Source organism: Delphinapterus leucas, chromosome X (genome assembly GCF_059928025.1).
Source record: "Delphinapterus leucas isolate spDelLeu-1000000601 "Yukka" chromosome X, BTC_Dleu_Yukka2, whole genome shotgun sequence".
Classification (NCBI taxonomy): domain Eukaryota; kingdom Metazoa; phylum Chordata; class Mammalia; order Artiodactyla; family Monodontidae; genus Delphinapterus; species Delphinapterus leucas.
The window spans coordinates 390644-534822 of record NC_143150.1 but is presented as its reverse complement, the minus strand read 5'-3'; the positions used below and the strand labels follow the sequence as shown (position 1 = coordinate 534822).

Here is a 144179-nt window from a genome sequence, read left to right as displayed (position 1 = left end):
CATTGATTATAGATACAATGTTATACAGCAGATCTTGAACTAATTCATCTTGCTTATCTGAAACAATGCCCATTGATTAGTAACTCTCCATATCCCCCTCCCCTTAGTACTTGGCAACTACCATTGCACTCTTTGATTCTACAAATTTGACTACTTTAGATACCTTGTATAAGTGTAATCATGCCATATTTGTCTTTCTGACTGTCTTATTTCACTTAGCATAATGTCCTCAAGCTTCATCTGTATTAAGGAGCATTTCTTATAGCCAGCATATAATCATGTGTTGCTTTTATACACAGTATGATCATCATATTAGTCTGCTATATTGCCAGAGCTGAAAGTAAGTCCTATCAATATTTTAAAGATGTTGGAACCATGTTTTAGTTGGAATTCAGTTTCAAAATACTCTTTGCTCCTCTTTCCTTGGTGGCCTTTGCATAATAGGTTTCCACATGCTCATGTATTGGGAATGAGAACTCAGCATCTAATTCCCCATTCCACTTCTTGCTCCAGATATATTTCTTTTATATGTACAATGATTTATGGAATTTAAAAATCTTAATTAAACTCTTTAATGTTTAAAAAAATTAACAGTGTTTCTCCAGGCCTACCTAGGATTCCAGAGCCAAAGATAGAGATGAGGGTTCTTTGTAAAAGGCCAAGAATTTGCTTCCTTTTTTAGCAACTTTCTCAAGGTTTTCAGACCATCAGATTGGTACTGTCATATGTAGAGGCTTGGACTATCAGTCTTTCTGCTGAATGCTCACTGAGTAGGGTAGATGGTCACATCTTATATTTTCCCATCTCTATCTTCTCTGATCATGTTTACTTAACGTTACAGACTATTTTTACTCAGGGATTTTCCTCAGCCCCTAATTTATATTTAACATTTTTAGTTAATACTTTTCTTTATCATCATTTTAGACATTTTATAATGAGGAACTAATAATCTATACACATACAAACAACTTCCTAGTTTCTATTTTATAAAAAAAGATTTTCACACACAGCAATACAAACTCAAGTAATATTTGTATGGGACCCTTGAACTGGAGGTGAGTTCTTGGATATTCTTTGTGTATATGTTCCCTCTACAGGTAATGGTTTGACCTCATCGGCTGCAGTACTACAACATTAGGCTATAGACAAGAATTTTGCATTACATATCAAACCTACCTTATAGTACATTAAGTGGATGGGATTAAGGCAGGCAGAGAAGTACATTATTTCCCTTTTTTTGTCACTACAATGTTAATTCATTTTTAATATAAATTTATTTATTTTTGGCTGCATTGGGTCTTAGTTGCTGTGTGCGGGCTTTCTCTAGTTGCTGCGAGCAGGGGCTACTCTTCGTTGTGGTGGCCTCTCATTGCGGAGCACGGGCTCTAGGCACATGGGCTTCAGTAGTTGTGGCATGCGGGCTCAGTAGTTGTGGCGCACGGGCTTAGTTGCTCCGTGGTATGTGGGATCTTCCCGGACCAGGGCTCGAACCCGTGGCCCCTGCATTGGCAGGCGGATTCTTAACCAGTGCGCCACCAGGGAAGTCACTACAATATTCTTAACTGACCTCATTTTTCTAGTGAAAGCCAAAACCATAAACGAGTTCAATGCATAATACCTACTTAGGCTCTGTTGGCCCTTCAGATGATCAGTTAAAATGATGCATTTTGCATAACTGTGAGAAATAGTCTTTCTTTTTGCTTTTTCTTCTTATCTTTCCTTTTGCTTTTTCTTCTTATCTTTCCTTTTGCTTTTTCTTCTTATCTTTCCTTTTTTCTCTCTGGGTATGGATCTCTCTCTCTCTCTCTCTCTCTCTCTCTCTCTCTCACACACACACACACACACACACACACACAAGAGACAAAGAGTGGACTCTGCTTATAGACAATGAGGGTCTTTTAGAAGTTTGAGGCTAGTGATTCTGAATCCCAGTGCCATCGTGAGCTATATGCAGGCAAGTGAGGAAACACGGCACCAAATGGCTATTCTAGGACAATTTCTGAGATGCACAGGCTTGCATTTTCGATCAGTGCTGAGTTGTCTCTATTTGGCAGTTGTGCTGGAAGCAGTCCCAGAATTTTCAGGTGAGTTGATACTTTCTGATGCTCTCTTTTCTTTTGGTACTAGGACAGTCTCCATCCCTACCCACCACACGTTTAGTTATTACTGTTACTAGTTATTACATTTAGTTATTTTGGTATTACTCATTACTGTTGTGGAATGAGTATAGAAAACATCTGTGAGTTGATACATCCTAATATCATCTGATCAGCACCAGTGAAGAGGAAGGGAGCTGCACTGAGCCAAAGTATTCTTAGAGCACAGAGAATGAAGCTGATTTTGGAGTGAAATGTAAGGGAGAATAAGAAAATTGATGTGAGAAGATAGAAGATGAGATTTTCCTCATTATAAACCCAAGAGATGCACTTGAAAAAAACTCCACTTTCCCAAGCATTTCTTGCTGTTCTGCGGACATGAGAGTCTTGTGTTTATATGCAGAAGGAAATTGTATGCTGTCAGGGAACTGCTAAAGCAAGAAAAGGAAGTCAAGAATAAATGGCCTATGAAGTCTTCTGAGAGAGATACCAAATACCTCTTTTCTGCAGAGGTCTGAATATTATTTGGCTTTTGTGAATGTTTCAGAGTTAGGCTTCTTCCTGTTGATACTGAAACTATCCCCAGAGCCCAGGTTATAGAAAAATTACTTCAGAGAAAGAAATGGGTTCAAGATTAAATACTTTCCTGGAGAACAGAAAAATGGAGTCTTCACCAGCAGAGCAAAGTAGATCCTTAACACAATTACCTTAATGATTTAGGCCAGATGTCTTGTCAGCGGGAGACAGACTGTATCAGATTTGGAGGATTTTATGCCTATATTAACAAAATTCACTACAAATATATCTTTCCATTTGGTTTATGTAGCCACAGCTCTTGACAGCCCTTCCCTCTGCTTCCCTCCAGAGGACTCTTGGGGACATTACATAAAGTGACACTGGTGAACATCAGCCCTGGCCTAAGTGTCAGGAAAATGTATTCTTTCCTTGCTATATAGATAGGGAAACTGTGGTTGACTCTGGGAACAAGTAAGTGGAAAAGCCAAATCCACTCTTTTAAACAATATGATGATTTGTATTATTTACAGCATCACTAGAGCTTGTGAGATAACTAAATTGTTAACTGTTCTTCAGTTTATTCTGAAGCAAGATGGTGGCTCATGATTTAATGTTGGAAACTTATTGTTACTGTTATTTAGTTGAGTCAAGAGTTTAAATGCCACATTTAATGCTACTATCTTTTTAAATTTGTTTCATTTTTGAGGATTGTATTTTTGTTGTCATTGAAAGTATAATAAGGTTCTTGTTCCAACTCTAGAAAATACAATCATAACTCAAAGCCACTAGGATCCAGAGCCAAACTCATACTCTTATTATTACCTTTTCGTAGAAGAGTAACTTCAGACAGAGAGAGATTAAGTAATTGAGGGAGAAAGGAAAGAGGAGGTCAGTGCTCAAGATCTAGTACCAAGTAGCAGATGTGAGGAGGGGGCATCAGGGTATAAATAAGAGATGAGTTGAGGGTTCTGCACCTGAGAAGTTCAGAAATTGGTCAAGAGGTAGAGAGCACAAAGTATGGAGGGTACCAGTTCACCAAAGAGGATGTGAGGAATTGAAAGCTTCTGTCTCTTCTGACTGGGGAGTTGTTTACATTTTGCAAGGGCAGGATTGTTAGATTCCATGCCTGTGTGGGATTCCACCTTCTCCCCTCAGGCCCTCCCTGTTGGGTAGGTCATAGATGAACTATTTTCCATATTTTCTCAGTAAAAGGCTTCATTGTACTCTGGAACAGATTTTAGGTAGGGTATGAGATTCTGTGAACTTGTATACCTTTCCCATTAAGTCATAGGCTGATACCTTTCCTATTAGATCATATATCAGAATTGGCTTTAATGACAAGTGATTCTAAGATCCCTACATTATATGATCTGATCCTCATCAGAGTATATATGTTCTGGTCATCTGAATGGGTATAGGTGTGTAGAGTGTAACAGGAAATTAAAATAAGCTAAATGTACCAATAAAAGTTGAAGATGAGTGGTTGTGCATGAATCCAAGAGCAGAAGGCAACAGTGTAAAGTCAAAAGCCTAGATTTGAGTTCTAGCTCCATAACATATTTTTTTATTTCTTATCAGTTTCACCTGTTGATTCTCTCTGTATTCTGAAAGTATTTCTCATACTACTCCTTCTTGTAATATATGTGATTTTCTGTAATGATGACTTATCTTTGCTGCTTATGTTGGTTTAATCTGTAATCATCTTCTTTCCTTACCTTCTCTCCCTAATCCATTTACTTCTTAGTTTCTTAACTTTCTTATTTGCTCCATTTTTAATTTGTGCATTCTCATGTGCATGTCTTTCATCAGCTCAGGAACGTTTTTCTTCCAGCTTTAAATTTGTTTATTTCTTCTGCTTGTTCAATAGTAGGCTATTCCTCAAAAAACATCAAATATCAACATATTAGCTTACCATTGTCTGCAAAAGATTATCTAGTTCATCTTTATCAACAATTTGATTTTATACACCAGTGCATTGTTCTTGAATTATTTAAGACTCATTTTTTTCATCCATAAAGTAGATATTATACCAACCTTATTTTATGAATCTCCTTTCCACCCAACTTTGTTCTCTCCTTGTGATGTCCTACTACTATTGTAAACAGGACGCTTTTGTGGAAAAAAAAACTCAGAAAGTTTATTCTGTATTTTTTAGATTATTATTTTTTTTTTTTTTGCGGTATGCGGTCCTCTCACTGCTGTGGCCTCTCCTGCCACGGAGCACAGGCTCCGGACACGCAGGCCCAGCAGCCACGGCCCACGGGCCCAGCCACTCTGTGGCACGCGGGATCCTCCTGGACCGGGGCACGAACCCGTGCCCCCCGCATCGGCAGGCGGACTCTCAACCACTGCGCCACCAGGGAAGCCCGTGTAGATTACTTTGTAAGATATGCTCTTTTTCTGAGTTAACTAGCTGCTCTTCCTTTCTCTTGTTCTTCATTAATTTTTAACTTAAACTTCACATTAGTTGCTTTTTTCTTTGTTCAATTTCAGGAAATATTGAGATTTGTCCTGATTGTCTTTAGCTAGAGTGAGTTAACTACCTTTAGTTCTGCTCTATGTCTGCTTGCATCTTAGTCTACTCTACTTTTGATATCTACAGTGATATTTTAGCTTGACTAGAATTCTAACAGTTTTCAGTTCACATTACTCTACACTACTGATATGACTGCTTTATCCTGGACAAAAGTCCAGGACCGAATGTCTTCACTGGAGAATTCTACCAAACATACAAAGAATTTACACCCATCCTTCTCAAACTATTCCAAAAAAATGGAAGAGTAGGGCACACTCCCAAATTCATTCTATGAAGCCACCATCATCCTGATACCAAAATCAGACAAAGACATTACCAAATAAGAAAATTACAGACAAATATCTTTGATGAATATAGATGCAAAAATCCTCAACAAAGTATTAGAAAACTGAATCCAAGGAGATATATAAGGATCATACAACATGATCAAGTTGGATTCATTCCATGGTCACAAGGATGGTTCAACATATAGAAATCAAATAGTGTGATACACCACATTAACAAAAGGGAAGACAAAAGCCACATGATCAACTCAATAGACCCAGAAAAAGCATTTGACAAAATTCAACATCCATTCATGATAAAAAAAAACTCTCACCAAAGTGGGTATAGAGGGAACATATCTCAACATAACAAAAGGCATTTATGACAACCCCACATAATACTCCATGGGGAAAAGCTGAAAGCCTTCCCGCTAAATTCAGGAATAAGACAAGGATGCCCACTCTCACCACTTCTGTTCAACATAGCATTTGAAGCCTTAGACAAGCAATCAGACAAGAAAAAGAAATTAAAGTTATCCAAATTGGAAGGGAAGAAGTAAAAATGTCATTATTTGCAAATGACATGATACTGCATATAGAGAATCCTGAAGTATCCACACAAAAACTGTTAGAACTAATAAATGAATTCAACAAGGTAGCAGGATACAAGATTAATGTACAAAAATCTCTTGCATTTCTTTAATAATAAAATAGAAATAAAAAGTAAAAAAACAATTTCATTTAAAAACACGTACAGGGCTTCCCTGGTGGCGCAGTGGTTGAGTCCGCCTGCCAATGCAGGGGACACGGGTTCGTGCCCCGGTCCGGGAAGATTCCACATGCCGCGGGGTGGCTGGGCCCGTGAGCCATGGCCGCTGAGCCTGTGCGTCCGGAGCCTGTGCTCTGCAACGGGAGAGGCAACAACAGTGAGAGTCCACGTACCGCAAAAACAAAAACAAAAACAAACAAAAAAAAACCAAAAAAGCACGTACAAGAAAATAAAATACTTAAGAATAAACCTAACCAAGGCGGTGAAAGACCTTTACACTGAGAAGTATAAAACATTGATAAAGGAAATTGAAGATGATTCAAAGAAATGGAAATATCTCACTTGGGGTTGGGAAAACTGCTGCCACTCACACACAAAAAATGGGGCTTCTGTTAGTAAATAAAGGGAGAAATAAATACTGTGTATTTCATTAAAAGTGTCTGATGCAGGCTGATAAGACTTGAGATCATGGAATAGTACCCTGGGTTTCAAAATAGAAGAAAAGAGTAACTGCCAGAAACTACATTGTACTCTATTTTGTTCAGACTCATCTGATATTGTTTCCAGCACCTTAAGAAGTTTATTGTCAAACTAGACAGGATTCATAAGAGATTTCCACGTATGGTGAGGAGTTTGAAAACCATTTAGAAAGAAGAAAAGTTGAGAAAATTTGGTTTGTGATCCAAGAAAGTCCAAGAAAGTCACTGTGCTTAAACATCTAAGGAAGCATCACGGGAAAGCGGGTTCAGTCCTGTTCTATGTAACTCCACGTAATAGAAGTAGGATCATTAAATAGAAGTTGCAGCAGGCAGGCCAGGGTTTCAGTCAACATGCGAAAACACTTTAACAGAACTATCCAACAACATGTTTCAAATTCCCTGTTACTAAAAGGTGTTTAAGCAGATGCCAGAAGACCAATTGCTGGGATTCTGTAAAAGATATTCAGGGACTGTGTGGCGGGCTAGCCAAGATGAAATTGGAGGTCCTTCACCCTACACAAAATCGTTTGGGAGTTATACAGTATTTTGCTCCATTGTCTATATCTCTAAAGTTCCCTCAGGCTACCTAAAGAAAGTCCTGAAGAACCATACAGCTCATGCCTGTGAAGGAGAGAAACTGGGAATCACTTGCCCACAAAAGACATCTATCAGCATCCTTTCTGCTTTTTATGGTCGTAAAGTCCCTGGTGAAAACTTTTGTCCAACTCTAACTGGTAAGACCAGTGAAAATGCCACCTGTGTGTCAGTCACAGCTAGACAGGTAAGATCCAACTTCTCAGAAAGCAAGGGCCCCGGTAACTTTGCATTCAAAAGGAAACCTATCTAATTTTATTTGAGAAAATAGTAGATTAGATATGTAATTACCAGGGAAATGTGAGTAAAATAGAAAAGAAAGAAATTAATCATAGATGGCTTGACTACACCATTTAGATTAGAAGAGTTTTGATTTTAGTTACATAATCTTAATTTGACCATTTCCTTTCCTCTCTCATATAATAATAGCTGACATTTTTTGAGTACTAACTATGTGCTAGGCATGTTGTTTGGCACAGTACATGAATTCTCTCCTTTAATACACATAACCACGTGAAGTAGGAACTATCTTTAAATATCATTTTATAGATGAGGAAACTGACGATCAGATAGGTGAACTGATTCTCCCAAGGTTACACAGCTATTCAGTGATAGAGGTTATTGGTGACCTAGATAGAGCTGGATTAAGGTATCTATCATTTGGGAAGCTTCCTAGGAGCGCAGTATCTAATAGAAGCTAAAATATACCTGGAATCAGTTGAGAACATTATAGTTCTCCCTAGAGGCTAATATATAAGCAGCTTCCTGACTGACGTCATTTAATCCTTATCTGCTTGAGAGAATACACTCTCCATCTTTACTTTCTTGGTAGCAATTCACTTAATCTTATTCCTGCCACCACTAACTCCACTGAAGTCACTATTAATCCTGATGAAGTTACCTTTGATGGATACTTTTATGTTTTAATCTAATGTGACTTCTTGGTGTCATTTGACATAGTCTACCATTCCACCTTTCTTTAAACACTCAGTTCCTTTGGTTCTCATGATACCATGCTCTCTTGTTTTTTTTCTCACCTTTAAGTGCTGCATCTCTCATTCCCATTTTAACTAACCACAATAATTGTTCGGCTGCCTGGTGTTTTTAACCATTTCCAGAACCAGAGAGTATTCAACTTGTCCATATATTAAAAGCTTTCATTTCTGTATAAATTAGATCTGAAAATAACCTTTTGCTTAACTTGTGCCAGGAATTCGTATCTCTATTTAACATACAAAGAAATACAATTTCACAGAGGCAATTTGTTGATAATCACATAACAAGTAAGTAACAGAGCTGTAATTCAAGGCCTTAGTGTTTATGTCTAATCCATAACTATATATACATTCTCTTCTCAGAGTTCAGTAAATAGAATGTCTAGATGTCAGGGGAAGAAGAAACATTTTATTGGAAAGTTAAAGAATTTAACTTTTTTAAATTTTGTAAAATTCATTAGTGGAAATAACACATCGATGTGAACTTTTATTCAGTAATTTCTCTCTCTTTTCCTTCCTCACAAGAAACTCCTGGATGAGTGCAAGGACCAACGCTGGTGTCAGATATCTGTGAATAGTCAAATGTTTGGACAAGATCCATGTCCTGGCACATACAAGTATCTTGTAGTATCTTATAAATGTAGACCAGGCAAGTTTCACAGCGGTATTTAAAATCAAGAGGGAATTTACCAAAAAGGATGGGACCTACATAGTTTGTGGGCTCATTTCTAAGTGCAATTTCTGTTTTCATGCTTAGCAATTTAAAAAGCACTGCATAATACCTTAAGCTGTATAACCCAGAAACACAAAATACTTCTTGGTGACAGAGGCTTACTTCTATTCTATAATTAAAGAAAGATTTGAAATTTACCTAAAAGTAAGAGCTTTAACCCTCCTCTTATTTAAAAATTTTTCATGGAATCCCAAGTTTGGGTTGTAATCCTTCTGATAGCTGATTTCTACAAGTTCAGATGACTCTATTATATATTTCTCCTCATTTTAAGGAGGCTTAAACTATCAATGCTTCAAAACAGTTTAAAAATGTAAATGTTGGAATGTAATACTGAATTTGAAAGGGAATCTAAAGTATCAACCTTGTTTCCTAGTGAACTACCGAATAAAGACAGTATGTGAGAATGGGACGCTGAGGCTTCAGTGCAGAAATAAATCTGCCTTGACAATTTTCTCTGCAAATTATGGCAAATTCATGGAAGGAAAACAAGAATGTGATGTAATGAATAAAAATGGACCTGTCATAGGTATGTTGGAAATAGAAGACACACAAATCTACAACAGACTTTTCCAAATTCTCTGTTCAACATTAGTGACTTACTGAACTTTAAATAATGGACTAATATATTCCAGATCACTATGATATCCAACATATAAGCAATGTTATGAGACTAGCATTGAATATATAACATGTACATTCTCAGCTGGTTCAAAACTATATTATGAGCAAGAGTATAATCTTGATCAGCTAGTTCAGGGCCACAGAAATGTTGGTTTTGAAAGCTATGCCTTATATGTTTTGCAGAGACAGTGTGGGTGTAAGACAATGCTTAGTTTTAAAATGTGCAAACTCAGTAGCCTCTGCCTACTCCAATTTATTCTGAAGTGTATGCCATAGAAAAAATTAACATTCTTAAGAATTTAATTGGAAAGCCCAGTTACATTGACATTCTCAGTTAATAATGCAACATTGTATCACATTATTGCTGAAGTGTGCTGAAACTTTAGTATCAATAAATAGGGTCTGTGTGCAATTTCCAGTGCCATAATTTCTGTCTTTGGCCTATACTGCTCTCATTTTCAGTGATGCTGCTCTGTGATTATTGTTGCATTGTGTTGCTTCCTGGTATATTCATGGTTCTGTAGAAGGCATGTTTCTTGAATGCTTCAGGTGAAAAAGCTTTGAATAACCTTTGTTGATTTGCATAAACCTTGGCATAGTTCAGGGCAAAATCTTCATAAACCTTTTCCCTATTACACAGGATTATGCACAGGATTATTTAGTTTACCTCTGGTCCAGCGATTCTCAATCAGAGGTGATTTTAACCTCTTTCCCAAAGACACTGTGTCTGGAAACATGTTTGGTTCTCACAACTAGGGGCAGTTGTTACTGACATCTAGTGGGTAGAGGTCAAGGATGCTGTTAAACATTGTACAATGCACAAGACAGCCCCCTACAACTAAGAATTATCCAGCCCTAAAAGTCAATAGTCCCAAGGTTGAGAAACTCTGCTCTAGTGATAGAGCATAAGATACCTCTGACCTGGCTCCCTCATCTACACTTCAATTCCTTCTTCCGTAAGAGACAGAAGAAAATTAATATTTAAAAATTTTAGCCATAAGCATTTTCCAAGTCACTAGTCAGTACTAATATCTTTAATTGCTAAATACATATAGGTACTGAAAATCTAAAATAATACACTGCAAACTCTATATTCAGAGCAGTAAAAAGAATTTGAGCTGGTAGGAGCTTGGAGAAAATTAGAATCTTTAAAACCCTTGGCAAACAAAAATTGTATTGCATGTTTTCAAGTACAAAAATCACAAGAGTTTCTTTCATGCATTTCAGAGGAGAGAAAACCTAAGACTAGGCACTATTTGATATTTTCCAAGAACCTGGGAGGTCCTATGGTTTTGCTTCCTAGGGAAGATAAGCCAAGATGCTGGCTTCTCTCTAAGCCAAAAGACAATTCTGGACCTGGTGTTGTGTTAAAGCCTGGCAGTATGATGTGACAGAGAAAAAAAATCAAGATTACTCTTTCCATCCAAGAATAATGTGCATTTGTTGCTGTTGCCCAGCACCTATTTTCCTGTCCTACCAACATCCTGAATTTCCTATTAGGAAATTATTAACAACGACTATAGTCTAATGGGACAATACTATTCGCCAGCCAAGGAGTGGGCATGCTAGCCAAGTCAGGCCAATCCAGTAGATATTCTTTCCATGATCATTTGTATCTCAAGTAAAGTGACAAAAAGGATAACAGTATCCAGATTCATTTACCCCAGTGGTGATATCCTGAATAGACTGTTTTGACTGCAAGACCATCCCTTTAGTTCTGTTTCCTTGAGACCTCAAAATATTTTGCATGTTTAAAAAAAAAAAAACACTCTCAAGCCTGCATTGCAGAAATACCTATTCTTGTTCTCCTATGCATTCTACGTCTTTTTTTCTTCCCAACTCTCAAATTATTTGTTTGTTTGAATCATAACCAACAGAGTGCTTAGCTCCTGATGCTCTACAAAGAGTCTTGAGACAGTGCCAAAAGAGAGAAAACTGTACATTGTTTGCAGATACAGCTACTTTTGGTGAACCTTGTTTCCCAGGAGTGAAGAAACAGCTGCAAGTTTCCTACATATGTGGTAAGAAAAACAGGGTATCTCTATCACTTAATAAATTACTGTGAGAAAGCTACAGTATTATAAGTTATATTTTACAATTACAATAATAGCTAAAATCTGTATAGCACTTTTCAGTTTAAAATTTTTTTGACATCCATGTTTCTCACTTGATCATTACAATAATCCTGTGAGGTAGGTATGTATTATTCCCATTCTATAGAAAAGCAAACAGAGGTTCAGAAAGAAGAAGTAACATGTTCAAGGTTATACAGTTATTAAGTGATTTTGATTCCATACCTGTGAGATACTCAGGAGAAAATTATAAGTAAGCAGGTATATATATGCATATGGATCTGAGGGTGAGGCCAGTACTGAAGGTATTAGGAGATGTATCTTTTGGGGATGCTTAGGTACAAGCGGTAGAGGTCAACGTAAGCTGATTGAGCAGAAAAAGAGTTTATTAAAAGGGCAGTGGGTGTCTCAAAGCAGTTATTGAGAAGGATGTATAACCTGGCTCAGCTATACACCAAAGAAAAATGCCCCAAACTGTACTTTGGAACTTTCTGGTAAGAAAAATGCTTATTCCACTAAACAGCTGCTGCCACCAAAGAGAGAAAACTTATGTCTCTAGCTTCCAAGTCAATCTGGCATAGACACATCTGATTGGGGGAGCCTAGGTCATGTTACAAATTCCTAGTTGTAAGGGAGATTGGGAAAGTCAGTATCTAGAATTTTCATCTCCTGTGACAGGAGGTAGATTTTTCTCTGCACAAAAACCCATAATGTGAGTTAATATTGCAGTCATAGAAAGGGGTTAAGGCTTTGAGTAGCCAAAGCGGTTAACATAGCTATCACTCATATATCTTAAAATATGCTTACATTCTCCTTAAAAGGTTAATGATATTTATCCTACTAATATTTATAGAACAGAGAAATCTCCAAACAATAAGGTGATCTAGCATGATAACTGTTGTGTATAGTTTGAAGAGAAGAGGGGCTAGAACAAAGTCCAAAGGAATATTAGCCTTAAGATACTTGTAGAGAAAAAGAGATTTCAAAGGGGTCTAAGAAGAGATAAGTAAAGTATGAAGAAGATGAGAAGAATGTGATGTGAAAGCATAAAGGGTGACTGATGGAAAGGAAGAAGTAATCAACTGTGCCTACAATGTTAAGAGGGACAGTGAGATGAAAACTTAGAGATAGCTCTAAGGGGATGTGAGATCAGAGAAATTTTTATTTTGGATTTAAAATATGTCAACATTTTTCTAAACTGAGAGGAAGGAGCCATTCCATACGTCAAAACAATGGCCTCATCTTCTTTGGTTTTTGGCAAATCCTCATTTTGAAATTGCTTCAGTCCAAACTCTTCACTACTTTCCAGTTCAACAGTCCTTAGTACTTAGTGTACACTCCTTACTTCTGTGCTTTGAAATTTCGTTAGTACATTTATTTCTTCCTCTGTTCTGTGACAATGCCTAGACTATTACCTGATTCAATGCTTAGAATTTATTCCATGGAAATAAATAGGTATGTTAATGCTGTCATTTAAAATTCAGGTTTAACACTAATTTAGTCTCTCACAATATATTATTTTTTTAATGAATGTCTGCCAAATATAAACTTTCTATCCATCCCCACTATATGAACAGTAGCTGCAATTCCCATGCCAAATTTTCTACTCCTTGATGTTTTGCATTTCAGTGCCTATAAAGTTGCTGCAACAAATGGACCATAGCTCACTGGACCCATTTACACTGTCTGATTATATATATGGTAAGTATCAGAAGACATTCTGCATAGTAGGACTGCCTACAAGTGAATGATTAGAAATGGAATAGCTAAATAGTTTTATTTAATACAAAATTTTCTTTTCTTTATCCTTTCCCCCCTTAAAAAACTTGGATCCAAACTGATCTCTTGCAGAATGGCTTCCTATAAAATATCTCTTCCATTCTGACACAGTCATGGGAATTTAATCTAATCTAGAGTCTTAAGTGCAAAAATAAAGCCTTGTAAAAATAGAATTTAATATTTGAAATGGTACTTTATTGTCTAACTATTGGAAATCTTGCCTAGAATGTCTGACAGTGGAGAGCTTCTTCCATACAGTAGATCCCTTCCATACAAACAATCTCTGGGACTCAGATGTTATATCATAATTAGATATTTAAATTATAGAGTTAAATTATAGAGTTAATATATAATAGCAGAGTCTAAGGTGATTAGTCCAAACTTCATTAATATTTGACTCATTCTCAAATGGCAAACTTCCTCCAAAAAGTTTTCTTTTATTTCATTTTTTGCAGATTTTTGGAGGTATAATTTACATACCATAAAATTCACCCATATTAAGCATACAATTAGTGATTTTTAGTATATGCACAGAGTTGTGTAACCATTACCACGGTCGCATTTTAGAACATTTTATTACCCCTAAAAGAAATCCTGTACCCAGTAGCAGCTTATATTGGATTCCCAAGAGACCTATTGACTCAAAACTAGTTAAGAACACTGATATATTAGCAGTCCAATGCAGTTTTCAAATGATGTCAAACGCCATAGGCCTTTTTGGTGAAAGTATATGTAGAAGGGTGAATTTTTGAGCAGGTCCCTTATAGATGCTCCTAGATGACTCTGCCACTCCAACATACCCAAAGCTGGCCAACAAATTGGGGAGGCAGAATAGGTTACCACTCCCTTGAGACACATTCCCCATAGGGTTGACTCACTTCCTATATGGTCGTCAGGAAAAGAAGTATCCCTGCTCCATCTTATACAAATTACTCTCACAAACATGCATGCATCTTCATTCCTTGAGATCTCTGGCACATGGATGACAATTTTCTTTTCTGTAGTAATGAGTGAAGTGTTCTGTTTGTGACTATTAGATCAATATTATTAATTGTGTTGAGTTTTCACATCCCTCCTTTACTCCTCTAAGGTTTTTTAAAAAAATTATTTATTTATTTTTATATTTATTCTTGGCTATGTTGGGTCTTCATTTCTGTGTGAGGGCTTTCTCTAGTTGCGGCGAGCAGGGGCCACTCTTCGTTGCGGTGCGCAGGCCTCTCACTATCGCGGCCTCTCTTGTTGTGGAGCACAGGCTCCAGATGCACAGGCTCAGTAGTTGCGGCCCACGGGCCTAGTTGCTCCGTGGCATGTGGGATCTTCCCGGAGCAGGGCTCGAACCCGTGTCCCCTGCATTGGCAGGCAGATCCTCAACCACTGCGCCACCAGGGAAGCCCTGTAAGTTTTTGATTATGGACGTTGAGGCTATGTTATCACTTGCCTAAGATATTACATCATCCTAGTGTATTGACCTTTTATTTGTATGTAGTGACCTTTTAAGTCTTCAGTAAGTTTTATTACCCTAACGTCTATTGTGTTTGATGTTAATATAGTTGCACGAACATTTTGTGGTTTGCATTTTCCTGTTATAGCTTTAAGGTTCCTTTGCCTTCTACATTTCAGGATTGGCATATTTTCATTTTATTCTGATTTTCAAATTTATTTGCATAGAGTTGAGCAAAGTAGACTCCCATAGAACTTTTAAACTTTTAATTTTGAAATAACTTCAAACATATAGAAAACGTTTAAGAATAGTACAAAGAACTCACCTAGGTTCTCCATTTAAAAATATTTTTTGTACATTATGCAGGGACTTCCGTGACAGTCCAGTGGTTAAGACTCTGGGCTTCCACTGCAGGGGGCATGAGTTCAATCCCTGGTCAGGGGACTAAGATCCCACAGGCTGTGTGGCAAAAAAAAATTTTTTTTATCACATTTGCTTTGTTATTATATCACCTAACCATCTATCTCTGGGTATATATCCATAATACTATTTTTCTGAACACATTGAGGATATGTTGTAGATTTGATGTCCCAGTATTCTAAAGTAGTTCAGTGTATATCTTTAAAACTACAAGCATCTCTCATTCATAAGCATGGAGCAAAAAACATAACCATTAATCCATACAAAGACATACATACAAACAATTGTATATCCATAAAACCCTTGAAATCTGGGAATTAACACTGACAAAAAACACCATTTAATCCAGATACCATTTTCAAAAATTTCCAGTTGTTTCAATAATGCTCTTTATAACTATATTTTTTTTCTGATCTAGGATTCAATACATGATCATATGTTGCATTTACGTTTCATGTTTTTAGTTTCAATGTAGTCTCTTACAATCTGTAACAGTTCCTTGGTCTTTTCTCTCATGATCTTGACATTTTTGAAGAGGCATAGACCCACTGTTTTGTAGAATGTCCATAAGTTCAGATTTGTCTAGTGTTTCCTCATGATTAGATTCATGTTATGCACTTTTGGCAGAAATACCGTAGAAGTGATGTATTTGTTCCATTACTGATCTTTGAAAACTTGGTTAAGGTCATGGGTCCCAGTTTTCTTTACTGTAAATAAATTTTCCCTTTGTAAGTAGTACATATCTTGTAGGGGGGTGCTTTATATGAATGTCTTGTTCCTCAACAAACTTTCACTCACTATCAGTGATTTTTGCCTGAAAGAATTATTATTTTGGTTGCAAAATAGTGATTTTCCAATTCTCATTTCTTCTACATTTATTAGTTGTAATTCTTTTTCTTTTGCGGTACGCGGGCCTCTCACTGTTGTGGCCTCTCCCGTTGCGGAGCACAGGCTCCGGACGCGCAGGCTCAGCGGCCATGGCTCACGGGCCCAGCCGCTCTGCGGCATGTGGGATCTTCCCGGACCGGGGCACGAACCCGCGTGCCCTGCATTGGCAGGCGGACTCTCAACCACTGCGCCACCAGGGAAGCCCAGTTGTAATTCATTTTTAAAAAGAGGTTTCCTTTCTCCTCATTTATTAAGATACTTTCATTGTTTTTTTTTCTTTCATTGGTTTTTAAATGCAGTGTCTAGATGTGGATTTCTTTTTACTCACCCTGATTGGCATTCATTGGAATTACTGAATCTGTGGATTTCATCAGTTCTAGAAAATGTAAGCCTTTATAACTTCATATATTACCTCTGCTCAGTTTTCCTCTCCTCTCCTTCTAAGCCTCTGATTAATCATATAGTAAAGTTTCATACTCTATCCTTCATGTTTTTATCTCTTGTATTTATTTTTTATCTCTCTGCTGCATTCCAAATAATTTCTTCTGGTCTATCTTCCAGTGCTCTAAATTCAGCTGTATCTGATCTGCCATTAAACCTATCAGATTAATTTTAATTAAAATTATTATATTTTTATTTACAGAATTCCTTTTGGTTCTTCAAATCTACTGGGTCATTTTTATGGTTTTTGCTTTATATGCATATTTTCAATCTCTTATTTACATAAAATATATTAAACATATATATATAGTGTTCCTGATAATTCCTTATGCTCCAAATCACTATATTGCTTCTGGATCCTTCAGGAATTAGGAGTAGGTTGGAGTATGAGAGAGAAGTAAGGAGACAAAATGGTTTTAACTGAATAGTGCTGTTGTAATATGGTATTAGTGTCCTGTAGGTGGCAGGTGCCCTAATGTTGGTTGTTTCCCTTTGGGGATCCTTTTGGGATGTTCAATACTGCACTCTTTCCGGACATAATGATGTACTCTTTGTCTTACCTCTCATGAACCTACACAGCTTTTAAGTTTCATTAGGTCCCATTTGTTTATTTTTCTTTTTATTCTTATTACTGTAGGAGGTGGGTCAAAAAAGATCTTGCTGTGATTTATGTCAAAGAGTGTTCTGCCTATGTTTTCCTCTAAGAGTTTTATAGTGTCTGGCCTTACATTTAGGTCTTTAATCCATTCTGAGTTTATTTTTGTGTATGGTGTTAGGTAGTGTTCTAATTTCATTCTTTTACATGTAGCTGTCCAGTTTTCCCAGTGCCACTTATGGAAGAGCCTGTCTTTTCTCCATTGTATATCCTTGCCTCCTTTGTCATAGATTAGGTGATCATACGTGTGTGGGTTTATCTTTGGGATTTCTATCCTGTTCCATTGATCTATATTTCTGTTTTTGTGCCAGTACCATACTGTCTTGATTACTGTGCTTTGTAGTATAGTCTGAAGTCAGGGAGCCTGATTCCTCCAGCTCCATTTTTCTTTCTCAATATTGCTTTGGTTATTTGGGGTCATTTGTGTTTCCATACAACTTGTAAAATTTTTGTTCTAGTTCTGTGAAAAATGCCATTGGTAATTTGATAAAGATTGCATTGAATCTGTAGATTGCCTTGGGTAGTATAGTCATTTTCACAATATTGATTCTTCCAATCCAAGAACATGGTATACCTCTCCATCTGTTTATGTCCTAGTCACATTCTCTGATGTCCACTCTGGCCCAACGGAAGCAATACAGTTTATCTTTCAACCAAAACTTGGGCACTGAAGGCTGCTCATCACCAACTGTATCTCTGCTTTGTTATTTCAAACAACTCCAGCTAGCCTCTTGTTTCTGGACTTCTTTTTAAAAAGAGCCCATTACCAATTTCTGTGTCCTTCAAACTCCAGGGGATACAGATAAAGCTTGCGCCAAAATTCTCTTAAATGTTTTACTTCAGTAGTAGTACAAGGTAGGCCTGTAAACTTTTTATCTCAGCACATCCAGCAGGGATGATGTGGGGTTTGAGGTGACACATCCATACTTTATGAGGGTAAAAATTTCCTCATGTGAAAAAGGATAGTGTATGAAAAGCACTTAACCAGGGAGGGGAAACAGCACTCCACACACTTTCACCTGATGGAAGATGCTTCAAAGAAATTTGTGCTACCAGCCTCTTTCCACAAGCACTCTCTCATTCTTTTATATAGCCTGGAGATGGATGATTACGAGCTAGAAGTCACAAAACTGTTTCGGAGTCAGCCCTTTATAAGTCCTGCTCAGATAAATGGTCAACTACCTCTCTTTAATGTGGAGGTACTTGGACCTATTGTTCTCAACAGCAATTCTGTGGCAGGAAAATTCCTATTCTAGTATCCATTTTTATAGTGTATTCTAATTTTTTGTGCTCAGTGGCAAAAAATTTAATGTAAAGTTTTCATCACAATCACCTTCTAAGATAAGGCATAAGGCTACTTGAGGGAGCAGCTGTTGAAATGATTAGAGCTTTAGACTGAGAGATACATAAGTGGGTTTAAAACAAATTTTGTTCTGTGTGGTGTGTAACACATAAAGCTGATGTACTTTAGTCTGTGAACAGTGTCATGTCTAAGAACCACAGTTCAATAGCTGAATATATTTTTAAAAGAGATAAAGTTCTTTACTTTCATTTCTTAATATCTTGAAAGGGTATATGTAGACCATAGCAACGTTTCTTTAAAACTCCTTTTCAAGCTTCTGTAGGACTTTGTTAAAGATTAACTTTTCAGAGCTTTTTATTGGAAACATATTTGTGTTTCTTTTACACATCTTACTGAGAATCTTCGGGGATGGGGTAGCAAGAAGGCTGAGTGTCATAGGTCCATCTATTGAGGAGACTGTATGCTTTCTGAGGGCAAAGACTTCATTCATCTTTATTGTGTCACCAGCAGTAAAGTACCTAGCAATCAGAGGTGGGTAATAAATATTTTTTGAACATTTCATTGATCAAAGCAAGTCACATGGCCATGCTGGGTTCAATAGGAAAGGAATGTATAATGCTTCTATGGGAAGCAGCAATTCATGGTAAAAACCTGGAATATCTGGTGATGTTTTGTGCTGGTCTCAGACTATTGATAGTGATGTCATCAGCTAGAAATATCTAGAGGTACTCACGTGGACCTGTAATATTCGTAGTGAGCTCCTAAAGACATTTCCCCTTTCAGAGCCAATGTTGTGGCTGGACCAGCCCTTGTGGTTATTATGATTTTGAGACACACCTCAACAACAAACATCAGGGAACGTTGAGAAAAATCAAAGCAAGTTTTATTATTTATAGATCCTGGATGCTACACAGCATGCCTGGGGCCACACAGTGAGGTCCCAGGTAGAGAGTGAGAGAGAGGATGTGGGGTTCTGCCTTTATTGGGATTGAAGGTAGCGTGCCTAGAGTTTCACAGGTTCACTCTTTATTGGTGAATTTAAAACATAAGAATAGGAATTAAAGTGTAGAAAGGGAAAAGCCAGAGCTTTCTAAACAAAAGGAAGTGCCCCCAAGAAACTCACCAAACTCTAAGAAGTTACAAAACTCAGAGATTCATACCTAGACATATCATAACAAAACTGTTGAAAGTTTAAGATGAAAAGAATCTTGAAACCTGCAAATGAGAAGTGACTCATAATGTACATAGGATCCTCAATAATTTTAACAGCTGATTTCCCATCATAAACCATTGAGGCTAGAAGGCAGTGGGATGACATATTTAAAGTGCTAGAAGAAAAAGACTTTTAACAATGAGTTCTATGTCCAGAAAAAAATGTCTTTCAAAGATGAAGGAGAAATTTTAAACTCTGAATCAAATAATTTGGTACCTATTAAATCCAAAGAGTGCCCTGGGGGTGCCCTGACTCTTTATCTAGTAGCTGGCAATGTATTTGTTTGCGATGGATGTCTTTGAACATCAGAAATCAAAAGCTAATAGGCACTTACACCACGGGTGAACAATAAAACCATCTAGCATGAGTTATCCTTCTGGTCACCAAATAGTCAGTATGGACAATACAATTACCTATTATCTATCAAACAATAAATCACTCATAAGTCCTAATCACTGACTGTATTGAGCTCAAAGTTTGGGATCTCTAGGTGGTATGTGGTAGTCTCTACATTAAGTCCAGATATGACTCCTCTTGATCCAGAAACACCTGAACTAAAAGTGACCCGAGGTGGAAAGTATTGTTTGATTAGGCCTTTGTTCTGTTCCTTGGGAGTAATTCTCCCACTGTGTCCTTATCTATGAATCTTGGCAGTTTCCTTTAGAAAAAAATCTTTCTTTTTCTTTTATTCTTTTTGGTAATATTTGAAGGTAGTATTGAAATATGAGGCTGTAGTTAGGGGCTGAGAAGCTCTCTGGTAATACTTCTTATCCATGAAAGGGTTATTTTAAAATCCACAACCATCATGTTTTCCATTAGTTCAGACTTATTTTTATTTCAGCAGTACATTTTCTAAAATTTATTCAACTTTTTAGCTATTTTGTTTCTGTCAGATCCATGTACCAATAGCTGTATCCATAATATTTTTTTAATGTTAATTTGTTTGGAGTATAGTTGATTTACAATCTTGTGTTAGTTTCAGGTATACAGCAAAGTGATTCAGTTATACCTATTCATATAGTCATTCTTTTTAAGATATTTTATCATATAGGTTATCCCAGAATATTGAGTAGAGTTCCATGTGCTATACAGCAGGTCCTTGTTGATTATCTATCTTATATATAGTAGTGTGTGTATGTTTATCCCAAGCTCCTAATTTATCCCTCCTCTACCCACATTTCCCCTTTGGTAACCATAAGTTTGTTTTCCATATCTGTAAGTCTATTTCCATTTTGTAAATAAGTTCATTTGTTTCATTTTTAAAAAAAATTAGATTCCACATGTGATATCATATGATACTTGTCTTTGTCTGACATTTCACTCGGTATGATAATCTCTAGGTCCATCCATGTTGCTGCAAATGGCATTATTTCATTCTTTTTTATGGCCGAGTAATATTCCATTGTATATATGTACCACATCATCTTTATCCATTCCTCTGACATTGGACATTTAGGTTGCTTCCATGTCTTGGCTATTGTAAATAGTGCAGCAATGAACATTGGGGTGCCTGTATCCTTTCAGATTATGGTTTTCTACAGATTATATGCCCAGGAGTGGGATTGCTAGATCATATGGTAGTTCTATTTTGAGTTTCTTAAGGAACCTCCATACTGTTCTCCATAGTGGCTGTACCAATTTACATTCCCACCAATAGTGTAGGAGGGTTCCCTTTTCTCCACACCCTCTCCAACATTTGTTGTTTGTAAACTTTGATGATGGTCATTCTGACCGCTGTGAGGTGATACTTCATTGCAGTTTTAATTTGCATTTCTCTGATAGTGATGTTGAGCATCTTTTCATGTGCTTTTTGGCCATCTGTATGTCTTCTTTGGAGAAATGCCTATGTAGATCTTCTGCCCATTTTTTCATTAGGTTGTTTGTTTTTTGATACTGAGCTGCATGAGCTGTTTCTGTATTTTGGATATTAATCCCTTGTCGGTTACTTCATTTGCAAATATTTTCTCCCATTCTGTGTACCCACAATATTTTTAAAACATGTTCTCTCTCTACACTTAATTAAATCTTCCAGATTTCTTTAGGAGAACTACAACCTTAATTTCTTTTCCCTGCACCATTTTTTATTTTATACACCATGAAAGGATTTAATAGGTACCAAATTATTTGATTCAGAGTTTAAAATTTCTCCTTCATCTTTGAAAGACATTTTTTTCTGGACATAGAACTCATTGTTAAAAGTCTTTTTCTTCTAGCACTTTACATATGTCATCCCACTGCCTTCTAGCCTCAATGGTTTATGATGGGAAATCAGCTGTTAAAATTATTGAGGATCCTATGTACATTATGAGTCACTTCTCATTTGCAGGTTTCAAGATTCTTTTCATCTTAAACTTTCAACAGTTTTGTTATGATATGTCTAGGTATGAATCTCTGAGTTTTGTAACTTCTTAGAGTTTGGTGAGTTTCTTGGATGTGTAGTGTTATGTTATTTATCAAAGTTGGGGAGTTTTCCATCATTATTTCTTCAACTACTCTTTCTGCCTATTCAACTCTCTCCTCTCTTTCTGGGACTCCTATTATGCATATGTTGGTATGTCTAACGGTGTCCCACAGGTCTCTGAGGCTATGTTAATTTATCTTCATTACTTTTTCTTTCTGTTTCTCAGACTGCATAATTTCAAAGAACTAAAGGAAAGTATGAAGATGATGTCTCACCAAGTAGAGAATTTCAATAAAGAGAAATTATAAAAATTAAACTTGATATAAATTCTGGAGCTGAAAAGTATAACTAAAATGAAAAGTGCACTAGAGAGCTCACAGCATATTTGAGATGGCAGAAGAAAGAATCAGTGAAATTAAAGATAGGCCAATTGAAATAGGAGGGACAGATTCTCTAAAGAAAGCAAGTTGAAATAGGAATAATAAAATAGGTATAGGTATGGATTAGTTCAGATTAAGGAATTTTTGAGAGTGGAGAGAAGGATGAATAGGTGGGGCACTGTAATGGTAGGCACATAACATTATGCATTTATCAAAATCCACAGAACTGTACAACATAAAGAGTGAATCCTAATATAAACTATAGACTTTAGTTAATAATAATATATCACTATTGATTCATCAATTGTAATAAATGTATTACACAAATGAAAAGTGTTACTGAGTTGGCAAAAAAGTTCGTTTGGGTTTTTCCATAACACGGTGAGATCCTATAGAATATAAAGTCATTAAAACAAATTTAGAAAAATACCTGAAAGATCTACATCAAAAAGTTAACAGTCAGCATTTCTAAGTGATGATATTGCCGGTGTTTTTTTCCGTTTTCTGTATTTTCTGAGTTTTATCATAATATATCTCATGTTTATAGTAAAAAAAAGACAAAGATAAAAAGTTAATCCAACTCTCAGTGGGAAAGAAAGGCTATCTGGTCATTTCATGAAAAGATCATAATATTGTGAACATAAAACTGCTCTAAAAAATAGTCCTTTTAAAAAAAACAAAAGAGAAAAGATAATACTGTATATTTAATGTTATCTGCTTTTTTCCAACTCTCAGTAGCAGTTTCCCCTGTCATAATAAATAACTTTTAGATATCCAAAAAGACAGCTAATTATAGGTAAAGGTCATAAAAAGATAAATTCTTCTTTCTGAGTTGATAGCAAGGGGAGAAATATGTGCCTCTCTGGTGCACTGTGTTGCATTTAATATGGAACTGGTGTGAAATAAGCACCTTCTTTGAAGGTAGGAATAGGAAGTGTACCATTTTATTCTCTGTACTTCGAACTTTGACAAATGAAAAATGCGTATCCAACTACTATCTTTTGTTTGAGACATTAGGAAAAAGCCCCACTAAACCATGCTTGGGCTCCACATTTATAAAGATTAAATAAACACGAAGGCCCAGTCCAATTCTTATTCAATGTCTTAGTCTGCTCAGGCTTCCATAAGAAAATACCAAAGACTAGTTGGTTTAAACAACAGAAATTAATTTTCTCACAGATCTGGAGACTAGAAGTTTCAGATCAAGGTGCCAGCATGGTCAGTTTCTGGTGGGAACTCTCTTCCTATACTGTAGACATCTGCCTTCTCACTAGATGTCCTTAAATGGGAAAGAGAGAGAGAGACAGAGAGGGAGGGACAGAGAGAGACAGAGAGACAGAGACAGACAGAGAGAGAGAGATCCTTATGTTGTCTCTTTTTATAAGGGCACTAATCCCATCATGAGGGCCCTACCATCATGACCTTATCTAAGCTTATTTTCCAAAGGTTTCATCTCCAAATACCATCACATTGAGGTTAGGGCTTCAAAACATGAATTTGGAGGTAGCTACACAATTTAATCTATAGCATTCAGGAATACAAAACCATCAAGAGACTAAAGAACTGGTTTGTCATTTATTCTTTGTTTGTTTTAGTATTTCTCATATCTGCCCCATTATAGAGTATTCTCAGAAGGATCTACCTTGGCTAAGTGATGAGATCAATAAATACTTGTCTCCTTGAACAACGCCCATGATCCTTATGGGTCACTTGTTTATTGTTTTCCTCACAGGCATCCCTGAGAAAATGGGCCTGTATTTCCTGTGCGGTGTCTCCGGAGGTCTTATCTTTCTATTATGCATCTTTACTCCCAAAGTGACCTTTATCCAGGACTTGAAAGAAGTTTTCTGGTGTATAAATTCCAAGTTGGGCAAGAGAAAGCTACAGGACCAAGAGGAAGAAGAAGAAGATAACCACAACGATGACAGTTCTTCTGGCTCCTCTTTCCATCATTTTACTCACACCTATCCAGCCTCAAATAGCCTGTTTTGCCCTGAACTGACTGCAGTTTTAGAGCGTGCAGCTAAGGAAAGAAACCAAGAAAGAGATGAAATCTGGATAGCCAAAGAATCTAGTCCCTATGCCATTTACAAAGTCAAATCCGCCACAAAATAAAATGACCCAGAATATGCTATTTACCTGAGTACCAAGTGTAAAGACAGATGATCGTATGTTTTAAATACAGAAATGCCACAAAATACTGGGTAATAGGGATGGAAAAGTATTATTGTTAATATATCAATTTTCAAAGGTCTGATTGAGACCATGAGCTTTCAGGTTACAGTAAGGCCCCATAAGCTATATGACCATACTAAATTTTTTAGAAAGGTCTACAAAAAGGAAAATAGAAATGAGGTCATTAGTATGAAAGCTTGTTAATAAGCAGGGGAGTAAGCCCTGGAATTTTTGGTAGATAGGGAAAGAAATTACAACATATAAGCCTAGGATACTACCTATATCAATGAGTTCACCTGATGAAAAGATACTTTAAAGCATATATTTAGGATTTTATAAAGGCTCAGAGATGAGGTGGAACAAGCACTTGACAAGTAGTAACAGGACACATGAACTTCAAGAGGTCACTCAATTTCTCCATTTTATAATCTATAAAATATACTTAAGATTATGATTGTTTAGAAAATCAAATGGATTATTGTATGTAAAGGTGTTATATAAAATGTAATTTAGGGTGGCAGGAGTTACTATGTTCCAATTGTTGGCACTTTAGAATCTATCTATATTCAAAGGCAAACCAGCAAAAATACTAACCTTATGTGGTACAGTGGATTATTCATTTGTGGATTGTCAGGTGTTAAATACTGCCCATTAAATTGTCCTTTTTAAACAATTCATTCATTTAACATCTCCAAATGCTGGGTATTGGTGATATAAAAATGAGTAAGACAGCCCCTGCTCTCAAGGAGTTCACAAATTAGTCAGGGGAAACTGGCTCTTAAACAGAATACGGGGGAAGCATAAGGTGCTAATGTGCAAAGGGCTGAGGTCAGGGAGAAGGCAAAATAATAAAGAATATTAATAACTAAAACATACAGGGTAAAAAGAGGTGAGGCTACGATTGAATCTTGTAGGATGACTAAAAGTTTGCTAGGCACACTAGATGGTGGGAACATGGCATTCAAGGAAAAGGAAAAAGCATGTGAAAAGGCACAGAGGCAGGGGCAGGCATGGCACGTTGGGGGCACTGCAGATAATTATATATAAGATAATGTGTAGAATAGTGTGCAGTTTTTTTTTTTTTTTGCGGTACACGGGCCTCTCACTGTTGTGGCCTCTCCAGTTGCAGAGCACAGGCTCTGGACGCGCAGGCTCAGCGGCCATGGCTCACGGGCCTAGCCGCTCGGCGGCATGTGGGATCTTCCCGGACCGGGGCATGAACCTGCGTCCCCTGCATCGTCAGGTGGACTCTCAACCACTGTGCCACCAGGGAAGCCCCTAGTGTGCAGTTTTTAAGGGCCACTCTGGGTTCAGTATGGAGATTCAATTAGGAACAAGGACAAGAGTGAAGGCAGGAACATGTTAGAAAGAATATTTTTAAACCTTTTAGAAATGTTTAGCTAAAACATATATAAATACATTTTAATCTGTAAACTTGTATTGATATTGACAAATTACCCACAAAAGTTACTCCCATAAGATAGACACACACCAGTGTATGAATGCTCACTTCTCCACATCTTAACAATGCATACTAAAAAACTAAGGGAATCTACCCCAAATATGCTTCTCACCTTCCCTCCTATAAGCCTGAACTCTTTCTATATCTTTATTTATTGACTTTTTCACTCATGCCTGAAAGTGTGAAGCACAATTTCTTTTTAAGTCCAGCTCACAATAATTGCAAGAAGTGTGTGTTTATTTCTGCATGTTTTCTTTTTAAAAAATATTTCAGAAATACAAGAGTGTAGATGATAATATAACAAATAACAATCTACTTACCACCAAGTTTTAGCTCTAAAGCTTCACAACAATAGTTGAAGCCCCTGTGTATTCTTCCTTGATCTCATTGCCCTTTATTCCTCCAGTCCTTATTCCCCAGAGGTCATCATCACCAGAATTTGTAATTTATCATCCACACACAGATTTTTATTCTTTTGTTACATATTCATGGATTGCATAATAATATCAGAGTGCTGTTCTGCCTTTAAAAAACTTCATATAGGGCTTCCCTGGTGGCGCAGTGGTTGAGAGTCCGCCTGCTGATGCAGGGGACACCGGTTCGTGCCCCGGTCCGGGAAGATCCCACATGCCGCAGAGCGGCTGGGCCCGTGAGCCATGGCCGCTGAGCCTGCACGTCCGGATCCTGTGCTCCGCAACGGGAGAGGCCACAACAGTGAGAGGCCCGCGTACCGCAAAAACAAACAAACAAACAAAAGAAACCTTCATATAATTGGTAATATGTTGTACATATCTTTGTGCAGGTTGCAGTGTTCACTTAATCTTATGTTTGGGGAATATGTCCACTTGGGTAATAATGATGATGCAAATTGTTATCAGTTGTGGCAGGATTTACTACCTGTGCAGTGATTAGAAAGATAGTGAAGTCACTAGGCTCATTATGTGTCTAGAGATGTGCTGTCAAATAGGGTAGCTATTTGGCCACATGTGGCTTTTTACATTTAAATGCAAATTGAATGAAATTGAAAATCAGTTTTTCAGTTCCACTAGCCACATTTCAAGTGTTCAAAGCCACATGTGACTAAGGGCTACCATATAGGACAGCACAAATAAGAAACCTCTCCATCATCACAGAAAGTTTCTATTATATACCAAATGGTGGGATTTCTATTATATCCCAACGTAACTCATTTGTTTCACTCCTACAAAAGACAGATGGGTCATGGAAAATGACAGCAGATCATCACAGATTTAATTCGGTGGCAATATCAATTGCAGCTGAGATTTCAGATGTGTTGTGAGTTCTGGAGCAAATCGACAACCCACAAAGTTTCTTTTCTCCAGTTCCCCACGATAAGTAAAATCAGAATAAGTTTGCATTTATAAGGAGTATTAATTTTACTGTCCATCCCTCAGGGCAATGCCAGATCCCTTGTTTTTTGTTGTGAGTTGTGATATATATATATATATATATATATATATATATATATATATATATATATATATATATATAATGTCTGCCATAAGGAGGGAGATTAAACTCTGTGGAAATTCTATGGAAAGTCAGGATATTACTTCTTAAGTGAGAGCAAGTTGTTGCACCTCACACTACTTATGATTAAGAAAGAGGCACAATAATTGGTGTGTCTCTTTGGATTTTGAAGACTGTGTACATTGATTTGTATCCTGCTACTTTACCAAATTCATTGATTAGCTCTAGTAGTTTTCTGGTGGCATCTTTAGGATTCTCTATGTATAGTATCATGTCATCTGCAAACAGTGACACTTTTAGTTTTTCTTTTCCGATTTGGATTAATTTCTTTTTCCAGAATCCTCTAATCTCTCCCTCTTCTCTGACTAGCTCCTTTCCTTTCAGTAAGAAACATGCTCAGGTCCACTGTCCCTTTCTGAAAATCAATATCCTCAACTGCATGGGTCTCCTCCTCCTCATCTGCCTCACAATGTCAAACTGTGTGCTTCACTGTAGAGTAATCCAGTTGGGCCCTTTTTGGGGACACTTCAGTATCAATATCCTTAGATATTTTTCTCTTTCGTTGGTCAGATGGCCCACAGAATACTCCTCCAGCTGCCGGAATTTTAGGGTCAGAGTTGGAGAGGACTGGGGGTTTACAGCTTTCAGCGTGCATACCTCCACTTGAGCCCTCTGTTTTCAATATGAGACTCCAGCTGTTGTTCCAGCTGTTGGGAACTCCCAGTCCAGATTGTCTCTGCTTTACCCTCTGCAGAGAATATAACACTTCAGACTTCTGTCAGGGCAGGGAAGGGCCAGACACTCAGTGCAGGCAGGCATCAACTACAGAAAGGGATTTTGAAAAGAATCTACTTCTTACTTTTCAAAAACCCTCATTAGTTTGGTACCCACTCCCCCTTCACCTCCCCTTTCAGAGTTACCTGTTGCAACCTTTGAAGATTCTTGTGAGGAGCGAAGGGGGGTTAGTAAATCAGGTTGTTTTCTGGCTTTTCCCACTAAGGGCTTACAATTCCTAGTTTGTGGACTTCTTAGTTGTCTCTTTTCCTGCTCTTCTAATCTTTTCAAATATCGTTTTATAGTAGTTTCAGTGGGGTTTTGGAAGGTGGTGAAGTTAGATGTGGAAGTATCATTGCAGGCATGGATGTCTCCCTGCCTGCCTCATTCACCCTACACATCTTTGTTATCAAGCCACTCTCCCTAAAACACTCCAGACTCAGCTTTTCTCATCAGGCTCTCTGATCTCTTCTGTGACCTTTCTGCTCTTTCAGCTCTCAGCCCCCGGACCACCTACCCAAAACCAACTTCCTATCCATAAAGGCCATGCTTGAGGTTCATGTGCCTTGCCAGTAGTTCTGCAATTCACGACCTGTCTACTCTCTCTGACCCTTAGCATTCCACATACTTTTCCAGCTCTGACTCCCATAACTTTGCTCTTTCTCTCTAAGTAGAATGCTGATTTCTATCAAACACAGAGCTAACCCTGGTCTCTGCTAGTTGTTCAAATACTGATATTGGTGACAATGATAAACTACTAAGTACTGAGTGTTTATTATGTGCTGCTCACTATGGGAGACACTTTATATACATATGACCTCATTTCATTCTTTACCACAGGTTTATCAGATAGATGTCATTTTTTACCCCATTTTGCAGGTTAAGAAACAGAGGCTCAAGGAGAGAAAGTGGCTTCCCAAAATTCGCCAGGCTAGTAAGAGACAGAGGCTGAATTCAAGCCAAGGTTGGTTCAAGTCCATGCTCTTCCTACACTATGCTGCCTCAGTCAAGGTATCAGAGAGGGAGCTAGAAAGCAGAAGGTGAGAGGACACTGAGTACCTGAATTGGAGGGAGTTAACCACCATCAATGGGGCAAAGGGTAGACCATAGATAATGATGGGGCTAATACAGAAAAGCCTTCACTGACTTCAAAGATGTGCATAGCATTGACCCTTGTGATCTTCACTTGTGCACACGATAAATTACCATGCTTATCCACCCACATAGAAAAAGTTAGAACACCACTATTAATCAATATAATACACACACACATGGCTTAAGACAATGTATCACAATTGTAAGAGATGTTTGATTAGTTTTCTCGAGAAAGGAAGCTTGGATTCTGTTAATCAAGCTAAGACTTTATACTGTTTCATAGTCTGGCACAAAAACAGACATGATAGCGATGAGCCTGATCCATCAAGAAAGTGTGCAGTCATATTTTGCAAACTCAATTTAGGGAATCAGGGAAGAATAATATCAATATGGAAAAGATTTCCATTCAAGATATTACAGTAAGTTCATGCTGTGGCTAGCCTTGTGCTCCAAACACACAGCAATGATGGCAAAATATAAAAAGGTAAAATAAAAAAGGAATGGTCAACATACACACAAAAAGGATAATTGTCTCTGTGCTGAAGCAGCAGGCTTTTGCTGCACTGGAAGCAAACAGTGGTGTCTAAAAGAACTATGAGCAAGATGGAAGCTCACTGCTTAAAGCCAAGAAGCAGGATGAAATTACCCACCAACCCCTGAATGTAAATCGGGAAAAAAAGAGCTACTACCAAATCTCCCAGCATCTTTGGCTCTGGTGAGCTGCAATCTTGAAGAGGTGAGGACACAGACACAGGCTGACCTCACAACTAGGAGCTGAGCCGAGCCATCAGCTGGCTCTGTGAGTGGATCTTCAATATGCCCAAGAGCTTTCTGGGGCAGTGATGTGAATAGGTCCTGTAAGGTCCTTTTTTTTTTTTTTTTTGGCGGTATGTGGGCCTCTCACTGCTGTGGCCTCTCCCGTTGCGGAGCACAGGCTCCAGACGCGCAGGCTCAGTGGCCATGGCTCACGGGCCCAGCCGCTCCGCGGCATGTGGGATCTTCCCGGACCGGGGCACGAACCCGTGTCCCCTGCATCAGCAGGCGGACTTTCAACCACTGCGCCACCAGGGAAGCCCTGTAAGGTGCTTTTGATCTTAACAACTGACTGGTATTTTGCAAGATTGTGGTAAGAAGGAAATATGCTGAATAGGTTGATTGATTTCCTTCTAACATCAAGGTTCCACCTTTGAAAGAGATAAAATTAGAGAAAGTGAAGAAAAGTTTTTAGAAAGTTGTGGGGGGGTGTTTGTGGATGTTTGCAGAGTATTTGCAAAACAAATGTAGATATTCTCATGGTTCTTTTAAGATTTTCTGGGAAACACTGTGACAGTGGAGATGATTATTATCTATGATTGGTCAGCTAGACTGTGTAAGTATGGGAAAGGGGGTAGGAATTAACATTTATTGAGCAATATGGCAAATTACTTTAAAGCATTGTCTCTGTGGCCAGACTGTGAAGGTTCTAATCCAAACTCTGACACTTATTTAGCTATGTGATCTTGGGTAAGCCACTTAATCTCTCATTGTCTGTATTTGTTTATTTCTAAAATGGGGATAGGGTTGCTGTGGGTATTAAAAGCACTTAGAACTGTGTCTGGCACATAGCAAGCACTATGTAAGAGTTAGCTATTATTATTGGTCATTATTATGTGCCACAAACATCTTAGTTAATAATCAGAAATTTGTCACAAAACCCTGTAGGGTAGGTATTTTCCTTACTGTACCCATATAAGAAAACTTAAGCGATGAGAGGCCAAACAAAATTATAGAATGGCACAGCCTTTAGATGCTACTTAGTCCAAGGCCTTCATTTTAAACTGAAGAAGAGAAAACTGAAGAGCAAAATGCAGCTAGCAGCAAGAAGGAAGGACCAACAGTCATGATTTGTGTGGGACTTTCCCAGTCTTAAAACTATAAGTTCTGCAGCCCAGGAAACCCCTCTCAGTTTGCGCACACTTGAATGCTTGGTCTCTCTAGATGAAGGTGAACAAAATTCAGCACCAGTTAACTGCCAAACACAAAAAGACATACAGAGAATGTGATATTTTCTGGTGAGTTTGTTTGAAAAGAATTCATTAATTTATTTTCATTACAACAAATCCATATTATGAAATGATTATGTTAGGTGCTATAACACCATATTAGGTGCTGTGCTCTTGACTCTCTACTGATCCCATCCCACTATAGCAAAAGGTAAAAGTGACTCTACAGTGAGCTTGGTTGACACACACCCATGCTTACATTTTCAGGGACACCAGAAAGAGATGTGAAAAAGAAATCTCTCACATAGAAAGTTGTCAGTGATCATCATCAACACTCAAATAATTCCTTTTCCTCTTTCTTCCTCTGAGGAGAGTACACTGTAGAAAAGTAATGATTGAAAATTTAGGAACATGAGGGTGAAATAATTAATGAATCAAGGTCCCAGGGAAGAGAGAAGGTAAAGGGAGTCCTTCAGTAAGGGATAAGATTGATCTGTGTCCTTATCTCTCCAGGGCCATGAATATGTTCTTTCCTTGTCATAAAGCAATGTTGACCTCAGTTATAGTGTAATTTTCAAGGCTAATTTAGGTAAAACTTCTAAAAAGGTAAATATCCTGATGAAGACTAATGAATGGTAACATATTTTAAGCGTACATAATAGTACAGAGAAAAGACGGTATGTTAAAATGTTGTTACTTTTTGTTGTTTCTTTTCTATTCTAATTGCTAAAGGGTACACTCTTTAAGACGTGAACTTAATTATCAATCCTTTGCCTAAGAGGAAAACACACTTCATGGAAGACCCCTAAACATTCCTATATAGTACAATTAAAATGCAGAAATATTTGAGAACATATTTTGGAGCACTGGATGGGTCAATAAAATAATGTATAAACTATTAAATGTGAACTAGGAACTTCCTGAAAACATCAGATTACGCTCTATTCTCTGTCAGAATACTGACTTTTCTTTGATTTGTGACTCCTAGCCTCACTAATAATGCTTTTTTCCTCTTGTGCACATCCTAGCCTGGACTGTCTTTCATCATTTTATAGCAGTCAACGTGGTTATTGTACAGCTTCGCTTTCAACGAAAGCCAAGGGAAAATAAACCTCACACCTATCTCTCTGTCTCTCTCTATCTCTGTCTCCCTTTCCCTTTCTCTCTCTCCACATATAAAGGAAAGCCATTAAAAAAATAAAAGAAACAAGGTATTATACTTAACCCAGTCAAATCTTGGCAATTAACATGTATAATATTTTAAGATGGGGGAAAAAAAGGAAAAAAACGATTAACAGAAATGGAGGAAAACAGATTGTATCCTAAATTCCATCAAAAGCCAAAATGCAAGTTTGGATAGTAATCTCCAGTTCTTTGGAGGCACATTATCGATTGTGATGAATTCCCTGAACAATCTTAGAGACTAACCCTCTGTACCCTCTGTTGTGTTTTGTGTGTATGCACACACGCATGCGCATGTGTGTGTGAATTACTATATGGAACCTCAGAAACGTCTAGAATCTTTCTGCAATTATCCCTCACGGAATTACAAAACTGATGGGTTTGTTTCACAGGAGCTATTGTGACTTCTTAGTTTTACTCCTCAAGAGATGACTTAGATAGAGATAACTCTTCTCACAAGATAAAACACTCTGTATTCAGTTCCCACCTTATCACTGAGCTTGTAATATGAAGCAATTCCTACAATATCTGTAGTTCTAGGAGACCACAGAGAAAAATTTAGGGTACGAGTTAAACTCTTTAATCCATAGGCCTATGTAAAGGACTGTCCTAAGGTATCCTCTAGCACACTGGTTCTCAAAGTGTGGTCTAAAGACACCTTTAGAGCAGTCCATGAGATCCATTTAGTGGGTTTGTGTATTAAAAACAATTTTTAATAACAACATTAAGATGATATTGCCTTTTTCACTCGAATTATCTGATGAATGTACAGAAGCTACATGACATGTGATGATGTCATCTCTCTGACAGCTGATGGATGTGTGCTTTTTTGTCCTTAAATTTTAAACATTTCTAAGTTTTAATATCTAATACAATTAGTAGCAATAGACACAACCCACATCCAAGCACCCTTTGGGGTCCTCAATAACTTTTAAGAGTGATTAGGTGTCTTAAGACCAAAAATGTTGCAAATCTCTGCCCTATTAAGACTTTGTTATTCCTAGAATGCATTTCTTTTTAACAGATCCTGTTGAAACAAATTTTTACCTAGTGACTATTATTGTTTCTCTATCAATGTGGTGATTATATTTCTGAGGCAGATTGACCACAATTACATCAAAGGGTCCAAAAACCAAATGAGTCCATGTTATAACTTGGGGAAGAAAGCTACCATACTAGATGGCTGACATTGGCTATCTCAGAAGCCTCTCTCCAAGGTTTTCCCTATTAGAGAAAGGGGAGGCTTTTGTTTTGTGTGATGAGGTAAGGAGACAATTTGAAGTCGGTATTGACACAATATTATTCTGCTGATATGAATGCTGGTAGCCAGGTTGTCAGGTGTGTTCATAATACCAATGCTGTCAATTTTAAGCCTGAAGACCCAAGAGACGAGCAGTGTTTAATACATCATCCCTTGTTAAATAGCAGCCACAGAGTTGGCGGTAGCCAGTGAAGGATTCCCTGCCATGTAGGACGCGCCAGTTGTCTATAAATAGGACCTGTGAGTGGGAAAAAAAGAGAGAAAAAACACTCAGAACAAGGCCAGACCAAAGGAACCCTAAATCAGAAGAGATCATTTAAAATAAAAGCTTTAGGTTGTTCTCTGGTTACATTCAATGAGGTGTTTTTCTTTTGAGATTAAACAAACATTTGGAAACTAGGATGTACATAGCTCTGTAGTAGGCTAAATGGAAGTAACAAAGGTAACAGCAGGTTACAGGCCCTGAACTTTGAGGAGCTTTTATTTCTTGATTAATTATTCTCTTATCAAAGCAAACCAGATCATTGGTTTCTTTTGTTTCTTTCTCTTTAATTGTTATTATATATGTTCTCAAAGAGTTAAACTATTTCATTATGTCTTATGCTAAGCTAGAGATATTCTTTATCCAGAGGAAATATCAAGAGCAAAAAAAAAAAAAAAAGGAATCATAAAGCCAGAAGGACCCTTAGCCCATAGGGACATGAGGATGAAATAATTAATGAATCAAGGTCCCAGAGAAGAGAGAAGGTAAAGGGAGTCCTTCAACCCCCTCATCATACAAATAGAGTCACTGAGTCAGTGGGGAGAGCCTGCTTCTAGGTCATTTAGTGAGTGAGTGGTAGGACCAGGGCCAACACCGAGGACTCTTTTCTCTTTTTCCTTTGCAACATTTTGACTCACGTATTCAGTAAGTACTCATTCTTCACTGTTTCAGTATAACGAGCTTACTTGACATCTTTCGAGTTTGGCACCCACCCTGCCAGGCTTTAGTTTGACCCAAAACTCATTCTCAGGTTTCCTCAACTCTATTGTTAGAGTCCGGTGTGCTGTATACCAACGATGGACAACATCATAAGGTACGGTATTGATGACAGCCCGGTCATAGTTGTTGTACCTAAGGTGAAATTGTGAGAAAGAAAGATCTCCTCAAACACATGTTAAAGAAATCTGTTGCTTATTAAGCAATTTTACATAAGCTTTCCCTATATTTATTACTTGTCCCATGATGAGGTAACAATAATAATGTTCTCTCATGACTATAGGATTTTAGAGAAGAGCTCCACTGCCTGTTGACCATATTTTGTTTTCTTTTGGAAAATCTGAGGATAGGGGATAGAAGAAAGTTTTAGCTGGTTTCTACCATCTTAGAATATTATGTTTTATCTAAAGAACATTCCCTTGGCCAAATTTCATAGAAACACTGGGGAAAGATCTGAGCTTTCTCTTCACCAAGCTGAGGTTGGCAAGAGTTTGTACTAACAAAGCTTTCTTTTTAATAGGATGACTTACAACTTTTCAGGTGTTTTCCTTCGTGGGAGAAATCCTAGCTACAGCCTAGTAGAGAGTTTACCCAGGAATCTTCATTGATTCATTCATTCAACCCTAACATTTACATGAGCACTTGCTATGTGCTAGGTGGTGTGTCAGGCATTAAAGATATAATGGTGAACACAGCAGACATGATCCCAGACTTTGGGGATTTTACATTCTATTGAGAAAGATAGATGATGAACAAGTAACAAATACATAACTAGTTACAGATGTTATGTAGAAAAAAATAGTGTTAAATGATAAAAAAAATATTGGGAAGTCTATTTCAGAAGGATTGTTGAGAGAAGGACTTTTTTTTTTTTAAAGAAGTGACATTTGAGCTGGTACTTGTATGATAAGAAACCAGCAATGTGACAAGCTGAGAGAAGAGTGTTCCAGGCAGAGAACAGCAAGTACAAAGTCTTAGGGTGGAAAGTAGTTTTATGTTTGCAGACAAGTGAGAAGGCCATGTGGCTGTAGCTGAGTAACCAAGGGGAATAATGGTAAGAAGTGAAGTGGAGGAGGGTAGCCATGGGCCAGATCATGTATAGCTCTGTAGGCTATGGTAAGGACTTTGGATTTTATTCTAAGTACTGTGGGAAGCCACTGAAAAAGCTTTGCTAAGATATTGGATTTCTTTTTTACCTAAGGCAAATTAATTTTTTTTTTACTGAAGTACACTATATATACAGAAAAGTACACAGATCATAAGCTTGATGAATTTTCATGATGTGAACACATCCATCTCACTAGCACCCAGGTCAATACATAGATAATTACCTGAACCCCAGAACATTCCCTGTCCCCCTTTCCCATATTGTCTCTCCCCTCACCCAAGGATAACTACCATCATGACTTCTGTCAGCAAAGATTAGTTTTGCTTATTTATAAAACTTTATATAAATGGAATACTGCAGTATGTACTCTTTTGTGCCTGGCTTCTTTCATTTAACATTATATTTAGGAGATTTATCATCATTGTGCTATATGGCAATAGTTCATTCATCCTTCATGTTGAATAGAATTCTATTGTGGGACTATACCACCACAATTTATTCATCCATTCTGTTGATGGACATTTGAGTCAGTTCTGGTTTGTAACTATTACAAATAGTGCTGGAGGTTCTGGTCCATGATGGAAATATAGGAGGCTCCTGAACTCACCTCCTCCCATGGACACAGCAAATCTACAGTTACACAGGGAACAATTCTCTATGAAGAAATCTAGAAACTAACTGAGCGACTCCTACACATTGGGTGAATGAGAATGTATAAGAAGGGCTGAGACAATCTCGCCATGGCCCTACCCCTGATTCAGTGACATATAAACATATAATCATGTAGAAGCTCACAACTCCCAGCTTCTCCCTGAGGATTGAAGGGTTTGAACCCAACATCTAGTGTCCCAACTTTTAAGACTTCCACCTGAGGGATGGGTCCCCAAAACACATAGCTTTGAAAGAAAATGGGGCTTGCAATCATGAGACCCAACAGACTATACCAAACAAAGAAACACTTCTTAATAGGTCTGTGAGGACTTATTGTGGCTATCCCCCTCAGGCCTACCACAGAGACAGCAGACATAAACACTCATATCCCAAACTTTCCCTAAAAGAGGTCTATTTGCATACCTTAAAAGCTGCTGCCTGAGGGTCAGGCTTCTAATTTAGCACACAGCTATGGACAGACTGTGATCCTCCCTGGAGATGGGAAAGGCCAGTGGGCACCATCTTCACATTCTTCCTCTGGCCCACTCCAGGTCACCAGTGTCTCCCTGGAATGAGCTTGTATACATGTTTGGTAACCTGGTTTTTGTGACTGCTGCACAGGGGACACCCTCCTTGATCACATGGCTCTGGTAGCCAGTGGGGTTTGAGTTACAGAATCCACAGGACTGTAGCAAACAAAGAAACACTTCTTAACTGGCTATCTCTTCATGGCTTAGTGCAAAGAGGCCAAGCAGAAGCCCTCAGCTCCCAGTCCTTCCCTGAAAGGGGTCTACTTGTATACTTTAAAAACTGCTGTCTGAGGCTTCCAATCAGCCTGCATCTGTGCTGACTGAGATCCTTCCCTTTGGGACACTGACAGGTCTTGACATACCCTCGACTACTAGGAGCCACTAAAAACAAAGGTGGCACCTTAGACAATCACAAAGGTTTGAGAGACAGTCAAGAGGTAGAGCTGGGCTGAACAATAAGGTTCATCTCCTACATGAGACCACTCTGTCAAAACTGAGAGAAGTGTGAAAAACCACAGAGAATCAAGGAAAATGAAGAAACAGAGGAATATGTTATAAACAAAAGAACAGCTAAAACTCCAGAAACAGACCTTAATGAAACTGAGATTAAATGATTTATCTGATAAAGAGTTCAAAATAATGGTCAAAAGATTCACACCAGGTTAAGAGAACAATGCATGACAAAGTGAGAATTTAAACAAAAAGACAGAAAATATTAAAAAAAAATGTATCAAACAGAAAGCACAGAGTTTAACCATGGGCCATTTGGGTTCACAGTTAATAGCTGAGTGTTAAGGGACCTTTAACAGATTCTGATTTTAATAACAAAATTTGATATACTTACATATTTCATTTAGTGTAGGATGTCAATGTTTACAAAACAGACATACTGTATGTAGTATTACAAATATGCTGCCTATTAAACTGTGACTTTCTCAACAACAACAACAAAAAAGAAAGCACAGAGTTGAAAAATATAGTAACTGAACTGAAAAGGTCAACAGATGGATTCAATGGCAGAATAGATAAAGTGGAAGAAAGGAACAGTGAACTCCAAGACAGGAAATTGGAATTATCCAATCAGAGGAGAAAAAAAAAAGAATTAAAAAGGGTGAAGGTAGCTTTAGGGAATTATGGGACTCAATCAAGCAGACCAATATTTGCATTATAGGGGTCCCAGAATGAGAAAAGAGAAAGGGTCAGAAAGCTTATTAAAAAAAAAATAATAATGGCTGGAATCTTCCCTAATCTAGAGAAAGAAACAGACATCCAAATCTAGGAATCCCAGGGATTCCCAAGAAGGTAAATCCAGTGACCTGCACTGAGACACAATATAATTAAAATGCCAAAAGTTAAAGACAGAGAGAATCTTAAAAGAAGTAAGAGAAAAACAACTTGTTACATACAAGAGAACCCTCATAAAACTATCAGTAGATTTTTCAGCAGAAACTTTTCAGGCCAGAAGGGAGTGACATGACATATTCAAAGTGCTGAAAAAAAATCCTCCAATCAAGAATACTCTACCCAGCAAAACTGTCATCCAGAATTGAAGAAGAGATACAGAGTTTTCCAGACATACAAAAGCTAAAGCAGTTCATCACTACTAGACTGGTCTTACAAAAAATGTTAAAGGGACTTCTACAATATAAGCTGAAAAGAAAAGGTGCTAATTAGGAACAACAAAATGTATGAAAGTATAAATCTCACTGGTAAAGGTAAATACATAATTAAATTCAGAATACTCTAATGTTATAACGGTGGTGGGTAATCACTTATAAATTCAGTATGAAGGTTAAAAGACAAAAGTAGTAAAAATGACTATAACTACAATAATTTGTTAATGGTTACACAAGGTAAAAAGATGTAAACTGTGAGGTCAAAAACATAAAACACAGGGGAGAAAGTAAAAATACAGAGCTTTAGTGTGTTTGAACTTAAGTGTTAGCTTAAAATAGACTGTTATAAATATAAGATGTTTTAGATAAACCTCACGGTAACCACAAAGGAAAACCTATAATGAATACATGAGACAAGGGAAAAGAAATCTAAGCATAACACCTACAGAAAATCATCAAACCACAAAGGAAGAGACAAAGAGAAGAAGAAAGGAACAAAGGAATTACAAAATAGCCAGAAAACAAATAACAAAATGGCAATAATAAGACCGTATCTATGACTAATTATTTTATTTTTTAATATTTATATTTATTTATTTAATTTTTGGCTGTGCTGGATCTTAGTCGCAGCATGTGGGATCTTTGTTGTGGCACACGGGATCTTTTGCTGCAGTGTACAGGCTTCTCTCTAGTTGTGGCGTGCAGGTTTTCTCTCTCTAGTTGTGGTGCATGGGCTCCAGAGCACGTGGACTCTGTAGTTGTGGCATATGGGCATTTACTTGCCCCGTGGCATGTGGGATCTTAGTTCCCTGACCAGGGATTGAACTGGTGTCCCCTGCATTGGAAGGTGGATTCTTTACCAGTGGACCACCAGGGAAGTCCCTATCACTAATTATTTTACATGAAATGGACTAAACTTTTCAATCAAAAGACATAGAGTGGCTGGAATGGATTGAAAAATAAGACCCATCTATATGCTGCCTACAAGAGACTCACTTCAGCTTCAAGGACATACACAGACTGAAAGTAAAGGGATGGAAAAAGATGTTGCATGCAAATGGAAACCAAAAGAAAGCAAAGGTAGCTAAACTTATATCAGACAAAATAGACTTTAAGCCAAAGACTAATTAGAGACAAAGAAGATTATAATTTAATGATAATGAGGTCAATCCAAAAAGAGGATATAAGATTTGTAAATATTTATGCACTGAATTTAATAGCACCTAACACATAAAGCAAACATTAACAGACATAAAGGGAGAAATTGACAGTAACACAATAACAGTAGGGAAGTTTATCATCACCATACTTACTTCAATGGACAGATCATCCAGACAGAAAATCAATAAGGAAACAGTGGCCTTAAATGATACATTAGACCAAATGGACTTATATATATATATATATATATATATATATATATATATATATATATAAAACATTCCATCCAAAAGCAGCATAATACACATTTTTTCCAAGTGCATATGGAACATTCTCCAAGACAAATCACATGCTAGGCCACAAAACAGGTCTCAACAAATTTAAGAGGATAGAAATTATATCAAACTACTTTTCCCAATTACTTGTAATTGAATCTAGAAATCAATTACAAGGAGAAAACTAGAAAGTCCACAAATATGTGAAGATTAAACAACATGTTACTGAACAACCAATGGGTCAAAGAAGAAATCAAAAAAGAAATAAAAAATATCTTAAGACAAATGAAAATGGAAATATAACACACCAAAACTTATGGGATGCAGCAAAAGCAGCTCTAAGAGGGAAGTTCATGGCAATAAACACCTACACTAAGAAATAAGAAAGATCTCAAATAAACAAAGTAATGTTACATCTCATGGAATAAAGCCCAAAGTTAGGAGAAGGAAGAAAATAACAAAGATCAGAGCAGAAATAAATGAAACAGAGATGAATAAGACAACAGAAAAGGATCAATGAAACTAAAAGCTGTTTTTTTAAAGAAGACAAACAAAATAGACAAGACCTATAACTAGATTTACCAAGAAAAGAGAGGACTCAAATAAAATTATAAATGAAAGGGGAGATATTATAACTGAGCACAGAAATACAAATGACAATAAGAGACTACTATGAATAATTATACATCAACAACTTGGGCAACCTAGAAGGAATGGATAAAAATTCCTAGTAGCATACAACCAACCAAGACTGAATCATGAAGAAATAGAAAATGTGAACAGACCAATTACTAGTAAGGAGATTAAATCAGTAATCAAAAACCTCCCAACAAAGAAAAGTCTATGACCTGATGGCTTCACTGGTGAATTCCACCAAATATTTAAAGACAAATTAATACCATCCTTCTCAAAATCTTCCAAAAATTTGAAGAGGAGGAACACTTCCAAACTCATTTAATGAAGCCATCATTACGCTGATACCAAAACCGATAAGGACACTACAAGAAAAGAAAACTATAGGCCAAGATCATGGATGAATATAGAAGCAAATATCTTCAAAATATATTAGCAAAGCAAATTCAACAGTCCATTAAAAGGATCATACACCATGATCAAGTGGGATTCATTCCAGGCATGCAAGAATGGTTCAACATCTATAAATTAATATGATATACCATATTAACAAAATGAAGGCTAAAAATCATGATCATCTCAATAAATGCAGAAAAAGCATTTGACAAAATCCAACATCCATTCATGATAATAACTCTTAACAAAGTGAGTATAGAGGGAATATACCTAGACATAATAAAGGCCATATATGACAAACCTACAGCCAACATCATACTCAACTCTGAAAAGCTGAAAGCATTTCCTCTAAGATCGGGACCAAGACAAGGATGCCCACTCTCACCACTTTCATTTAACATAGTACTAGAAGTCCTAGGCACAGAAATCAGACAAGGAAAAGAAATAAAAGGAATGCAAATTGAAAAGGAAGAAGTAAAGCTGTCTATATTTGCAGACTATGTGATATTATATATAGAAACCCTAAAGACTACACCAAAAAACTGTTAGAATTAATAAACAAATTAAACTGCAAAATATAAAATCAACATGCAGAAATCAGTTTCATTTCTATGCCCTAACAACAAACTATCAGAAAGGGAAATTAAGATAACAATCCCATTTACAATTGTATCAAAAAGAATAAAATATCTAGGAATAAATCTAACCAAGGAGGTGAAAGATCTGTACACTGAAACCTATAAGACACTGATGAAAGAAATTGAAGATGACACAAATAAATGGAAAGATATTCCATGCTTATGGAATAATATTGTTAACATGTTCATAATACCCAAAGCAATCTACAGATCTAGTGTAATCCCTATCAGGATTCCAATGGCATTTTCCAGAAAAATAGAAAAAGCAATTTTAAAATTTGTGTGGAACTACAAAAGATCCAGAATAGCGAAAACATCTTGAGAAAGAGGAACAAAGCTGGAGGCAGCAAACTTTCTGATTTCAAACTATATTACAAAGCAATCATATCAAAACAGTATGGTTTTGATACTCACATAAAACCACACACATAGACCAATGGAACAGAATTCAGAGTCCAGAAATAAGCCCATGCATATATATGGTCAACTAATATTTGACAAGGGAAGCAAGAATCCTCAATGGGGAAAGAAGTTTCTTCAATAAATGGTGTTGAGAAAACTGGACAGCCACATGCAAAACAACTGAACTGGTCTCCTATCTTACACCATCCATAAATATCAATTCAGAATGGATTAAAGACTGTAAGACCTGACACCATAAAACTCCTATAAGAAAATATAGGGTGTATGCTCCTTCACATTGGTTTTGGTGATGATTTTTTGTTTTGACAAATAAAGCAAAGGTGACAAAATAAAAAATAAAGAAATGAGACTACTTCAAACCAAAAAGCTTCCCCACAGCAAAGGAAATCATCAACAAAATGAAAATGCCACTTACAGAATAGGAGAAAATATTTGCAAATCATATATCTGATAAGGGGTTAATATGCAAAATATATATAGAACTCATACAACTCAATGGCAAAAAAACCCCAAAAAACAAACCCTTAAAAAGTGGGAAGAGGACTTGAATTAAAAAGTGGGAAGAGGACTTGAATAGACATTTTTTCCAAAGACATATAAACGGACAACAGGTACATGAAAATGTGCTCAACATCAGTAATCATCAGAGAAATGCAAATCATAACCACAATGAGATATATCCTCACACCTATCAGAATGGCTATTATCAAAAAGACAAGAGATAACAATTGTTGGTGAGGATGTGGAAAAAAGGAAACCCTTGTACACTGTTGGTGGGAATGTAAACTGGTGTAGCTACTATCGAAAACAGTATGGAGGTCCCTCAAAAACTGAAGAATAGAACTACCATGTGATCCAGAAATTCCACTTTTGGTCATATATCTGAAGGAAGTGACATCACTATCTCAAAGAGATACCTGCACCCCCATGTTAAATGTAGCATTATTTCTGATAGCCAATCCATGGAAATAACCTATGTAACCATGACAGATGAATGGATAAAGATGTGGTAATACACACACACACACACACACACACACACACACACACACACACACACACTGGAATATTACTCAGCCATAAAAAGAATGAAATATTGCCATTTGTGACAACATGGATGGACCTTGAGGGTATTACGCTAAGTGAAATAAGTCAGACAGAGAAAGACAAATACTGTATGATTCCACTTATATGTGGAATAAAAAAACTGAACTCATAGAAACTGAGAACAGATTGGTGGTTGCCAGAGATGGGGTTGTGGGGTGGGTGAAATGAGTGAAGGTGCTCAAAAGGTACAAACTCCCAGTTAAAAGATAAGGCCTAATGTACACTATGGTGACTAATTAGTTAATAAGACTGCATTGTATATTTGAAAGTTGCTAATAGAGTAGATCTTAAAAGTTCTTATCACAAGAAATAAAAAATCTGTAACTAAGTGGTAATAGATGTTAACTATTGTGGTAATCATTTCACAACATGTATATATATCAATCAACACATTATGTTGTATACCTTAATCTAATACCAATGCTATATGTCAATTATAGTTCAATAAAACCGGAAAAAGAAAACAAATAGTGCTGATATGAACATTCTATTACTTGTCTTTTGGTGAATATATATATATATATATTCATCTATGTTTGATATAAATTTAAGAATGGAATTGCTGGGTTATAGGGTATGTATATGCTCAGCTTTAATAGATACTGCCAAAGCTATTCTTTTTTTTTTTTTGCGGTACGCGGGCCTCTCACTGTTGTGGCCTCTCCCGTTGCGGAGCACAGGCTCCGGACGCACAGGCTCAGCGGCTATGGCTCATGGGCCCAGCCGCTCTGTGGCATGTGGGATCTTCCCGGACCGGGGCATGAACCCGTGTCCCCTGCATCAGCAGGTGGACTCTCAACCACTGCGCCACCAGGGAAGCCCCAAAGCTATTCTTTTAAAAGAGAAAAAACATTTAATGGTACCTTTTTTGGACATCATACAGTATTCATTAGTGTTAGGTAGTACATGGCACAATCAGAGCCAATACCCTTAGTTTTCTCACATATAAAAATGAGCATAACAACATCTGCTTAGCTGACCTCATAGAGCTATTGTGAAAATCAAATGAAAGAATGCATGTAATAGTCCTTCATCCCAGGCTTCAAGGAGCCATGCGCACAGGGAAAAATGGGTGAGGAAGCATAGTTTTCACCAGGGTCTTGACACTCACCGTCACTTCCAGAAGCCCTCAGTGCTGTGTTAGGCACTTGGTCAAATATTATTTCATTTAATCCTTTCATCACCCCAGAAGGGAAGGTGGTATTAGCCTCCTTTCACATGTGCAGCAACTGAAACTTAGGTTAAACCTGCCACAGAGTTTATAAATAGCAGAGTGGTTTTGAAATCAGGTCTCCATAATACTTTAACTCATTGTTAGTACCAGAGAGCAGAACAATGATCTAATTCTTGTGTATGCTGATTCATAAGGTCAACTTTTTACACATCATGATTGTGATCTCTTGACTTCAAATAGAGATTTGAAGTTTATAAGTGTTTTCATATACACAATCTCATTGACCCTCTACCTGATAACCCTGTGAGGTAAGTAGCACAGCTATTAATTATTATCTTACTTTATAGATAAGGAACATAAAGATAAGATTTGTCCAAGGTCACATGAGATCTAGTATTCACTATTTATATTATATTAGATGATGTTGTTTTCTAAGGCTGATAGCAAGAAGCAGCAGGAAAAGTTTATTACAGATTAGTAAAATGGATTTGCAATTTTTTAATATTTAGAATAAGATGACTTCTGGACTTTTGCTCAAAGTGATGTCATTATATTATTGCATAATTTTTCTGTTTGTTTTTTTTCTGCTTTGATATGATGCAAGAAAGCCCTGGAAGTAGGGGAAAGAAAATAAAGCAGATAGTTATCTGACAAGAATATCTAGGGAGTCCTAATGAAACTATTCCTCTTATTGGTTGACAGAAAATTAAAGATTTTCCAAGTACAGAGAGCTCAGTGATTGAACGGAAGATGCATTTGATGGGCACTGTACTCTGACAGATCACTGTTACAATCCCAGTTCAGATGTGTGACCTTAGAGAAACTATTTGATCACTTTGAGCCTCAATTTCCCAATCAGAAAACTGAGAATAATAACTTCCTTATATGGTTATCAGGATTATATGAAGTATTATATATTATGAACTAACACCGTGCTTGACACATAGGTGGTCAATAATGTTAGCTAAAATAAACACTAGTTAACTATCTCAAGCCACAAAAATGAGCCCTAGAAACCATGAAAGTCTTCACAGTAAGTTATACTCAGACTTGGAAGACAGGGTTAGACTAAGCTTTGAATAATAACAGCTGAAGGATAGGTAAGTAGTTGTACCAAAATATTTGCATTTTAATACCTCTTGCTCTAAAATGTTTTAATAAGGTTTAAAATGTGAATAGGTATTGCACCTATTATAATGTCTCATTTACAGAAAAAGCTTACTTATATACAGAGCATGCCATATATATATAGCTGTGCCATGCACCCTGCAGGATCTTAGTTCCCCAACAAGGGACTGAACCCAGGCTGTGGCAGTGAAAGCGTGGAGTCTTAACCACTGAACTACCAGGGAATGCCTAAGCATGCTATGTTTTTATTTATTAAAAAATACTGAGCACTGTGTTCTGCTTCTGATAATGGCTAAGTAAACTCCTATTACATCAACCTGTTCCTCTCATAGGTGGCAATTTAAAACTCTGGACAAAATACAAAAACCAACTATCCAAAGGTACTGTAGAGGCAGATATTGGAGGGGAGGAAAGAAAGAAACTGTACTGGGTGAGTTTCCCATTTTCATGGCATGTAGCCTGAGGGTATGCTACAGCCTTTACCATACAGGGCAGTTAAAACCCCAAAAGAAATCGCTCAGTCTTTCTGTCCTGAAGAACCAAACGACAGAGCTTGGGGAATCAACTGCCACCAGAAGGTGAAGAGGAAATCCTGGAAAGGAGAGAATCAGAGAAGAGGAGCACAAAACTTTATAAGCTCTACCCAAATATGTGGATTACCCCTGAATTTCACATGTGCAAGAGAAACTCCCAGCATTACATCTAGAGCTAAAATAACTGAAGTTTGAACTATCAAAGAACGGAGTTTGAAATCTGAGCACAATTAAATTGATTGCCTACTAAAAAAAACCCCAAATCAACATTCTTTAGAGAAATATAATCTAGAGTTCTAATAACATAATATTCACATTCTTCAGAATTCAATTCAATATTATTCAATGTAACAAGGACCAGGAATGTGACCTATTATCAAAGGAAAAAGACAATCAAATAAGGTCAGCCCTTATATATCTCAGATGTTGGAATTATCAGACATTTTTTTTTTTTTGCGGTACACGGGCCTCTCACTGTTGTGGCCTCTCCCGTTGCGGAGCACAGGCTCCAGACGTGCAGGCTCAGTGGCCATGGCTCACGGGCCCAGCCGCTCTGCGACATGCGGGACCTTCCCGGACTGGGGCATGAACCCGTGTCCCTTGCATCGGCAGGCAGACTCCCAACCACTGCGCCACCAGGGAAGCCCCAGACAACATTTTTAAAGCACCTATTTTCACTACATGCATTGAGGTAAAGAAAAATATGCTTGTAATGAAGGGATAGAAACTCTCAGCCAAAAATAAAAGAAACTATAAAAAAGAACCACATGTAAATTTTAGAACTGAATAATACAACATCTGAATTAAAACATTTACTACATGGACTTAATAACAGAATGATGCTGACAGATAACAGTCTGTGAATTTGAAAACTGGCTAATTTCATTTGATCTATCTGAAGAAAAGATTTAAAAACTTTTTGAAAAGAAAATGAATAAAACATCAGGGACCTGTGGGACAATATCAAAAGGTCTGACATGTGTGTAACTGGAGTTCCAGAAAAGAAGAGAAAAGGGGGCAGAAAAATTTTTTGAAGAAATAATGACCAAAATTTGGTGAAATACATAAATTTACAGATTCAGGATGCTCAGAGAATTCCCATTTGGAAGAAAATAAAGAGAACCACACCTAGGAATATCACAGACAAATTGCTGCAAACCAAACATAAAATCTTGAAAGCTCCCAGAAAAAAATGTTTACATGGTGCATAAATTAAGGTATAATTCAAAACATGTATTAAAATAATCCATAAGAAGGTAGGTAAGGAGGAACAGAAAAAAAATGATCAGGCAAAAAGAAAACAAAAGATTAAAAATAATATATATAATATATTTGGTTGATTATCAATAAGGGTGCAAAGACCATTCAATAGGGGAAAGGATATAATCTCTTCAACAACAGTGTTGGGATAACTGAACACCCACAAGGAAAAGAACAATGTTGGACCCTTAATTCACACCATAAACAAAAATTAACTAAAAAATGGATCAGAGAGCTAAATGTAAGAGCTAAAACTATAAAACTCTTTGAATAGAACACAGGAGTAAATCTTCATGACGTTAGTTTAGGCAAAGCCTTCTTAGATACAAGACAGAAAAACACAAGCAATGAAAAAATAGGTAATTTGGATATCATCAAAATTTAAAGCTCTAGCACAACCAAAGAACACAGGAGAGTAAAAAGACAAGCCACATTCTGGGAGAAAAATAATTGTAAATGACATATCCAATAAGGAACTTGTAGCCAGAATATTTAAAGAACTCATAAAACTTACCAACAAGAATTCAAATGATTTACATTTCCCTGATGATTAGTGATGTTGAACAACATTTCCTGTGCCTGCTGGCCATCTGTATGTCTTCTTTGGAAAAATGTCTACTCAGGTACTCTGCTCATTTTTAAATTGAGTTGTTTTTGATGTTAAGTCATATGAGCTATTTATATATTTTGGATATTAACTCTTAACAGATGTATCATTTGCAAATACCTTCTCCCATTCAGTAGGCTGCCTTTTCATTTTATTGACAGCTTCCTTTGCTATGCAAAGGCTTTTTAGTTTGATGTAGTCCAATTTGCTTATTTTTGCTTTTGTTTCCCTTCCCTGAGGAGATATATCCAAAAAAATTGCTAAGACCAATGTCAAAGAGCATATTCCCTATGTTTTCTCCTAGAAGTTTTGTGGTTTCAGGTCTTATATTTAAGTCTTTACTACATTTTGAATTTATTTTTATATATGGTGTGAAACAGTAGTCCAGTTTGATTCTTTTGCATGTAGCTGTCCAGTTTTCCCAACACCATTTATTGAAAAGGCTGTCTTTTCCCCATTGTATATTCTGCATCCTTTGTCATAGATTAATTGACCATAAGTGCACGGGTTTATTTCTGGGCTCTCTATTATGTTCCATGGGTCTATTTGTCTGTTCTCATGACAGTACCATACTGTTTTGATTATTGTAGCTTTGTAGTACAGTTTGAAATCAAGGAGCGTGACACCTCCAGCTTTGTTGTTCTTTCTCAAAATTGTTTTGGTTGTTCAGGGCCTTTTGTGTTTCCATACAAATTGTATAATTATAGTTCTAGTTCTGTGAAAAATGTCATTGGTATTTTGATAGGGATTGCATTGAATCTTTAGATTGCCTTGGGTAGTATGGACATTTTAACAATATTAATTCTTCTAAGCCAGGAGCATGGTATATCTTTCCATCAATTTGTATTACCTTCAATTTCTTTCATCAGTGTCTTGTAGTTTTCTGGGTACATGTCTTTTACCTCCTTGATTAGATTTATTGTTAGGTATTTTATTCTTTTTGATGCAATTATAAATGGGATTGCTTTCTTAATTTCTCTTTTTGATTGTTCATTGTTAGTGTATAGAAACACAGAGATCACTTCACACTTATCAGAATGGCTATTATCAAAAAGATAACAAATAACGAGTGTTGGAGAGAATGTGGAAAAAAGGGAACCCTCGTGCACTGTTGGTGGGAATGTAAATTGGTGCAGTCGCTATGGAAAACAGTAGAAAATTTCCTCAAAAACTTAAAAATATAACTACCATATGATCCAGCAATTCTACTCCTGGGTATGTATATGAAGAAAACAAAAACACTAGATTGAAAAGATATGTGCACCCCTATGTTCACTGCAGCATTGTTTATAGTAGCCATGATATGAAAGCAACTTAGGCCCCATCAATAGGTGAGTGGATAAAGAAGATGTCACACACACACACACACACACACACACACACACAGGAATATTCCTCAGCCATAAAAAGGAATGAAGATCTTGCCATTTGTGACAACATGGATGGACCTAGAGGGCATTCTCCTAAGTGAAATAAATCAGACAGAGAAAGACAAGTACCATATGATAGCACTCATATATGGAATTTTAAAATAAAACAAATGAACAAGCAAAACAAAAGAGAAACAGAGTCAAAGACACAGAGAACAAACAGGTGGTTGCCAGATGGGAGAGGGGAAGGGGGATGAGAGAAATAGCTGAGGGGCATTAAGAAGTACAAACTTCCAGTTACAAAACAAATGAATCATGGGTACGAAATGTAAAGTGTGGGGAGTATAATGAATAATTATGTAATAACTTTGTATGGTGAGAGATGGTAAGTAGACTTATCATGGTGATGGGTATGAAATGTATAGAAATATTGAATCACTATGTTGTGCACCAGGAACTAACATAGTGTTGCAGGTCAATTACACTTCAAAAACAAACAAACAAACAAAGTCTCAGAAAAAGAGATCAGATTTATGGTTACCAGAGGCAGAGGGTAGAGGGGGGAGGGGGAATTGGATGAAGATGATCAAAAGGTACAAACTTCCAACTGTAAGATAAAAAATTACTAGGGATGTAATGTACAACATGATAAATATAACTAACACTGTTGTATGTTATACATTAAAATTGTTAGAGTAAATCCTGAGTTCTCATCACAAGGAAAATAATATTTTTTTATTTATTTTATGTTGTATCTATATGAGATGATGGATGTTCACTAAACTTATTGTTGATAATCATTTCATGATGTATGTAAGTCAAATCATTATGCTGTACACCTTAAACTTACATGGCACTGTATGTCAATTACATTTCAATGAAACTGGAAGAAAAAAAAAGACAAATGATACAATTTAAAAATCAACAGCAGATTTGACTAAAGAAGATGTACAAATGGCCAAGAAGCAAAATGAAAGAACAAATGAAAAGATGTTCAACATCATTAATCATCAGGGAAATGCGAATCAAAACCAGAGTGAGATACTACTTCACACCCACTAGGATGGCTATAATCAAAGACAGATAATAACAAATGCTGGTGAGGATGTAGAGAAACTGAAGGCCTCATACATTACTGGCAGGGATGTTAACTGGTGCATCCAGTGTGGAAAACAGTTTAGCAGTTCCTCAAAGGGATAAATGCAGAGTTACCATATGAACCAGCAATTACATTCTTAGAAATCTACCCAAGAGAAATGAAAAAAACATGTCTACATAAAGACTTGTATGCAAATGTTCATAGCAACATTATCTGGAATAGCTCCAAACTAGAAATAATCCAAATGTTCATTACTGTTGAATGTATAAACAAAATATGATATATATAAAGGAATACTATTCAGTAATTAAACAGATACATATTACAGCATGGATGAACTTTGAAATCATTATGCTAAGTGAGTGAAAGAGAGCTGACACAAAAGACTATGTATTAGCATATCTACTAAGATCAGGAACAAGACAAGGTTGCCCACTCTCACCACTTTTTTTTTTTTTTTTGTGGTACACGGGCCTCTCACTGTTGTGGCCTCTCTCGTGCAGCACAGGGCACGAACCCGTGTCCCCTGCATCGGCAGGCGGACTCTCAACCACTGCGCCACCAGGGAAGCCCTCACCACTCTTATTCAACATAGTTTTGGAAGTTTTAGCCACAGCAATCAGAGAAGAAAAGGAAATAAAAGAAATACAAATCAGAAAAGAAGAAGTAAAGCTGTCACTGTTTGCAGATGACATGACACTATACATAGAGAATCCTAAAGATGCTACCAGAAAACTACTAGAGCTAATCAATGAATTTGGTAAAGTAGCAGGATACAAAATTAATGCACAGAAATCTCTGGCATTCCTATACACTAATGATGGAAAATCTGAAAGTGAAATCAGGAAAACACTCCCATTTACCATTGCAACAAAAAGAATAAAATATCTAGGAATAAATCAACTTAAGGAGACAAAAGACCTGTATGCAGAAAATTATAAGACAGTGATGAAAGAAATTAAAGATGATACAAATAGGTGGAGAGATATACCATGTTCTTGGATTGGAAGAATCAACATTGTGAAAATGACTCTACTACCCAAAGCAATCTACAGATTCAATGCAATCCCTATCAAACTACCAATGGCATTTTTCACAGAACTAGAACTAGAACAAAAAATTTCACAATTTGTATGGAAACACAAAAGACCCCGAATAGCCAAAGCAATCTTGGGAATGAAAAACGAAGCTGGAGGAATCAGGCTCCCTGACTTCAGACTATACTACAAAGCTACAGTATCAAGACTGTATGGTACTGGCACAAAAACAGAAAGATAGATCAATGCAACAGGATAGAAAGTCCAGAGATAAACCCACGCACATATGGTCACCTTATCTTTGATAAAGGAGTTGGGAATGTACAGTGGAGAAAGGACAGCCTCTTCAATAAGTGTTGCTGGGAAAACTGGACAGGTACATGTTAAAGTACGAGATTAGATCACTCCCTAACACCACACACAAAAATAAGCTCAAAATGGATTAAAGACCTAAATGTAAGGCCAGAAACTATCAAACTCTCAGAGGAAAACATATGCAGAACACTCTATGACATAAATCACAGCAAGATCCTTTTTGACCCACCTCCTCGAGAAATGGAAATAAAAACAAAAATAAACAAATGAGACCTAATGAAACTACAAAGCTTTTGCACAGCAAAGGAAACCATAAACAAGACCAAAAGACAACCCTCAGAATGGGAGAAAATATTTGCAAATGAAGCAACTGACAAAGGATTACTCTCCAAAATTTACAAGCAGCTCAATAACAAAAAACAAAACAACCCAATCCAAAAATGAGCAGAAGACCTAAATAGACATTTCTCCAAAGAAGATATACAGACTGCCAACAAACACATGAAAGAATGCTCAACATCATTAATCATTAGAGAAATGCAAATCAAAACTACAATGAGATATCATCTCACACCAGTCAGAATGGCCATCATCAAAAAATCTACAAACAATAAATGCTGGAGAGGGTGTGGAGAAAAGGGAACACTCTTGCACTGCTGCTGGGAATGTGAATTGGTACAGCCACTATGGAGAACATTATAGAGGTTCCTTAAAAACTACACATAGAACTACCATATGACAGAGCAATCCCACTACTGGGCATATACCCTGAGAAAACCATAATTCATAAAAAGTCATGTACCAAAACGTTCATTGCAGCTCTATTTACAATAGCCAGGAGATGGAAACAACCTAAGTGTCCATCATCGGATGAATGGATAAAGAAGATGTGGCACATATATACAATGGAATATTACTCAGCCATAAAAAGAAACAAAATTGAGCTATTTGTAATGAGGTGGATGGACCTAGAGTCTGTCATACAGAGTGAAGTAAGTCAGAAAGAGAAAGACAAATACCGTATGCTAACACACATATATGGAATCTAAGAAAAAAATGCCATGAAGAACCTAGGGGTAAGACGGGAATAAAGACACAGACCTACTAGAGAATGGACTTGAGGATATGGGGAGGGGGAAGGGTAAGCTGTGACAAAGTGAGAGAGTGGCATGGACATATATACGCTACCAAACGGAAAATAGGTAGCTAGTGGGAAGCAGCCTTATAGCACAGGGAGATCAGCTCGGTGCTTTGTGACCACCTAGAGGGGTGGGATAGGGAGGGTGGGAGGGAGGGAGATGCAAGAGGGAAGAGATATGGGAACATATGTATATGTATAACTGATTCACTTTGTTATAAAGCAGAAACTAACACACCATTGTAAAGCAATTATACTCCAATAAAGATGTAATAAACAAAAAAAAGACTATGTATTATATGATTCCATTTACAGAAAATGTCCAGAATAGGCAAATCCATACAGACAGAAAGTTGATAAGTGATTGCTAGGGGCTGTGATGGACTGGGGTTGGGGTGAGGGAATGGGGGAGTCACTGCTTAATGGGCAGGAGGGAACTTTTGGGTTGACAGAAATGTCAAAAACTGGATTGTGATGATGGTTACATGACTTTGTAAATACAGTAACAATCACTGAATTAGATACTTAAAACATATTAATTTTATGGTATACAAATAACTTTTAAAATGTTTTAAAGGTTTAAAAAATGTGAATGCACTTAATATCCCAATTAAAAGAGATTGTCAGACTGGATAAAAAAGTAAGACTGACGTATGTATATGCCATTTATTTAAACACACAAACACAGATAAGTTAGAAAAAGAAGATAGAAAATTAAATAGCATGCAAAGTGTAAGTATAAGATTGTTGGAGTGGTTATATTAATTTCAGATAAAATAGACTTGAAAACAAAGTGAAAGAGGGCATTTTATGACAAAAGGTTGTTTCATCAGAAAGACATAAAAATCATAAATTAGTATGTGCTTAGTAACAGATACTCAAAAAACATGAAGCAAGAACTGATGGAATTAAAGGGAGAAATAGACAAAATCACCATATTATTTGGATATTTTAGTGTTGTTTTCTCAGTGGCTGACGGAATAATTAGTCAAAAAAATCAGAGAGGACACAGAATACAAAATAACATGGTTAAAGAAAGAACACATAAGCGAAATCAGAAAATATTTCGTACTTAATTATCATGAAAATAAACATCAATATTTGTAGGATGCAGGTAAAAAGGCTTAGAGGTACAAACATAGTTTTTAATGATTGTATTAAAAAAGACTAAATGTATAATATCAATGATATAAGGTTCTACCTTGGGGGACTAGAAAAATGAGAATAAATTAAACCAAAAGTATGTAAAAATAAAGGAATAATGAAGATAACATAAATCAATAAAATAGAAACAAATGATAGGGAGAATTAACAAAGCAATACGGTGGCTCTTGGAAAGGACGAACAAAATTGGTAAACGTTTAGCTAGACTAAACAAGAAAAAAAGAGAGCTAAAATTACTAATACCAAGAATCATCATTACAGAGATGATAGACATTATATGAAAAGAATAAGAGAATATTATGAATGACTTTATGACTAAACAATTGACAACTTAGATAAAATGTACAGATTTATTGAAAGAACCAGTAGAGGAAACAAAAATCTTACTAGCTCTATATATACATAAAAAATTGAATTTAATATCCAAAACTTTCTCATAAAATAAACTCCATTCCCAGACAGTTTCCCTAGTAAATTCTAGCAAACATTTAAGGTGGAAATAGCACTAATACCACACAAACTCTTTGGTAAACCAGAGTTTTACAAAGTCATTACAAAACAAGAAAACTGTCGACCAATATCCCTCTTAAACCTAGATGCAAAACTTCTCAACATGATATTATTAAGCTGAAACCAGATATGTATGTATCAGTTACTAATTTATTGCTTCTCAGTTCTGAATGCATCCTTACATACAATACATGTTCTTGATTTAAGAATATCTTTTAGCATTTTTCCTTTATAGCGAGTACAACATTAAACTTTCTCAGTAGCTGGTGTTGGAGGGACACTGCAGGAGAAAGAGGTTCTCTTGCTATTTCTGGCCCTAGCCAGGTCTCTGCTGTGTGGGTGTGAGGGCATCAGGTGGCACCAACCCTCAGGGCCCAGGACACGGTCCCTATGCCACCTTGCAGCCTCATCTTGGTGACAACCTTTCCATAGCCCTCTCAGCATAGTAAACCAGAGCCCCTGAATGACCTGCAGGAGGCCTCCTGTGTTCTGTGGGATCACATACCGAAAGTAAGTCTGAGTGCCAGTGAAAGCAGGAAGACTTAAGAGCACCTAGATTGCATGCTTTCACTGGCACCTAGGCTTCCGTTGCACACTCACACCACCAGTTGCTGATTGCCGGCTCCCTTGCCTGCCTGTACTCTGGAAGGGTGGCCTATTGTTTGCTCAGCAACTCTAGACCAGCTCCTGCCTGGCTAAATCAGCAAACTTCTCTGATATCAGGTGGCTGAACCACTCTTTCTTCCAGATCTGAACCTCTTCCATGTTTATTCTTCCTTGGATACTCTGCCTCAGCCCTAGGGTACTATAATGAATTTCCTCATATCTTTTTTAAAAATTTTGTGATGCATGAAAATTATATGAATTTCAACTTTCAGTATCTAGAAACAGAGTTTTATTGGAACATGGCCACATATATTCACTTATATGTCTATGGTGGCTTCCATACTACAATGGCAGAGTTGAGTAGTAGCAACAGAGACGTATGTGGTGCTCTCATCATTTTGCACCACTGCTCAGCACATTACAAATTGTGGTGATACAGTTATTACTACCAGCATTTTGAATGTTACATACTGTCATTCCATAATATTTAAAACTTTTTTATTACCAGTGCATACCCATAATGTTGGAACAACAAAAGAGGACTTAAGTGTCATGTGTTTAAGGCACAGAGGAGTATGGATTATTTTGTTATCAAATTAGATGGCAAAGCATTGTGCTTAAAATGCAATGACACTGTAGCTGCTCTGAAAGAATATTATATACATTAATTTCCTCATATCTCATAGTCACTCTTTTATCCTAGTTCCTAATTCTTTATATTAACCTTTCCCTGTTTAACCTACCATGTAGTATCTATCTCTTGACTGGGTCCACACACATGCACACACACACATATACATATATGTGTGTGTGTGTGTATAGTAATAAATTATGATCAAGTACAGTTTATCCTAGGAGTGCAAGGTTGGTTTAACATTTGAAAATAAATTAATGTAATTTGCCATATCCATAGAATAAAGAAGAAAAATAATATGATTATTTCAATTGATAAATGAAGATAAAACATTTATCAAAATGTAATACCCATTTATGGTTATAAAAACCTCTCAGCAAACTTGGAAGGGAAATTCCTTAATCTGATAGAAAACATCACTAAACCCTTACAGCTAATGTCATACATGGCAAAATAGTGAACACTTTCATCCTAAAGATGTCTGTTCTTGCCACTCTTATTTAACATAATAGTGGAGTGCTAAACAATGCAACAAGATAAGAAAAACAAATAAATAAGCATATAGATTGGAAAGGAAAGAATAAAACTGTCCGTACAACATGATTGTCTATATAGAAAATTCCAAGAAACCTAAAAAATAAAAACTTCTCAGGACTAACGAATAACTTTAGCAGGGCTATAGAATAAAACGCTAATTTAAAGAGAAATAAATTGTTTTTATATAATGGCAGCAAACAATTGGAAAATAATATTAAAATTTTATTTTATAATACCATCAAAACATAAAAATACTTAGAAATAAAATAAACAAAAGATACACAAGATCTCTATCTTCAATAATATAAAACACTGATGAGAGAAATTAGATAAGACCAAATATATAGAAAGATCAGGTTCATGGATTGGAGGACTCAAAGCTGTTAGTTTGTCAGTTCTCACCAAAATGATCTATAGATTCAAAGCAATCTCAATCATAATCCTAACAGGCTTTCCCCTAAACATTGAAAAGCTGATTTTAAAATTTATATGAAAATATAAAGAACCTAGAACTAAGGCTGGCAAACTATGGTGTGTGGGCCAAACCCAGCCTCCTGCCTGTTTTTGTAAATAATGTTTTATTGGAACACAGCTATACCCATTCATTTACATATTGTCTATGGCTGCTGTTGTGTTTCCACACAGTATTGAGTAGTTGCAATAGAGACCATACAGCCTACAAGGCCTAAAATATTTACTATTTGGCCCTTTACAGAAAAGTGTGTAAACCCCTGACCTAGAATATCCAAAATAATCTTGAAAAATAACAAAGTTGACAAACATATTACCTGACTTCAAGAATTACTATAAATCTGCAGTAGCCAAGACTGTGTGGAACTGTCATAAAGATCCACAAATAGATAATGGAACCAAACAGAGGGTCCAGAAACAAACTCACCTTTATGTGGTCATTTGATTTTTGACAGAGTTTCAAAGGTAATCCAATGGGGGAAAGGAAGGTCTTTTCAACAAGTGGTGCTATAACACCTGAGTATCCATGTGTATAAAACAGGAACTTCTACCTTTACCTCTCAACATGTAAAAAATTAGTTTGAGATAGATCACTGACTTAGATGCAAAAGATAAAACCATAACACCTTTAGAAAACGTAGGAGAATATCATTATGTCATGGGGGTAGTCAAAGATTTCTTATGCAGGTCACAGATTCAATGATCATTAGGGAAAAAACGGATCAACTACATTTCATTAAAATTAAAAATTTCTGCTTATCAAACATCACAGTTAAAAAATAAATAGGTAAGCCACAGACTAGAAGAAAATATTCCTAAAACTATCAGGTAAGAACTGGTAACCAGGGTATATAAAGAACCCCTACAACTCAATAATGAAAAGACAACCCAGTGAAAAAATGGGCAAAAGATCTAACTAGATACTTAGCAAAAGAAAATATATGAATGGTCAACATGCACATGGAAAGAGGCTCAACATCATCAATCACCAAAAAATGCAAATTAGAACCCCAAGGAGATACCCACCATAATGGCTAAAATTAATAAGACTGACACCGCCAAGTATTAACAAGGATGTGGAGTGGGTACAACTTTCATACACTGTTGATGTCCATGTAAAATGGAACAAGTACTTTAGTAAAAGTTCTGGCAGTTGCTAATGAAACTAAAAAGTCCAGGAAACAGCTCAGGTGTTTATTCATAAAAGAATAGATCTGTTCCATGATCTGAATTTCTAGAACAGGCAAAACTAATCTATGGTGGTAAAAAATCAAAACAGGGTTTTCCTCTCAGTGTATGTGCAGGGTTGGACTGAGAAGGGGAATAAAGTTACTTTCTGTAGTGATGGTAATATTCGATATCTTGATAGGGGTTTGGGTTACATAGGTGTATGCATTTTTCAAAACTCAGCAAGTGTATATTCAATATTTATAACATCACTGTATGTATATTTTATATCAAAATTAAAGATCTGTAAACAAATATTGAACTTTAGACTTAAGGTTATAAATGTTGAAGTATATTAGGGGGACATATACTCATATCTGCAATGTACTTTCCAATGTATCAAAAATAAGATTAATTGATAGATAAACAGAGGGATAGAAAGATGGATAGACAGGTAATAAAGTAAGTATAGCAATATCTCAATAGTAGAATCTAGGTGGTAGGTATGTGAGTTTTCTTGTAAATGCTTTTCAACTTTTCTGTATTATGAAAAATGTTCGTAATAAAATGTTTGGGAAAATATTGAGCACCTACTCATTGTTTTAGGCAATTGAGATATAAGAATGACTGAGGGAGAGTTTTCCAGTGGAGCTTATCCCAGGGAAGTGATTTAGTATTTATGTAGTTCCGACTACAATCCAGGGGCAAAGACAGGGGCAACAATTTATTTTTATCTTCACAATTCAGTGTGAAGGAGAAGGCTTGAAATGAGTGGAGATGATGAATTCAGTTTTGAATAAACTGTGCTTTATGATCCTACAAGATACTAGGTGGCAATACCTAGTAGACTATTGGATATACACAGGTCAGGAGCTTTGCATAAATCTGGGCAACAGTCAAATGTTGTTGTTATCATGCCTTTGGGTACCCTAGCTATTTGGTGACTGAGCACAATTTAATAACTGTGTTTTGTTTTTAAAATGTTTTCATTTTAAATGCTATGTGAAATATCTGTCCCCTCCAATCTAGCATTCCTTCTCTGTTGGCCTATTTATTATTCCATGGGAATTAAAATAAGAATGGAAATTGTACTAATAGAAAGCTATACAATAGCAATATTAAAATGTGACAGACATAGGATATTAGGAATTTTCATTACATTAGAAGACTAATATCTGACAAATACATTACACTGAGAGATAGTTCTTTGGTACTCACCTGATCATATAGAGCTCTTTATTCCACGGGTAGATATTTAAGACTGGCCCTACCCCAATCATGTGGTTGTGACATTCTCCAACATTTTCAATATATTCATGCTTCAATGGCACTTTGCTGAGGAGTTCAAATTCCTCAGGTGCCTTCTGAAGTACCTGTTCTGCTGCATAGAATCCATCTACTAGCAGTGTCCTGCCACCTGTTCCTTCATGCTTAAGACAGTGAAACACTTGAATGCTAAAGAGGGGGAAAAATTAAATTATTCTGTTCAGTGGAAAAAAGAGAATATATCAAAATTTTAGAAAAAAAAATATGAAATGATTATTGACTCCACTGTGTCATTTTCTTTTCACTAAGAAATAAATCTCATTTCCCAATTGTCTTCCCTTCATAGCCAGCTGTACTTTTTTGTGCTTTGAAATATTAATGCCACTACAGGTTCCTCCTAAGCATATTTAATATGTATTGATGGCTATATGTGACAGACTCAGGGAATACCATCATGAATAAGGTATAGTCTCTGTTTTAAAGAAGGCCAGTCTACTAAGAAGAGATGAAGCAAGTAAGTACCAACAGGCACTATAATAAAGTTGTATACAAGATACAGTGGAGCCATAAACAGAGGAAATTATTGTAGTGGTGTGTTGTATAGAGAAATGTTTTTGGAGGTGGATGAGAATGGTTTTGCTTAGTCTTAAAGAATGAGCAAGAGTTGGGCTGAAATGAGATTGAGGTGAGGAGAGGGCATTCCAGGCCCCCCCCCAAAAAAAAGTATGACCAAAGATATCAACGTAAAACAACGAGTTTAAACTGAGATGGGAGATGAACTGGTGGGAAGCAAGATGACAAAAAACATGGAAAACAACTTGGATAACTGAAATAGCAGAGAAAAATACTGAGGGGTTGAGCTTAGAGATGGGTTTTATAGAAAAGAGGACACAGCTAAGCAACATGACAGAGGACGACGAACAGGCAAATATCTAGAATGCCTGCAGGTTTTTCACCTGGACAACCTGACAAATAATGCCATCTGCCAAGAGAACACAGGCAGATGCATAATTGGATGATAAAAAGGGGGTGAGAGGGGTTGAGGAAGAGGTTCAGTTTAAGGACATGTTGAAATAGTTGAGTTATATGTGGCTGAAAATTTAACAGGAAAAGGAAATGCAACTATTAATGGACTGGAAAACTAAAGTAAAAATTTCAAATTAACAAGGGGAAAATAAAATTAATAGTAATTTAGGGAAAAAGAAGAAATAAGGAAAAGTAAACATCAAAGTAAAATAAGTAATAAACATAAATAAAGATAGAAGGAATAAAATCAAGGAGAACCTAGGGTAAATACAATTAAAATGAGAAAGGTCAGTTCTGGCTATGTTGACCTTTCTGTGAAATTTCTAGGTTAGGATTACTTAGTAGCCAGTTGAACATGTTTACCTTAGAAGAGAGGTAGATTTTGTAGTCGTCTGTAGGTGATAGCTAAAGCCAAGAGCATGGAAGAAGTCATTTGGAGAGATCATTTCAAGTAAGAAAAGAGGGAGAAGGAGAAAACCTTGAGAAACAACAATATTTATGACATGGACAAAGGAAAATAAGCTGGCACAGGAGACTGAGGAAAAATGGCTATAGATATAGAAGGAAAACTAGAAAAGAAAGGATATTTAAGAAGAGGTAGTGGTAAATGGCCCCAGGGGTCAAATAAGATGAAGACTGAAAGGTACACACTGGGTATGGCAATAAGTTAGTTGCTGGTGACTTTGGAGAGATTAATTTTAATTGGGAGGGGGGTGGATAAACTAGCTGACTACAGGTTTGAAGAATGAATGAGAAGTGAGAATGAAAAGACACTGAATGTAGACAATTATTTCAATAAGTTTAGCTGTGAAGGTGAGGAGTGAGGCGGGGCTGTAACTAGAAGGAGACAGAGTCAAAGGAAGTGTACAAAAGTAGAGATTTAAGAAATGAAAAGCTGATAGGAAGGAGTCAATATGTATGGAAGGCTGAAGACACAGGAGAGAGAAATCCCCAAGGAGGTTGGAAAGGATGAGATCCTGAGCAAAGGTAGCTTTAGAAAGCATAAGCATATAACAATGACGATGATGATGACGACAATGGCTAAAATGATAATAATAATAGCTAGTATTTATTGAACATTTATTATGTTCTAGGAAGTATGCCAAGTGCTTTAAATACATCATGTAACTTAATCCCTAAGCAATACAAATGGACAGGTTTTATTACTAGTCCCATTCTACAGATGAAGAAACTGAGGCACAGAGAGGTTAAGTTATTTTCCAAGATCACAAAGCTAACCTATGTTCCAGTTGGGATACAAATCCAGGTCTGGTTGATTCCATAGCCCGAACTCTTAACCACTCTCATTATACTGCTCATGTACTTGGTCCTTGCCATTGATTAGAAAGGGTTAAATTAAAGGCACAGACAACTGTGTATCTCTGGTAGTGGTCAGAGAGAAAAGAGCTAGTCAATATTTGAACCTCAACCCCTGTCCAACTGTTTCTCATCCCATTTCCTCATATTCTTCCTTCTGCATCCTGTAGAATGAGGATGCAGGGCTTTTTGTATATCCATAACATTGAGCAGGATGTCAAAAAGATGCTTTATTCTTCCTCCTCTGAACCAAATATTCTTAGGTTCCAAACCCTTAAAGGAAATCAATGTATCATGTCAAATAATTACTATTTCTTTTCTGTGGTGAGAAGATTTAAGATCTACTCTCTGTTAGCTACTGGTGGTAATAATATTACAGTATACGACCATATCAAATCAACACATTGTACACCTTATATTTACACAATGTCATATGTCAATTATATCTCAATAAAGCTGCAAAAAAGTATGGTATACGTTATCTTTGACTCAATAGCTTCGGAGTCCATGTAATAAGGTTATTTTTCATTCATTCCTCCTCTCCAACTTCTTGTAAATTGGATTTAAATTCCTCTTACTACCATACCCAAAGTAGTTGTGTTTGGAAGATTGACCCCTTTGCAAAATAATAACTAAATATGAAAAACTGTACAAATTCCCAAACTAATGGTTAATCAATGCATTTTTGGTAAGTTATTTGTAATTACTTTGAGAAAAATGTAAATTAAACAAAATTTACATCCATTTATGTAGTAAGGTAGATTTTCAATCACTTCAAAAATTTTATTCCTGTAAGTCTAAAGAAGACTGAGCTAGGGTATTTAAAAATGATCATGTTTCTATGGAGAAAAGAAACAGTCATACAAATCAGCAGCAGCAGATATGATCTTGGTTCAAATAAAACAGAGAATGATTAAGAAACTATTCAAGACCATCACACGTAATGATCCCACTTTGGAAAATTCTAATCCACCTACCCACAGGGCTCTTGAAAATAGGTAGTGTCAGTGTGCCGATCCAGAGCTAGCTTGGTGTATGCAGTGTCACCCCTGGAGAAGTCTGAAGTGAAATACCACATCCTCCCATAGATGGTTTCTCTGTCAAATGAAGTATAGGAAACCTTTCATTCTTATCATTCAAAACTCTTTCCAATACTTTCTTTAATTATTCACAAATAACGATAGATTGTTTGGCTCCAGATTTCCATCTATAAGGTAAATATGACAGTTGAACACATCACCAGTCTAAACAATTCCTCCACTGAGTAATATTCTAGGAAGCTGGGGGGAAAAGGGTGAAAGGATAATACAGTTTGAAAGCTTAGGGAATCGTCCCACTCTGTTTATGTTTCTACTTTTAATAGCTTTCACACTCAAACTTCTGTCCTGCACTCACCTTCCTCACATAGAAAAAGATGTTTTTGGGTAGCTGCTTTTAGAAGTGATTAATGTAGATCTTCACCCATCTTTTAGACATGTAGGAATAAGAAAAAGAGAAAGGATAGTTTATATTAGCAAGTATTTAGTGAGAGTTGCTGTATCACTGTTATTGTATCTCTCCTTGAGGAGAGATACAATAACATCATGGGTTTTGATTTCATAGTTATTTTCCTACTAGGCTCAGATCTGACTAAAGGTCACTTTAATTCTTTAGCTTTCAGAGTTCATCTTATTCTCTGAACCCTCAAAATCCAAACAGGAAATGGTCTTCCTTCTGAACTATAACCTCTAAAGTCCTGTCAATTTATTGCTTACTAGCACAGCTTTTTTACTTGAAAGTTCTCAAACTGTGTTTGAAACTGAATGGTTCACAAATGTTAATTATGCTCTACTAGGATAGGGCAAATGACCCAGCATACTGTCTGCTACACAATGAGCTATATCTGGCTCTTATGAAATAAAAGGAAAGTACTAATTATAACAAAGTTGGTTTACATCACATTTAATACTACAGAAGATAAATCTATATACTACCTAGAAATGCAATGGAAAGAACATTGTATTTAGGATCAGGAAACCTGAGCTATCTGAATCCCAGTTCTACTGCTTACTAGCAGAGCAGTCCTGGGCAAGCCACTTAATACATTTAAGCCTTAAGAGCCTCATCAGTAGAACAGGAGATAAAATACACACTTATCAGGATTACTATAATGACCAATGAAAATAACGGATTTGAATATGCTGGTTAAATGCTATACAGTATAAGGCAGTAGTATTAACAACCAGCCTCTGAATTAAGTCTTAGGAATAACAGAAGGTCAAAAGTAGATGATCTTTAGACACCATCTTATTCAATCCTGTTACTGATCAGATAGGAAAATAGAGGCTACTGGGGCAGCGGGGGTGAGGATTGAGGGTAGGGGTGTGTGTGTTATGCAGTTGTCTATGTTTACCCAACTGCTTGATGGTAGAACTCAGACTACTATCTGGTTCTCTTTACTCAGGTTAGTGCTCTTTCTAGTGTACAATGACTAACTCCTACTTTGAGCATCACTGGGCTCGAAAAAAATACCAATGACTTTGAAGTCTTCACCATATTAAACATGTAAGTGTCTTTAGAGATTAGAAATCTGGGCTTCAGATAAAGCACTATAGATGGGAATCCCGTTATTCAGGCCACAAAATATTCTGGAAAAACGAGGGTGACCATACTTGTCACTGGAAATTAATTTCTGCAGATTTCAGGAAACTAATGACTTACCTGATCAAGCTGATCCTTTCTGCCAATTTCTCTGTATGTTCCTGAGTAGGAGGGACATTTTCTACAAAAGCAATTCCATACAGCAGAAAGTTTTGTAGAAAGTTCTTCAGTCCCTCCTTGGTTTCTAAGAAGCTCTGGAAATCTACAGATGGAACTTGGGCTTGCTGGTAGATTTCAGCATTCCATAAGATTCTAGGCTGGATGACCTTTTGTTTCTGCCCTTCATAGCTGTTTTTCACCAGCCAATCCAAATCATATCTAGTCACATGACCATCTGGCCCTTTTAAGGGAAAAATAAAAGGCATTAAAAATAATAATTATAAAGGGCTTCCCTGGTGACGCAGTGGTTGACAGTCTGCCTGCCGATGCAGGGGACGTGGGTTCGTGCCCCGGTCTGGGAAGATCCCACATGCTGCGGAGCGGCTGGGCCCGTGAGCCATGGCCGCTGAGCCTGCGCGTCCGGAGCCTGTGCTCCGCAGCAGGAGAGGCCACAACGGTGAGAGGCCTGCGTAGCGCAAAAAAAAAATAATAATAAAATAAATAATAATTATTATAAATACTGCCAACAATTTACTGGTTAAGAATGATGTCATCTGTAGATTAGAGCAATTTTATTTAAGAAGAAAAATAAAAGGTTAAAAAATAAATGCTTCCAAAGAAAGGAAAAACAAAGAGTAACTAAAAGAATACCCTGTTTTGGAAAGGGGCAAACCATTTTTTGTAAAACAATTGTCCTTTAAAAGAGTACCCCAAAGAAGACCAAGTCTCCTGTCCACTCACAAGTGAAAAAGAGTGTGGTCTCATCCAGACGAATGGTCTTTGGCTGGATACATAAATCCACACTGGCAGTGTCTAGGCTGCGCTGGTGAGTCTTAGAGTTGTAGCAAGATGCTGAGAGGCAGTGGTCTCGAAGCCAGACATAATCGAAGCGCATCACGGTGTTAGCATATTGCAGTTCTAAGGAAAAGATCACACTCTTTCATATTATTATATTATTTTACATTATTTATTTAGGAAAACTAAAAAATCAGGATCCAGAAAACTTCCTTCAAACAGTCTTCTACCAAGAAATAAGCTGCGAGCAATGAGGGGGACACTAGCCCCTACTAGATATTAAAACATAGTACAGAACTTCTATGATTAAAACAGTGTGATGTTGGTATAGGAAAAGGCAGATAAAACAACAGAAGAGTATAAAAAGTCCAAAAATATACATGAATGCATAAAGAAATTTGGTATGTAAAAAGTGGCAGGTGTAATCACTGTGGAAAATATGAATTTTTAAATAAACGGTGTTGGGACAACTGATAATCATTTGCAAAGAGATAAAATTAAGTCCATACCTCATATTGTCACTGGGTGTCCATGATAAACTCAAAACAGATCAGAGTTCTAAATTTGGAGAATGAAGCCATTCAAGTATATAAAAAGAAGACATGGATAGAGGATATAAAGGAGGTCCTTGTACCATTCTTGCAACTTTTCTGTTAGTTCTGTTAGTCTGTTAGTTTCTGTTAGTTTGATGTATCAAAATAAAAAGTTAGTAAAAAATCAAACTTTCTTATACATCAGGTTATTCATTTAGACAAGGTAAATAAAAAGGAGTTCAAATTTATAAGAGGAACAAAAACTATAAAGTGTCTGGGAAAAAATGAAAATGTGGAAGACTACTATGGAGAAATCTACAAAACTATCCTGAAAGACTTGAAGGAAACTTGAATGGAGAAATATGCTCACAGGTGGGCAGATTCAATAATGAAAAGGTAGGAATTCTCCCACAAATTAATACACAAAACTCCATGTACTTCCAATCCAAATCCCAGTGAAAATTTTCATGTACTGGACAGGCTAATTCCAAGAATCATACTCAGAATTAATAAAGTAACAATTTTGAGAAAGAAAAAGAAAGGCATGGAGGGGAAGTCTTACTATATATAAAAATGTATTATAAAGCTATAGTCATTTAAAAAGTATGATATTCATGCAGAATGGACTAAGAGATCAAGGGGACAGGATAGAGTCGCAAAACAGACTCAACTGTACATGAAAATATGGTATATGTTAAAGGTGGCATTTTGTAATAGTGGTGAAAAGATAGATTACTCAATAACTAGTTTTGGAAAAATGAATTTTGAAAAATTGATTCTAGAGTCACGTCAGCCTCAACAGTAAATTACTGATAGAGTAAAATATAAAAAATAAAACTATTATATGTTGACAACTTTGAGGTAGGAAAAGCCTTTCTAATATGACACAAAAAACATAAAATATAATTTGTGTGTATGAAGATAAAAACCTTCTGTTTTGCAAACAATGCAAAAAACAAAGTTAAAAGACAAGTAACAGGAAAAATCTTTTTAACGTAAAAGGGTTAATACCCAGGATATAGAATAAATCCTTGTGATCATTAAGATAAAAACTCAATAGAAAAATGACCAAAGGATATCAATAGGAAAGTCACCAGAATTGACCAGTAAACACATGAACTCTTCTAACCTTAGTAGTAATCAGAGAAATGGGTATTAAGATATCATTTTTTATCCATCAGAGTGACAAAAATTTTAAAGTTTGATTAAAACATGTGTTTTCAAAAGATGTGGAGAAATGCATACTCTCAAACATTGGTAATGTGAGTATAAATTGGTGAAGACACACTGAATGGCAATCTGGAAGTTTCTATGAAAATAATAAAAAATATGTATATTTATTGCTTGACCCAGAAATTCACCTCTCAGTACTTACCTTATAGAAACCGTCACATATGAAGAGGTATGCACAAGGATATTCATAATAGTTTTGTTTATAATAGCAAAATAATTAGAAAATAAGACTAAATGTCCGTCAGTGGGGGAAGTTGAGGAATAGCAGAATAAACTGTGGTGTATCTACAATGAGATCCTAATAAACAGTTTAAAAATGCAGTGTATCTGTACTCCTCAAATTGACTTTGTACAATGTTATCATTCTCACTTTAAGGACAGAAAACTAAAGCTCAGAGATGTTAAATAACTTTGTAAGATCATATAATCATTAGGTGGTGAACCTAGGATGTGAACTCAAGTTGTCCAACCCCAAAGTCCTATGCTAGTGTTTCTCAAAGTGTAGTCTTGGGAATCTCTGAAGGTGAGACTTCAGGAAAGGCAGAGTAAGGAGCTTGGAAAATCCTCTCCCCCAATAACAATAATAAAACTGGACAAAATTACCAATAACAACCATTTTAGGACCTGGAAATTGACCAAAGGCTTACAACAAATTAAGAAGCATTTAGTCAAGAAAAACTATTGAACCTTGGGTAAGAACAGTGGGAATCTGTGTGCTTTAGCTTGGGGTGCTTCCACTCCCTACCCCACCCCCACCAGCTCCATCAGCAATAGTTCTACCAGGGCAGGCAAGCCAAGAAAGCCAGCAGCTTTGCTGCTGAAGGGGACTAAATTTATTTGGAGCAGAGCACATAAAAACTCCATGGCCCTGCGTGTTGAATACAATCAAGGAAGGCACACTGGTTGGGACAAGCAATAGATCCGCAGAACAGCCAGAAATCTATCAAGGGGATCAAGGGAATGAGACAGCTATAGTGGGCCTTGGAAAGCCCCCTCACATCCCCGGTGTTCGGTAAGGCTGTGCACACATGCAGGGCTGTGTGCACAATAAGGAGAGATTGGAAAGGGCCCTAGTTATCTACATGTCCCTGGAGGAATGTGAGGAACAGTGGAGACATGTGAAGAATGGCAGAAACTGAAAGCCTGGGCAGACTTATAAACAGCCTAAACTTTGTGTGCCCCAATCCACACACATCCATTGGCAAAAGGTGGAAGCCTTACTGGCTTAAGGTTTTTAGCTTAACCTCTAACCGATTGTTAGCTGGCCACTAAACTATACCAGGGTTTCTCAAACCTTGGTACTATGGACATCTAGGGCTAGATAATTTTTTGTTGCAGGGCACTGTCTTGTGCATTGTAGGATGCTTAACAGCATCCCTAGTCTCCACCCACTAGATGCTAGAAGCATCCTCCTCGCCAGCTGTGACAACTAAAAATGTTCCCAGACATTGCCAAGTGTCTCCTGTGGTGGCAAAATCCCCCCAGTTGAGGACCACTGAGTTATGCTGACCCCACTGTGATACACAGAAGCCACAGTTAAAAACGAATTACTCCAGAGAAGTCAATAAACAAATAAACAAAACACACATACAGCAACAATCCCCCTGCGAGGTCAGAAATCAGTTTCTATAAGATATAACCTAAAATGTCCAGATTTTCAACAAAAAACCCTGAGATACATATAGAAACAGAAAAGAGTGACCCATGCAGTCCATACAAACTGTCTGAGAAGCATATTACAAGAAATCCTATTGTCTAAGACAGGCATGCTGCTAGTAGGTAGCTTATTACCTGGGAGGAAATGCCTTTCCCTTCTAACAGCCTTGGGAGAGAAGCAGAGTGGACCACTGGGACATCACCTCCATGTACCTATAACATCTTCTAGTTATGAGTCAAAAGCTGGTGTTGAATGCTTGAAAATCCAGACACTGAAGTTAACTGAGTCTCTGATATAGCAACTGCTGATACTGTGGAATGGGGCTATTATTTGGTGGTGATCTGAAGTTGGAGTTCTTGACCAAGGATCAATGGAATGATATGTAAAACTCTGCGTGTGTGTGTGTGTGTGTGTGTGTGTGTGTGTGTAGTTCTGTATTTTTCTATAGAGAGGATCCATAGCTTGCAACAGAATTTCTATGAGATTCATAAACTAAAACTATTGAGAACCACTCCCTTAGAGTGATAAAAGTGATTAAGTACTACCAACCCTCGTTCAGATTGGTCATTACACTGAGGTAATCCAGGGTTTTGACAAACTATAACCTTCAAGCTCTTGCACATGCAGTTCCCTCTGGCCAGAACATTCATCCTTACCTTCTCACTCTTTTTCCCTTGCCTAATTCATATTTAAATATTCATGACTCTGCTCAAATCCTGTAGGCAGTCATTTATAACTCTTTAGTTTGGGTTAGGTAACTCTCCTCTTTGTTCTTATAGCACTCCATATGCTGTCTAAAAGCATTTAACACACTGTCTTATAACTGTGTGTTTGTTCTTGCCATAAGACGGTACCTTGAGGATAGGGAATGTGTCTTCTCCATCACTGCATGCTTCGCATTTATCACAACGCCTGGCTCCTGGTACTTGCTCATTCAGAAATGCGAATGATCCTGTCATCAAAACTATGAATGATCTTCTCCTGTCCTATTAGATGGGTGAGAAGTTGCCAGGCACATACTGTACAGTCGTGGAATAATTTGTACTATGGGGATGGACTCATATCTTAAAAAGCTCCAAAAAATCCCCTTTATTTTAGTCAAGTTGGTATGCTTACTGTCCTTTCCATGGCTGGAATTCATTATTACCTCTGCTCTTGCCATTTTTTGCCTTAAAATTATAGGCCCTTCTAATTAAATGACCATCTTTTCTTTCAAAATCTAGCTAAAAATTAATTTAATTCAAGGAAGCTTCCTTGACTAACCCTACATTTCCTTTGAAATTAAGTAGTTGGTATGTATCAATTTAATTTGCATATGGCATAAGCTATTTATGCTTCTTATATTTATTTACTCATTTAATGTTTTATGTTTACATTAAGGTAGGGACTATGTCTTCCATCTTTGGTTCTGTATAAAGTTGACACTGAACAAATGTTTATTAATTAGGTCTTGCCAAAATGTCAATACAGAAGAGAAACTTAGGACTCAACTCATTTCTCTTGTAACCTACATTTAATCAATCACCAAGGTTTGTTACTTCCGCCTCCTATATCACTCTGAAATCCACCTGACCTCTCCATTTCCACTTTTTTCTCCTGCCACCTTCAGCCAATCATCATCTCTAACAGTGGGCCTCTATAAAGCAATTTTTAAAATCAGAGTACTAAAATCAGATTGAACTTTGGAAAAACTGCTCTAGTTTCTAGATCATCAAGGTATCAAGGCAAGGCTATAGTAATCCTGGTAGGATAGTTGCCTTATTGCTGCTTTGAAGCTCATGCTATCCTATATAACTCTAAATTCTTAATTACTCTAATCATGTATCTCCTGAGTCACTTTATTTTTAAATAAATGAAGATCAGTTTACTGTCTTTTACTGTCACCCCATCATCCCTTCCCCTGTCATCATTCTTGGCAGCTTAATCATTATTAATTGTAATACCTTCATAATTTTCATTTCAAACACCCTATACTCTGACTACCTGTTGTTCCTTTTCCAGCTCAATTATTCAGGCACTCTTCACTGTAATAATCCTTCAACTACACAAAAAGCCCCAATCCATTGACCATAAGCTCCTGTTTGTTATCCATCATCTTGCCTCCTTTAATGTCTTCGATTCCCTCCTTACAGGGCCCACCTTCCATGATCCATCATTTTAATTAATTCCTTGCAAACACCCTTAACTCCCTTGCCCCCCTATCTCCCTCTGCCATGCTTCCCTGACAAAGCTCTGACCCGGATACACTCAGGTCCACACCTCCTCTGTGCCTGCAGCCAAGCAGCTAAACATTGTTAGAGAAAAAAAATTTAAACTGTATTGGTTATTTTCATTTTAAAATCATCGCCGAAATATCAAATGAGTACTCAACGCTGCCAAACAGTCCTTGCATAATTTCTTAGTAAAATCACTTACTCACTCTCCAAGAACACTATTATACATAGTCTCTTCTCTCCTCAAACTGCCAACACCACCTCTCCCTTCCCACTTTCAACTGATTACCTTGCTTACTCCTTCAAAGGGAATATGGAAGCAATTAGAAGACAATCTCCACAAACCCATGCTCCACATCCACCCACTTACATGCATCTGTGCCCATATATTCTGCCTACCTTCTTGTTACTATGGTTGAAATATCTGTGCACTTAATCAAGGCCAACACTCTCACTTATGAATCAGATCCTATCTCTTTCCTACTCAGGTACTACACTTCTGAAATTTTTCTATCCCCCTCTTTTGCATCATCAAATTTTCCCCTCCTACTGGATCATTCTCATCAGCGAACATGTTGCAATGTCTTCCATCATAAAACAATATTCCCCCTCCACTACCACTCCACCTCATTTTCCCTTTCATAGTGAAACTTATGGCTTGAGGTTTCCACTACCTCTCCGTTAATAAATTTGTTTTAAATTTTAGAATGATTTTAAGTTTACAGAAAAGTTGCAAATACAAAGAGTTCCCATGTAGCCATTGCCCAGTTTCCCTTATTACTAATACCATATATTAGTATGGTAAATTTGTCACAACTGATGAATGAATATTGATACATTATTTATTAATTAAATCCCATAATTTATTTGAATCTTATTAGTTTTCCCCTAATGTCTTTTTTCTGTCCCAGGATCCCATCCAAGACCCACATTACATTTAGTCATGTCTCCTTAGGCTCCTCTGGGCTGTGACTTTCCTTGTTTTTGATGACCTTGACAGTTTTGAGAGGTACTGGTCAGGCATTTTGTTAGAATGTCCCACAATTTGGGTTTATCTGATGCTTTTATCATGGTTAAAGTGGGGTTATAAGTTTTGGCGAAGATAGCCACAGGAGTGAGGTGCCCTTCTCACCATATCATATCACTGGTACGTGCTATCAAAGGTAGTGTTTGCTACATTTCTCTACTTAAGTTACCCCACCCTCCTTCCATATTCTATTCTTTGGCAGCAAATCACTAAGTGCAGCCTGCATTCTAGGACTGGGGACTTAAGATCCACCTCCATAGTTGGGGGAGGAGGAATATCTACATAAATTATTTGGAATTCTTTTGTATGGGACATTTATATGTACTCTCCCAATTTATTCATATATCAGCATGGATTCATTTATTTTATACTTTTGGTTATAATCTAATATTATATTATTTATTTTCTTGCTCAAATTGTTTCAGATTTGGCCATTAGAAGCTCTTTTAGTTAGCTCCTGTGTCCCTTTAACATTGCCTCATAATTTTTTTGAGCACTTCCCTACTTTCTGGGACTTCAAGATTCTCCAGGCTCATCTTGTATTTTCTCTGACCCAGCTCTAGAATAGTCCATTTTTCTAAGGAGCCCTTGGTTCCTTTTCTTGGAGCATGGTATTAGAAACCAAGATCTGGGTGTTCTCATTTCCACTGTGGTGTCATTGTTTCCAGGACCTCTCAGTGGCTAGAGCTAGGAAATATACTAATCTATGTGTAAAAACATATCTATACAGTCGACCCTTTAACAACATGGGTTTGAACTGCACACATCCACTTATACACAGAATTTTTTTCAATAGTACATACTATGGTACTACACAGTCTGTGGTTGGTTGAATCCGAGAATGTGGAAATGTGGATACAGAGCATCTGTAGCAAGGAAGAGCAAAATCAGACTCCATGTTGGATCTGTTTCTTTTATTTTAACCTTTGCTCTCTGTTGTTTTTTGTTACTATAATCACTAAAAGGATGTTGTCTATAGCTACTGGCATACATAATGGTCTACCTTGGGGAACCCTGCCCCTCTGCCTGAATGTTAAACTAAAGTGCCTTTTTTCAGCTCACAGGGAAACATCCTGACCCTGCCTACCAGTGAATGGCTGCAAGAAAGAAGAAATTAACACATCCCCTCCCCGAGGCTGGCCAAACCAGGAGATGTTTTGCAAGACTTGTGGCCTTTTTAGTTTACTTCCTCATCTCCTCCCCCTCTCTGTTCTATAAAATAAACTGGCATCCAGACCCCAATAAGATGATACTCTAGGACATTAGTCCACCATCTTCTCAGATGCCTGGCTTTCCAAATAAGTCACTGTTCCTTGCCTCAACACCTCATCTCCTGATTTATTGGCCTGTTGTGCAGCGAGCAGAGTGAGCTTGGACTCAGAACTGTGTATACAGAGGGCAATCTACAAGTTATATGCGGATTTTTGACTGCACAGAGGGTTGGCACCCATAACTCCTGCATCGTTCAAGGGTCAACTGTAATTATTTCTGCACCTATACATCTGTATCTATATTAGGCTAAACATGAGTTTATACTGATGTCTTCAACTATAATCCAGTACCACATGACTCATTCTAGCATTTCCCCTATACTTATGGGTAACCACACTCTCCAGACCCCTAGCAACCACTGATTTGTTTACTGTCCCTATAGTTTTGCCTTCAACAGAATGTCATGTCATTCCTTTTGATTGCTGAATAGTATTCCATTGTATGGATGTACTATAGTTTATTAATTAACCTATTGAAGGATATTTTGATAGCTTCCCACTTTTGACAATTATGAATAAAGTGGTTTTTCATGTGTGGGTTTTTGCTGTGGACATAAGTTTACAAATCAGTTGGGTAAATACCTAGGAGTGCAACTGTTGACAAGTCCATGTTTAACTTTATAAGAAACTACCAAATTTTCTTCCAGAGTGGCTATACTATTCTTGTATTATTACCAGCAATGAATACAAGTCCCTATTGCTCTGCATTCTTGTCAGCATTAAGTACTGCCAGGTTTTTTTGGATTTTAGTCATTCTAATAAGTGTATAGTAGCATCTCATTGTGGCTTTAATTTGCATTTACCTAATGAAATCATGTTGAGCATGTTTTCATATGCTTATTTGCCATACTTTTGTCCTCTGGTGAAGTGTCTGTTCAGATCTTTCTACCCTTTTAAAAATTGGGTTATTTGTTTTCTTATTGTTAAGTTTTAAGAGGTTTTTCTAAAATCTGCATACAAACCTTTTCTCAAGCATGTGGTCTGCAAATATTTTCTCCACGTCTGTGTGGCTTTTCTTTTCATTCTTTTAACAGTGTCTTTCACAGAGAAAATGTTTTGAATTTTGATAGAGTCCAATTTACCATTTTTTTCCTTTATGGATTAAGCTTTTGAAGTTGCATCTAAGAACTTTTTGCTTAATCCAAGGTAACAAACATTTTCTCATACAAGTTTTATAGTTTTGCATTTTACATTTAGGCTTATGATCAACTTTGAGCTATTTTTTACACAAAGTATGAGGCAGGTGTGAACATTTTGTTTTGTTTTGCTCTTTTGCATAGGGATGTCCAACTGTTCTAACACCACCTGTTGAAAAAAACAGTCCTTTCTCCATTGAATTGACTTTGCACTTTTGTCAAAAATCAGTTTACCATATCTGCGTGGGTCTATTTCTGGGCTCTCAATTTTGTTCCACTGTTCTATGTATCTATCCTTTTGACAACACCACACTGCCTTGATTGTAGTTGATCCTTGAACAACACAGGTTTGAACTGTTTGGGTCCACTTATAAGCAGATTTTTTTCAATAGTAAATACTATAGTACTACCTGATTTGCAGTTAAATTGATCTGTGGATGTAAAACCACATATATGAAGGAACTACGTATATACAGAGGGCTGACTGTAAATTACACTCAGATTTTTGACTGCTCAAAAAGTTGGCACCCTAACCCCTGTGTTGTTTGTGTCAACTGTACTAAGGTTAACTGAAGCCCTTTGACTTAATTTTTTTCCAGAAGTGTATTGGCTATTCTGATACCTTTGTCTTTCCACATACGTTATTTATTTATTTATTTATTTTAAATTTTTATTTATTTTTGGCTGCGTTGGGTCTTCGTTACTGCATGCGGGCTTTCTCTAGTTGCGGCGAGGGGGGCTACTCTTCGTTGCAGTGCATGGGCTTCTCATTGCGGTGGCTTCTTTTGTTGCGGAGCCCAGGTTCTAGGTGCACGGGCTCAGTAGTTGTGAGCACGGGCTTAGTTGCTCCACAGTGTGTGGGATCTTCCTGGACAAGGGCTCGAACCTGTGTCCTCTGCATTGGCAGGCAGATTCTTAACCACTGCGCTACCAGGGAAGCCCCCTCCACATACATTTTAGAATCAGTTTGTCAATATCTATAAAAAAGTCTGCTGGGATTTTTTGAGTGGGATTGCACTGAATCTATAGATCATACTGAGAATTCACATCTTAAAAATATTGGGTCTTCTAACCTATGAGCATGGAATGTCTTTCCAATTATTTATGTTCTTTCATTTTTTTTAATCAGTGTTTTGCAGTTGTCTGCACACAGATTGTGCGTGTGTGTGTGTGTGTGTATTTATTGCCATACATCCCCCTCCAACCACTGCTTTCGTTGTTTACCACAAATTTTGATAAGTTGTATATTCATTTTCATTTAGTTCAAAATATTTTTAACTTTCCTTGAGACTTATTTTACTTATACATTTTTTGGTAGTGTATAGCTTAATTTCCAAATATTTGGGACTTTTCTGTTATAGACTTCTAGTTTTTTCTGTTATGGCCAATGTACATACTCTATATGTTTTTAGAGTCTTTAAAATTTTTGAGCTTTGTTTTATGGCCCAGAATGTGGTCTACCTTGATGAATGTCTCATTTAAACTTCAGAACAATGTGTACTTTACTGTTGTTGGATGGATTGTTCTATAAATATCAATTGGGTCAAGCTGGTTGATGGTGCCTGCTTAATCTATCGATTACTGAGAGAGGTATTAAAACCAACTGAAATTGTGGATTTGTTTACTTCTACTTTTATCTCTGCCAGTTTTTGCTTCATGCATTTTGATGGTTTATCGTTAGGTGATACATTTTTAGGATAGTTACAGGTTCTCTTGGAGAACTGAACCCTTTATTACTATGTTATGTGCCTCTTTATCCATGATAATCTTCCATGTTCTGAAGACTGCTTTGTCTGAAATTAACATAGTTACTGTTGTTTTGATTAGCATTTCATGGTGTTTCTATTTCCATCCCTTAACTTTAAATTAAAAAAATTAAATAGACTACTTTTTAGAGCAGTTTTAGGTTCACAGCAAAACTGAGACAAAGGTACAGACAGCTCCATATATCCCTTGTCCCCACATCATCCATTAAGTTTTATCCTGAGTCTTTATATTTAAAGTTCGTTTCTTGTAGATAACATATAGTAGAATTTTTTTTTGATCCATTTTGACAATCTTTGTATTTTGACTGGTGTGGTTAGGCAATTTATATTTGAAGAGATTATTGATGTAGTTGACTCTAAATCTACCTTCTTGCTGTTTTCTATTTGTTGTATTTACTCCTTGTTTCTTTTTTCCTCTTTTTCTACCTTCTCTGATTTTCCTTGGGTATTTTTTTTTTTTGCGGTATGCGGGCCTCTCACTGTTGTGGCCTCTCCCATTGCAGAGCACAGGCTCCGGACGCGCAGGCCCAGTGGCCATGGCTCACGGGCCCAGCCGCTCCGTGGCACGTGGGATCTTCCTGGACCGGGGCACAAACCCGTGTCCCCTGCATCGGCAGGCAGACTCTCAACCACTGTGCCACCAGGGAAGCCCTTCCTTGGGTACTTTTTATGATTCCATTTTATCTCATTTCTTAACTTATTATTCATACTATTTTTTAAAACTTTTTAGTAGTTTTCCTAATGTTTACAATGTACATTTTAAATAATCTAAGTCCACCTTTAGATAACTCTAAAAGTATCATCCAAAGTGGCTATACTATTTTGCATGCCAATAGCAATGAAAAAGAGCTCTGATTCCTATTCATCCTTGGTAGAACTTGGTATTGTCAGTTCTTTTGATTTACCTTATAATAGAATATTCCTAATTTCTCCCTCCTATCCTCTGTCACATTGTTGTCATTTGTTTCACTTTTATATGTGCTATGAACACCAAATACACTGCCATTACTATTTAAATAATTAAAATTTAGTGCAATTAAGGAGAAAAGTTTATATTTTATCTTCATTCATTTCGAACACTCTTCATTTTTTAATGTAGATCCAAGTTTGTGACCTATATAATTTTTCTTCTGCCAGAAGAAATTCCTTTACAATATTTTGAGAAGTTATATGAGAAAGTCTATTTCTCTCTCACTTTTGAAGCATTGCTGGATATAGAATCCCAGGTTGGCAGTTTTTTCTCCTTTTAATACTTTAAAATTATCATGCCATTGTGTTCTTGCTTGTATAGTTTCTCATGAGAACTCTGCTGTAATTCTTCTGTTTCTGTGTAAGTGAAGTGTTTTTCTCCCCTCTGACTGCCTTCAAGATTTGCTCTTTGTTTTTGCTCTTTTGCCTAAGTGTGGGCTTTTGTGTGTGGGGGGGGGTTAAAAATGGATACAAAGCTTCTCTAAGCTTCTTGGATATGTGGTTTGGTGTCTGTCACTTATTGTGGAAAGCTTTCAAAAATTATTTCTTCAAATATTTCTTCTGCTTAGTTCTTTCTTTCTTTTCTTTCTGGTATTCCATTCATGTATATGTTACAACTTTTGATATTGTTCAACACTTCCTGAATACTCTTTTTTTGTTTGTTTGTTTCCACTCTCATTTTCTCTGTGCATTTCAGTCTGGGTAATTTTTATTGACCTATCTTTATATTCACTGATTCTATCCCTTGTTGTATCTTATGAGCCCATCAAAGTCATTCCTCATTTCTGTTACTGTGCTTTGGATTTCCTTTTGATTCTTTCTTATATTTTTCATCACCCTGCTGACATTATCTATCTGGTCTTTCATTTTGTCTACCTTTTCCATTAGAATCCTTAAGATATTAACCATAGTTATTTTAAATTTCCTGACTGGAAATTTCAACACCTGTGTCATATGTGAGTCTAGTTCTGATGGTGTTTTGTCTCTTCAACTTGTGTTATTTCTTGCCTTTTAGCATGTTTTGTAATTTTGTTCTTGTAGTTGACAGCCAGACATGTATAGAGCAGTAGATACTGAGGTAAATAGGAATTTATGGGTGACTATATCAATCTGGCCAAGAGTTGGGCTATGTTTGACATTTACTGTCTCTATGGGTACGAGAGGCTTTAAATTTCTCTAGTAATCTTGTTTTTATCCCCCCTCTTGGTCTTGGCCCTTCTCTTTGTGCTTCACCTCAGAGACAGTCTGTCTTTTGCAGCTGTAATCCACTGCTATTTTAACTGGAGGCTTATTAGTTGGTTGTAGTGGGGGGGAGGGGAATTCTCTAATCTTTGAATTAAGTCTAAGTCTTTGGAGTGCATAGTGGGCCTATGTTTTGGGAGTGTGGCCTTCATGGTTGTTTTTGTCCCTTTCCAGGGTGTTGTGAATTGAACTGCATTCCCCAAAAAGATATGTTGAAGTCTTAACTTCTAGTACATGTGAATGAGACGTTATTTGGAAATAGGGTCTTGGAAGATAATCAAGATAAGATGAGGTCATACTGGATTAGCATGGGCCCTAAATCCAACAAATGGTCCCCTTATAAGGAGAGAGAAATTTGAAGTCACAGAAGAGACACAGGGAAGATGATGGAGGCAGAGAGTGTAGTGATGTTGCCAAGTAACACCAAGGATTGTTGGCAACCACCAGAGCCCAGAAGAGGGAAGGAAGAGTTCTCTCCTAGAGTCTTCAGAGAGGACATGGCCCTGCCAACATCTTGATTTCAGACTTCCTGCTTCTAGAACTGTGAAAGAATAAATTTCTGTTGTTTGTGCCAATTAGTTTATGGTAATTTGTCACAGCAGTCCTAGGAAACTAATACACAGGGGTAAAGCTTTTTTCCCCTATGCCACCCAATACTTTCCCTGGCTATAGAATTTCCAGTCTATGTCTCTGAAACTCTCTCCCTTGTATACTGAGGCTTTTTTTCTTCTTTCTTTATTTTTTCTTAGATGAGACAGGGAGATAGAGTGGGGCTGGGGCATAGCAGACCTCCCTTTCCCTAGCTGGGATGAGATTTTCCTATTACCCTATATTAGTTTTGTCTTTCTTGCAACCTGTAAAATAATCCTAGAAATAAATGGTTAGTCTTCGCAACTCCACATAAAGTACTTTCAGTCCACATGAAAAGTATCTGTCATTGCACAACAATGTAAATATACTTTGCACTACTGAAGTGTACACTTAAAATGGTTACGATATTAAATTTTGGTTTTTCTGTCACAATTAAAAATAAAGTATCTGTCTCTACACATCTTACCAAAATGATCTTCGTGTTGCTGCCAAACACAATTCAGAGACTTGGAGGCTGTGTGGTGCCAATGGATGGCTAATGGAAATAAGCTTTTGAAGTTGGGCTGTTGAAGGGCCCAACATGTGACTCGTCCCCTCAGCAGGTCCTGGAGCCTGCTTTGTAGATGGGACAACCTGCAGCACCACATCCTAGAAAATTTGACAATGAGAGTGTTAGTAACAATATAAAACAATGTTTATAAGGCTGTAGGATACTACATATCTAGCTATGTAAAAGAACAGATTTTATTATCTCAACCACAGCATTAAAGGAGAAATTCTGAACAGCTAAGGATAAGTGGTTGATAACCATTACTTCTATCTTCTCACCAGCCACTCATATTATGCATTGCAATATTGCTTCCACCCCACTATCTAACTGAAGTGGTTCTTTAGAAAATCACTAATTTTAACCTTTCAACCACATATGGAAGGATTGCTTTTTAGGGCTCATCATTCTGGGACTCTCCACTGTGACACTGTTAATCACCCTCATCCTGACTCCTTGAAACTTTCTTTTCCACTGATTATGTGTGATTGTGGGCAAGTTTCTTAAACTCTCAGTGTCTCTGTTTCCTGTTTTGTAAAACGAGGATGACAATAATACTTATCCCATGGGTTTAGTGTGAGGACTAAAGTACTTAGAACTTTGTTGTCACATAGTAAGTCCTATATATGTCCTATATATGATATGCTATCATTCCAATCATCATTATTATTGTGGTTATTATTAGGGATAAACTATATCTATTGGCAAAAGTACCTTGATAAACTTGCTTGGAGTTGGTGACACCCTAAGTGTCATGTTTTCAGAAATATTAATAAAATAGCTTCATTTGCATAAGATCTTAAAAGGAATTAATTCATCCTGTGGGAAAAGATGGAGAAACCCATGCCACTGCAGAAAAGCTGTATGGTGCTTGACATGAACCTTCTCAATAACCCCTTAAGGTCACTAAACCCACTAAAAATGCTTATTTTGAGTGGATGTATACATGTTAAGTGTGTGGTGTAAGCTAATAAATGGACTGATTGGTTTCATACACAAAGGCCATAGCTAGAGACATAACAGAATTTGCTGATGAATTAGGGAGGGTTCTGAAATAGGTTAGGAAATTGAGAGTTAAAGTCTAAGACAGAGGCTGGCAAACTATGGCCCATGCCTATTTTCATATGGCCACATACAGGTTTTACATTTTAAAGGACTGTAAATAAAAACAATAACATTGGACCAAGACCACATGTGGCCTGCAAAGTCTACAATATTTGCTATCTGGCCCTTCAGAGAAAAAAATTTCCAACCCTTAGTCTAATGCTTAATTGTTAATCAAATACTCTTCTCCATTTACAATGGCTTACTCCCCACAAAAAAAACATTCTTAAGCAAGTGTATTCATTCATTTCTTCATTATTTCACTTGACAAATATTACCAAGCATGTGTAAATAGGGTACTTTCTTAAGTACTAGGAATACAAATATAAATAATCAATCCCAGCCACCATTCAAGAATCTCATAATCATCTAGTATGGAAGAAAGACAACTACTACTATCTATAGTAGTTTTAAACACAGAGTACAGTGAAAAAGTGCAAAGGAGAAAGTGGTTAACTATGCCTAGGAAAACTGGGAGGACTCCATATGATCAGTGTTCTTTGTAGAAGTGCTTCATTGTTTCCTATTTACTTACAAAATAAAATTTGCTCATTGTAGAAGATGCTGGAGTAGAAGGACCCTGAACTCATCTCCTCCCAGGGGCACACCAAAATTACGACTATTTACAGAGCAGCTACCTCTGTAATATGAGAATGACCTAAACACTTGCTGAAAAGACATTCCACAACTAAAGATATAAAGGAGAAACCACAATGAGATGGGTAGGAAAAGTTGAGATGCAGTATAGTCAAGACCCATACCCCTGGGTGGGTGACCCACAAGTGGGAGGATAATTACAATTGCACAGGTTCTACCCAAGGAGTGAGAGGTCTGAGCCCCCACATCAGGCTCCCTATCCTGGTGGTCCTGCACCAGGAAGACAAGTCCCCAGAACGCTTGGCTTTGAAGGCAAGTGGGGCTTACTTTTGGGAGAGTCAGAAGGCTGTAGGAAATAGAGACGCCATCATTAAAGGGCACACACAAAATCTCACACACTCCAGGACCCAGGGCAGAGGCAGTAATTTCAAAGGATCCTGGGTCAGACCCACCTGCTGATCTTGGAGAGAGCTTCCTGGAGAGGCAGAAGGCCACTGCAGCTCACCCTGGGGACACAGACACTGGTGGCAGCCATTTGGGGAGCTCATTCTACCATGAGGACACTGGTGCTGGCAAGGAACATTGTGGAATCCTCCCTCTAGATTATTAGCACCGGGACCTGGACCCACCCCCAGCCTGTTAGCACTAGTACTAGACTCCAGGTCCTGACTCTGCCCACCAGTGAGGCAACACTAAGCCCAAGATCACCAGGGCCACAACCCCACTAACCAACAGGCCAACACCAGCTCCAGGACCTCCCTGGGCCACAATCCTGCCTATCAGGAGGCTGACACCAGCTTTAAGACACCGTGGGCCCCTCAGCTAGCTGCCCCAGGATCCAGACCCACTCAACAGTGGGCTGACACCAGCTTTGTAATATCAGATGCCACAGTCAGCCATGTCGGGAACTGGCCCCATGCACTGGCAGGCTGATGCTTGATCTGGGACAACTGGCCCTGCAACAAGCCACACTGACTGGGCTCTGCCCACCTGTGGGCAGCACTAGCCCTGGGATTTCCTGGGGCTCTGCAGCCAGGCCTCTTGAGACCCAGCCCCAATCTCCAGTGGGCAGCAGCCTCTGTACAAGGCAGAGCCTGATAATCAGCCAGACAGGGCCTGCCATACCTACCAGACCACTCATAGTAGCCAGCCCCCCACAACAGAAGGGCCCACACAGCCCACACAGGGGGCACCCCCAGGGCATATAACTCTGGTGACCAGAGGGGAGTGCACTGCTCGGACACATAGGATGCCTCATAAAAAAAGCCACTTCTCCGAAGTTGGGAAATGTAACAACCTACCAGATACATAGAAATAAAAATAGCAAATTAGGCAAAATGAGGCAATAGAGGAATATGTTCCAAATGAAGGAACAAGATAAAATCCCAGAAGAAGAACTAAGTGGAAATAAGCAATCTACCCAATAAAGCGTTCAGGTCATGATCATAAAGATGCTCAAAGAACTTGGGAGAAAACTGGACAAACACAGTGAGAACTTTAACAAAGAGTTAGACAATATAAAGAGGAACCAAGCAAAGCTGAAGAATGCAATAACTGATATTAAAAAGCATACTAGAAGGAATCGACAACAGATTACATGATACAGAGGATCAGATCAGCTAACTGGAAGACAGAGTAGTGGAAATTACTTAAGCTGAAAAAAGAAAAAAGAATTTTAAAAAATGAAGACAGTTTAAGAGACCTCTGGAATAACATCAAGTGTACTAACATTTGCATTACAGGGGTCCCAAAAGGAGAAGAGAGAAAGGGGCAGAAAACATGTTGGAAGACATAATAGCTTAAAAATTCCCTAACCTGGGAAAGGAAACAGACATCCATGTCCAGGAAGCACAGAGAGTCACAAACAGGATCAACCCAAAGAGGAACACACCAAGACACACTGTAATTAAAATAGCAAAAATTAAAGATAAAGTGGGAATATTAAGAGCAGCAAGGGTAAAGCAAAAAGTTACATACAAGGGAATTCCCATAAAGTTATCAACTGACTTTTCAGCAGAAACTCTGCAGGCTAGAAGGAAGTGGCACAATACATTTACAGTGATGAGAGGGAAAAAACTTCAACGAGGAATACTCTACGCATCAAGGCTCTCATTCAGTTTTGATGGAGAGATCAAGTTTTACAGACAAGCAAAAGCTAAGAGGGTTCAGCACCATCAAAACAGCTTTACAAGAAATGTTAAAGGTACTTCTCTAAGTGGAAAAGAAAAGGCCACCACCAGAAATATGAAAATTATGAAAGGAAAAATCTCATTGGTAAAGGCAAATATATTCAGTCATGGTAGAAAAATTAACCACTTATTAAGCTAGTAGGAAGGTTAAAAGACTAGAGTAGTAAAATCATCTATAACCACAATGGGTAGTTAAGGGATACATAAAACAGAAAGATGCAAAATAAGATGTCAAATAGTAAACATTGGGGGAGGAGGGTAAAAATGCAGGGTTGTTAAAATGCATTCAAACTAAAGAGATCAGTAACTTACAATAATTACATATATATATATATATATATATATATATATAATTTGCTATATATAAATCCCATGGTAAATACACATCAAAAAACTATAATATATACACACACACAGAGAGAAGAGAAAGGAATCCAAATATAATGCTAAAGATAGTCATCAAATCATAAGGGGAGAGAGCAAAAGAAGAAAGGAACAACAATTTAAAAAACTACAAAGACAATCCCAAAACAATTAACAAAATAGCAATAAGTACATACCTAACAATAATTAAGTATTTATTTATGTATTTATTTATTTTTATTTTTTGGCCACACAGCATGTGGGATCTTAGTTCCCTGACCAGGGATTGAACCCACACCCCCTGCATTGGAAGCACAGAGTCTTAATCACTGGAGCACCAGGGAAGTCCCAACAAAAATTACTTTAAAGGTAAATGAACTAAATGTTCCAATCAAAAGACAGAGTGGCTGGATAGATACAAAAACAAGACCCCTATTTATGCTGCTTACAGGATACTAACTTCAGATCTAAAGACACAGACAGACTGAAAGTAAAGGGATGGAAAAAAGGTATTTCGTGTAAACAGAAATGAAAAGAAAGCTGGGGTAGCGACTTTTATATCAGATAAAATAGACTTTAAAATAAAGACTGTAACAAGAGATAAAGATGGACATTACATAATGATAAAGGGATCGATCCAACAAAAAGATATAACAATTTTAAATATAAATGCACCCAACATAGGAGCACCTAAATACATAAAGCAATATTAACAAACATAAAAGGAGAAACTGACGGTAACACTATAATAGTAGGGGACTTTAACACCCTACTTACAGCAATAGACAGATCATCCAGACAGATAATCAGTAAGAAACACTGGCCTTAAATGACACATTAGACTAGATGGCCTTAATAGTATATATAGAACATTTCATCTAAAAGCCCCAGAATACACATTCTTTTCAAGTAACATGGAATATTCTCCAGGATAGATCACATGCTAAACCACAGAATAAATCTCAGTAAATTTAAGAAGATTGAAATCACATTGAGCATCTTTTGCAAACACAATGCTATGAGACTAGCAATCAACTACAAGAAACAAAACTGTAAAAAACACAAACACATGGAGAACAAATAACATTGTAGTAAACAACCAAGGGTCACTGAAGAAATCAAAGAGGACATCAAAAAATATGAATATGAAAATGAAAATACAGTGGTCCAAAATCTATGGGATACAGGAAAAATATTTCTAAGAGGGACGTTTATAGTGATTCAAACCTACCTCAGGAAACAGGAAAAATCTCAGACAACCTAATTTTACATGTAATGGAACAAGAAAAAGGAGAGCAAACAAAACCCAAAGTTGGTAGAAAAGAAATCATAAAGATCAGAAAAGAAATGAATGAAATAGAGACTAAACTACAATAGAAAAGATCAATGAAACTAGGAACTGGTTCTTAAAAAGATAAACAAAATTGATAAACCTTTAGCCAGACTCATCAAGGAGAAAAGAAGGCCCAAATAAGTAAAATCAGTAATAAAACACAAGTTAGAACCAACACCAGAGAAACAGAAAGGATCATAAGAGATTACCACAAAAAGTTATACACCAATAAAATGGACAACAGAGAAGAAATGGAAAAATTCCTAGAAATGTACAATATCTGAAGACTGAATCAGGAAGAAACAGAAAATATGAACAGACCAATGACCAGTAATGACATTAAATCAGGAATGAAAACAACTCCCAACAAACAAAGGTCTAGGATCAGATACCTTCACAGGTAAATTCAACCAAACATTTAGAGAAGAGTTAACACCTATCCTTCTTAAGTTATTCCCCAAAACTGCAGAGGAAGGAATAGCTTCCAAACTCATTCTACCAGGCCAGCATCACCCTGATACCAAACTAAAGTTATCAAAAAAAAGAGAAAATTACAGGCCAGTATCACTGATGAACATATATGCAAATTCCTCAACAAAATATTAGCAAACCAAATTCAAAAATACATTAAAAGGATCATACACCATGACCAAATGGGATTCATTCCAGGGATACAAAGATGGTTCAATATCCACAAATTAATCAGTGTGATATACCACATTAACAAATTGAAGAGAAAAAAAATCATATGATCATTTCAGTAGATGAAGAAAAAGCTTTTGACAAAATTCAACATCCATTTATGATAAAAACTCTCAACAAAGTGGGTACAGAGGGAACATACCTCAACATAATAAAGGCCATATATGACAAGCCCACAGCTAACATCACACTCAATGGTGAAAAGCTGAAACCATTTCCTCTAAAATCAGGAATAAGACAAGGATGCCCACTCTCATCACTTCTACTCAATATAGTATTGGAAGTTCTAGCCAGACCACTCAGACAAGAAAATAAAATAATGGAATACAAATTGGAAAGAATGAAGTAAAACTGTCACTGTTTTCAGATGTCATGATGTTATACATGAAGATCCTAAAGATGCCACCAAACAACTACTAGAACTCATCAATTAATTTGGTAAAGTTGCAGGATATGAAATTAATATAGAGAAATCTATTGCACCTCTATACACTAACAATGAACTATCAGAAAGAGAAATTAAGAAAGTAATCCCATTCACAATCACATCAAAAGGAATAAGATACCTAGGAATAAATGTAACCAAAATGTAAAAGACATGTACTCAGAAAACTATGAGAAACCAATGAAAGAAATTGAAGACAACACAAATAGATGGAAAGATATACTGTGTTCTTGGTTTGGAAGCATTAATATTGTTTAAATGACCATACTACCTAAGGCAATCTAGTGACTCAATGCAATCCCTATCGAAACATCAGTGGTATTTTTCATAGAACTAGAAAAAGTAATTATAAAATTTTATGGAAACACAAAAAAACCCAAATAGCCAAAACAATCTTGAGAAAGAAGAATAAAGCTGGAGGTATCATGCCCCCAATTTCAAACTATACTATAATACTATGGTAATCAAAACAGTATGGTACTGACACAAAAACAGACACATAGATCAATGCAACAGAATAGAGAACTCAGAAATAAACCCACACTTATATGGGCAAGTAATCTACAACAAAGTAGGCAAGAATATACAATGGGTAAAAGACAGCCTCTTCAATAAATGATGTTGGAAAACCTGGACAGCTACATGCAAAAGAATCAAAAGTGGACTACTTTCTCACACCATTCACAAAAATAAATTCAAAATGGATTAAAGACTTAAATGTAAGACCTGAAACCAGAAACCTTCTAGAAGAAAACATAGGCAGTATACGCTTTTACATTTGTCTTAGTAATAGTTTTTTGGGTATGTCTCCCTAGGCAAGGGAAACAAAAGCAAAAATAAACAAATGGGATTACATCAAACTAAAAAGCTATTGTATAGCAAAGGAAGCTATCAGCAAAATGAAAAATTTGCCTTTTGAATGGGAAAAGATCTTTGTAAATGATATATCTGGTTAATATCCAAAATATAGAAATAATTCATAAATTCAACATTAAAAAAAGCAAATAACCCAATTAAAAATGGGCAGAGGGCTTCCCTGGTGGTGCAGTGGTTGAGAGTCCGCCTGCCAATGCAGGGGACATGGGTTTGTGCCCCGGTCCAGGAAGATCACACATGCTGCGGAGCGGCTGGGCCTGTGAGCCATGGCCGCTCAGCCTGCACGTCCGGAGCCTGTGCTGTGCAACGGGAGAGGCCACAACAGTGAGAGGCCCGCATACCACAAAACAAAAACAAAAACAAAACAAAAAAAAATGGGCAGAGGACCTGAATAGACATTTTCCCAAAGAAGACATACAGATGACCAACAGGCACATGAAAAGATGCTCAATATCACTAATCATCAAGAAAATGCAAATCAAAACCACAATGAAATACTACTTCACACCTGTCAGTATGGCTATTATCAAAAAGCTAACAAATAACAAGTGTTGGTGAGGATGTGGAGAAAAAGGAACCCTCGTGCACTGTTGGTGGGAACGTAAATTGGTGCAGCCACTATAGAAAACAGTATAAAGTTTCCTCAAAAAATAAAAAACTGAACTACCATATGATCCAGCAATTCCACTCCTGGGTATTTATATGAAGAAAATGAAAACACTAAACTGAAAAGATATATGCACCCCTATGTTCATTGCAGCATTATTTACAGTAACCATGATATGGAAGCACCCTAGATCCCATCAATATATGAGTGGAAAAAGATGTTACACCCCCCCACACACAGACAGACTGGAATATTAGTCAGCCATAAAAAGGAATGAAATCTTGCCATTTGTGAAAACATGGATAGACCTAGAGGGTATTATGCTAAGTAAAATACATAAGACAGAGAAAGACAAATTCTATATAATCTCACTTATATGTGGAATCTAAAAACCAAAACAAATTAACAAACATAATAAAACAGAAACAGAGTCATAGATACAGAAAACAAACAGGTGTTTGCCAGAAGGGAGAGCAGTGCGGGGAGGAAAGAAATAGATTAGGGAGATTAAGAGGTACAAATATCCAGTTGCAAAATAAATGAGTCACCGGTATGAAATGTACAGTGTGGGGAATATAGTTATAGCTATGTAATATCTTTGTATGGTGACAGATGGTAAGTAGAGTTATCCGGGTGATCATTTTAAAATGTATAGAAATATCAAATCACTATGCTGTGTAACAGGAACTAACACAGTGTTGTAGGTCAATTATACTTCAAAAGCAAACACAAACAAACAAATAAATTCATAGAAAAAGAGATCAGACCAGAGGCAGGGAGTGGAGGGAGAGGGAATTGGATGAACATGATCAAAAGGTACAAACTTCCAGTTATACGATAAATAAATACTAGGGATGTAATGTACAACATGATAAATATAATTAACACTATTGAATGTTATACACTAAAGGTGTTAAGAGAGTAAATCCTAAGAGTTCTCATCATAAGGAAAAAATTCTTTTTCCTTTTCTTTAATTTTGTATCTATTGAGATGGTGGATGTACACCTTAAACTTATATAGTGCTCTATGTCAATTATATCTCAATAAAACTAGAAGAAAAAACCACTTCCTCACTGTAAAAAGAAAAAAAAATAATCTAAACAACTGAGAAATATATAAAATAAAAAGTCAAAGCCTCCTTCCCTCATTATTTGCCATTCCCATTCCTTCAAGGAAACTCATCAACAATCAACAGTTCGGAGAACCAACCTCAAGATCACATACAGCTGAAATCTCCACAACTGCCACACATACATACAGAAATACATTTTTTTTTTGGTGAACATAGTTTTCAGATCACTTGGGTAAATGCCAAAGAGGGCTATTGATGTTTTACTTAACATTACTAGAATCTGAAACTGTCATCCAAAGTAGCTGTACTATTTTGCATTCCACCAGCAATGAATGAGAGCTCCCATTCTTCTGCATCCTTGCTAGAACTTGGTATTGTCAGTTTTTTGGATTTAGCCATTAATAGATTTAGCAACTAATAGGTGTGCAGTAATATCTCATTGTTGTTTTAATTTGCATCTCCCTAATTATGAATGATGTTGTGCATATTTTCATATTCTTAATTGCCACCTATATATCTTCCTTGGTCAAGTGTCTGTTCAAAGATCTTTTACCCACTGTACATTTTTTTAAGCAAGTTTTTTTTAGAGCAGGTTTAGGTTCACAGCAAAATTGAGGGAAAGATATAGAGATTTCTCATACACCTCCTGCCCCTACACATGCATAATCCCCACCATTATCAATAACCTCCACCACAGAGTGATACATTTGTTACAAGTGATGAACCTACATCAACACATCATTATCACCCAAAGTCCATAATTTATATTAGCTTTCACGCTGGGTGTTCTACATTCTATGGGTTTGGGCAAATGTATAATGACATGTGTCCTTTATAATAACACACAGAGTATTTTCATTGTCTTAAAAATCCTCTGTGCTCTGACTATTCACCCCTCTCCCACCATGAGTTTTGATATGCAATATTTTCATTTTTCAGCCAATTAACATATTTTCTAATTTCCATTGTGATTTTTAAAATTTGACCTACAGGTTATTTAAAAGTAAACATATTTTAGAGGGATTTTCTATTTTTATTTTTATTATTGTTTTCTAACTTTATTTCATTGTGGCAAAATAACCCCTCAGTGCAACTGTAACTTGTTGCTGTATGGCCTAGCATATCATCTATTTTTCTGTGTGCAGAAAAGAATATATATTCTGTAGTTGTTACATAAGGTCATCTGTATATGTCTGTCAATTAGGTTGTTTGTTAATATTATTGTTCAACTGTTCTATATACTTATTGGTTTTATTTGTCTTATGATCTGTTAGTTATTGAGGGATATGTATTAATATCTCTGATTATGACTGAATTTATTTACTGGACATCTGTCAATTTTTGCTTTGTATATTTGGGCTGCATACAAATTAGAACAATAATTTTATCTTCTTGGTGGATGGCCTCTCTTATCATCACAAAATATGTCTTATGTCTAGTAAAGAAACCTGCCATAAAGTCTTGTTTTATATTATTATATCTAAATCAGGTTTCTTTGGGGGGGGTAGTGTTTGTGGCGTATATTTATTCCACCCTTTTGTCTCTTATAAACAGCATATATGTAGTTAGATTTTGTTGTTTAACCTCATGATTTGTCATTTAATTAATGTGTGAAGTCAAATATTTGCTTTCTATTCGTCTTGCCTGTTTTGTTACCTTTCTCTCTTGCTTTGTTTTACACTGATTAGGTAATTTGTATCATTCCATTTCCTCCTTTGTTTACTTGTTACTTATACATTCTTTTACTGTTTTTTTAAAAACAGTTATTCTAGGGATTATAACACATATCTTTGATTTTTTAAAATTATAATGCAAATTAAAGAATTTATATTAACTCTATCTTCCTTCTTCAACTGCTGTTGTGTATTTTAATTATACACACACACAAACACACACACATACATCCCACAGGGACATTCAGATCTACCCACATATTTAACCTCTCCATTGCATCCATTTTATATCTCCAAGCTTTCATTTGGGATCATTTTACTTCAGCTTAAAGATCCTAAATATTTCCTTTGGTGTTTGGTGGAAGGTTCCGTAAGTTGGGACCATCTAAAAGCATCTGTCTTACTTTCATTTTGAAGGCTATTTTCATTGGATATAGAATTTTTGATTGGCAGTTAGTTTCTCCAGCATTTTGAAGATATTGTTCCATTATGTTCACATTGTTTCTGTTGAGAAGTTAAAGCCAATCTAATTGCTACTCCTTGTAAGGTAATACATCTTTTTTCTCTAACTGCTTTTAAGATTGTTTCTTTATTTTTTATCAGTCTTTATTAAAATACATCTAGATGAGGTTTTCTTTATTCTGCTCTGAGTTATAGCACTTTTTAAATCTGTGACTTCATGCATGATTAGGTTATGTATATGGCACAACAGACATTACGAAAGGGACATGATCTTTGGTTGGTCTGACCTAATCCAGCAATCCCTTAAAAGGGACAGGGATCTTTCTGGTGAAAGAGACTTGAAGCAGCAGAGGAATCTGCTGTCAAAGAGATTCTCTATTGGCTTTGAAGATGGAGAGGACTATGTGGCTGATATGCAGCAAGGAAACAGCAACCTCAGTCCTACAGCCACATGGAACTGAATTCAGCCAACAATCTGAATGAGGGTGGATGTGAATTCTTAGCCAAAGCCTCCAGAAAAGAATACAGCCTACCCAACACACCAATTTCAGCCTTTAATACACTGACCAGAGAACCCAGTAATGCCATGCCTGGTCTTCTGACATACAGAACTATGAGATAATAAATGGATGTTTGTTTAAGTACTAAGTTTGTGGTAACTTGGTATGCAGCAATAGCAAAATAACACAATACTTTGTTACTTTTGGAAAACTCTTAGTTATCATCTCTTCAAATATTGTTTCTGTACCATTCTCTCTCTCCTCTCCTAGGACTCCTATTACAAATATATCAGATATTTACATGTACTAGGTGCCAGGCATTGTTATAAGTGCCGACACACTGCATTATATCTCTATTTGCTACCATCCCAGTCCAGGCCCACCATTATTTCTCACTCAAAGACTGCAAAAGCCTCCCAACTGATCTATCCATACACACATTTGCCCTCCCTTCAAATCATTTTGCACACTGTAGGAATAGTGAATTAAAAAAATATATTAGTATGTCATTCTTTTTGAATGGATCCCTAGGGCCTTCAGGGTAAAGTCCAATTTACTTATCATGTTATGTAATGCCTCCCATTACCTGATCCTGAGCTACCTCTCAGCCTCACTTCCTGTTATTTACCTCCTTGTACTTCATTGTTTATAGCTTCCCAGACCCACTATACTTTCCTAATTCTGAGAAACTCATGTTCATGCTTTTTTTCCCTCAAACTGGAAGCCGTTCCTACTCTGTCTTTTATACATCTTTCAAGAATCAGTGGAGATATCATCTAAGAATTCTTCCTTAAAGTCACAGAATGAACTAGTAGCTTTCTTTTGTTCTCTCATTATAGTCTGTTTATGCCTCTGTTTTCCTTCTCAATATATTTTGTTGAAATTATATGTTTTTATGTCTTTCCCACCAGTAATACTTGGACACATCTCAATGTGAAGACCTCTGGGTCATTCATTTTTGTACCCTAACATCTAGCATGGTTCCTAGTACTTAGGAGAATTTCATAAATGTTTGTGGACATTGGATTGAATTACTTTTCTCCTAGCTTCATAACCTCTTTAAATCTGGTAAGATGTCTGCTCTAAATCTTCAGTCAAGTAAGTTATAAAAATATTGATGATGTCAAGCCAAAGGTAGGGTTTGCAACAGGCCATCTAAAACTCTTCCTTTGCTTATGGTTTGCTATCAGCACTCTTTTAGTATGGTAATTTAACTAATTAATACATAATTGTATTAATTATATAACCCATCAACATGGATTCATAATTCTTGTTCACAAGGGTGTCATAAAAGACTTGTTAAAATCTTGCTGAAGTTTCATTCATTCATTCATTCAATGTACATGTTATATCTGTCTTATTTCCATAAACATCTCTAATAATCAGAAATAAAAATTAGATTTGTGTGGAACGTCTTTGTTTGTTGATAACACTGTGTAATTTTCTAAGTACTCACTTACTTGAAAATCTGTTCTAGAAGCTAACCCAGGACATATTTAGCTTATTGATTAGTAGACTGAAAACTCTTCTTCCCTTTCCTTTGTTAGAAGTGGTAATATACTTATATAAATCCAGTGTTAAAGTACCTGTCCTTATTCTCCTTAATTCTTTTGATCATTGAGAACAGTTTAACAATATCAAGTTATAACTTATCCATCCCAGGACACATGTACTTTTTCTTTCTGAGAACGTAGTTAAAATTGTTCTTGTTGTCTTTGCAAATATGTATTTATACAAGCCTGAGGTAATTTGGGGGCTTATCCTTCCAAATACTAATCCTTTAGGCAAGTGCCACCTGTTATATTCATCCTTCTTTTCCATCTTTTATATATTATCCTTAAAAAAATAGCAACTATTAGGTCATTGTAAAACTTCCCTTGCAACCCCATAGCTTCCCTCATTTCTCCTTTAATAGAATAATTTGCTGTTTCATAGTCAAAATGATGTTTTTGAGAGCTTCCCAACCTTTAGAGTCTAAAGCCATCTTAATGTAAATTAAAGTCCAACAAGTATCAGTCATAATAATAGAAACTTTTGGAGAACAGCCATAGCTAGAAATTCTAGTCAGAATAAGCAATTACATAATAGGTCAATCTGAATCTTTTCATGGTTATTACTAAGGAAGAAGCATTACCCCCTAAAAGGCTTAAAGCCAAGAGTCCATTTAGCTCCTGTCAATTTTTCCTTCCAAATGTCTCTCAGATTTGTCCTTCTCTTTCCATTCCTATAGGTGCCTTCATCACCTCATACCTGGACTACTGCCATAGACTAGATGGTTTCCTTGCCTCCATTCCATCCATATTCCAATCCATTTTCCATACTATTGCCAGATTAATCTTCTTAAAACACTTTCATCATGTCACTCTCCTGCCTGAGACCTAGCTCAAATGTCACCTTTGTAAAATCTTCCTAACTCCCCTAGGAAGAGTTAGTAGCTGCCTACCCAGTGTTTTCACAGCTCTTTGTGCATACCCTTATTAGTGCACTTACAACATATATAAAAATTGCCTGTTTAATTATTTTTCTCTTCCCATTTGCTGAAAGCTCCTTGAGGGCAGACAGAAGGATTGAGTCATCTCTTTACAATGGCTTCACATAATTGGCCCCATCTATCTTGCCCACTGCCTCAGGGCCTTCACATATGTTGTTTCCTTTGCCTACCATATTCTCCCTCTCATTCTTCCTGCACAATTCATTTAACAAATATTTATTCGGTGTCAACTATGTGCCAGGAACTATTTTAGGCACTTGGAATTTATCAGTGAACAGAACAGACAAAAATGTCTGCTTTCATGGAGCTTATCCTCTAGCGGAAGGAGGTAGACAAAGATAAACATAATAAATGAGTAAATTATATAGTATATTAGAAGGCAATAAAAGCTATATGGCAGGATAAAGGGATGTGCTGGAGGTAGCAGGACATTTAAACAGGGTGATCAGGGTAGACTTTATTGAGCAAAATGACATTTGAACAAAAAGGGAATTATTCATGAAGATATCTGATGTAAAGTAGGCCAATACGAAAGCTCTAAGCTGAGATTATCTGTCATATCTGTGTCTGTGTTTAACTAGTGCAATAATATATTGGATTACATGAGTTAAAAGAATGCTCCTTTACATCAGGGCCTCAAAATTAAATGTCCACAGGGGCTAGGCAAGTAACATAAATAGGTAAAGTATAAGAGACAATAGGGGATTGTGGTGAGAGCAGTGAACTGAAGAATGCCTGATCTGTCCAAAAATCTTAGCCACTACTCAGCTCTAGATAATTATTGCCAGACAGTCCAAATGCTGCCGGATTTGAGAGGAGCCAGAAATGCGTATTATATAAGAAATCCCCCAATTTGTAATGTTGACAACTGAATTAGTTCGGGTCCTCTGAGAAGGAGATGCCATGACAGGAAGAGATGTACAAGTGGTTTATCAGGGGAAACATATGTGAAAGAAAATGGAGATAGAGTCTGAAAAGACTGGGACAGCTGTTGGGCCATGATGTAGGTCTAATCCCTGTGGAGGAGGGTAAATGCAAATCAAAACCACAAAGAGATACCACCTCACATCTGTCATAATGGCTATTATTAAAAACACAACAAATAACAAGTGTTGGTTAGGATGTGGAGAAAAGGGAACACTTGTGCACTGCTGGTGGGAATGTAAATTGGTGCAGTCACTCTGGAAAACAGTATGGAGGTTCCTTTAAAAATTAAAAATAGAACTACCATATGATCTAGCAATTTCACTTCTGGGTATATACCCTAAAAAGCGAAAGTGCTAATTTGAAAAGATATGTGCACCCCTGTGTTCAATGCAGCATTGCTTACAATAGCCAAGATATGTAAGCAACCTAAGTGTTCATTGATAGATGAATGCATAAAGAGATGTGGTATACACACATACATACACACACATACACACACACACACACACACACACACAGGAATAATGTTCAGGCATAAAAAAAGAATGAAATCTTGCCTTTTTCAACAACATGGATGGACCTAGAGGTTATTATGCTGAGTGAAATAAGTCAAACAGAGAAAGAGAAATACCATGTGATTTCAGTTCTATGTGGAATCTAAAAAACAAAACAAATGAATAAACCTAACAAAACAGAAACAGGCTCATAGACACAGAGAACAAACTGGTGGTTGCCAGAGGGGAGAGAGGTAAGGGCGGATGAGAGAAACAGGTAAGAGAGATTAAGAGGTACAAACTTCTAGTTACAAAATAAATGAATTGTGTGGATTTAATGTACACATAGGGAATATAGTAAGTAACATTAAAATATCTTTGTATGGTGATAGGTGGTAACTAGATTTATCACGGTGATCATTTTGTAATGTATAGAAATATCAAATCACCATACTGTATACCTGGAAGTAACATAGTGTTGTAGGTCAATTATACTTCAATTAAAAAAAAAAGTCAAAATGGATTAGACATAAATGTAAGATAAAACTATAAAACTTGCAGAAGAAAATATAGGAGAAAATCTTCATGACCTTGGATTAAGCAAAGTGTTCTTAACCAAAAAGTAGAATTTACAAAAGAAAAATGATAAATTGAACTTAATAAAAATTCAAAACCTTTGTCTTTCAAAAGACACAATTAGAAAATGAAAAGATAAGTCACAGACTGGAAAAAATATTTTCAAATCATATACCTGATAAAGGATTTGTATCTTAAATATATAAAGAATTCTTACATCTCAATAATAGGAAGGGAAAAAACCTTATTGAAAAGTGGGCAAAATATTTAATAGACTATTCTCCAAAGAACATATACAAATGGACAAGAAACAGATGAAAAGATGTTCAATATCATTACGATTAGGGAAATGCAAATCAAATTCCAAATGAGATATTACTTCACACCCACAAGGGCAGCTATAAATTTTTTAAAAGGAAAAATAACAAACATTGGTGAGGATGTGGAGAAATTAGAACTTTTATACACTGCTGGTGGTGCATGTAAATGTAATCAATATAAAATGGTGCAGCCCCTTTGGAAAATACTTTGGCAAAAGATTAGACATACAGTTACTATATAAGCCAGCACTTCCACTCCTAGGTACCTACCCAAGAGAATCGAAAACATATGTGCATCCAAAATCTTGTGCGTAAATGTCCATACCAGCCTTATTCACAATAGCCAAAAGGTGGAAATAACCCAAATGTCCATAAACAAAAGGTGGTATATACATATATTATATACCATTATTCGGCTATCAAAAGTAACGAAGTACTGATTCACACTACAACATGGATGAAACTTGAAAACGTCACACTAAGTAAAAGAAGCAAGTCACAAAAGACTGCATACTGCGTGATTCCATTTATATGAAATGTCCAGAATAGGCAAATCCATAGAGACAAGAAGCAGATTAGTGGTTCCCAGGGGCTAGGGTGGTAATGGGGACTAAGTGCACATGGGCAAGAGAGAGGTGCCATTGAGGTGATGGAAATATCTAATATTGGATTATAGTGATGGTTGCACCACTCGATAAATTTACTAAAAATCCCTGAATGTACACGTAAAATGAGTCAAATTTATGGCGTGTAAATTATATCTCGATACAAAATTTTAAAAACACTTTGGGAAGTAGAGAAAATAAAGTTTGTGTCAGTTGACACGACTTATTAGGGGTCATACAGAGCTCATTGGGCTGTTGTATGTTGATGTTGTAGTTGTTGCCATGGTTATGGTGGTTTTCCCATGAGGGCTGAGGGTCAAGCAGGGATTTGGGTCTTCTACAATAAAAATTTTAAAAATTAACAGAAAAAGAATGTTGCTGGGTTGAAATTCTGAGTAGCAGTGGGGGCAAAGAGAAGTGGATGGGTTTAAAAAAATATTCAGGATGCAGAAGTGACAAGGTTTTGTACTGATTAGATATTGGGAATGGGGAAGAGTGAGGATGCCTCAGACTTAACATGCTTCAAGTTGAATTCCTGTTGTCCTCTCAAACTTACTGTCCTCCTGTGCTGCTAATCTCAGTGAGTGGATCAGCATCCTGGCACAGAGTAAGCATTCATTGATTGTCTTTGGAGTGAAAGAATGAATAAACAGAGTAAAAATATGGCCAACGCATCCACCAGGTCCTGCCAAACAGTCAGTCCTATACTCACCCACAAGGTCAGCTCAGCAGATGCCTATCAGAATTCCCCTCTCACTCTATTGACCACTTGGGAAATCAACAGGTCCCACACCTTGAAGAACACTCACATTCATACCGGTGGCCACTCCTTGCCTAAATGCTGCAGCTGTGGCAGAGACCAGGTTTTGCCCAAAGCCTCTCACCCTGTAAATTCTTTACACGTGGGCAATGGCAGGTACATGTACAGCCCATATAAGCATGAGGGACGTTTGGTGTTGTCGAAAGAGGGTCACAATGGTGCCCAACTGGTGAGTCTACATTCACTTTGGCTCCAAGCAGAAAGAGACGTTTCCCATCCGAGGGGGTTTATTAATCCAGGGCCCACTGCTCCACCCACCCCCCATCCTGGCAGGCAGAAAACACAGCTTCCAGAAACACTGCAGACAGTGAGTGATCAATTTGGATATTTTACTGCTGTTCCCAGGGTTGACAAGCAGAGATACAGAACCGCTTGTGATTCCTGATATAGATACCAAAACCAGGAAGTGATCCCTCCCAGTCCACCCTTCCCAGAAACAGAGGATGAGGTGGGAGACGCAAAAGACGCCCCCAGACTCAATCGACAAATTGAAAATTCCCTTCATCATACTGGTTATGAGATAAAGTATAACCTCTTTAAGTATCATTATACATAAGCACATTTACCTCTCATGGTTGTGAAGATTACAGTGTTTTGCATAATATATGGTTGCCGTTATCATTATCACCAGTTCCTTAATGAGGAAGAATCAGAATGACAGCACAATGTCCTTCCATAGTGTTTCTAATTCTTTGCCTTTATAGTTAAGTTAATGTAAAATGAAGTGTAATTTTTACTACAGTGTTTCCTGAAAGTGCAATACCAAGCTAAGAGGCAACCCTAAAAGACTGCTGTATGGGAAGGGAATATGGAAGTACTCCCACACATGGGAGCTCAAGTTTGTCTTTCAGTGCTTGAGTATATAGTTAAGTCACCAAGTCATTTATGATTAGACTTTCGTCAGGCAGTGTACTATGCTCATTCAACCCATAAGGTTTTGGACAATCATCTGTCCTCTGGTTAAAATCTTTAATGGTAAGGCATTCAGAAGAGCATTCTTGAGTTAACATTCAACCAAGGCATTGAATGAATGTTGTTTCCAGTTTTCAGGGCAGTCAGTAAAGTAAGTAAGCCTAAATAGGCTTTTCAGAGTTATTTTCAGAACAGAGAAAGAGCTGCCTTGCCTAGCTTCCCCAATGCCCTGCCCTGCTACTCCTGACTCTTGCTAGGTTTCCTGCTCAGGAGGGGCAGAGAAAGGGTAAAATCTGGGCAGAAAACATTACCAAGAAAGAAAGTCAGTGCTGCAAGCTCTTGCAGACAGCCGAGTTCCACCTTCCACTGCACTGCCCAACAAAGTGAAGCAGGGAGAGGGTAGGGACTCGCCGAAAGCTAGACACAGTCAATGACAGACCCAGGACGGGGAAGTCCGATCGAGTTTGAGACAATGTACTCTGGGCGTCAGTCCCAGCGCAAGGTTGCTCCAGCTCTTCCAGCTCTTCCCAAGCACTAGGCCCATCTGACCCCGCGCTGATCTCCGGGCGGGCTGTGTTTCGCGCAGCTGGCACAAACCGTGACGAGAGCCCTGCGGCAAGGCACAAGTGGCCTTCTCCTCTGCCAGGGTAAATAAAGGTGAGTACCAACGCCCCGAGGCCGAGCAGCCGCCTCTCACTGCGCCAGGCCTGAAAGCCAGCGGCTGGGCAAACCTACTCATCGCACCCACCCAGAACACCCCTTCGCCGATCCACAGGGCGGAACCCACCTGTGCCGGAGGTCGCGACTCCCAAATCAGCAAAGCAGGAGGAACTGCAAGCAAAGAGAACCTCGGAAGGCAGCCCTGCGCCCGCCTTTTGCTTTTTGCCCTGAAACTGTCGGCTCCGCGCTCCCCTCCCCCAGCGCGCTCGGACCCAGCGCCTAGCCTGGAGGCCCCGCCCCGCTCCTTCCGGCCATGCAGGGTGGGGGCCTCGCGCGCCTGGGACCAAGCGGGCTGCGGATCGTGCTAGAGCCTCTGATGCAACAGGGCTGAGCTGGGCCGCTCTGGTTGATTGCCTTCATTTAGCAGATTTGGAACCACAGGCGCAGACAGGAGGATACATAGACCTATAAAAGTATGCGTGTAAAACCTAGGTCGCCTTGCTTGCCGTTTCAGGACTCCTCCCAGTATGCTCCTATTTATGGTGGTTTATCGAGGGTCGCTGGAGCTTAAATTCTTCCAATATCCCTCCACCACTTTCTTGAACTTAAATCGCATACCACTCCGCTGCTGGACTCCCACCAATTTACTTGAGCACCTTGAATCCAAGGTCCAGGTACAGTGTTAAGTACATTGAGTGCTAGAATGGAACGAGCCGTTAAGAATTCATATCTTATGCACGTAAAAATTGAAGAACAGTACATATTACAAAGAAGGACAAAAAAATTCACTGAAATAGTATGTGCAATGGAAATTCAGGGCAAACGGAAAAAATTGAGAGCAACAACACATAACAAATGTAATGTATAGACATTGAAAATGGGAAAGTGAGCAGTATTGTAGTTATTGGAGATTAAAATTGTTACTCAAAAGGGTAATAATAAAGGAAAGATTTGTAGAAGTCAACATCAGCAAAAGAAAAAAAAAACCTTCGTACTTTTACCCTGGAATTCTTGCTGCCAGACGCTTTACCCCTATTTGTCTATTTGGAAAATTGATCCTTTTTCGTGGGTCCAATATGACAAATGTATCCAGCACAGGCCTCAAGTATACCACTTATCGTTTTGGATTATAATTTCTCTCTTTGCATGCCTGTGTCCCCCAATGAGCACGTACCTTGAGAGCAGAAAATTCATATTTTTCAAATTTATATTCCAAGTCCCTAGCCCAGACCTAACAAATATTGTGTTTAGTGAATATTTGTTTAGAATTGTGTAAACCAGTGAGTAGAAAGAAAAAAGGCTATAGCTAGGATGTGAATTAATATACAGAGGAATAACTGAATAAAGTGAGATGATAGACTCAGACTGGCACTCATTCAGGCAGCAAACATTGAGTGTCTACCGAACCCCAGGTGCAGTATTAAGCACTGGGTGTAAAATGGTAAAAAAAAAAAAAACAAAGCAAAACAAAACAAAACAGATAGAGTTCATGCCCTTATCGAGTTTAAGAACAAATAGGAATTGGCCAAGCAACAGGAAAAGGAACATCCCAGGTGGAGGGTATGGTATGACCATACCCCACCGGTATGGTCAAAGGTCCTGTAGTAGGAAAGAACATGACAGTAGCAATTAGAGTGATAAGATCAATAAAGGTAAGGTGAAATCAACAGATAGAAAGTACTCAGAAAGAGGCAAGAGGTTGATAGATAAAGCCTGTTTAAGAGTCGGAAAAAGAAGCCAGTTGCCTTAATAATAGTAACCAACATTTATTAAATTTGTGCTATATGCCAAATGCTGAGCTAAGTGTTTTATAACAAACACTTAAGATAAATATTACTGTTATCCCTGATTTAAGGATAAGGAAACTGGGGCACAGAGAAGTTAAGCAATTTCACCAGGATCACACAGTAGTTAAGTGTCAGGGCTGAGATTCAAACCTAGGTAATCTGGCTCCAGATTGGAGGGCAAGAACTGTAATAAAAAATACAAGTAAAAACTACAAAGAATTCTTTCACAAAATATGTTCATTGTTCTCAGATATTTGGCATCTATCAGAAACAATACTAAGAGCTTCAAGAAACAATATCCTGGACCCAAATATTAATGCTCTAGACTTAAGACTTTGGCACAGACATTGGTTGGTATTGGCAGTGGTGGTGGTGCCTTTGGTAGGTGATACCATTAAGCAGCAATGATCTTAACATTAGGCATCAGCAGCAAGCCAGAGCACAGGAAGTAGAAAATAGTTGACATGAGTGCTCTTTTCTGGAGCACATATGAAATCTTGGGCAAAGGACTTCAATTCTTTAACCCTCAATTTCCTAACTCACAAATGAGCATAATAATAGTATCTATATTACAGGTTTGTGGTGATGAAATGAGACAATATGTGTAAAGTACCTGGCCATATCTGACACACAGTAAATGCTCTATGAGTATTAGGTGCTATGATGGTGATGCATTTTAGTGACTGGAGGGGAGGCATGACCAACCAGGGAAGGTGTGGTTCAGGTACAGTTTGGGGAAGGTGATATGGCATATCAGAAAAATATTGAATAGGTAGTGAAACAAAAGTTTATTTCCTCCTCTTTGCATCAATTAAATCATTCCCCCTCTGTTATAATTGCTTGCTTGTTGGTTTCCCTTATTATGATTTGTGTGTGTTTGTGTGAAGAAGCTAACATAGTGTCTAGGACAGAGTGGGAACTTAAAGAACATTTGTTGAATGAATGAGTTGATGTCTGAGTAAAAAGCAATAGGTATAAATGTGCTACAAAATAAGACAAGAAAAAAACCAATGATATTATCTGGGTCCTTTTATGTTTTAGCCACTCTGGCCTACCTTCCTTTATGTTACTGAAGTCACCAGGCTTGTTCCTGCTCTGATTCCAAAAATATAATCTGCTCATTTATTTGTCTCCACTTGTACTGCTAATACTTAAGGCCAAGTGTTGGCAATTTTTTTTAGAAAAAGGTCAAGCAGTAAATATTTTAGGTTTGTGGGGCACATGCAGTCTGTCTGCCACTATTCAAATCCATGTTCATTGAGCAAAAGTAGTCACAGACAATATTTAGATGATGAGTGTGGATATGTTCTAATTAAACTTTATTTACGGAAATAGACAGGAGGCAGAGTTAGGCCTGTGGGCTCTAATTTGACAATCCCTGCTCTAGACTAAATTACCACCACCTCTTGCATGGGCCATTGTATAAGAAAGATATGTGGGAGCCACTGTCTCTGGCCAACATCTACATCTTGGTTTTATCAGCATCTTAGTGAAACTTTCATGCTTTCTAATCCTGTTCATAACCTTAAGAGTTGTTGAAAAGTGATTCAAAGTGTGTATTGTAATTTTGAATTTTTATTCGTCAAAATGGTCTTTAAAAGAACCAACTACTAGTGATCTTTGAAAGGTTAAAAAATAAAGAAAAGAAAGAAAGAAAATGAACATTCATAATAAAAGTAACTTTTATTATGTAACTAAAAGTGACTTTAGCCAGAAAATAAATATTCTGTACACAGTGCAATGTTGAATTTGGCTGAGGCTTTGGTCTATGACAACAATTCTACTATACACTCTATACAGAAACAAATAAGTGCTAAAACTTTTCAGAAGAAATCGTCTAGGCCATGCAAAATTTCCCTCATCTACTGATGGATAAAAATTTGGTAAAACCTGAAAAGTGTATTAATTTTGTATATGAGGATATGAACAGGATATGGACATTTCTGACTCTCAACAGAAATATGATTCAGCACAAATTTAGTAGCCTGTACAATGTTTACACTGAAGAGGCATTTCATTAGTTTAAATTGACAAAAACCTACCTGAAACTAACTTAAGTGAAAGAAATTTATGGAAAGGTAATGGGGTGTCTCACAAAATCCTAGGAGTGGAGCAATCAGAACTTGGAAAGAACAAGGTACAGTTAAGCCTCAAGAATGGTCAAAACCAAGGATTCAAATGCCATCAAGACTCTATCATTCTTTAATCTCTATTCTTCCTCATACATTTATTTGTGAGCTCTCTCCCTCTCGCTTCCTCTCTCTTTCTCTCCCTTTCTCTCCCTCTTTCCCCCTCCCTCCAAATCTCCTTTTGTTTCTTAGGTCCATGCAACAGGAAATATGGTTACTGACACCTTCCTAAATTTTCATCTTATGGCTTCAACCACTGGAGAACACTATGCCAGGTTGGATCATCTGAAAAGCAAGTTGGCATCTAGAGATTTATTGTGGGTAATGATTAGGAAGATAAAGAGGAAGAGCAGGAGTGGGCAGGGGGAGACTTCAGGCCACAACACAGGTCTGACGCTTGTTAAAGGATAGGAAATGAAGGAGGAATGGGTAGGAAGTGCCTGAGATTGCAGTGCAACTCTACGGAAGTAACAGCCAGTCCAACTGGGGAATCCAGAGCAAAGGTTGCTAATTAGATGAATCCTGTATTGGACACAAATGGCCCTAGTATCACTCCTGTGCTCAGAAAATGGCTGGAGATGCTGGGATGGGAATGGCCTTGGATCAAATGATGAAAAAATATCCTAATAGTGTTACAGTTGGAGGCTGTTGGGTGACTACATTCCTCACAGTAGGTCTCTTCTTGAAAGAAAATCTGCAAGGCACCTCCAGGGCTGCCACAGACACTGTGGTCCCATATCCATAAATCTGAGGGAGGGATATTCATCAGCCAAGTTTAAGTCTGGTGCCTATGCAGAACCAATCAACTGTAGCTAAGTGAGTGATGTCACATTATATTAAAGGACAGTTTTCAAGAGTGAGCAATCATCCCAGTTTGGCTAGGACTGAGAGATTCCCTGGGATGTGAGACTTTGCTAAAACGAGGATGGCTGGTTATCCCAGAGGTGCCCATCTTAATAGGGATGGGAGGGGCACTTAAGACCATCCTATAGGTTGTATACTGTATAAACCATTGCATTTTACTGCATTTTATGGAGGAAATTCTACATTATAATGCTTTTATTGGATTAGGAGAATTTATGAAAGTCTAAGAATTAATCCTTTGAAAATGCCAAAGGTGTCATACTTTATTTCATATCATGCTCAGTCTCCTGTGCATTTATACATGCTTCCTCCATCTAGAAAGCTTCTCTCACTGAAACCTCTCTCCCTTTACCCCTCATACCACCGTTAGAAATGCCTCTTGCCCATTGCTTTGCTTTCTATAAGGAAGGATTCCTCTAAATGAAGATTAAATCACATAATGAATGCTAAGCACCAATTTAGAGCGTAGCATAAAGTGGTGGCTTGCATCAGTCACAGCTCTTAGTTGCATGCAAAAAAAGCTGAGTCTGGATGATTTCAGCAGGAAAAACGTTTAATAAACCTATACTGTGAATGGCACTAGCCTAGCACTCCTGCTGTTACAAAAAATTGTTAAACTGCATAAGATATGTAAGGAAGCTATTTACAGTTATTGTACAATACTCAGCACAGTGACTGTGATCCACAGAAAAGAAACTCACAATGTAAGCCCTCAGAATCATGTGAGCTCTTTGCCTGTTGACAATTTCCTGACCCCAACACGGAGAGCTGGGATTCCCAGCTGAGTTTGGCAGTCTCACTGAGCTCAGGAGGCAAAGCTGTGCAGATGTTGGAATGAGTGAACATATGTCTTGGGGCTCTCAGCAAATCTTTTTTTTTTTTTTTTTTTTGTGGTACGTGGGCCTCTCACTGCTGTGGCCTCTCCCGTTGCGGAGCATAGGCTCCGGACGCGCAGGCTCAGCGGCCATGGCTCACGGGCCCAGCCGCTCCGCGGCATGTGGGATCCTCCCGGATCGGGGCACGAACCTGTGTCCCCTGCATTGGCAGGCGGACTCTCAACCACTGCGCCACCAGGGAAGCCCAGCAAATCTTTAAAAAGAGTGAAAAGGTCATAGAACTTATTGTTCTTGGTTCCAAGACTTACTGTAAAGCTACACTTATCAAAACAGTGTGATACGGGAGTAAGAAATGACAAATAAATCAGTGGAAAAAATTAGAATCCAGTAATAGACCTACACATATATCGTTATTTATTTATTTTATTTTTGGTTTGTTCAATCATTCACCCATCAAAGAACATTTGGGCTGTTTTCAGTATTTTTGTATTGTGGATAAAGCTGCTATGAACATTCATGTACAGGTGTCTGTGTGCACACAAGTTTTAACTTTTCTGGACTAAATGCCTATGAATACAATTACTGGATTATATGCTAGTTACATGTTTAATATTTTAAGAAACTACCAAACAGTTTTCCAGAGTGGCTATGCCATTTTACATTCCCACCAGCAATGTATGAGAGATCCAGTTTCTGTGCACCCTTTCCAACATTTTGTGTTGTCAATATTTTTTATTTCAGCTGTTCTGATAGGTCTATAGTAATATTTCATTGTGGTTTTAATTTTCATTTCCCTGCTGATTAATGATGGTGAACAAATTTTCATATGCTTATCAGCTACTTGTATATCATCTTCAGTGAAATGTGTCTTCATGTATTATTTTGCCCAGTTTTTGCTTGGATTATTTCTTATGGTTGAGTTTTGAGAGATCTTTATGTATTTAAGATACTAATCTTTTGTTGGATATGTGGTTTTTTCTCTTTCTCTGTTGCTTCTCTTTTCTTTCATCCTCCTAAGTATTCCATACAGTAAAAGTTCTGAATTTTGATCAGGTCCAATTTATCAATGTTTCTTTTATTGCCTATGCTTTAGGTGTTGAGTCTAAGGACTCTTTGCCCAAACCTATATCCCAAATAACTTTCTCAGTTTTTTCTAAAAGTTTTATAGTTTTGTGTTCTGTATTTAAGTCCGCAATCCATTTTGAGTGATCCTTTGTAAAGTGTGAGACTTAGGTTGAGGTTTATACTTTTGCCTCTGGATGTCCAGTTGCTCCAGGACAATTGCTTGAAAGGTTATCCTTACTCCATTGAATTGATTTTGCACCTTTGTCAAAAATTATTTGGATATATTTATTTGCGTGGGTCTATTTTTGACTTTTTTTTAATAAATTTATTTATTTATTTATTTATTTATGGCTGCATTGGGTCTTTGTTGCTGTGCACAGGCTTTGTCTAGTTGCGGCGAGCAGGGGCTACTCTTTTGTTGTGGTATGTGAGCTTCTCATTGTGGTGGCTTCTCTTGTTGTGGTGTGTGGGCTCTAGACATGTGGGCTCAGTAGTTGTGGCTCATGGGCTCTAGAGTGCAGGCTCAGTAGTTGTGGTGCATGGGCTTAGTTGCTCCGTGGCATATGGGATCTTCCAAGACCAGGGCTTGAACCCATGTCCCCTGCATTGGCAGGCAGATTCTCAACCATTGCACCACCAGGGAAGCCCTATTTTTGACTTTTTAATTCAGTTCCATTTATCTAGGTGTCTGTCCTTCTGCCAATACCACACTGCCTTGATTACTTCAGTTACTTTTATCTAAAGTCACCAATGCCATTAAATAGGAAAGGAAGTCTCATAAACCATTGAATATTGAAGAAAATGAAGCTCAAACTTTACCTCATACCACACACAAAATTTAATTTAGGATGAATCATAGACATAAACATAAATGCTAAAACTATGAAGCTGAAAGAAGAAAACATGGGACAATATCTTCATGATCTTGGTTTAGGATGATAGAAAACAGAAAAAATCATTAACTATAAAAGAAAATTGATAAATTGAACTTCATCAACATTAAAAACTTCTGCAATCAAAGACATTGTTATAAAAATGAAAATGTAAACCATGGACTGGAAGAGAAAATAGTCACAATACATATACCTTACAAAGGTTAGGTATCTAGAATACATAAAGAACTCTTTGAAAGATAAAGCACAAACAAGCCCAATTAGAAATAGACAAAAGACTTCAATGTGTACTTAACAAAAGAAGATACATGAATGACCAATAAACACATGAAAATATGCTCAATATCATTTACTCTTTAGATGAAGAGGAAAAATCACAAAGACAAAACACTTCACACCAATACAAATATATAAAATTTAAAAGAATGATACCATCAAATGTTGGTGAGAATGTGGAGAAGTTTGAATTCTCATACCTTGTTGATGGCAAAATAAACTGGCACAATTGCTTTGGAAAATTATTTAGTAGATTCTTCTAAAGTTAAAAATACACTTTCCCTATGACTCAGTAATCCCACTTCTAGTTACTTACCTGAGAGAAATGAGAATACAAATTCATAGAGCATTTTGTACACAAATGTTTGTAGCAGCTTTATTTGTAATAACTCCAAACTGTAAACAATCCAAATGTCCATCAACAGGCAAATGTATAAACAAACTGTACATCCATAAAATGGAATACTACTCACCATAAAAAAGAAATAAATTACAAGTGACAAACATGGATCAATCTCCAAGACATTGTGCCTTGCTTCTATTTTTAAATAAACTACTTATTTTGGAACAATTTTACATTTACAGAAAAATTGCAGAGTGCAGAAATTTCCCATATAACCACCATCCAACTTCCCCTCATGTTAACATCTTATAAAGCCATGGTACATTTGTCAAAACTGAGAAAAAACTATCAATTAAATGCCAACTATTTGTATTTCAAAAAGAAACATTATGCTGAGCTAATGAAGCTAGACACAAAAGAATACATACTATGACTCAATTTATAGGGAATTCTAGAAAATACAGAACTAAGGTATGGTGATTGAAAGCAGAATAATGATTGCCTGGGGCAGAGAGAATGTGGGTTTACTGAAAAGAGGAATGAGGGAATCCTTTGGAGTGATGGTGATGTTCTATATCTTGATCGGGATGTTGGTTAACACAGTGTATACATTTGTCAAAACTCACTGACCTGTACAGTTAAGATTTGTATATTTAACTGTGTATAAATTATAATTGATAAAAATTAAGTTGGAAGAAAGGATGTTTAGTAGCTGACAGAATCGCTGTAAGGCATGGAGAATCAGGTAGAGAGCTAAGTTTCCAAGTTCAACAACCAAGAATTCACTGCACAACTGGTGTGGTGAGGAAACCACTATTCATACCACTGCTACTTCTGCATTACTGTAGTCACTTCTATGCTGGAAACTGAATCTGGCAACTATTATGGCTGCTCACAGAGAGAGCATGAAAGAACAACTAAATTTTCTGATCAAACTCTGTCACAATCATTATGGTCAGTTTACTTATTCTCTTTACGTGATTCTAAATAGTTTTAAACCATTGTTTTAGAAGATGTATTCCATGCATGTCCTGTATTATAAATGACTTTAAATCCATTTTGGATTTACACCAAGAAATGCATAAAACAATGAAAAAGTATATTTTAGTCACCTCATCATATTAATTTTTCTCTTATTAGCTATTTCTTTCTAGTCTTACTGCTGGTGAGGCAAATCCTCTGGGCTCTGGAGTCTGACAAATCTAAGATTTTATCCTGGTCCCCTTGCATTGTCCACCCTAACCCTTATTTGCACCCACTCTGCCACTCCCCCACTTCCATGATCTCCTTTTCCTTAAATTAAACATTCCCTGTGGTTCAACTATTTCTCATAAATTGTATCTTTGGGAGTCTGGAGGCCCAGTTCCCAAATGATGTCCTCTCCACTAAGGGAGTCAGGATGATATCAGCCAACGTCCCTTCCTTCCAGTATGGTCAAAGATCTATTTGGGCTTCACAGGGTACTACCAGTAGTGCTGGGCCTAAATTCTTCAGTATGACTGACCTCCTGGGCAAGAGACTCAGGGTCTCTGGGACTCCAGAGCCTCCCAAGGCATTCAGGGTGCTCCTCATCTATACCCCATCGTACCCCACAACAGCTATACATCTAATAGAGGGACTTCTGCAGCAGAGCTGTACAAGAGACCCCTGCACTGCCCCTACTCTGCCTATACTCTTACTACAAACTCTCAGCAGCCAAAGGCCACCCCCAAAGTACAGGCTGGGTGATAGCTAGCCTCTCCAGAGTATAGGGGCACCCCCTCCAGCTTTGAGGCAGTTTTTATTTTTAAAAAGTTTTATTAATGGAAAATTTCAAATCTATATCAAAGTAGAGAGAATGGCATAATGATCCCCATATACATATCACCCAGCCTCAACTATTCAATTCATGGCAAGTTGTGTTTCATCTAGATTATTTTGAAGCAAGTCCCTTATATTTTATCATTTCATTGGTAAATCTTTCACTTTGTAGTTATAAAAGGACTTTTAAAATTTGACAGAACCATGATACCTTTATCACACCAAACAGTATTTCCTTAATATCATCAAATATTCAGTTGGTATCCTAATTTCCAACTGTCTCATACATGTGGTAAATGTTTTCTCTTTTTCAGTTTGTTTGACTCAGACCCCAGTAAGGTCCAGAAATTGAAACTGGTAAGTTTATTTTTTAAATCTCTTTGAATATAGATTTCTACTTTATTGCTCTGTTTTACTTTTTCTTGCCATTTGTTTGTTGAAGGAGTGTTTATCTGTAGTTTCCCAGAGTCTTAATTTTGCGGATTATTTATGGGCATGTTTTTAAATAGATTTATTGAGATATAATTCACATACCATGCAATTCACACATTTAAAGTGTACAATTCAGTCACTTTTACTATATTCACAGAATTGTGTATTTGTCATCACAATCAAGTTTAGAACATTTTCATCACGTTCCAAAGAAACCCTGCACGCCTTAGCCATGATCTTCCACTGCCCCTGCCACTGGCAACCACTAATTTACTTTCTATCTATATATATTTGCCTGTTCTGAACATTTCATGTAAATTGAATCATACAATGTGTGTTCCTTTGTGACTGGATTCTTTCACTCAGCCTAATATTTTCAAGTTCGATTCATGTTGTAGCATGTGTCAACACTTCATTTCTTTATATGACTGAATAATAGTCTATTGCATGAATATACTACATTTTGTTTATCCATTTATCAGTTGATGGACAATTTTATTGTTTCCGCTTTTTGGCTTTTGTGAATAATGCTGCTATGGACATGTGTGTACAAGTTTTTGTGTGGAATTATGTTCTCATTTATCTAATAGTAGAGTGGCAGGGTCATATGGTAACACCGTTTAACCATTTGAGTAACTGCCAGACTGTTTTCCACAACAGCTGCAACATTTTATATTCTCACTAGCAGTGTATGAGGGTTCCAATTTGTCTGCATCTGTGCCAACGCCTGGGATTTTTTTTAAATTGTTGTTTGTTTGTTTGTCTTTAATTATAACCATCCTAGTGTTAAGTGGTATCATATTGTGGTTTGGGTTTACAGGTCCCTACGGACTAATGATTTTGAAATATTTTATGTGCTTATTGGCCATTTGTATATCTTTTTTTGAGAAATTTCTATTCACATCCTCTGTCCATTTTGAAATTGGGTTATTTGTCATTTTATTATTGAGTTGTAAGAATACTTTACACATTCTGGATACAAGACCTTAGAAGGTATATGATTTGCAAAAATATTCTCCGATTCTGTGAGTAGTCTTTTCACTGTCTTTTTTAAATTTAATTTTTCTTTTATATTGGAATATAGTTGATTTACAATGTTGTATTAGTTTTAGGTGTACATAAAAGTGATTCAGTTATGTATATATCCATTCTTTTTCAGATTATTTTCCCGTATAGGTATTACAGAATACTGAGTAGAGTTCCCTGTGCTATACAGTAGGCCCTTGTTGATTATCTATTTTACATATAGAAGTGTGTACATGTCAATCCCAAACTCCTAATTTATCCCTCACTGCCACATTTCTCCTTTGGTAACCATAAGTTTGTTTTCTATGTCTGTGAGTCTGTTTCTCTTTTGTAAATAAGTTCATTTGTATCATGTTTTTTTAAGATTCCACATATAAGTGATATCATATGATATTTCTCTTTCTCTGTCAGACTTCACTTAGTATGATAAGTTCTAAGTTCATCCATGTGGCTGCAAATGGCATTATTTCATTATTTTTTAATGGCTGAGTAATATTCCACTGTATATATGTACCACATCCTCTTTATCCATGCCTCTGGCATTGGACATTTAGGTTGCTTCCAAGTCTTGGCTATTGTAAATAGTGCTGCAATGAACATTGGGGTGCATGTATCTTTTTTTTTAATATAAATTTATTTATTTATTTATTTAATTTTCGCTGCGTTGGGTCTTTTTTTTTTTACATCTTTATTGGCGTATAATTGATTTACAATGGTGTGTTAGTTTCTGCTTTGTAACAAAGTGAATCAGTTATACATATACATATGTTCCCATATCTCTTCCCTCTTGTGTCTCCCTCCCTCCCACTCTTCCTATCCCAACCCTCTAGGTGGTCACAAAGCTGATCTCCCTGTGCTATGTGGCTGCTTCCCACTAGCTATCTATTTTACGTTTGGTAGTGTATATATGTCCATGCCACTCTCTCACTTTCTCACAGCTCACCCTTCCTCCTCCCCATATCCTCAAGTCCATTCTCTAGTAGGTCTGTGTCTTTATTCCCGTCTTACCCCTAGGTTCTTCATAACATATTTTTTTCGTAGATTCCATATATACGTGTTAGCATACAGTATTTGTCTTTCTCTTTCTGACTTACTTCACTCTGTATGACAGACTCTAGGTCCATCCACCTCACTACAAATAACTTGATTTCATTTAGTTTTATGGCTGAGTAATATTCATTGTATATATGTGCCACATCTTCTTTATTCATTCATCTGATGATGGACACTTAGGTTGTTTCCATCTCCTGGCTATTGTAAATAGAGCTGCAATGAACATTTTGGTACATGACTCTTTTGAATTATGGTTTTCTCAGGGTATATGCCCAGTAGTGGGATTGCTCTGTCATATGGTAGTTCTATGTGTAGTTTTTAAGGAACCTCTATACTGTTCTCCGTAGTGGCTGTACCAATTCACATTCCCACCAGCAGAGCAAGAGGGTTCCCTTTTCTCCACACCCTCTCTAGTATTTATTGTTTCTAGATTTTTTTTTAAACATCTTTATTGGGGTATAATTGCTTTACAATGGTGTGTTAGTTTCTGCTTTATAACAAAGTGAATCAGTTATACATATACATATGTTCCCATATCTCTTCCCCCTTGCGTCTCCCTCCCTCCCACCCTCCCTATCCCACCCCTCCAGGCGGTCACAAAGCACCGAGCTGATATCCCTGTGCTATGCGGCTGCTTCCCACTAGCTGTCTACCTTACGTTTGGTAGTTTATATATGTCCATGCCTCTCTCTCCCTTTGTCACAGCTCACCGTTCCCCCTCCCCATAACCTCAAGTCCGTTCACCAGTAGGTCTGTGTCTTTATTCCTGTCTTACCCCTAAGTTCTTCATGGCATTTTTCCCTTAAATTCCATATATGTGTGTTAGCATATGGTATTTGTCTTTCTCTTTCTGACTTACTTCACTCTGTATGACAGACTCTAGGTCTATCCACCTCATTACAAATAGCTCAATTTCGTTTCTTTTTATGGCTGAGTAATATTCCATTGTATATATGTGCCACATCTTCTTTATCCATTCATCCGATGATGGACACTTAGGTTGTTTCCATCTCTGGGCTATTGTAAATAGAGCTGCGATGGACATTTTGGTACATGACTCTTTTTGAATTATGGTTTTCTCAGGGTATATGCCCAGTAGTGGGATTGCTCAGTTATATGGTAGTTCTATGTGTAGTTTCTTAAGGAACCTCCATACTGTTCTCCATAGTGGCTGTACCAATTCACATTGCCACCAGCAGTGCAAGAGTGTTCCCTTTTCTCCACACCCTCTCCAGCATTTATTGTTTCTAAAGTTTTTGATGATGGCCATTCTGACCGGTTTGAGATGATATCTCATTGTAGTTTTGATTTGCATTTCTCGAATGATTAATGATGTTGAGCATTCTTTCATGTGTTTGTTGGCAATCTGTATATCTTCTTTGGAGAAATGTCTATTTAGGTCTTCTGTCCATTTTTGGTTTGGGTTGTTTGTTTTTTGGTTATTGAGCTGCATGAGCTGCTTATAAATTTTGGAGATTAATCCTTTGTCACTTGCTTCATTTGCAAATATTTTCTCCAATTCTGAGGGTTGTCTTTTTGTCCTGTTTATGGTATCCTTTGCTGTGCAAAAGCTTTCTAGTTTCATTAGGTCTCATTTGTTTATTTTTGTTTTTATTTCCATTTCTCTAGGAGGTGGGTCAAAAAGGATCTTGCTGTGATTTATGTCATAGAGTGTTCTGCCTGTTTTCCTCTAAGAATTTGATAGCTTCTGGCCTTACATTTAGGTCTTTAATCCGTTTTGAGCTCATTTTTGTGTATGGTGTTAGGGAGTGTTATAATCTCATACTTTTAAGTACCTGTCCAGTTTTCCCAGCACCACTTATTGAAGAGGCTGTCCTCTCTCCACTGTACATTCCTGCCTCCTTTATGAAAGATAAGGTGACCATATGTGCGTCGGTTTATCTCTGGGCTTTCTATCCTCTTCCATTGATCTATCTTTCTGTTTTTGTGCCAGTACCATACTGTCTTGATTACTGTAGCTTTGTAGTATAGTCTGATGTCAGGGCGCCTGATTCCTCCAGCTCCGTTTTTCGTTCTCAAGATTGCTTTGGCTATTCGGGGTCTTTTGTGTTTCCATATAAATTGTGAAATTTTTTGTTCTAGTTCTGTGAAAAATGCCATTGGTAGTTTGATAGGGATTGCATTGAATCGGTAGATTGCTCTGGGTAGTATAGTCATTTTCACAATGTTGATTCTTCCAATCCAAGAACATGGTATATCTCTCCACCTATTTGTATCATGTTTAATTTCTTTCATCAGTGTCTTATAATTTTCTGCATACAGGTCTTTTGTCTCCTTAGGTAAGTTTATTCCTAGATGTTTTATTCTTTTCATTGCAATGGTAAATTGGAGTGTTTTCTTAATTTCACTTTCAGATTTTTCATCACTAGTGTATAGGAATGCCAGAGATTTCTGTGCATTAATTTTGTATCCTGCTACTTTACCAAATTCATTGATTAGCTCTAGTAGTTTTCTGGTAGCATCTTTAGGATTCTCTAAGTATAATACCATGTCATCTGCAAACACTGACAGCTTTACTTCTTTTCCGATTTGGATTCCGTTTATTTCCTTTTCTTCTCTGATTGCTGTGGCTAAAACTTCCAAAGCTATGTTGAATAAGAGTGGTGAGAGTGGGCAACCTTGTCTTGTTTCTGATCTTAGTGAAAATGCTTTCGGTTTTTCACCATTGAGGACGATGTGGCTGTGGGTTTGTCATATATGGCCTTTATTATGTTGAGGAAAGTTCCCTTTATGCCTACTTTCTGCAGGGTTTTTGTCATAAATGGGGGTTGAATTTTGTCAAAAGCTTTCTCTGCATCTGTTGAGATGATCTTATGGTTTTTCTCCTTCAATTTGTTAATATGGTGTATCACGTTGATTGATTTGCATATGTTGAAGAATCCTTGCAGTCCTGGAATAAACCCCACTTGATCATGGTGTATGCTCCTTTTAATGTGCTGTTCAATTCTGTTTGCTAGTATTTTGTTGAGGATTTTTGCATCTATGTCCGTCAGTGATATTGGCCTATAGTTTTCTTTCTTTGTGACATCTTTGTCTGGTTTTGGTGTCAGGGTGATGGTGGCCTCGTAGAATGAGTTTGGGAGTGTTCCTCCTTCTGCTATATTTTGGAAGAGTTTGAGAAGGATGGGTGTTAGCTCTTCTCTAAATGTTTGATAGAATTCGCCTGTGAAGCCATCTAGTCCTGGGCTTATGTTTGTTGGAAGATTTTAAATCACAGTTTCAATTTCAGTGCGTGTGATTGGTCAGTTCATATTTTCTATTTCTTCGTGATTCAGTCTTGGCAGGCTGTGCATTTCTAAGAATTTGTCCATTTCTTCCAGGTTGTCCATTTTATTGGCATAGAGTTGCTTGTAGTAATCTCTCATGATCTTTTGTATTTCTGCAGTGTCAGTTGTTTCTTTTCCTTTTTCATTTCTAATCCTATTGTTTTGATTCTTCTCCCTTTTTTTCTTGATGAGTCTGGCTAATGGTTTATCAATTTTCTTTATCTTCTCAATGAACCAGCTTTTAGTTTCACTGATCTTTGCTATCGTTTCCTTCATTTCTTTTCCATTTATTTCTGATCTGATTTTTATGATTTCTTTCCTTCTGCTAACTTTGGGGTTTTTTTGATCTTCTTTCTCTAATTGCTTTAGGTGCAAGGTTAGGTTGTTTATTTGAGATGTTTCCTGTTTCTTAAGGTAGGATTGTATTGCTATAAACTTCCCTCTTAAAACTGCTTTTGCTGCATCCCATAGGTTTTGGGTCGTCGTGTCTCCATTGTCTTTTGTTTCTAGGTATTTTTTAAAATTTCCTCTTTGATTTCTTCAGTGATCACTTCGTTATTAAGTAGCGTATTGTTTAGCCTCCATGTGTTTGTATTTTTTACAGATCTTTTCCTGTAATTGATATCTAGTCTCATAGCGTTGTGGTCGGAAAAGATACTTGATACAATTTCAATTTTCTTAAATTTACCAAGGCTTGATTTGTGACCCAAGGTATGATCTATCCTGGAGAATATTCCATGAGCACTTGAGAAAAATGTGTATTTTGTTGTTTTTGGATGGAATGTCCTATAAATATCAACTAAGTCTATCTTGTTTAATGTATCATTTAAAGCTTGTGTTTCCTTATTTATTTTCATTTTGGATGATCTGTCCATTGGTGAAAGTGGGGTGTTAAAGTCGCCTACTATGAATTTGTTACTGCCGATTTCTCCTGTTATGGCTGTTAGTATTTGCCTTATGTATTGAGGTGATCCTATGTTGGGTGCATAAATATTTACAATTGTTATATCTTCTTCTTGGATCGATCCCTTGATCATTATGTAGTGTCCTTCTTTGTCTCTTGTAATAGTCTTTATTTTAAAGTCTATTTTGTCTGATATGAGAATTGCTACTCCAGCTTTCTTTTGGTTTCCAGTTGCATGGAATATCTTTCTCCATCCCCTTACTTTCAGTCTGTATGTGTCTCTAGGTCTGAAGTGGGTCTCTTATAGACAGCATATATGTGGGTCTTGTTTTTGTATCCATTCAGCCAGTCTGTGTCTTTTGGTGGGAGTATTTAGTCCATTTACATTTAAGGTAATTATCGATATGTATGTTCCTATTCCCATTTTCTTAATTGTTATGGGTTTGTTATTGTAGGTGTTTTCCTTCTCTTGTGTTTCTTGCCTAGAGAAGTTCCTTTAGCATTTGTTGTAAAGCTGGTTTGGTGGTGCTGAACTCTCTCAGCTTTTGCTTGTCTGTAAAGGTTTTAATTTCTCCATCAAATCTGAATGAGATCCTTGTTGTGTAGAGTAATCTTGGTTGCAGGTTTTTCTCCTTCATCACTTTAAATATGTCCTGCCAGTCCCTTCTGGCTTGCAGAGTTTCTGCTGAATGATCAGCTGTTAACCTTATGAGGATTCCCTTGTGTGTTATTTGTTGTTTTTCCCTTGCTGCTTTAAATATGTTTTCTTTGTATTTAATTTTTGACAGTTTGATTAATATGTGTTTGGCGTATTTCTCCTTGGATTTATCTTGTATGGGACTCTCTGTGCTTCCTGGACTTGAATAGCTATTTCCTTTCCCATATTAGGGAAGTTTTCAACTATAATCTCTTCAAATATTTTCTCAGCCCCTTTCTTTTTCTCTTCTTCTTCTGGAACCCGTATAATTCGACTGTTGGTACGTTTAATATTGTCCCAGGTGTCTCTGAGACTGTCCTCAGTTCTTTTCATTCTTTTTTCTTTATTCTGCTCTGCAGTAGTTATTTCCACTATTTTATCTTCCAGGTCACTTATCCGTTCTTCTGCCTCAGTTATTCTGCTATTGATCCCATCTAGAGTATTTTTAATTTCATTTATTGTGATGTTCATCATTGTTTGTTTCATCTTTAGTTCTTCTAGGTCCTTGTTAAATGTTTCTTGCATTTTGTCTATTCTACTTCCAAGATTTTGGATCATCTTTACTATCATTATTCTGAATTCTTTTTCAGGTAGACTGCCTATTTCCTCTTCATTTGTTAGGTCTGGTGGGTTTTTATCTTGCTCCTTCATCTGCTGTGTGTTTTTCTGTCTTCTCATTTTGCTTATCTTACTGTGTTTGGGGTCTCCTTTTTGCAGGCTGCAGGTTCGTAGTTCCCGTTGTTTTTGGTGTCTGTCCCCAGTGGCTAAGGTTGTTTCAGTGCATTGTGTAGGCTTCCTAGTGGAGGGGACTAGTGCCTGTGTTCTGGTGGATGAGGCTGGATCTTGTCTTTCTGGTGGGCAGGTCCACGTCTGGTTTTGTTTTGTGGTGTCTGTGGACTTATGATTTTAGGCAGCCTCTGTGCTAATGAGTGAGGTTGTGTTCCTGTCTTGCTAGTTGTTTGGCATAGGGTGTCCAGCACTGTAGCTTGCTGGTCATTGAGTGAAGCTGTTTGCTGGTGTTGAGATGGAGATCTCTGGGAGATTTTCACCGTTTGATATTATGTGGAGCTGGGAGGTCTCTTGTGGACCAGTGTCCTGAAGTTGGCTCTCCCACCTCAGAGGCAGAGCACTGACTCCTGGCTGCAGCACAATAAGCCTTTCATCCACACGGCTCAGAATGAAAGGGAGAAAAATTAGAAAGAAAGAAAGACAGAAAGTGGATAAAGTAAAATAAAGTTATTAAAATAAAAAATAATTAAGAAGAAAAAATTTTAAAAAGAAAAAAACAAAACAAAAAGGATGGATAGAACCCTAGGAGAAATGGTGAAAGCAAAGTTATACAGAGAAAATCTTACACAGAAGCATACACATACACCCTCACAAAAAGAGGAAAAGAGGAAAAAATAATAAATCTTGCTCTCAAAGTCCACCTCCTCAATTTGGGATGATTCGTTGTCTATTCATGTATTCCACAGGTGCAGGGTACATCAAGTTGATTGTGTAGCTTTAATCCGCTGCTTCTGAGGCTGCTGGGAGAGATTTCCCTTTCTCTTCTTTGTTCGCACAGCTCCCAGGGGCTCAAATTTGGATTTGGCCCCGCCTCTGCGTGTAGGTCAGCGGAGGGCGTCTGTTCTTCGCTCAGACAGGACGGGGTTAAAGGAGCAGCTGACTCGGGGACTCTGGCTCACTCAGGCCAGGGGAGGGAGGGGTGCGGATGTGGGGCGAGCCTGCGGTGGCAGAGGCCAACGTGCCATTGCACCAGCCTGAGGTGTGCTGTGCATTCTCCTGGGGAATTTGTTCCTGGATCACGGGACCCTGGCGGTGGCGGGTTTCACAGGCTCCCCGGAAGGGAGGTGTGGATAGTGACCTGTGCTCGCACACAGGCTTCTTGGTGGGGGCAGCAGCAGCCTTAGCATCTCATGCCCGTCTCTGGGGTCTGCGCTGTTAGCCACGGCTCGCACCCGTCTCTGGAGCTCCTTTAAGCAGCGCTCTTAATCCCCTATCCTCGTGCACCAGGAAACAAAGAGGGAAGAAAATGTCTCTTGCCTCTTCGGCAGGTCCATACTTTTCCCGGACTCCCTCCCAGCCAGCCGTGGCGCACTAACCCCTTCAGGCTGTGTTCACACTGCCAACCCCAGTCCTCTCCCTGTGTTCCGACTGAAGCCCAAGCCTCAGCTCCCAGCCCCGCCTGCCCTGGTGGGTGAGAAGACAAGCCTCTCAGGCTGGTGAGTGCTAGTCAGCACCGATCCTCTGTGCGGGAATCTCTCTGCTCAGCCCTCCGCACCCCTGTTGCTGCGCTCTCCTCCATGGCTCCGAAGCTTCCCCCTCTGCCACCCGCCGTCTCCACCCGTGAAGGGGCTTCCTAGTGTATGGAAACCTTTCCTCTTTCATGGCTCCCTCCCACTGGTGCAGGTCCTGTCCCTATTCTTTTGTCTCTGTTTATTCTTTTTTCTTTTGCCCTACCCAGGTACGTGGGGAGTTTCTTGCCTTGTGGAAGGTCTGAGGTCTTCTGCCAGCATTCAGTGGGTGTTCTATAGGAGCAGTTCACGTGTAGATGTATTTCCGATGTATCTGTGGGGAGGAAGGTGATCTCCACATCTTACTCTTCTGCCATCTTCCCTCTCTCTTCCTCATTGTAGTCTACTTTTTCTTTTGATCTTTATGATTTCTTTCCTTCTACTAACTTTGGGTTTTGTTTGTTCCTCTTTCTGTAGTTGCTTTAGGTGTAAGGTTAGGTTGTTTATTTGAGATTTTTCTTGTTTCCTGAGGTAAGATTGTATTTCTATAAACTTCCCTCTTAGAACTGCTTTTGCTGCATCCCATAGGTTTTGGATTGTTATGATTTTGTTGTCATTTGTCTTTAGGTAATTTTTGATTTTCTCTTTGAGTTCTTCAGTGATCCATTGGTTGTTTGGTAACATATTATTTAGCCTCCACGTGTTTGTGATATTTAGTTTTGTTTTCTGGCAGCTGAGTTCTAATCTCATAGCATTGTGATTGGAAAATGTGCTTGGTATGATTTCAATTTTCTTAAATTTACTGAGGCTTGCTTTGTGGCCCAGCATGTGATCTATCCTGGAGAATGTTCCATGTGCACTTGAGAAGAATGTGTATACTGCTGCTTTCAGATGGAATGTTCTATAAACATCAGTTAAGTCAATCTGCTTTAATGTGTCATTTAAGGCCTGTGTTTCCTTATTTATCTTCTGCCTGAATGATCTGTCCATTGATGTAAGTGGGATGTTAAAGTTTCCCACTATTATTGTGTTACTGTCGATTTCTCTTTATATGGCTGTTAGCATTTGCCTTATATTTTGAGGTGATCCTATGTTAGGTGTATATATTTTTACAATTTTTATATCGACTTCTTGGTTTGATCCTTTGATCATTATGTAATGTCCTTCTTTGTCTCTTGTAACAGTCTTTATTTTAACATCTATTTTGTCTGATATGAGTATTGCTATTCCTGCTTTCTTTTGATTTCCATTTTCATGGAATACTTTTTCCATCTCCTAACTTTCAGTCTGTATGTTTCCCTAGATCTGAAGTGGATCTCTTGTAGAGAGCATATATACAGGTCTTATTTTGTATCCATTCAGCCCATCTATGTCATTTGGTTGGAGCATTTACACCATTTACATTTAAGGTAATTATCGATATGTACGTTCTTACTGTCATTTTGTTAATTGCTTTGGATTTGTTTTTGTAGATCTTTTTTCTTCCCATCCTCTTTTATTTTCTTCCCTTGTGTTTTGATCTATATTTAGTGTTGTGTTTGGATTGCTTTTCTTTTTTGTGTGTATCTATTGTAGGCTTTGGTTTGTGCTTCCCCTGAGGTTTTGATATAGCCGTCTGTATATATACAAGATTGTTTTCAGTTGCTGGTCTCTTAATTTCTAATGCATTTCCAATATCCTGCATTTGTACTCTCCTCTTCTCCTGATTGCCAGTTTTGATATCGTATTTGTGTGTGGATGATTTCCTACTTTTACCGTATGTTTGCCTTTACTGGTGAGCTTTCCCATTGGTAATTTTCTTGTTTCTAGTTCTATCCTTTTCTTTTCCCCCTAGAGAAGTTTCTTTACCATTTGTTGTAAAGCTGATTTGATGGTGCTGTATTCTGTGTTAGCTTTTGCTTGTCTGTAAAGCTTTTGCTTTCTCCATCAAATCTCAATGAGAGTCTTGCTGGGTAGAGAATTCTTGCTTGTAGGTTTTCCCCTTTCATCACTTGAAATATATCATGCCACTCTCTTCTGGCCTGCAGAGTTTCTGTTGAAAAAACAGATGACATCCTTATGGGGATTCCCTTGTATATTATATGTTGCTTTTCCCTTGTTCCTTTTAATAGTTTCTCTTTGTCTTTAACTTTTGTCAATTTGATTAATATGTGTCTTGGCATGTTCCTCCTTGGGTTTAACCTCTATGGGACTCTCAGCACTTCTGGAACTTGAGTGAGTGTTTTCTTTCCCATGTTAGGGATGTTTTCAGCTACAATCTCTTCTCAGCCTTTCTCTCTCTCTCTTATCCTTCTGGGACCCTTATAATGTGAATGTTGGTACATTTAATGTTGTCCCAGAGGTCTCTCAGACTGTCCTTATTTCTTTTCATTCTTTTTTCTTTATTCTATTCCCTGGCAGTGATTTCCACCACTGTCTTCCAGCTCACTTATTCATTCTTCTGGCTCATTTATTCTGCTGTTGATTCCTTCCAGTGTATTCTTCATTTCAGTTATTGTATTGTTCATCTCTGTTTGTTCTTTACATCTTCTAGCTCTTTGTTAATCATTTCTTGTATCTTCTTGGTCTGTGCCTCCACTCTTTTTTTGAGATCTTGGATCATCTTTACTATCATTACACTGAATTCTTTTTCAGGTAGATTGCCTATCTCCACCTCCACTTCATTTAATTGCTCTTCTGGGTTTTTTATCTTGTTCCTTTGTCTGGACCATATTTCTCTGCCTTCTCATTTTGTCTAACTTTTTGTGTTTGTGGTCTCCTTTTCCACTGGCTGTAGGGTCATAGTGCCTCTTGCTTTTGGTGTCTGCCCCTGGTGGGTGAGATTGGTCCAGGGGCTTGTGCAGGTTTCCTGTTGGGAGGGACTGGTGCCTGCTCACTGGTGGGTGGAGCTGGGTCTTGTTCCTCTGGTGGGCAGAGCTGTGTCAGGTGGTATGCTTAGAGGTGGCTGTGAGCTCAGTATGACTTTAGGCAGCCAGTCTGCTGATAGGTGGGTCTGTGTTCCCACCCTGCTGATTGGCCTGAGGCATCCCAGCACTGGAGCCTGCAGGCTGTTGGGTGAGGCCAGGTCTCGGTGCCAAAACGGTGACCTCCAGGAGTGCTCATGCCAATGAAAATTCCACGAGGCTTCTGCCACCAGTGTTTTTGCCCTCACAGTGAGCCACAGCTGACCCCTGTCTCCCCAGGAAACCCTCCAAGACCTGCTGGTAGGTCTAGCCCAGGCTCCTATGGAGTCACTGCTTTGTGCTGGGTACCAGTTCATGTGAAAACTTTTGTGTGCCCTCTAAGAGTGAAGTCTCTGTTTCTCCCAGTCCTGTGGATCTCCTGCACTCAGACCCCACTGGCCTTCAAAGCCAAATGCTCCGGGGGCCCCTCTTCCTAATGCCAGGTCCTCAGGCTTGGGAGCCTGATGTGGGGCTCAGAACTCTCACTCCTGTGGAAGAACCTCTGTGATAAAATTATTTTCCAGTTTGTGGGTTGCCCACCCAGTGGGTATGGGATTTGATTACATTGCAGAAACGCCCCTCTTACCATCTCATTGGGGCTTCTTCTTTGTCTTTGGACGTAAAAATATCTTTTTTGGTAGGTTCCAGTCTTTTTTGTCAATAGTTGTTCAGCAGTTAGTTGTGATTTTGGTGTTTTCATGAGAGAGGGTGAGCTCAAGTCCTTCTACTCTGCCATCTTGTCATGAATTGAGGGTCTGCTTTTAGTTTGGATGCTTGATGCCTCTTTTCTCAGCTTGTGCTGGCCATTATCCCCTTGATATAGGGTGTGCAGGTGTGGCGGCCTGTGCATGCTCCTGGGATGGTGGGAGCGGTGATTGGCACCTGGCCCCAGGTCTCTTAGCAGATGTGACAGCCCATACACTCCCGTGACAGCAAGGGCAGCGATTGGTGCCTGCTCCCATGTCTCTTAGAAGCAGAGGCAGCCTGCATACTCCTGGGACAACAGGGGCAGCACTTGGCACCTGCTTGCAGGACTCTTATTGGTGTTGGCAGCCCAGGCCTGTCTCTGGAGCCTAGGATGGCAGTGGCAACTTGCACCTGCCCCTGGAGCTCATGTAGGCAGTTTCCTGTTGCCTGAGAGCACACACAGTGAAAGTTTCACTGTCTTGATGGTATCCTTTGAAGCACAAACATGTTTAAATTTGATGATGTCCAGCTTATCTACATTTTATTTTGCTACTTGTGCTTTTGGTGTTATATCTAAGAAACCATTGCCTCAAGCAAAGTCAAGAAGCTTTATACCTCTTTTCTTCTAAGATTTTTTTATAGTTTCAGCTCTTACATTTAGTTCTTTTATCCATTTTGAGTTAATTTTTGTATATGGTGTAATGTAGGGGTTCAACTTAATTCTTTTGTGTCTGTTTTTAATGTTCTGTTTTTAAGCCAAAAATTATCACATAAGCAAGTGCTCCCTCAGTTCAGTTTTCTCATCCCAATGTGATGTGAGATATCATTAACATTTATTAAGGAGCTTAAGCTTCATGATCATTCTACTCCAAAGATCTTTCATCAGAAGCCAGAAATGGCATCTCTGACTTTTTAAAAATATTGTTTAGCTCTATTTTTGGGTTTACTCTTTTTAAAAAAAATTGATTTATTTTTTATTGAAGTATAATTTGCTTATAACATTATATTAGTTTCAGGTGTATACAGTAATGATTCTATATTTGTATATGTTGCAAAATGATCATCATAACGTTTAGTTAACATCCATCACCACACATAGTTAAAACATTTTTCTTGTGATGAGAACTTTTAAGATTTACTCTCTTATCAACTTTCAAATATTTGATACAGTATTATTAACTACAGTTACCATGTTATACATTACATCCCCAAGATTTATTTATTTTATAACTAGAAATTTGTACCTTTTGACCCCCTTCACCCATTTAACCCACCCTGCACCTCTGGCAACCACCAATCTGTTCTCTGTATATTTGAGCTCAGTTTTAGTTTTTGTTTTAGATTCCACATATAAGTGAGATCATATGGTATTTGTCTTTCTCTAAGTTATTTCACTTAGCATACTGCCCTCAAGGTCAATCCATGTTGTCACAAATGGCAAGATTTCATTTTTTTATGGCTGAATAATATTCCATTGTATACCATTACCCATTCATCTATCAATGGACACTTAGGTTGTTTCCATGTCTTGGCTATTGTAAATAATGATGTATTGAACATGGAGGTGTATATATCTTTTCAAATTAGTGTTCTTGTTTTCTTTGTATACATACCTAGAAGTGGAATTGCTGGATCATATGGTAGTTCTATTCCTAATTTTTTGAAGAACCTCCATACTGTTTTCCACAGTGGTTGCACCAATTTACATTCCCAGCAATAGTGTACAAGGGTTCCCTTTTCTCCACACCTTCTCCAGCATTTATTTGTAGACTTTTTGATGATAGCCATTCTGACTGGTGTGAGGTGGTACCTCATTGTGGTTTTTATTTGCTTAAAAACATTTTAAATTTGAATGTGACACAAATACAGAAAAGTAAAGATATTATAAGTATACAAGTCAGTGATATGCACAAAATGAACACACCTGTGTAGCCACAAATTAGGTCAATAAATAGAACATTGCCAGGACCCCAGGAGCCTTCTTCAGGATAAGCAATATTCTGACTTATCAGTATAAATTAGTTTTGATGGTTTTTGAAATTTATATAAATGAAATCTTATTTAGTTAGTTAGTTAGTTACTTATAGTTCTATCTTCATCCCTAAATATTAACTTTATGAGATTCATCCTTAATATTGTGTATAGCACCAGCTCATTCATCCTCATTACTGTATAGAATTTCATTGTGTAACTATACCACAATTTATCCATCAATTCTACTGCTGATGAGCATTAAGGTTATTTCCAGTTTGGGGATGTAATGTGTAGTACTGCTATGAACATGTCTGGTACATGTCTTTTGTAGCACATGTTTATGCATTTCTGTTAGGTACATACCTAGGAATACAATTGCTGGATCATAGAATATGCATATGGTCAGCTTTAGTAGATAACTGTCAAATTGTTTTGCAAAGTTGCTTTGCAAGAGGATCTCTATTTTCCTCAAGACCTACTCCCCTACTGTTTTTCGCCACTAGACTCATCACTAGAATCAAGATCTCACCATGTTTCTGGTGGGCAAGTATAAAGTCAGACTCAAGAGGAAATAGTTTCTATGTGATCAAAATTTAAAGATTTTTTTATATTTGTTATATTGCCATAAACCTGAGGGAATATGTACTGGAATGGATTCTAAGGGCGTTTTACCAAGAAAGATGGAATCTAACACCATATCAGGCCAAATTCGTTGATATAGGTATACTTACCAAAGATTCTGGATTTAATGCATTTGCTTCTGCAGAAGGAAGTAGCTCTAACAGCTTAACTGGCTAGTTGACTAAAATTTGGACTGAATGGTGGCCTACATTTAATGAGATTGTGAGGCTAGAACTTCCATGACATAATGTACAGGAAAGGCTCTAAAGGCTTAAGGGGATAAGAATGATGGAGTGAATTTATGAAATGCAATTTCTACACTCACCATTGCCACTACCACTACCACCACCCATATATACACTCTGTACCTCATGATGGCACAGAGAACATTCCCTTCTCTAAGGCTTTGAGAAATATATTAGTAAGAGGAGCACTGGTGTATTAGGCAACTAGGGCTATTTAACAAACCACCCTAAAACTTAGAAGCTTAAAAAAACACACTTATTTAAATCACAAGTTCATGGATTGACTGAGTAGTTAGATCTAACTAACAAGAAAACTCCAGATCTGATAGAAACTTGACTTGAATCACTAAAATGGAAATTCATGACTTCTAAGAACCCAGTTCAAAGACCTAAGAAGTTCACAGACAGAGCTCTGTGACTGAAGGAGAGGCTAGGTCCCTTGAGGAAAGACCCTTCAGCATTGTCATAAATACATACTGTAAATATTTTTCCCAAACCTTCTACAAAGGGACCTGTAGCCATTCACCATGGTGACAACACTGAGGAAAAAAATATTCAGGCCTTTTGGGGGAAAACTAGACACTCTCTCTGAGTCAATGTTAATTTCTGAGGACCCAAATCATCAGTCTGATCCATAAGTCTAAAAGTGGGCTTATGGTGGTAAAATGGTAAGTGGCATTTTGACCTATGTTTGAATAACAGTGGCTAAATACGTAAGATAACCCTCTCTCTCAACTTATTCCACCCCTCCCCCAGTTCTTGAATATATAGAGAGTAGACATATTCAGACAGCGGCAGAATATCTACATTTGCTCTCTGATCTATGAAATAAGAGCTATTATTGCAGGAGGAACCAAGTATAAGCCTCAGAAACTTCCTGTTTGTACACAGATAGTAAACAAAAAGCAAAACTTAATGCTTGTGGAAACTGTAGGAATTAGTGACACCATCACAGACTTAAAAGGAGGGTGTTGATACCTATCATATCCTCGTTTAATTCCCCTGTTTGGGCTGTGCAGATACAGGATGCATCTTGGAGAATGACTGTGGACTCTTGTAAACTTCACCAGATGGTGACAGCTGCTTTCTAGATGTCCTGTATTTACTAGAGCTAATCAATACATCCCCTGACCCCTGGTATGAAGCTATTGACCTGGAGAATGCTTTTTCTTTCTGTAAGTTTGCAAGGATCACAAGAATCAGTTTAGTTTTACCTGAAAGGGCCAACAGTACACCTTCATAATCTGGCCTCATGGCTACATCAACTCTACTACTCTGTGCCATAATATACAAATATGATGACTATCTTGAGTTCCATAAAATATTATGCTAGTCTTCTACATTGATGGCATTACAATGTTTGTACCAGATGAGGGGAAAGTAGTACACTAACTAGAGAATTGGAAACAAACCTCATAAAAATTGAGAACCCATTGAATGGTCTTGACACCTTCATAGAAAATCTATTACACATGAAAGTTTGAGTTCATTCTTCAACTTCCAATTCCATTTCATTGATTTATAGATTCCATTGTGTATGCTTATGCCAGTACCACAAAGTTTTGGTTGCTATGGAGCTATGGTCTGAATGTTTGTATTGCTCTAAAATTCCTCTGTTGAAATCCTAACCCCCAAGACGATGGTATTAGGAGGTGGGGCATCTGTGAGGCTACAGTGGAAAGATGGCCATCTATGAACCAGGAAGTGTCATGATCTTGGACTTCCCAGCCTCAAGAACTGTGAGAAATAAATGTTTATCGTTCATAAGGCACCCAGTCTATATTTTGTTATAGCAGCCCAAAAGAACTAAGACATGTAGCTTTGAAGTAAGTTTTGAAATAAGGAAGTATAAGTACTCTTATTTTGTTCTTCATTTTCAAAATCGTTTTGAATATTCAGATTCCATTACAATTCTGTATGAATTTTGGGGTTCATATTTCCATTTCTTCAGAAAAGGCCGCTGGGACATTGATGGAGGTTGCACTGAATCTGTAGATTGATTTGTGGAGTGTTGCTATTTGAACAATACTAAGTATTCCAATCCATGAACACAGGTGTTTTTCCGTTTATTTAGGTCTTCTTTAATGCTAACTTTAGGTGTAGTTTTCTCTTCTTTTTCTAGCTCATTAAGGTGAAAATAATTAATTTGAGATTTTTATTCTTTTTTAATGTAGGCATTTAAAGCTTTAAGTTTCCCTGAGCACTGCTTTTGCTGCATCCTATAGGTTTTGGTATATTGTATTTTTGTTTTCATTCATCACAAAGTATCTTCTAATTTCTTTTTTGATTTCATCTTTGACCCATTTGTTGTTTAAGAATGTGTTGTATAATGTTGACATATTTGTGAGTTTTCCAATTTTCCTCCTGTTATTAATTTCTAGTTTCATTTCATTGTGGTCAGAGGAGATACTTTGTATGATTTCAACCTTCTAAAATTTATTGAGACTTGTTTTGTGGCTTTACCTATGGTCTATTGTGAATAATGTTCATGTGTACATCAAAAGAGTGTATATTCTACTCTTGCTGTGTGAAGTGTCCTATACTGTCTGTTAAGTCTTGTTGGTTTATAGTGTTGTTCAAGTCCTCTATTTCCTCAATGATCTCCTGTCTATTTGTTCTATCCGTCATTGAAAGTAGGATTTGTATTTCCCTAATTATTAGTGATGTTGAGCATCATTTCATATACCTGTTGGCCATTTGTATATGTTCATTGGAGAAATGCCTGGCCAGAGATTCTGGGGACCTCTCAAACTTTTATGCTATTTCAAAATGCTGTTCTTGTTCTCAGTGGCCCCCAAGCATCTTGACTATGACACGTTCCATTAGCACTCTTAGACAGGCAAGACAGAAACCAGTGCCTTATGCAGCCCCCAGAAAAAAATCAAAATGTTGGATATATGGTCCAGTCCTTTACTTTTCTCCACAGGGAGAAGCTGGGAGCTGGAGATTTTTCACTTTCACTGAGCTAGGGAGTAGGGCTATGGTTTATGCTATCTTGCTAGTTCAAACCACAGTTTTTGTTCTTAATGGGTCCCAGGTGACTAGAGTATTCTGGGTCCCATCAGCACTCTAAGGCAGGTGAGACAGAAGCCAATGTCTCAGTCAACCCCCAGAAAAATCAGAATATTGGTTATATGGCCTAGTCCTTTCATCCCCAGGCATAAGCTGGGAGTTGGGGGTGTTCCTTCAATCATATGGCACTGTGGTGTTAGTAGTGCTTATGTTGAGAGGGTGTTGCAAGTATTCCTACTGGGTTTATTGTGGCTGGTTTCACATCACCAGGGACACAGGGGCCTCTCAACTAGTTTCTGGATTTCTCACAAAGGGAATTGTTCTGTGTATTGTGTTGAATTGGTGTTTCTGTGGGAAGAATGGAGGATCCAGGGCTTCCTATTCTGCCATCTTGCTGATATCATTCCCCCTCTTTGTCTTGAAACAATTTTTAACTTGAAGTCTACACTTCAAATATTCTGATGCTTCATTGGTTAATTGCATACATGTTTAGGACTGTTATATCTCCATGGAGAATTGACCTCTTATCATTATATAATGTCCTTCTTTATCCCTGATATTTTTCCTTATTCTCAGGTCCACTTTGTCTGAAATTAATATAGCCACTCCAATTTTTTAAATTTAGAATTGGCATGGAATTTCTTTTTCCATTTCTTAACTTTTAACCTATTTGAGTGTATATATTTTAAATCAGTTTCTTGTCAACAACATATTGTTGGGATCTTTTTAAAAAATTCATACTGACAATCTATTTCTTTTAATTGGTGTATTTAGGCCATTTATATTGAAAGTGACTATTGATACTTTCAGACTAATATCTACCATTTTTGGTAACTTTACTATTTGTTACACTTATTATTTGTTTTTATTCCCCTGTTTTTCTGCCTTCTCTGGTTTTAATTATTTTATATGATTTCATTTTATCTTCTTTCTTAGCATTTCAATTATTCTTCTTTTTAAGTTTTCTTTAGTGATTGCCCTAGAATTTGTGATATACATTTTTTAAACTAATCTGAGTTCACCTCTAAATAACACTAAACTGCTTCACATGTAGTGCATAAATCTTCTAACAGAGTATTCCCAATTCCTTCCTCTAATCCCCTATAATTTTTCTTTCAATCATTAAGCCTTTTTATATGCTATAATCACTCAACACATTGCTACTTTTATTACTTTAAAATAATTATCTTTTAGAACAATTAAGAATAATAAAACTTTAAAAATTAATTCTACCTTTACTCTTTTTCTGGTGATCTTCTCTTCTCAATGGAGATTCAAGTTCCTGACAGATATTATTTTCCTTCTTCCTGAAGAACTTCTTTTAATATTAATTGCAGGGCATATCTGTTGGTGATGAATTTCCTCAGTTTTTGTTTTACTGAGAATGTCTTGTTTTTCTAAAGGTAGGGTGTTTTCCCCCTTCTCTGGCTTCTTGCATATGATATATTCTTGATGTTCTCTGAGCTTCCTGGATCTGTGGTTTGATGTTTGTCAATAAGTTTTTTAAATTCTAAGGCATCATTACCTCAAATATTTTATCAGCTTCTTTGTTTCTTTCTGTTAACCAATTAAGTGCGTGTTACACCTCTTGAAATTGCCCCATAGTTCGTATATGTTTTATTCTAAGTTTTCATTAATTCTTTTTTCTCCTTGCATTTCAGTTTGGGAAGTTTTCTTAACCTATCTTTACATTCACTGATTCTCTCCTTGGCCATGTCCAGTCTACTGATGAGCCCATTAAAGATATTCTTCATTTCTGTTATAGTGCCTGTGATGCTAGCATTTCCTTTTGATTCTTTCGTAGCGTTTCTGTCTCTCTGCTTCCATTACCCATCTATCTGTTCTTGAATAGTGTCTACTTTTCCCATTAGAGTCCTTACCATATTAATCATGTTTTTTAATTCTAAAATCTTTGTTGTATCTGAGTCTGGCTCTGATGCTTATTTTGTATCTTCAGGCTCTGTTTATTCTTGCCTTTTAGCATGCCTTATATTTTTATGTTGAAAGCCAGGCATGATATATTGGGTAATAGTACTGAGATAAATAGGCCTTTGGTGTGAGATTTTGTTTTAATCTTGCTAGAAGTTGGACTGTGTTTAATATTTGCAGTAGCTGTAGATGTCAAAGTCTTCAAATTCCTCTAGTGTTCTTGATTTTTTTCTCATTTTGTCTTTGGTATGCCCTAAGAACTACTCATCAGGTAGAGTCTGCATCTTGCAGATTTTTCATCTGTAATCCACTCTTATTATAATATATAGAGAGTTATTTCAGAAAAAGGGCTCCAGAAGAAACCTGCTCAGACAAAGCTGCAAAAGTTGTGTTGTTGGAAAACTACTCTCTATAAATGAGATGGCTGAACAATGGGAAGGTGTGAGCCAAAGATTTTATAAGTTAACTTTCAGATATAAATACAAGCTATAATGAGCATGCAATAACTCAGGAAATATTATTCCCATGATACTTTCTAAGAGATTTAATAGAAAAAAAGCTTTAGATACCAAGAAATCATAGGAGTAGTTTGGCATATATTCGATGGTGAGCAGTAATTATATTTACCTGTAAAGCTAAGAATAAGTGATGAAGATGGAATGACAAAATAGAGACAAATATTATATAGTCTGAAATATGTGTATAATACAAATAACAAGAATGGGTATAGAAGGAGGACAACTTCATAGGTATTAACTAGGAGTAAGAAGATATAGGCTTAAATTAGAAGCTGGGTCAGAAGGAGGAGAGAGGCAAAAAGAGAGTACTAGCAAATTTTATTATGATTCATGAAGGGAATCAATAGACAGTATCTTTAAAAGGAAGATAAAAGTATCATATGAAGATATTAGTGTAAAATAATGGTTCTTCAAGTGTGGTACTGGACCAGTAGATTCATATCACTTAGAAAGTTGATAGAAATGCAAATTCTCACGTCCTACCCCAGACCTGTTGAATCAGAACTCTGGAGTTGGGACCCAGCAATTTGTGTTGTAACAGCTCTCTAGGGGATTCTGATATATGCTACAGTTTGAAAACCACTGGAATAAAGATATCATTAGAACAAAAATGAAACCTTTTTAAATAGCAAAAGATACACCAAAAAGTAAAGTGAAATATTTTATGTGCATAAAACACTCACATACACACATATATTCATATGCCAAAATTGAGAACCTCCCTTCCCGAAGGTACTTTTATAATAGCAACAAAAATTACAAGGTATATTAAAATAAATCCTATAAAAGGTGTAATACTTTTAGGAAGAAAATTATAAAACTTTGATTAAAAATCTTTTAAAAGACCTAAGTGAATATAGAGTTATACTATGTTCATGAGGGGAAGATTCATTGTCATAAACATAGTTATTTTTTTCAAATTATTCTACATATTAAGTGAAAATATAATCAAGATATCAATAGGATTTTATTCTTACAGAACTTGACATACTGATACTAAAATTTATATTATAATTCATGTAGAAGAAAAATAGATAAGAATGATCATGAAAATTTTGAAGAATAAGCATAAAGAAATTGTACTACTAGATAGCAAAATTTACTACAAATCCATAATAATCAAAATAGTGTAGTATTAAGGCACACATGAATAGACAAATAATAGATGGAGAAAAATAATGAACTCATAAACAGAACCAAGTATAAATGTAATCTTATTATCTGATACATAGAGAACAGCAAGTCAGCAGGTGAAACGACTGACTTTTCAATAAATGGCATTAGGATAATGGGCTCTCTTTATGGAAACAGATAAATTTAGATCAATACCTCACACCATTCACAGACATTTAAGAATTTAATTTCTGGGACTTCCCAGGTGGTGGTCCAGTGGGTAAGAATCCATGCTCCCAATGCAGGGGGCCCAGGTTCGATCCCTCATTGGGAAACTACATCCTAAATGCATGCCACAACTATGAGTTTGCATGCTGCAACTGAGTCCACATGCTGCAACTAAGAGTCTGCATGCCTCAGCTGTGTCCACATGCTGCAACTAAAGATCCTGTATGCCACAACTAAACATGCCACAGTGAAGATCCCGTGTGTCACAACTAAGAACCAGCACAGCCTTAATTAATTAATTTTAAAAAAGAATTTAATTTCTGATGAGTTAAACCCTAAGAAAACCCTAAGTAAGAGCACATATATATATAGTTAAAGTGAATGAACTAGATCTATTTTTTAAAATATAGATAAATCTTAAAAGCATAAAGTTGAGTGAAAAAAGTAAGTTTCAAAAGGTTGTATAATATGAAACCATTTATATATACAGTTGTATATATACATTATATATTAATCATATCACAATATTGTATATGTATATACCTATACACACAGTAAGGAAAAAGAGAAAAATAGAATATCTTTTTGATATCTAGGTAGGGAAGGAATTATTTAATAAGACATAAAAATAAACCAGAAGACATAAGACATAAAAATATAAATCATAAAGGGAAAGACTGATAAATTTAGTTATATTAAAATTTAAAATATCTCAGTATAAACAAAGATAAAGGCAAGTTACAGACTGCCATAAAATATTTACAACCTCATATCTGACAAAGTTTTAAAATTATGAATATATATAGAATTTCTAAAAACCAAAAAGAAGGACAAACAACCAAACCAAAAATATGCACACAATATGAGGCAGCAACTACCAGAGGAAGAATCCTGAATGACTGGTAAACATATTAAAAGAAAATCAATCTCACTAGTATACAGGGAAATGCAACACAATGACCTATTATTTCATATTCACTGGATTGGCAAAATTTAGTCTGATAACACTAAGTATTGATGAGAATAAGGAGAACTTTTAATTGCTGGTAATTATAAATTGGTATTCCTGCTTTGGAAATAATTAGGCAATATATAGTAAAGTTGAAGATGTATATACCCTATAGAAAATTGTACATATGCATAAAGATATATGGTAAAGAATGTTCATTGCAAACTATTTGTATAGGAAAAGATTGGAATGTACTTAACTACCCCTCATTAGAGAAGTGGATAAATAAACCATGGTTCATTTATTCACAGAATGCTTTGAAGCAAAGTGAATGAACTAGATCTATGTATACCAATATAGATAAGAAATAGACGAGTGTTTATTTGTTTGTTGTTTTCTTCAAAAGGGAGAGAAATGAAAATGCTTACTGATGAGAAGGAGCCAATTCAAGGTAGAGTTGAAGATACAGGACAAATAGTTGATAATGTTGGGTTCTTAAAATGGTAAGTTTGGATGGGATTTAAAGCATAGAGGAAGAGACTGGCCTTAACTAGGAGGAGAAAAACTCCTGTATTATAATAAGTTAAAAGGAAGTGTAGGGTTGGTGGCAAGAAAATGAGGGAACTCCTATCTGCTGGTTTTTGTTATCCCAGTAAAGTAGGAAGTAACTTTGTCTGCTGGGAGGATGGTGGTGATGATGGTGGTGGGTGTGTGTATTAGTTCTGTTCATCAGGAGATACCATTAGTAGAAGGGAAAGGAGATCCACAGAGTAGGAGAAGATAATTGCAGTACATATATATAATAAAGGGCTTGTATTCAGAATACCTTAAGGACTCTTACAAATCAATTAAAAACAACAATACCCCAATTAAAATGTGCAAAAGCCCTGATCAGACATGTCTCAAAAGAAGATATCCAAATAACAAATAAGCATATAAAAAGATGCTTAACATAATCACCTATCAAGAAATGCACACGAAACCTACAATGTGTCTGCTGCTCATCCACCAGAATGGCTTAAACAGCAGATTATACCAAGTGTTAACAGGTTGTTGAACAATTGGAATCTTATACATTGCTGGGGAGAATATAAACTGGAATAACTTCTTTAAAAAATATTTGACAGTATCTACTAAAGCTGAAAGTATGAATAAATACTTAGAGATTTCACTCCAAAATACATATCCAACAGAAAGAAATTGTGCATGTTCACCCAAAGATATGTATATGATTGATCAGAAAATCATCATTTGTAATAGCCCCAAACTGGAAACAACCCAGAAGTCCATCAATAGTACAATGAATAAAACATTTATTTGAATACCATTACAAACTATTGACACATATGAATGAATCTCAAAAATAGTTTGCTGAGCAAAAGATCCAGACAAAAAAGAGTACATTATTCCATTTATATAAATTTTTTAGAAAAGGCAAATCTAATCTATAATAATAAAAAGTCAGAATAGGGGTTTCCTCCTGGAAAGGGAGAAATGGAAGACAGAATCAGAAAGGACTAGAGGGGCATTGGAGAAACCAAGATGGCGGAGTAGAAGGACGTGCTCTCTCTCCCTCTTGCAAGAACACCAGAATCACAACTAGCTGCTGGACAGTCATTGACAGGAAGACACTGGAACTCACCAAAAAAGATACCCCACATCCAAAGACAAAGGAGAAGCCACAATGAGATGGTAGGAGGGGTGCAATCACAGTAAAATCAAATCCCATAACTGGTGGGTGGGTGACTCACAGACTGGTGAACACATACGACAAAAGTCCACCCACTGGAGTGAAGGTTCTGAGCCCCACGTCAGGCTTCCCAATCTGGGGATCCGGCAACGGGAGGAGGAATTCCGAGAGAATCAGACTTTGAAGCCTAGTGGGAATTGATTACAGGACTTTGACAAGACTGGGGGAAACAGAGACTCCATTCTTGGAGGGCACACACAAAGTAGTGTGTGCATCAGGACCCAGGGAAGGAGAAGTGACCCCGGGGGAGACTGAACCAGACCTACCTGCTAGTGTTGGACGGTCTCCTGCAGAGGCGGGGGAGGGTGGCTCTGTTTCACCGTGGGGACAAAGACACTGGAAACATAAGTTCTGGGAAGTACTCCTTGGTGTGAGCCCTACCAGAGTCTGTCAATAGCCCCACCAAAGAGCCCAGGTAGACTCCAGTGTCAGGTTGCCTCAGGCCAAACAACCAACAGGGAGGGAACCCAGCCCCACCCATCAACAGTCAGGTGGATTAAAGTTTTACTGAGCTCTGCCCACCAGAGCAAGAGTCAGCTCTACCCACCACCAGTCCCTCCCATCAAGACTCTTAGATAGCCTCATCCACCAGAGGGCAGAAGCAAGAAGAATTACAATCCTGCAGCCCGTGGAACAAAAACCACATTCACAGAAGGATAGACAAGATGAAAAGGCAGAGGGCTATATACCAGATGAAGGAACAAGATAAAACCCCAGAAAAACAACTAAATGAAGTGGAGATAGGCAACCTTCCAGAAAAAGAATTCCGAATAATGATAGTGAAGATGATCCAGGACTTCGGAAAAAGAATGGAGGAAAACATCGAGAAGATGCAAGAAATGTTTAAAAAAGACCTAGAAGAATTAAAGAACAAACAGACAGAGATGAATAATACAATAACTGAAATGAAAAATACACTAGAAGGAATCAATAGCAGAATAACTGAGGCAGAAGAACGGATAAGTGACCTGGAAGACAGAATGGTGGAATTCACTGCTGCAGAACAGATGAAAGAAAAAAGAATGAAAAGAAATGAAAACAACCTAAGAGACATCTGGGACAACATTAAACGCAACAACAATTGCATTATAGGGGTCCCAGAAGGAGAAGAGAGAAAGGACCAGAGAAAATATTTGAAGAGATTATAGTCGAACACTTCCCTAACATGGGAAAGGAAATAGCCACCCAAGTCCAGGAAGCGCAGTGAGTCCCATGCAGGATAAACCCAAGGAGAAACACACTGAGTCACATAGTAATCAAATTGGCAAAAATTAAAGACAAAGAAAAATTATTGAAAGCAACAAGGGAAAAATGACAAATAACATACAAGGGAACTCCCATAAGGTTAACAGCTGATTTCTCAGCAGAAACTCTACAGGCCAGAAGGGAGTGGCATGATATATTTAAAATGATGAAAGGGAAGAACCTACAACCAAGATTACTCTACCCAGCAAGGACCTCATTCAGATTCGATGGAGAAATCAAAAGCTTTACAGACAAGCAAAAGCTAAGAGAATTCAGCACCACCAAACCAGCTCTACAACAAATGCTAAAGGAAGTTATCTAAGCGGGAAACACAAGAGAAGAAAAGGACCTACGAAAACAAACTGAAAACAATTAAGAAAATGGTCCATACATATCGATAATTACCTTAAATGTGAATGGATTAAATGCTCCAACCAAAACACACAGGCTTGCTGAATGGATACAAAAACAAGACCCATATATATGCTGTCTACAAGAGACCCACTTCAAACCTAGTGACACATACAGACTGAAAGTGAGGGGATGGAAAAAGATATTCCATGCAAATGGAAATCAAAAGAAAGCTGGAGTAGCTATACGCATATCAGATAAAATAGACTTTAAAATAAAGAATGTTACAAGAGACAAGGGAGGACACTACATAATGATCAAGAGGTCAATCCAAGAAGATATGACAATTATAAATATATATGCACGCAAAATAGGAGCACCTCAATACATAAGGCAACTGCTAACAGCTATAGAAGAGGAAATCGACAGTAACACAATAATAGTGGGGGACTTTAACACCTCACTTACACCACTGGACAGATCATCCAAAATGAAAATAAATAAGGAAACACAAGCTTTAAATGACACAATAGACCAGATAGATTTAATTGATATTTATAGGACATTCCATCCAAAAACAACAGATTACACTTTCTTCTCAAGTGTGCATGGAACACTCTCCGGGATAGATCACATCTTGGGTCACAAATCCAGCCTCAGTAAATTTAAGAAAATTGAAATCATATCAAGCATCTTTTCTGACCACAACGCTATGAGATTAGAAATGAATTACAGGGAAAAAACCATAAAAAACACGAACACATGGAGGCTACACAATATGTTACTAAATAACCAAGAGATCACTGAAGAAATCAAAGAAGAAATCAAAAAATGCCTAGAGACAAATGACAATGAAAACACGACGATCCAAAACCTATGGGATGCAGCAAAAGCAATTCTAAGAGGGAAATTTATAGCCATACAAGCCTACCTCAAGAAACAAGAAAAATCTCAAGTAAACAATCTAACCTTACGCCTAAAGGAACTAGAGAAAGGAGAACAAAAAACCCCAAAGTTAGCAGAAGGAAAGAAATCATAAAGATCAGAGCAGAAATAAATGAAATAGAAACAAAGAAAACAATAGCAAAGATCAATAAAACTAAAAGCTGGTTCTTTGAGAAGATAAACAATATTGATAAACCATTAGCCAGACTCATCAAGAAAAAGAGGGAGAGGACTCAAATCAATAAAATTAGAAATGAAAAAGGAGAAGTTACAAGAGACACTGCAGAAATACAAAGCATCCTGAGACTACTACAAGCAACTCTATGCCAATAAAATGGACAACCTGGAAGAAATGGACAAATTCTTAGAAAGGTATAACCTTCCAAGACTGAACCAGGAAGAAACAGAAAATATGAACAGACCAATCACAAGTAATGAAATTGAAACTGTGATTAAAAATCTTCCAACAAACACAAGTCCAGGACCAGACGGCTCCACAGGTGAATTCTATCAAACATTTAGAGAAGAGCTAACACCCATCCGTCTCAAACTCTTCCAAAAAATTGCAGAGGAAGGAACACTCACAAACTCATTCTATGAGGCCACCATCACCCTGATACAAAAACCAGGCAAAGATACTACAAAAAAAGAAAATTACAGACCAATATCACTGATGAATATAGATGCAAAAATCCTCAACAAAATACTAGCAAACAGAATCCAACAGCACATTAAAAGATCATACACCACGATCAAGTGGGATTTATCCTAGGGATGCAAGGATTCTTCAATATATGCAAATCAATCAATATGATATACCATATCAACAAATTGAAGAATAAAAACCATATGATCATCTCAATAGATGCAGAAAAGCTTTTGACAAAATTCAACACCCATTTATGATAAAAACTGTCCAGAAAGTGGGCATAGAGGGATCCTACCTCAACATAATAAAGGCCATATACGACAAACCCACAGCAAACATCATTCTCAGTGGTGAAAAACTGAAAGCATTTCCTCTAAGATCAGGAACGAGACAAGGATGTCCACTCTCACCACTATTATTCAACATAATTTTGGAAGTCCTAGCCATGGCAATCAGAGGAGAAAAAGAAATAAAAGGATTACAAATTGGAAAACAAGAAGTAAAACTGTCACTGTTTGCAGATGACATGATACTATACATAGAAAATCCTAAAGATGCCACCAGAAAACTACTAGAGCTAATCAATGAATTTGGTAAAGTTGCAGGATACAAATTAATGCACAGAAATGTCTTGCATTCCTATTCACTAATGATGAAAAATCTGAAAGAGAAATTAAGGAAACACTCCCATTTACCACTGCAACAAAAAGAATAAAATACCTAGGAATAAGCCTACCTAGGGAGACAAACGACCTGTATGCAGAAAACTATAAGACACTGATGAAAGAAATTAAAGATGATACCAACAGATGGAGAGATATACCATGTTCTTGGATTGGAAGAATCAATATTGTAAAAATGACTCTACTACCCAAATCAATCTACAGATTAAATGCAATCCCTATCAAATTCCCAGTGGCATTTTTTACATAACTAGAACAAAAAATCTGAAAATTTGTATGGAGACACAAAAGACCCCGAATAGCCAAAGCAGTCTTGAGGGAAAAAAAACGGAGCTGGAGGAATCAGACTCCCTGACTTCAGACTATACTGCAAAGCTACAGTAATCAAGACAATATGGTACTGGCATAAAAACAGAAACATAGATCAATGGAACAAGATAGAAAGCCCAGAGATAAACCCACGCACCTATGGTCAACTAGTCTATGACAAAGGAGGCAAATGCAGAAAAGACAGTCTCTTCAATAAGTGGTGGTGGGAAACTGGACAGCTACATGTAAAAGAATGAAATTAGAACACTCCCTAACACCATACACAAAAATAAACTCAAAAGGGATTTGAGACCTAAATGTAAGATTGGACACTATAGAACTCTTAGAGGAAAATATAGGAAGAACACTCTTTGACATAAATCACAGCAAGATCTTTTTGGATCCACCTCCTAGAGTAATGGAAATAAAAACAAAAATAAAGAAATGGGACCTAAGGAAACTTCAAAGCTTTTGCACAGCAAAGGAAACCATAAACAAGATGGAAGACAACCCTCAGAATGGGAGAAAATATTTGCAAATGAATCAACGGACAAAGGATTAATCTCTAAAATGTATAAACATCACATGCAGCTCAATATTAAAGAAACAAACAACCGAATCCAAAAATGGGCAGAAGACCTAAATAGACATTTCTCCAAAGAAGACATACAGATGGCCAAGAAGCACATGAAAAGCTGCTCAACATCACTAATTATTAGAGAAATGCAAATCGAAACTACAATGAGGTATCACCTCACACCGGTCAGAATGGGCATCATCAGAAAATATACAAACAACAAATGCTGGAGAGGGTGTGGACAAAAGGGAACCCTCTTGCAATGTTGGTGGGAATGTAAATTGATACAGCCACTATGGAGAACAGTATGGAGGTTCCTTAAAAAACTAAAAATAGAATTACCATATGATCCAGCAATCCCACTACTGGGCATATACTCAGAGAAAACCATAATTCAAAAAGACACATGCACCCCAATGTTCATTGCAGCACTATTTACAATAGCCAGGTCATGGAAGCAACCTAAATGCCCATCGACAGATGAATGGATAAAGAAGTTGTGGTGCATATATACAATGGAATATTACTCAGCCATAAAAAGGAACGAAATTGAGTCATTTGTTGAGACGTGGATGGATCTAGAGACTGTCATACAGAGTGAAGTAAGTCAGAAAGAGAAAAACAAATATCGTATATTAATGCATGTATGTGGAACCTAGAAAATTGGTACAGATGAACTGGTTTGCAGGGCAGAAGTTGAGACACAGATGTAGAGAACAAACGTATGGACACCAAGGGGGCAAAACCGTGGTGGGGTGGCGATGGTGGTGTACTGAATTGGGGTATTTGGATTGACACGTGTCCACTGATGTGCATAAAATTGATGACTAATAAGAACCTGCAGTATAAACAAACAAACAAACAAACAAAAAAGAAAGGACTAGAGGGAACTTTCTTGAGTACTAGATACGTTCTATACCTTTATCTTTATAGGGGTTACACAGGCATATATACAAATGTGTAATTTTATTTAGTAGTACACTTAAAATTATTGCTTTTTATGTATTTCGTGTATGTTATATCTTAATTAAAAAAATTTAAGTTCCTGTGGCAATTCTTATATTACATTTCTCCTCTGTCCTTTGTTTTCAGTCTCTTCTTTAAACCATGAAAGTCAACACTATCCTGGGACTTTCAGAGTAACTACCTCTCTTTGGGGCCCATATTATCCCTGTGTCTTCTTTGTTTTATTGCTGATCCTCTTCTTTCTCTTTTGCTTAGGCCTATCTTATGTACCAGCTCTAGGATATTCTATTTTTGCCCTCTTCCGTGTTCCATGATTTAGGATTGTCCATGTTATAAAGGTCCAAGGGCACAGGGGTACTTATGGAGGATTTGTTCTTTAAGTGTCTTTCAAATATAAAAAGTAGGCTATCATAGACAGTGAGCTATTAGTAACCCTAATGCAACACTGGCCCCATTCCAATGATTTGCTTTTGGAGATAAACAACCTAGATCAGACAAATAATAAAGGGATTCTTTCTGGGCTTTAAGTACCCATTGAATAATTTCTAACATGTCTCTAAATAATCATCAATGGCTTTTATAGAGTTACCTTTAAGTTAATTTGCTTTGCCCTCTTTTCTCATCCTTCCTCTATCCTTATACTTCTAGTCCTTCACATCATTTTACCCATTTTAAACACTTATACTGTTATATTCCTCAGTCATCTTCCACAAAGCCTTTTAAAATTTATCCCTGGACCTCTCACCCTCCACATTCTAAACATTGAACTATTTAAGATGTGGAATATGTATAAGTCAAAGTATTCTCCCTGTATTATTACCTGTATCTTAAGAAACTGACCTTAAACTCACACCCTCCAGAAAGATGAATGGGAAGCATATTTATAATCCCTATGCTGATACATTATTTGCTAATCACAACACAGACCACAGTACTGTTTCAATTAATGGCTAAATATGTTTAGCATTACAAAAATTTTCCTAAATTAAAATCCGCAGAAAATACCTTAAATCTACAATGACTACCTAGACATTCCTCAGTAAATTCCATCACAGTGTGAATGCAAATGTATAGAAGGAGATACCCCATGCTTGCATGCTCAGTCAATTGAGTTATCATACATACCAAGTTAGTGAAAAAGGTAAAATAGTGTAGTGTAGCAAGCACTTGACCTGTGAGTTAGGCAGAGTAGGTATTATTTTTTCTATTTCACGAATTAGGCCCAGATTGGCAAAAGGACTTGTTCAAGGTCACACAAGGCAGAATCAGAGCTGGAACCTTTCTTTTGCTATGTTCCTTTCATATTACCAATACTGGCCTTTTAAAGCCGTTTAGGGGTCAGATCCACTGATCATCCTCAAACAAGAGTTCCCTGAGGAAAGCTGTACCAATTACTAGTCCGTGATCTTTCCTTATCCTCAGAAGTGAACTCATAGCAAACTTTTCCTTTCATATAACACAGTTGGCACACTCTATGCCACTTACCTCCATCTACCTCCTGAACCTCTGTATTCCTACCTTCTGAGGCTTTGGAAGGTGCTGAGATAATCTTCTGGGGTGTGATACTTTATTTTAGAGATAATGAGGAAGCTGGGGGCTTGGGAATGTCGAACTAGGAGACATAGAGGAATGATGGGCTGGGAAGAGGAAGACAGTTACTTATTTTAAATGGTTTTTATTCTAGGCTGCTCATGATTTAAACAGTAATATTTTAGCCTGATAACGTTTTTGTTAATCATGCTCTCCCCTGAGTCATTCTGATCCCTGAGGCAAGGAGCCAGTTTTCTTCTGCAGAAAGGTTATTGCTTCTCTTAATGTTCTGAGAGAACATTAAGAGAAGGGGGATGGGGATATCTTGAGGGTTGGTATTTGAGCTTGGTGAGGAAGCAGGAAGAGCATGCCAAGGGCTAGGACAAATCATTCTCCGTTTTCTTATGGGTGTCATTCCAAGTCTTAGCAATTATCCAACAATTTCATTCAAACATTTGTTTTGAGCATATATCCATAGTGTTCCTATCCATCTGCCTATCTATATCTATCTATCTATCTATCCATACTGTGCTCTGTTAGATACCAGAATGCAAATATGAAAGTTCAAGACAGTTTCTGCCCTTAAGGACCTCATGTCATGAGCAAAAAACATGGCTATGAGCATAATGTGCTTTCAAACTACTACATGTATATAACTCTGTTTTCTTCTTTGCTCACTAAATATGAAGTAGATTTGAAAAGATGTTGGTATTGCTCCTGTGAAAAAAATTTGTTGGTTTTAGTAAATTCTGCCTGGTATTCTCAAAAGGGGACATTGCAGTGGGAGAGGTTTCTGGCTGAAGTTTGTCAGAAGTGCTGCCAAAGTGTGAAATCAGCCAAGGTTTCTTTGGTGCCCTTCCAACCTCCCTGACTACTGGCTCTCAAATCTCCAGTGCCTTAAAACTGTCCCCCACCTTTCCAAGCCCTCTTCCTATTGCATCTCACCCAGATCTGCCTTACTTGGGAAGTTCCTGCTTGGAGTTTTTCTATTTAGTCTTTTGCTGGTGAAAATGTATCTATACTCTTTTTCAGAAGACTGTGGACTTGGAGACACTAACCCTCTGGAGATAGGCACTGACTCAAGATACACTTAAATAGAGGTCAGCCCTATTTGCCTCTGGTTAATTCTACTATCCGTGCATGAAGGATGGGATTTCTCCTCCTTGTACCAGACCATTAGAAAAGTAGCCTATCCCATTTGTCTTCTTTACCATCTTTCTCTAAGTCAAATTCCACAGTAGTTATGTTTATTTTGCTTCAAGATTCTATAGCTGTTTTACTCTCTATTATGGGTGCTATAATTTAGAAAGAATGCTGTACTAATTTCCACTCTAATAATAACCTAGATAATTCAGTCATCATAGTGGAAAGGAGTTCATTTTGTACAATGGTTCCTAATCTTTTTCACATCATGATACAAATAGAAGATAGTATTTGTATATCTCACTGGGACAAACAGGCAAGGCTGCTTGCAGCTAGAAGCAACTGGCCTGGAGGTTCCAGCTACCCAAAGCCATTTCTGATCACCTTGAGAGTTAAAGGAATTAGTATCTTATTACATGCCTATAGTGTATTTGTGGAGAACCCATGTGCCAAGAACAACACACCACTTGGGAGGTTCCAAGATTTCCAAGTACTATCAACTAAATCCCCTAAGCCTTTTTTCACATATGAAGCTCTTAAGTCAAATCTGATCCATCCTGTGTATTTGAAGGATTTTTCCATTGATCATTATCACATTTTATTTTTTAAAAAAAATATTGGGCCCATTTCAGCTCTCTTCATCCCTATACAGGTCATCAGCAAAAATTTTGAACAAGCCAAGGACTACATTTCTCCCTGTATTTAATACCTTTTATCCCTTTACTTAACATTTCTTGAGCACCTTTTACGTGATGAACAAAACATCTACAGTTTCCGTCCTCATGGATCTTATGATGAATCCAGTAAGCAGAACTGTTTTGGTGTAATTGTTCAATTAGTTGT

General features: G+C 37.2%; 1 protein-coding gene across 1 annotated transcript; it reads right to left on the bottom strand.

Moving 5' to 3' along the window:
• Positions 1–31648: 31648 nt before the first annotated feature.
• On the bottom strand, positions 31649–99590 carry TMLHE (trimethyllysine hydroxylase, epsilon). The gene is made up of 8 exons (XM_022566278.3): positions 99469–99590; positions 79532–79713; positions 65374–65550; positions 64594–64873; positions 62871–62990; positions 59503–59739; positions 34993–35131; positions 31649–34255 (listed from the first exon to the last, which is right to left on the bottom strand). Exons 2-8 carry the CDS (start codon positions 79710–79712, stop codon positions 34124–34126), a joined length of 1266 nt encoding a protein of 421 aa, XP_022421986.1. The 5' UTR covers position 79713; positions 99469–99590; the 3' UTR covers positions 31649–34123.
• Positions 99591–144179: the final 44589 nt, after the last annotated feature.

Excerpts from the sequence above, each read along its gene's own strand:
- TMLHE (XM_022566278.3), bottom strand. The coding sequence starts at position 79,712 with ATGTGGTGCTGCAGGTTGTCCCATCTACAAAGCAGGCTCCAGGACCTG. Across the intron at positions 65,551-79,531 it reads GCAACACGAAGATCATTTTG|AACTGCAATATGCTAACACC; the intron begins GTAAGATGTGTA and ends TCTTTTCCTTAG. Across the intron at positions 64,874-65,373 it reads GACCACACTCTTTTTCACTT|GGCCAGATGGTCATGTGACT; the intron begins GTGAGTGGACAG and ends TTCCCTTAAAAG.